The following is a 144,179-nucleotide window of genomic DNA, read 5'->3' on the forward strand; positions in this document are numbered from 1 at the left end:
TAAATTACTATTGACAATCCAACTTTACTTGTTACACCCCAATTTTAAATATTAAAAAGGAAAATAAAAATACTATTGACAATCCAACTTTGCTTGTTAATCCCCAATTTAAATAAAAATCCACCAATTGAAAGAGAAATCAAATTTGGTCTAATCATCTTATGTTTAGTAGATAAATACAAATATATACATTTAAATTAATTTCATTTATTTCAAAAAAAAATTTGAATATTCATGATTAAACTTATTTTTTATTACAATTTTTTTGTCAAATTTGGTAAAAAAATTGATTAAATCTAAGTTTAAAATATTTTTATAAATATTTAATTAAAAACATAAAAAATATTGAATAATAGTAATTGAAAATAAATAAGGAAAAAAACCATACTTAAAACATATTTTTATTGAAAAAGAAAATTAAGAATGACATTTATGTAAAATGATAGGAACACAATTGGTATTTGTACAAGAGGAATAGTGAAATAGAGACCATTTCTATTTTTTAGTTTCGTCTCCAATCCTAGAGACATGAACAGTGATTTAGAAGGTGTGTCAGAAATTAAGAGACCAGTTGGAACTTCGTTTGAAAGTCTCTATCTCTAAATATAGAGATATACAGACCGGTTGGAGCTGCTCTAAAGATCATTGAGCTAACCTTCTGCCATCCAAAAATATGATCCAAGACCGCAGGGTTGTAGAGTAAAAAATTCTATGAACTATAGAAACAAATCACAAAAAAATAAGTTATTTTTCACTTGAATTTTAATTTTAAATTTGGGTGAAGTTGTGCAACCGTCCATTTTCAAAACCTTGGATGCAACCCAAATAAATTTTTTCTTATCTAGTTTTTCCATAAAATCTAGATGGTTGTGGTGTTGGATTGCAATGCGGTAATCAATTTGAGTTGAAGGACTCTTAGTAAGACTTAAAATTTAATTTAGTAAGGGAAGTCTTTTCCTTTAAACTTCATTTTGGTCAAAAATCAAGAAAAATGTAACCCATGATACTATAATCAAGTTGGTTAGTTTTCAAAATTACAATAATATCGATTTTGGTATGGAATCTTCAAAATCCCTTAAAATTGCAAATGAACCCTTCTCATACATTTGATTTCCCACCATTTAGAAGAGTTAAAAATAAATAAATAAATAAATCAAATCAACCTACTTTTCAACTTTCGAAATAACAAATTGTTAGTTTCAAAAAAATTTAAACAACCCATCTTCAAATTTCAATGTTAAAACAAATCTTTCAAAAAAGAAATTAAAAATAAAAATTATTGAAATCACCTCGATTTATTTCACTATAGAAAGAAAAGTATATGATGGGTAATTGGAGAATTTTTGAAAAAAAAAAGAGAGTTGCCGCCTAATTCAGGTCTAAGAAACATAGATAATTCCAAAATGGATCTGAATTGATCAATAAGCAAGAGAAATAGGCAAGGGGTCAAATTAAGGGTTTCGAAAGATATTAGGCACCAAACTCGACCGATCGAGATAATCGGTCTCTACTACGATCCATGATGTCCTAAGGTTGATGATAGAAGACTAAGGTCGAGCTAATGTCCTAGGATTAAAAGTCCAATAATCATCATTTTATATCAAATTGGCCAATCAAACTATCATCATTCATATCGAGTCAGCAAATCGAATCCTATGATTGTGATTTTTCAAATCATAATTATCCTTTTAAATCATTTTATGGAAAAAAGCCATGATCCAATTAATTTTCCAAGAGTCATGTGGTATGTATTGATAAATTGATTAACAAATTAATTTCAATGCACATGAAATTGATGGGGTACTTAATGACAATTTTTATGGAAATGAAATCCAATTTTATGTGCCACGTGCACAAAAATTAATGAGTCAACTCGCATGATATATTTATGAAACTGAAATTCAATAATATGTACCATGTGCTCAAAACTCAATTAGTCGATCTGAGTGTTGTTTTATGAAATAAAATTCAATTTTATGTGCCATGTGCACAAAATCAGTGAATTGACTCAAATGTCATTTTGAAATTAAAATTCATTTTTTATGTGCCACATGTACAAAAATTAATGAGTTGATTCAAATACCATTTTGAAATTGAAGTTCATTTTTTATTGTGTGCAATCGATTTGCCACTTTTGTAGAACGGCAGAGGAGAATGATGACCACCTCTTCATGAGACGTAGGTTTGCCAAGGAGATTTAGGGTGGAATTCTCCATAAAATGAATTATAGAAGATCAGTCGGAGATTGGAACTCAGAACTTCAATGGGTGTGTGACAAATTCATAGGACGATTGTCTATTGATACCATCAAGAAAACTATCTTTTGTACTTACCTATACCATCTTTCGAGAGCAAGATGTAGAAAAATCTTACAAAATGCCTTCTCAAATCTCATTATGTTGCTTAAAGCAATGGAAGGTGACATCAAAGACAGGTTTGACAACCTAGGGCTTTTGGATTTGGATGTGCAGCACTATAAAGACTTTTTAGATAATTGGGGTATCTCAATGAAGCTTAATACGTCTTCTACCATAGTTTGTAAATGGATGGCTCCCAAGGCTAGCCACTGGAAGGTGAATTATGACGGCTCTTTTATGGGGGACGTTGGTGGGCAAGGGGTTGTTATCTATAATGCTAAAGGGGAGGTGGTGAGTGCTCTTGCGGAATGTTCTATAGGGAAATCTGTCATCTGACACAAACTCAAAGCAATCTTGGAGGGTATTCGATTAGCTAAGTCATTGCTCCCGCAATCACTCATAGTGGAAGCCGACTCACTGCTAGCTATTCAAATCCTTAATAAGGAATCTTATTGCCCATGGAGAGTCAAGCTCTTAGCTAACAAAATATGGGCCCTATGCTCTACATATGGTAACATTCACTTCAAATTCACGTTTAAAGAAACAAACAAGCTTGCAGACAAATTTGCTTCATTGTTAACTGCTCAAGACACTAGAATCATTTTTACTTCTGATCTTTACTCTGAGATGAATTGCATTGTAAAGGAGGATGCCTCTGGGACTCCATATGTGAGATTGTTCTCTTTTCTTTATATTATGGTCAAGGGGTCTGCCTCAACCCCTAATTACTCTCTAAAAAAATTTTGATTGAGTTTTTAGGAATAAGAAAATTATTTCAAGTGCCATGTGCACAAAAATCAGTGAATTCACTCATTGTCCATGTTCTGGAAAAAAAGAAAATTAATTTCGATTCCTAACGTGCACAAAATATCGATAATAACATTGATTTGATTGAGCCACGTGCTATTAAAAATTAGTGAGTTAATTAATTAGCTTATGAAAAATCTGAATTTTGAATTGATGACAACTCATGAAAAATATGAATTTTGGAAATCGGTCTCCAATCCATGAGAAATCGGAATGTTTAAAATGGTGAACAACCCATGAAAATTTTGAATTTTGATGGGTTCCTCAACCCACAAAATTCTAATGAACCTACTCGAACAAAATCATTTCTCTATTCATGTCACGTAACTTTCCAGTATTGAATTGATTAATTATTGGTGAATATTTAAATAAAATATAGACTCTCCTTATTTGAGACGAATCAAAATAAGAAAATCGTCCCCGATAGATCAAACATAAAAACAAGGTAGTTGTTGTGTGTTCCTTCAGAAATTTGAGGACGTGAGAGAAAGAGCAAGTGAGTGGCAATTGAAGCGTAAATCTAAGATAAGTGTGGAGGATGAAGATGGAATTGTGGCTAGACTTGGAGTGTGGATTTCTCTTAAATCCCTCTTTTTTTTCTTCCTCTCTTAAATTCTTCGTGTTCTTGCTGATGATATCTTTGTTTTAGATTTTTGGATAATGGAAGAGAGAATTGAGGTGAATAGAGATTTCGGGTTGAAGGGAGGGGAGAGGGGGGTTGAGAGTGTGTTTTTGGATGAGAGTTTGAGAGAGATGAATTGAGAGGTTGATAGTGTGTTTAGGGAAGAAAAGGTGTCAAGTAAGGAACAATGGAATCATGAAAACTGAGAAGGGGTTGGAGAAAATCAGAAAAAATGCCCTTTCACAAGCTTACAAAGTTTTACATATTCTGTACTCATCATTAGGGATCCACAATAATCAATTGACGAATCGTCAAATCAGACATATGCAAAAATAAGATGTCTACAGATGCTCTCTTTGGTAGAGAGTGAAAGCAAATTAGATAGTAAATCTACTTTGGTAGATAATGTGACATCCAAATGACAAAATCATTGACATTTCATTTTTACAGTTTGATTTGGTAATCCATCGAGACATCCAGGTCCTTGAGGCTAAAACTCTCCCTAGATTAAAAGGTATTAGATCCTTGAGTACGATTTCTCACTGTCGATGTCAAATTCTTGAATTTTGAAAAAAAATTCTCTAACTAATGCAAATGCAATGAATGTATGCAATGGTGTAATGATGCAAATATGATTTTGAAAAAGTAACCCTCTATTTTACGCATTCATGATGGGAAAATGATGAAATGAGTAAAACAACTATGTAAAATCTGAGCAAAACCTGTGAAATATTTGGATAAAACTAAGCAATAGCCAGGAAAATTTTTGAGCAAAATCTAATAAAGGTCTGAGTATAAACAAAGTAGAAATTGAATATAATTTGAGCATAAACAATGTAATCTGAGCATAATTTGAGTAAGATCTGAGTATAATTTGAATAAGATCTGAGTATAATTTGAATAAGATCTGAGCATAATCTAAGTAAAGGGTCTAAGCATAATTTGAGTAAAGGATCTAAGTAAGGGTCTAGGCATAAATTGAAGTCCTATTCTACCTGCTCTGGGCAAGAGAGTAAGGAGTTAAAATTGAGAAAGTCCTACCTTACTTGCTTTGGACAAGAAAGTAAGAAGCTAAAATTGAGCGGGATATTTGGGAACTTGAAAACACTTTTGATTTTGAAAATTTTCAAATTTATGAGCTGCAGGCCAATACTTTGACTTTCTCTAAACTTCGGGGGTTTCCAAAAATTGTTATCAAGAGGGTAACCTTTAATTTAGAGTTAACCTTATTCTTTGGGATTGAAATTAATCAAGTTTTTGAGAACCAAATGCCCATAATTTGACATAGAACATTGCACTAGGGATAATTTAACATAATTTGAAAAAGAATGCCCCTAATGTAAGGGAAATGACACACTTTAGAAAAGAAAAATATCCCTTATTATGAAAATTAGAAATCTTTGATTACCACAAGTACAATAAAGGGTTAACTTTTAATTTCAATTTTATTATTGAAAATCATGAGTCAACTCAAAAGTCGGAGCCAAATATTTCCTTTTGAGATTTCTCTTGGAAATCATCTTTTCTCTCCTTCGGTTTACTTAGGAGAACGAAATTTCAGACTAATCATGGATATGATATTTGTGACTTCTAAGGACAAGTCAGGTATTAATTGCGTGATGATAAATTTGATGGAGCTTGGTCACTTGGATTTCTGATGTTAAACTCGGACCACCTTCAAATTTTCAACTCTACTAAGATGTTATTTTGGTTTATCTAATTTTTGTTTAGATTATTTTTTCAGATTTTCAATCTAGCGAGCATGATTTAACTTTTGCCTAAATCTCCTTTTCAAGTTTTCGCTCTAGCGATCTTACCATTTTTTATTTTTTTTTTTAAACTTCTGGAGATACTGCCTGATCATGTTTGTTATTTTTCTTGACTTTTTCGTACAATACTTAGGAGCACGTCCATAGGTGGGCATATGACTAGGCTTATAAAGAAAGGGAGTTTGAGGCCCAAAACCCAAATGCCTCTTGTGTGGCATTTCTTTGAATTTTGTTCTCCATTTTGACATTATCTTTTTTCTATTTCCTTTTTTTCTCTCTTTTGAATTTTTCTCTTCTTTTTTTTTTTTTAATTTTTTTTCCCTCAAATGTTAAACATAAATTTTCTTTGTCCATTAAAAAATATTTTTATTGATTTTTCTCTCTTCATTTCACCTAAGGCCTCGACTTGTATTAAGTTGTCCTTGTACTCAACATTGAAAACCATAGATTTTTTCCTAGAGATACATGGAAAAATCTTTGGTTCTTTTCTTTCAACATTACGCTAATGTTGTAGTATGGAGAAAACTACATAATTTTCTCTTTGTATATCAAGGAAAAATATTTATGATGAGTATATCTATGATACTTTACACACCGCCACAATTTATGCAATGTTGAGCATCGTGTAAAAAAAAATACTTTTTTTTCCTCGATGTACAAGGGAAAAATATATGGTTTTTTGCATAATGACATGTCAATGTAGTGTTGAGCATAGAAAAATGCCTCTCATCTTAGGTTCCTATCTTCAATTCAAAGGTTATATGAAAGTTGGTTAAAGTGAGATTGAAAATGGGATTGAATAGATAAAAGAAAATTTCAGGAAACCCACCTTCAAAGTAAATTGAAATTAATATATTATAGAGATCGAACAACTTAAAGAATAACTATATTTTACACCCAAAAAAAAAAAAATCAAGGGTTAAGTTGGCGGTTAAAGATGAGAGCATTTAAGTTATATTTAAGAGTGAGTGTCAAGTTGTTTGAAAATACAAAGATATGACAAATATTCCTAAAAAAAGTGAAGAGTACATCGTAATTATCAATTTATTTGAAGTACATCTTAATTATCAATTTATTTATAGATAATCATTTGTTCATTGATTTTGTAAAGGAAGATTTTATTGAAGTTCCAAGATACGCTAAGGGCCCTCATATTTTTTAGAGGCACCTCTAAAAATTAGAAATTTGTTTACAGCACTTCATGTCAAAGGACACCGTTGACTACTTTTAATTATAAGATTTACATTGTCGTCATCTTCTCATTTAAAACCTTTGTTTACTTCTTATCATTTCTCTGTTTTAATCTTATTAGAAATCTCTTTTGAACTTTTGAAGTGTTCACATTTGAATCTACTGAAATGATGTGATTTCTCCATTTTCATCTTATTAAAAAAACCTGATAGTAATGGAATCTCAATATTTAGTTCATGTTTTTATACATTCAAAAATGCATAGGTAAGGTTTGATGATCAATATATATTGGTTTATTTCTATTCAATATAACAAATAACATTTACTTTTATTAATTGTTTATTTGATGTTGAAACAATTTTGGTTCTATGTTCTTGTAACAAACATATCCTAAATAAAATTAGATTATAAAAGTATGAAGAAAATGGAAGAACTTATTGGTGACTGAGGCATGGAGAAGTCATTGTCCTTAAAATCAATTTTACTCCCTCAGGATTGAATTCACAGTGCAATTGGTCTCAGGTGTTTGGTTTCAAAGACTCAACAGTCACACTCTCTGTTAATCATGCACTTGAAAGTAGCAAATCTACAAAGAACTCGATCATATCAAAAGTTGTACAAGCAACCAAATGTTTGTGAGGAAAATAGAATGTTGTTCGATGCTATATTAGAGAAGAGAGAGATCAAAAAGATTTTTTGTATATCTAAAACACTAGGGCACAATTTGTTTTATAAATGGTAAGTCCAACGGTCTATTGTAATAATGGTAGATACGTTTAGGCCTTAATTAACCAGTTTTTGAATGTTGGAGAATTCGAATGGCGGTCAACACATTAAATTTAACGGGTTAGTCAAATTAACGGTTGAGATAAAAAGAAGGCACCCACGTGAGGCTTAAATATGAGATTTGCGCCCCCTACCCATGCATTGAATGCGCATACGTGCACTAAGGTTTTCGACGGGTTGGTCCCAAACACAATGGGTTGCAATGCAACAATGCCTTAGGGCCCCATGTGCGTGCGAGATCCACTTTCTTTCTCACTCACATCCAAGCAAGAGAGAACATTTATTAGTTGAACACTATTCTTGTATTTATTCAATATGGAACTAAAGATTTGAAGAATTATTTCTACAACTCTCACAAACAAAAAAGTAAAGAAAATCTTTGACTTTCAACTTAAACAAAAATAGAAAAAGCTTTTTTAACTTATGTTCCACCAATCAAAGAAATCTCTATACTTTACAAATAACATTCAAGAGATCTTGAGTTCAAACCTTACCTCAACAAAATATATGAATAAAATTATGAATTTTACAACAAACCCCCATAGATTCATAGTTAGAAGACAAGGAAACGCTGCTCGTACAAGGTGAAAGCGCCCTCTATCCGCGGGGTACGCGGATCCGCTTTTGACCTTTGAGGTTTGGGAGTCGCCACCTAGTTATTACGGTCTAGGAACCGATCAATGACTCTAAACGGATAAAGAATTAATCTAGAACATAAAAAAAATTGAATTCGGGGATCACATTGCGGGGTTTGAAGGTGTTAGGCACCAACCCCGCCCGGCCAAAGCTGGTCTCTACTAATTTTCTAAATAAGTTAGATTGCTAAAAAAAACCTAGATAATAAAAAAAAAGTAAGAAATTATACCTTTCTGATAGCAAAGATTTTGTTCCCTCAGATCCGACAAAAATTGCTCCTCTTACCGTACTTTTTGCTTCGTTCTGTCTCCAAATTTGATTTTTGATCTCCGAGGTAAGGTATCTCTTTTTTCTTGGATCTGGATTCTTCAAGTTTGTTATGGATTTTGAGGTGTTATTGGAGGGCTGTTGGGAGTTTTTTAGGCTAAAATCGAAGAAGGGGTGTTAGGTAAGGAGTTGGGGCTCTAAAACTAAGGTTTATGGGAGGCTAGGGGGCTTTTAGACCTACTTCTCTTAGGATTTATGATCTGATCCGAAAATAGAGTGTGAGCACCTCTATTTATAGATTTTTTTAGGGTTGATTTTGATAGAGTTAGTGTTTAATTAGAGTTCTTTTAATTAGAGTTGTGTTTTAGTTAGACTTGTTTTAAGTAGAGTTGTGTTTTAGTTAAAATTATTTTAGGTAGAGTTGTATTTTAAATAGAATTGTTTTAGGTGGAGTTGTGTTTTAATTAGAACTCTATTATGATTTTGACTTTTGGTCTTATTTGATTGACTTTTAATGTTTTGACTTTAGTCTTAATTGATTGACTTTTAATATCTTGACTTTAGTCTGGCTTAATTGACTTTAATACCTTGACCTTAGTCTTGCTTAATTGACTTTAATACCTTGAACTTAGTCTTGCTTGATTGACTTTAATTTTTGGAGAACCCCCTTCTATTATATCTTCAATTCTTTGGACCCCCAAATGGAGGGGTCCTTAAAGAAATATCTTACGAAACCTCAACAATTTTGCTTGAGAGCCCGATTGATTGATTTCTTTGGTTCAAAATTTTAAATTAATTTCATTAATGTTTCAATTTAATTATTTAATGTTTTATTTATTAATTTCAAAAATTTTAATTATGAAAATTTTGAAATTACCGTTTTGCCCCCGGAGAGGACTTTTCACGTTTTAAGTCGATTTTTAATGTTCTAGGATATTTTAGAATTTATTTTTCATAAGAAATTCAATGGAAATATTGGTTTGTGTCATTTATGAATTTTTTTGTGTGAAATGATCGTGAACTTTATAAGGGGCATTTTCGTAATTTTGTCAAATTCTGTTAAAATTGGTGAAATGATTTATTTGGTATCGATTTGTTATTTTATATGTTCGAAAGAGTTTTCCTAAGCGTAATGTAAGCTCTAGGGTTGTTTTGATGTTAGGGGTATTTTAGTAATTTGATCAATTTTTTAGTGATTTTTATCGTAAAGCTTCTTTTTGTCTGGAAGATGATGATTTATAAGTTTCTGGGGTCGTATTTTCCTAACGTAGCGTGGTTTCTAAAGTTTTGTTAGTTCGAGATACCTCATCCGAATTTCTGAAACACATCTGGTAACAAAATAAAGCAATGGAATACACATCCATCATTGGGAATCATTGCAATTAGGTTGACGAATTGATTAATCAAGCGAATGCAAAAATGGGGTGTCTACACAAGGTGAAATATCAAATAGCTAATGTCGATGTCTTTTGAACTTAATCAACACTTCGTATAGATAGATATAACTTATGGGGATTTGGTATAACTAAGTTATTTAACAAAAAGTGAATAGAGATAATTGAACATAGTGTAAGTTAACTATCATATCACACATATCTTTGTTTTTAAGATCAATCGAGTTCTTATGATCGATTGACACATTTTGGTCATCTATCGAATCTTGATTCTTTTTTAAATGCTCTAAAATACTCGTCCATAGTACTCATATGAAGCGGTCCCACTTCCACATGCACATAGGTAATTCCATCAAGTGTGTTCTATGATTATTACACACCACCCAAGAAGGCTATGAACTTTATTAAGAACTTTTATTTATCCTTAACTCATCATAGATAAGTACTACTTAACACTATAGGAAATGGACAAAGAGTTTGTTAACTCTTTTTCATTAGTACTTCACTAATTAGTTCAATGACTTGTTATTATCCGTTGAATCTATTTTTTGATATCTCCATTCATGTAGTTTAGCTTTTCATCACAAACTAATTATTTGCATAAGCTTTAGTCTCATTCTCCTCAATGATTTACTCACTAACCCTCTAGTTGGTGGTTTTGTTAACAGATATGTTAAGTTACTTTCTGACCTTACAAAGTTAATAGCAATTACTTCATCCGTCAATAGTTGTCTAATCACATATTTTCTAAGACAAATGTATCTACTTTTACCATAATATACATGATTTTTAGCCTTGACTATCACAATGAATAAATATTAATGGCAATGATATTTCTCATAAAGGAATACCTATCGGCAAGTTTCTCGGTCATTCAGCCTCAATTCCAGTTAATTCTAAAACAATAAACTTGATTTCATTGTAGATTTAGCCATACATACCTGCTTGAATGATTTCCAATGGATAATTCATCCTTTTAGTGTAAAAACATAATCATCAACGGACTTGGATTCATCAGATTCTGAGAGTCAGTTCACATCACTGTACCCTTTTAACACATTTGGGCTTCCACTAAAATGTTAGCCCATGTCAGTGGTTCTTCCCAAATATCTAAGAATTCTTACTAATGTTGTCCAATGATCTCTACTAGAATTAGTAGTAAATCTACTTAACACCCTTATAGCAAAAGCAATATTTGGACTAACACAATTAATTAGATACATCAAACTTCCTATGATTCTAGCATATTTCTTTTGTAACACACCATCACCTTTATTCTTTTTTACCTTTATGTTCGAATCTAAAAGAGTCAAAAAAAAAAAAAAATAACACTCTCAAAGTGTTCAAACTTCTTTAAAAGTTTCTCTACATAATGACTTTGTGACAATACAAATCTTTCTTCTTCCTTTGGTATTTTAATCCCTAATATAATCCTTCATCTCAAATTTGAATTTTAGAAAAGATTTAGTATCCTCAATCATTTTCAAATTTGTTCTCAAAATCAACATATCATCTCATACAAGCAAATGATTATTCCAATCTTGCCACTAAATTTGTTGTATAAATACTTATCACAACCATTAAAGATATATCTACTAGTCTTTAGCACATAATCAAACTTCCCATGCCATTATTTATGTGCTTGTTTTAATCCATATAAAAACTTTACTAACTTACACACTTTCTTCTTTTGGTCAGGAACCACATACCGTTCAGGTTGTTCCACATAAATTTCTTCTTCTAAATCATAATTTAAAAATGTTGTTTTGACATCTATTTGGTGAATAACTAGTTTGTAAATCGAAGCTAAATCTATTAATACTCTAATAGTAGCAATCCTAGTAACTAGAGAGTACGTGTCAAAATAATCTATCCATTTTTTCTGTTTAAAGCATTTGGCGACCAACCTTTCTTTAAACTTATCTATTGATCCATCTGATCTTAGTTTCTTTTTAAATACCCATTTGCATCTAATAGGTTTGGTGCCTTGGGTTTCCATTAATTTCTAAGTATGATTTAACATAATTGATTCTAATTTACTATTAATGGTTTATTTCCAAAAAATAACATCAGGAGATGTCACCCTTTCTTGGTAAGATAATGGATCATCACCCACTAAGTAAATATAAAAATCATCTCCTAGGTTTGTTTCTTTTCTAATTCTTTTACTTTTTTTTTTTATTTCTTCTACAACATTAATATGACCTATCTCTTGATAAAGAGATTCAAGAATTGATGGTTCACCTTTTTCTACTATTATTCCTTTGTCATCAAAGCTTAAAAAGTTCGTAATCTTCATTGGAATTTTTTTTTTTTTTTTTAAATTCAACATCTTTAGCTTCAATAATGACACTACTTTCAATTTCATTTCTATTAGATCTTAAAATTAAGAATTGACAGGAAGTACTATTTTCATAATAACCTAAAAATGCACAATCAACTATTTTAGGTATTCTCTTCCTCGTTTTAGTTTCTAGGAGTCCTACCTTATATAGACACCCCCACACTTTGAGGTAATCTAAATTAGGTGCATATCCATTCCATAATTCATAAGGAATTTTTCCTAATTTCCTATGAGGAATTCTATTGGTTGAATGACATACTGTCAAAATAGCCTCTTCCATATGTTCTTAGATATACCGAAGTTTATCAATAATGCATTTAACATTTCTTTAAGAGATTTATTCTTCCTTTATACTATTCTTTTTTATTAAGGTGAGTATGGAAGAATGACTTCATGTATAATTCCATTATGTTCACAAAACTGACGAAAGAGATTAAAATCATATTCTCCTCCTCTATCAGATCTAGGTCTCTTAATCTTCCTATCTAACTGATTTTTTACATTTTTTTTTTCTTTACATTTTAAAAGCATATCTTCTGTTTTATTTGTACTTCTAAAAAAATAAACTCTTATAAATCTAAAGTAATTATCTATAAAAGTAACATAATACCTTTTACCTCCTGTAAACGTGATATTTTCATTGAAAATCCAATTTTTACTTGGATATGGAGTCACTATCATTTTTTTTAGAATAGGGTGTGAATGGGCATCTAATTGAACTTACTTCAATATTTTGATTTTAATAACTCTCTTATGAATTTGACACTAGCCTACATAAGATCTAGGTAAGCAATTCATTTAGAAAATAGGGAAGGTGTTAGGCAACTTATTTCCCCCACCTTATGTGATAACTTAAGATTTGGTCATTTTTCATTTTTTAGAAAATCTAAACAAAATTGTTTAAAATGAAATTTTGTACCATTAAATTTTAAGGGATCTTGATTTAGGGCCTAAGTCTGGGGGTGAGGAGCACCTCATTAAGAGAGGGGCCCCATTGTAACTAGGACACAAGGACTTAACTTTTAATGGAGGTGGACCTCCTAAACCAAAATTAAAGAGGTGAAGGGAGAGATAGAAGAGGGGAGAAACAAAATAAAATTTCCTAGTTTATACCTACCTTGAAAGTTAGATTTGTTTTTATTGATCATCTTTCTTAATCTTTAATGAAGGAGCCTTGATTTCTTTCGATTTGTTTGTACATATGGGAGTTGAGTAATGGATAGTATAGGAATGAGAGTGAGTGTATTGAGTAATTAATAGTGTAAGGATTTTAGATTTAGAGAGAGAAAAAGATATGAGAGATAATTGAGGTGAGTAAAGATTTTAGGTTGAGAGGGGGCTTGATAACATTCGCCATTTTGTAAGGAATGAATGAGTTTTTTATAAGTTTTTGAAATGACTTTTAAGGGTAGGATGGGGAAAGGGTAAAAGTTAAGAGGAAATGACATGGGTTTTAGGCATGGGGTGTTTCTCATTTTGAAGATGGGGAGGGGTAATTTGATTAAAGGGAGTGGATGAATTACTTTTGACTCAAACCCATGGATAAAATCTAATTAGATTGGTTAAGAATCCATTCCTAGGTTGAGTATTGGTTAAGGTTGAGGGGTATGGATGTTTGATTAAAAGAATGACTTGTGTAAGAGATTATGTGGTTAGATTTGGAAGGGCGAGTTTGGTGGCGACATGTGTCCAATGGTATGGGGTGAGTGGGTTAGGTGAGTTGATTAAAGATAAGAGTCTTAAGATGACTTGTAATGATGATTTGATGATATTGGTGATAACATGTGGTGTGTGTGGGTTGTGTAGTTTTTAGGTGTGATGATGAGATTGGGTAGATTGATTTTTGAAAGTGGGTTGTGGTGGTGACAAGTGTCCACCTTGATGATCATAGATGTGTGGATCTTGATTGGTAGAGATTATGAGTGTGGATATGGATATGAACATGAGTTTGGATTTGAAGTTTGATTTAGGATGGGCATTTTTGCATGTCAGGCTTAGGATTGGTTAGTGGTTTAGGTTAAGTCAAGCTTATGTTTGGGTTTGGGTTAAGGTTAGATTGGAACCACGAGATTGGATTGGGTTAGGTTTATGTTAAAGTGAGGTTGGAAATTTATTAGATTTGGATTTAGTGGGCTTTTAGAAGGTTGGTACGCTTTAAGGAAAATGACTTTAAACTCGAGAAATGAGTTAAGGATTGGATTGTCAATTGGACCTTAGGGATCCTTTATTTTAAATAAAAACATAATTTTTTGGGCATTTTTTGAACGAGGCCCATTCAAATTGAGATGTCTACATCTCCTCTAGACTCAAATATTTTTAAAATCTCCAAGATCACTATGAATAAGACTTAGAAATTCTGAAGTTCTTGATACATTATGGTGTGGCTTATGTGTAAATTTTGATTCTACACAAATCTTACATTTATCTAATTATTTAACTTCTAGATTGGGTAAAATACCTAAGTTTTTTAATTTCTTTAATTTTTCTACACTAGTATGACCTAGTCTAGCATGCCAAAAAAAATTGACTCAACAAGATAAGCAGAAGACGACACATTTTCATTCATAACATTGAGTACAAATTAATCCCCATTACAATACCTTTTTCCTAGAAATACTCCATTTTTTGTCAAAACAATCTTTTGGACTCAAATACAAGTTTGACACTAGCTTTGTTCAAAAGAGAACTAGATACAAGGTTTTTTCTAATTGCAGGAAAGTGTAAAACATCAATGAGCGCTAAAGTCTTCCCAAAAGTCAATTTGATGATTATTTTTTCCTTTTCCAGCAACTTGAGAAGTCCTCAAGTCTCCTAAGTAGACTACTTCATCCCCTACAGGATTGTAAGAGGTAAACATCTCCATGTCTCCACACGTATGCTTCGTAGCATTAATGTCAACATTCCACTCCTTAGAGTTTTTCCCAAGATTGCCCTTTGAGAGAACCGCAATTATGGTGTCATCATCCATCTCTGTCACATTCACATGGTTTCCTCTTGATTTTTCCTTAGTCTTCTTGAATTTGCATTCAGCTACATGATGACTAAGTTTACCACACATGAAGTAACTACCTTTTGACTTCTTGGAATCAATGATGTTCTTTGCTCATGGTCCCTCTTATTTGAACACCTTCTTAGGCTTGAACTTAGAGGGTTGAGTCTCCTTTCACGATAATAGCTTTGGTGACAAATTGTTTCACTTTGCCATTCTTTTCACTTTATTTGCTAGTGTCTTCTATGTATATGTGGACAATAAGGTCTTCGAGAGACTTATCTTTCTGTTTCTGCCTCAAGTTGGTCTCGTATTCATTTCAACTCTTGGGAAGTTTCTCGATTAGAGATGATATTACAAACTATTATGGTAATTTAATGCCTTCATAAGTCAATTCGTGAAAAATGTTATGAAATCATTCACGTAGTCCTAATTGACTTCCCATTGACAATTACAAATTCTAAAAATGTTTTCACTACATACATTTTAACACCCGCATTTTTTGTTACATTTTTTTTTCTCTAAAGCTCCCCCTAATTCTTTAGAAGTTTCCTAAACACAATAGATGTCAAAAGAGAGTTTAGTAGGCAAGATAAAATATAATTTCTACAAATCCCATCTGTTTTGCCCTATTTTGCAGATTAGGATTTATTTTTGCAAGTTCTTCTCTCTTGAAAACAAACAATATATTTAGGGCTTCAAGGAAGAAGAGCATCTTCTAGCTCCATTTATTGTAAAATTTCTCATTACATGGTTTTGATTTCAATAGATCCAAGTTTGACATTTTCTAGTTTAAAATCCATGTCTCAATGTGTAACATCATAAACAAAATATAAAAGAAAATTGGTTTTAAGATTGCTGAAACACTTCTGATTATGTGTTCTTCAAACAAACAGGTCTTAAATAATAATAGATTATAAAAGTTAAAAAGAACATAGATCTTATTAGTGATTGAAACCCAAAGAAACCGTTGTCTTTAAAACCAATTTCGTCCCCTCAGGATTGACTCCATAGTGCAATCGATCTCAAACATCTAATTTTCAAGATTCAACACTCACTGCTAACCATGCACTCGAAAGTACTAGATCTACGTCAAACTCGATCCCATTAAAAGTTGTACAAACAGCCTAATATTTGAGAGGAAAACAAAATATTGTTCAAAGCTCTATTAGAAAAGAGAGAGATCAGAAAGATTTTTTTTGGTATGTCTAAAACACTAACGCACAATCTATTTCATAGATAGTAGGCCCAACAATCTACTATTGTAATGGTAGATACATTTGGCCTTAATTAGTCCATGTCTAGACGTTGGAGAATTCGAATGGTCGACATATTAACACACGTAAGGCTTAAATTTAAGATTTGCAACCCGCTACGCACGCATTGCATGCGCACACGTGCATTACGGCTTTTACGGCACCTTGAAAGTCTCCTCCAGAAGCACAATCAAAAGGTGGATTTTCACTGTCAGGAGACAATTAGACAAACACACGTCAGGTTAAATAGCCAAAAACATGACTTATCTGAATCTTATGGAGAGTTGATGTCATTGCTAGAATCTATATTCATGGAGGACAAATTAAGTTCTAACATGGAAAGACAATAACATTAGGATCTTGGAAATATACAAAAGTTAAGACTCCTAACAATCATAAACTAATTGGAAGCATCAGGTCAAGGCATGCATTCATACAAAATTCTTGTAAAATACTAGGTTCAAAAAAAAACTTCAGCTGCTCATCTTAAATACAAAAGATCACATCTTCATGATTACTGTGAATTTGTTGACCCAAGAACAGAGGAAACGATCTGCTCAAACAGGCATCCTGTCAGCAATTTAATGAGTATGGTATGCCTGCTGCAGCTGCCAATGAAGCTCCATCTTGGGTTCCAGTTTCACTACTCCCTCAACGTTTGAGCAACATATTCCTGAACTCATCATTGGATTTTGGTTTATCAACAGTTTCTTCATTTTTGGGTTCATTCTTAGTCCACCCAAGGGGTCTCACCAGATTCCTTGGAACCGCGAATGTGTTCTTGCCCTTGAGCTGGACATGGTCTCCACGTGCTTGAGCTGCCACAGAATGCTCCCCAACAGATTCTCTGGAATCAGACCCTTCACCTGCACTACCAATGTTTCTAGTAGGTCCAGTTTTCCCTGCAATAACAAGAAAACAAAATCATAGGAAGTGGGTTTAACGGGATGGAAATAAAACATTATTTTAGCATGAATGAACCAGACAGTGCGGGATTCTAGAATGAGTAGTTAAGGTAGACTTGAAGAGCACAAAAGTGAGCTGTTAAATCCCGGATCTCCACATACAAATGCTCATCAGACAAAACAAAACAAAACAAAATTCTCTAACAGGGCAATCAATTGTCTGACCAACAGGATATCTATACGTTGAAAACACACAGCACCACAAAGGGAGGACCCACAGAAAGTACATCATGATTTTCAGTTTCAAATCATGAAGTCATCATGAATACCCTTCTTGATAAGTTGAAAGAAGTTTATGTTCCTTTCTCTAAGGATGTCGATTTGGTCCATTCAACCAAAGCTATTTTTCTCCCAAGACTTTTTTTACATCCCCAGATAGTTATCACTCTAGTCACATTCTCTGTATAAAAACACTAGGCAGAGGTTATCCGCCAAGTAAAGGCTTTCATGCAGACTAAGGCTCCCAAAGGAATTAACACTATTGATATACTACAAGGAAAAGCAATTACATTTTCACATTTTTTTGGTAAGTAAAAAGATTTTATTAAAAATAGGGTGGGAGGATGAATTGACCAAATACAAGGACTCAAAACAATAACACACTACAGCATTGCAATAATACAAAACCCACTCCCACCTCCCCCAAAAAATCATAAAAAATTGCTTAAATTCTTTAAACACATTGGTCAATAGAATAGAAATCCAAAAATAGTTAAAATGTCCTGCATGGACTGCCCCTTACTTTCAAACATCCTACAGTTTATGTTCTTCTTTCACTGACATGTCTTTGAAGTACTGGGAAAAGGAATCAGTCAACCATCTTTTACACAATCTTATGTGGCTACCAACAAGTTAAATCACTTCCACAATCTATCTGGCTTCCTTTCGATCTTTCCTGTCGAGATTTTGGACATAATACCTCAATGAAATGCGAGTTGCCCGCAGTAAACAAATAATAGGATTTTTTTAATGTAGTTATTTTTATCCCAGCATTATAAATAATGACATAAGTCTATTTACCTTCGGATCCCATCATCTAAAGTTTTTAAAGGACCTCTCTCTCTATCTTCTCTCTCCTCTTTCCCTCTAACATAATTTTAGAATGTTTTTGGTAAATATGAGGTCACTTATGTTATTGGCACTCTTAAGCTTGTGATCAGATAAATTAATTACAAATTAAAAATTCCATTCAGAATCAAATAAGAGAACAAGTTATATATTGTTACTATACCATGTTCCCTTGTGCTTCTTCCAAAGGATTCTCTCTTTTTCGGCTCAGACCGTGCAATGCTCAATTTCTTCCCTAGCAAAATCTGTCTATTCTTTGCTATAGCTGATGCAAGATGTGCCTCATCGGAGAAATCCACATACGCAAGCCCCTTTATGCAAACAGAGATGGATATTACACGTCAGTCAATATGAGCAGGAAATTCCCAAACCATAACTGAATATTCTATCAAGAACTAGTTTCAATAGCATATGTAAAAAAATATTTTATATATATATATATATTAGAACTTGAAAATAAAATATAGCTTTAAAGAAAGGTTAACTGAATGACTCATGTAGATTTCCCCTCTGGGTATGCATCATATACAACCCTTTTGATTGCAAAGTGAACTGTTCCATCGTCCATTTAAAAACCAAAGCCTACCTTGTATTGTTCCAATCCCCGATGAACAATGTGCCTTTAAAATCTGTGACACCTAAAAACATAAAGAAAATCACAAACCACCTTGTCTACCACATGGTACAAGGCTTTTGAGTTGGAACTTCACCACATGGAAGGCAGACATTGTGAACCTGATACTTCAGGTGCCACAAAGGAAACCTGCAAATCCAAAGGCCCACAACATAAACCCTAATATTTGGAGGCTCCACAAGTCTGCTGACAAGTACATATAGGGTTGTGGTGCTTATCGAACTTACTCATGCTTATGTGGATGTGTGCCACAAGGCACATTTGGTCAAAAGTCTGCAAATTTCACATTTAAGACAACCCCTACAAGGACCGCAACCGAAAATAAAAGGCACCGCCACTCGATCAAATATTTAGGAATTTCCCTTAGACACTCAGATAATTTATTTAATGGTCTATCGACACCAAAGAAAAATACAAAAAAAAGATGTTCAGAGTTTTGAGAATGGAATAATTACTAGACCTGGGGTGACTAGGGGTTTGGATAATGGAAAATTACTAACCTAAGGAGTGACCAGGTGTATGGATGATGAACAATATTTGCATGATGCCACTTTTTTCATTTTTTTCCTGCTACGCAAGCAAGGTGTTTAGTTGTCAACATGAAAGTTGGGTCAATGGGATTTGAACCTGGGTTGTGGGATCAACACTTGACATGCTTTACCAACTTAACTGAGTAAATGATGTCACTCTTTTTGGTCATGCACTCAGAGGGAAATCTATTTATAACCATATGTTGCCTTAGATATGGGACATCTCAGAATTCATGATGACCTAGAACCAGTTATATTTCACGGGTCCATCCCAACGATTAATTAGTGCAAAAACAAAAACAATGATAACTGACATTTTGAAACAGTTGGAGAACAAGGTAAGAAATCTAAGGAAGAAGTTGCTTGAAATTTCTCCAAATCCCTCCAACCATTGTGAAATAAGACAGCAACGCCCAGTGAAGAACCTTCATTCCAATAGCTTGAGGACATGAGTAGAAAAGGCATGTGAAGGTTGCTGAATTCACCAATGAGCATACAATTGTGTAATGATTTTATTGAAAGCCAGGCTGAAAGAAAAATTGAAATCCAACTTGCCCTTATTAGAGCAACATAATAATGGAGCTCTTCGATTCAGAGTTTTGATTCGGACAACCCCTCATTGGAGATCTGAAAGTGCTTAGAGAGAGAGAGAGAGACCCTTGATTTTCCAGTAAATTTATCCCGCAGCAGACGAATAGCGGTTACTCCACCAATGTCACTGAAGAAATCGCGCAGATGTTCGTCTTTTGCCTGTACAAAATGTTATTTTTAGCACTGTATGTGTGATTATTGCTAAAAAAACCACAGTAAACAGAGAAAGTAAGCAACTTGCCTGAAGGCTAAGGTTTGAAATGAACAAAGTACACTGGTCTGTGTAGAATTCTCTGGAGGCAGAATGTTTACTCTGTTGCTCATTTATGGCCTCAGGTTTGTTGTCCTTGGGTTCAGCTTGTCCTACATTTCTTTCTTCTGCCGAGTTCTGAACTGTATCCTTTTCAACCATCCCAGTTGGGTTGTGAGCTGTGCCTTTCTGCCGCTTTGGTGTAGGTTGTTCATTTAATCTCGTACCTGTTTTTCTCTTGTGGGAAGATTTTTTGGCAGGAGGGTCCTCTTTCTGAGCCACTGATGGAGCAACACTTTTGGACTCCTGTTGTAACCTAAATAATCGGAGTTCCTCCAGACGTGGCGTCACCTAAGAAAATGAAGACAAAAACTATAGAACTCAATTGTAACCGGTTGATAATTGAGAAAGACGGGCTTTCAATTTGTACTTCTTGGAAAAGCTAAAATGTAGGTGTACTGATACGTATACCCCAAAAATAATTAGCATACCACTTTGAGAAAAACACAACAAAAGTAATATTTAAAAACATTTTGAAATCAAATAGTAAAGGCTTTAACAGAGCTATTCTAAATGTTCAACCCATAAATTTTGACATGAATGGAGATGAATAAGAGAATTTAACAGCATACTAATTCCCTAGTATTTTGTTTTGTTTATTTTACAATCAGCTATGTTATATCCTATTAAGAAAATCTTGGTCATTTTCTTATCTTCTTTATCACGTTTTGTAACAACATACACTCAAAACTTACATAAACAAAACAAAAATTTCAAGTTGGATAAAAACGACTCGAGATTAGTAGCTTTTCCCCCCAAATTATGACTAAAGTACCAATGATAAATTGGAACTGAATGATCAATAAGTTCTCTTCGATATGGATATCTTATCTCATATCATCCAGGGATACATTCTTATCAACTGACAATTATGCTTAGATTACAAATGACCAAGACAGCTCTTTTGCAACACAGGAAGACTGCCCACTAAACTTAGTCTTTTAATCCCAAAGTTGCTTGTATACAAAGTTGGAGGGCAGGGCAATTGGAAAACTAGATGGCCAAACAAGAGGAAGAAAAAAGAACATATAAACAGAGAAGGTCAAAAGCAGTACATAAACACACGTGAAATTGGTGTTAGATGATAATAAAAAGTTTCTTCGGGAGACGAATGAATAGCTGATAATAAAAGATGACTGCATGAATTTGATCAGGGATCTTCAGAATAGAAAGTAGTTGGACTACGGACTGAATAGTTCTTTCATTGCTTTGGTTCCTAAGAAACCAGGTGCGGAGCATATAGCAGATTCAGACCAATTAGCATTGTGGAATCAACCTACAAGTTAATTGTGAAGGCTTTCGTGAAAGGAAAACAAATCCTAGAGGGTATCCTAGTGGCAAACGAGTGCATCGATTCTAGGAGGAAGTCAGACCGGGCCTAGTGTGTAAGATTGACATGCACAAAGCGTATGATCATGTGAGCTGTGATTTTTTGAGATACTTGATGGAACGTATGGGTTTGGGAAAAAACTAGGTTGATTGGGCGATGAAGTGGGTGTCCTCAACCTCTTAGTCAATTTTGGTAAATGGTAGTCCGGTTGGTTCTTTAGAAGCTCTTAAGGCATTAGGCAAGGCAATCCCTCTTCTCCTTTGCTCTTCGTGTTGGTGGTTGAGGTGTTGGATCGTTTCCTAAGAAGGACGACAAGCCTAGGGGAGCTCTCATGGTTGTCGGTTGGTTCCGAACGGCCCAACTGTGTCATTTATTCAATTTGCAAATGACACTTGCCTTTTCTGGATGTGTTGGTCGGTCGGTCGATCGATCAAGTGAGATATCTTAGGGGTGTGTTGTGTTGCTTTGAAGCGGTTTCAAGCTTGAGGACTAATCACAAGAAAAGTAAACTGTTCGGGGTAGGGTGCGACGAGGGAGTCTTTAGATGGGCTGCGAAGTTTTGGTGCCAAAGGGAGTCTCTCCTAACGTCTAATTTGGGCTTGTCCCTTGGAGCGGAGTACTGGTGTAAATCTATTTAGGACTCAATGGTGAACACATGGAAAAGAGGCTAAGCTCTTGGAAAGCTAGGTACAATTCCAAAGGGGGGAAAATTCACATTGATCAAGAGTATGCTGATAAGTATTCCCATTTATCACTTATCCATTTTCTCAATCCCCACGATTATGAAGGAGAGACTGGAGAAATTAGTGAGACTTTGTGGAATGACAAGAATGGGGTAAAGAAACTTCACGTAGTGAAATGGAAGACAATGTGCGAAACAAAGAAAAATAGGGGTTTATGAATAAGGGGTTTCATAGTTTCAAGCAAAGCTTTGTTAGGGAAGTGGTTGTGAAGGTTTGGTGTGGAAAGATCCAATATGTGGAGAAATGTTATCAAGGTCAAGTACAAGGAGAAGTGAAACGGTTGGGAAAGTGAGGAGGTGAGAGCTTCTTACGGCTACAGTATGTGAAAAGGCATCATGGAAGTCGGGGAGGAGTTTTAGAAGTGGGTGAGGTTTAGGGTAGAGAAGGGAGATAAGGTCAAATTCTGGGAGGATTGGTGGTGTGGTGACTCAACTTTTTGCTATCAGTTCCCTTGCCTTTATGACCTCTCTTTAAAAGAAGGGGTTACCTTGCGCTGCTTCCTTGAATCCTGAGGGAATTGAGCATGCTTGGGTTCTAGGTTTTAGGAGGGATTTCAATGATTGGGAGTGGAAGTACATATTGACGATTATCAATGGAGTGTAGTCAGGGTTGTAGTCTATTTGACTTGACATTACCCGTTATTTATTTTATTTTTTTGACGTTGCCCCTTAGTTATAGTCCCGTTTAGTCAGGGCCCATTTCTTTATAGTTTCGTCAAGGAGAGATAGTAGCCAAGCCATTGGGTTCATGAACACGAGATCCATCCCCGGTCATTCCACTAGGATGAAATTTTGTATTGTAAAGGAAGCTAGTTAAAAAGATAAAAAAATAAAAAAATCGAGTTGTGCAACAAACAATCCATTTCAAGATCATCAAAACTTGATTGCTCACCTTGATCACGCCCACTGGGAGATCACAGAAGATGATGAGATGGAGTGGACTCACACGAAAAGTAATACTTTCACTGTTAATTCCTTCACTTCAAGTATGCCTACTCCAACTAGGTCTCTCTCCCAGTTTCCTTCCACGTTTATTTGGGGATCGAAGGCTCCAGGCTCCCTCAAAAGTTTGTTTCTTCACTTGGTAAGCTTCTCTTGACAAGCTTCCTACTTGGACCACCTAATCAGAAGGGGTTTTGTGACTCCAAATTGTTGTTTCCTTTGCTATTCTGATAGCAAGTCAGTGGATCATATTTTGATTCACTACAATCTTTCTTGCATTATTTGGTCCCACTTTTTTGGCTTCTTTAAGATTCTTTGGGTAGTTCCAAATTCGTTGTTGTCCCTATTCCAGAGTTGGGATACTTCCTTGTTTTAGGGGAGAAAGAAAATTTTGTGGAGGCTTCTTCTATTTGCTACTACTTGGGGGCTTTGGCTGGAAAGGAATAGGAGAGTCTTCGAAGGTGCGGACTCCCCTATTCAGGATATAGTGCTCTCCATTTTGGGGGGTTGTTTATTTGGTGCAAACTTTTCCCTGCTTTTAAGGGTGTCTTCTTTGAAGATTTTGTTTTTAAATGGGATTCTTTTTGTGATTAGGCTGCGTTTTTTGCTTCGTTTCCTTGCGGATGGTCATCTCAACCGCCTTTTGGAATCTCTTTCTTTTTAATAATTTACACTTAATATCTATTAAAAAAAATTACATTTAATCAAAAAAATTCTAATACTTTTTGCATCAAGTAAAATTTTCATATACAAGCACATTTTCAATAAGCTTATGTACGAGTTTTCAGATGGTTTATAGAGTCGGCAGGTGGGTCAATATGAAATACTGCTAACAGAGTGTAGTTACTCAGTAACAAAGTTCTAGACCAGTAATATCCAAATACCACATCAATTATCAAGAATTGATCTTTGTTACATTGAAAACCCAAATAACTTTGGGCTTTTATGTAATGATGACTCTGTTCAGTTGTTTGTGTGCTGTACCGGAATGTCCACACACTTCAATCTACTTCAACCAAGAGAAGAAGCAAGACCTGTTTAAGTACAATTAAGACAACTCTTGTAGTTATACATATAGCTGTCACGAGCATGTATTAAGAAATGCTAAAAAATGTTTCCACACATTTGAATTTCCTAAGACCTTTATGTAGCAAAATAAAAACCACCACAACGAAATATTACAAGAATGATCTGCTTTTATGAATAAAGCTAAATAAGCAAAGTGGCATGAAAACAAATCAAATGGATCTTGGCAAGAAAGCATACCTTTCTAATAGCAAGGTCATAATCTTCCATAGTACCAAATTCCCTCTCAAAGCGCAACCAAGAATGGCATATGTCCTGAATGATTCTGTGTTTTAGGAAGGAAGGTATCATCTAATTCATAATATACTACATTATTTTATTCAAATTGATAATATACAAAATGGAAATTGAACAAAAGAACCTCTACAAGATGAATTTGGGGCACTGAAAAAATCATTGCGACAAATCCACAACTTCTATACAAATAAAAAGTAATCAGCAAGGGTAGCGGTGCAGTTTCCATTGTACTTTTTTATGGGTATAATATTAATTGTACAATAAAAATAAAAAATTACTACTTTCTCCATGGATCACTTCCTCATAATATTCTACCACTCCTCTGATTAACAAGATCTTCAACTTCCAACACATTACCTCTAATAACCTAACTAGAGATGACATTAGATCTTCTATGGTTATTGGTTACACAATGAAGAAAGTTTGTTCTATAATCCACTTCCCTAAACCATTTCACCTTACACTAACTCTCGTTGGCTCACAATTATTTGGTCATGTGCAAGGACTGATGACAGAAACAGTCAAAATGAATGCAACAGTGAAGATGCAGTTAGCCCCATTAACTCATAACCAAAGTTTTGGTCATGTGCACGGACCGATGAAAGCATAGCATCAGTGGGAAGGAACGTGTACATTCAAGGTTCTAAAGAGTGAGAGTACACCAAGAAAGATGTGGATTGTAGTCAAAGTAGATAAGACCTGAATTAGCAGAAAACAAACATTAGATGGAATTGAATGCAGGAACAGGTCTTATTCAGATGTGCCCAGATAATTTGAATAAGAATTTGACAACGATGACCAATTTCATCATATCATCATATGTTTTTTTTGTTTTTTTTCCACTTCTTTCATGGATCCTCATACTAACTATTGTTATGAAGCTTACTTTACATAAAACCCAAAAAACTAGAATATCAGGGGATATATAACCATGCACCGAACATAAACACAGTAGCATCAATTGGTGCTTACACATATTATCAGTCTTCATCAGAAACAATTTTTTTATTAAAGCATGCTTGAATGATATAGATATCTAACAGCATAATAAAGGGTTATAGAACAGCGTATTTTCGAAATGGTACTTCATAGGCATTTTAATCATTGATAGATGCAGGGAAAAAAGGTGTATCTCATTTTTCCATATAGATTAAAGTTGCATAGCATAACACAGGAGCTCATCCTAGACATTTTTCCTTCATAGGTACAACAGAACTCAAAAAATAAAAATAAAAAGCTGGTTTGTCAATTGACATAGATTAATAAATACTCCCACATGTAATCAGATTGCATACGTTGAAAGAAGTTAAAAATATCTAAATCAAACTTGATGTATACATCGCCTCATAAATCATAAAGACAGTACAGATCTACCAACACAAAAATGAGGAAAGCAGTACAGAAAGTTCCAATTCTTTCAGAAGAAACAGAAACATACCTCTGAACCAGTTCCAATGAATCTTTTACTGTAACATCTCTTATAGATGCATCTAGCTTCATCTATATGGCCCATTTCAACTTCCATTGCTATGTAGCGTTTCCATACTTCCAACATTGAACCACTGTATAAGCTAACATCAGTGCAATTGAAGTAAAGCAACAAGAAGGCATCTATTGACAAGAGACGTTTTCTTCTTTGCCAGATTAATACAAATAAATTAATGTGGAAAAAAAGGCAAGCAACTATGCACAAATTTTTGCCATCGGCAGAAACTAAATAGTAAGACCTGGTCTTAAGCAAGCTTTCCCATACTCCACGAGCTGCAACCAAGTCTTTTCCGAGATTCAATTCCAAGCGAGCCCAGTAAGCATGCAAATGCAATAATCCATCTGTATTCTTCATGTGTGGGGAAAGGTAATCTGTAGCATGCTGTAAAAGTACAAAAGAGAACAGGAACATGAATTAAATATTACCTGCTTAAGCAAAACAAAAATTGTGCAAAAATACTAAAAGCATTACCCATGTGCCCACCATAAGATAACCTATAATGAACAGATTAAGCTTTAAATTTAAACTAATCAGGTCTAAATTTAAACTGATCAGGTATGACTTGGTAATTGGTCAACAAGACCCACGTGACTCCAACGAACCAAGTGGGGTTCAGTCCAAGATTTCTTTCCTTGTTTTAATTTCTCCTCTTTACATTAAAACAACAACAAAATAGTAGAAGTGCCAAAAATTCAGAAATATGAGGAATATAAAATCAGAATGGAGATAATTATAACTACAATCATTATTATAAATTTCGGTCAATTAAGTGTAGACAACGAGTGAAGTTTGCAAATCAAGGGTTATCGTAAATGATTACACTGTATAATATCATTGCTCCATGTCAAACAAGAAGTTCTCCAACTCTGTGTCTCAAGCACCCATGTAATGTGGTTCTCAAATACATGCATCCTCGTGCTTGACCTATGCTAGGGCTTGTAGACTCAGTGGCCTTCATTAAGAAGTTCACCTTCACAACCAGCTCATAAAGTGTTCCCTTAAGTGTTAGGGTTCCTCTACTGTCCTACTCAAGGAAATTCACTATATCACTCAGGGCTACGTGATTGAACGTTGTCCATGTGCTTGCCTAGTTGGGGCACACCACTAAGATGGGTCATGCTTTCTTTGTCGTTCCATGTTGGTGCCAATTGCTCTATGCTTGATTCCTTGGCATAGCTCATGATGAACTATAAGACCGTAGAAGCTTTGTTTTGATACCACTTGTCACAGTCACGTTGATTTCAAATGCAACATGTGGCACTTGTAGGCCGTGACCAGCAAGTAAGACTGTAGAACCCACGCACAATGCACACGAGCACCACAAGAGAGCAACATGGATGGGGCAAATTCCCTAAAGGCAACTTTTATTGATATATATGATAACTTGCAAGGCAACACCCATACATGAATACTTTAATAAGACACGCTTACTTGCTCGTGCTAGGCAACACTAGATTGCATCCTAGGTGCTTTTTAACTTCCAGGCATAGCTTGTGCTCGGCTTGTGTCTTTACTTGTTCCCTCTAAGAGAATGCTAATAATCCTTTCAATCATTTCTATAAGGGAGCATCAAAAGTAGCACTAGCACGCCAAGCGGACTTTCTAGAGCTAGACACCGCACAGCACTCTCATGTACACAAACTTTACAGTCACGAGCACCCATGTAATTCATGTTCTTGAGTAAAAACACGTATTGCATGTTTGCCCTATAACCTATTAATGACATCATTGGATTTTTATCTAGAAAAATTACTAAAACCTTCTCTTATGCCCCATGGCAAGAGGATGTGATAGAAGTGGCCAAATGGTTAGGTACTTTTGTGGTCCAACAGGAGGGTGCTTTTGGTGCCTCCACCTGTCCTCACAAAGATCTAAGTCCATTGTGCCCACACAGAATACAGCACTTCCTTTCAGGAAAGTAAAATTTCTCTTACCCACTTAACTCAGATTGTTGAATCATAAATTATGACTATATTGCACAAACCTAAAATTCAATGTGGGAGTAGTGGGTGAAACCCATAATTTATGGATTCCTGATAAACATCATGGTTTATCAATACTTTCTTCTTCTTTTTTACTTATCATGGGTATCCCCACCCTTCGGGTGACACTAATCCCACAGTCACACACACACACCGCCTCACTGGAAAGTCCTCCGTGCAACTGGTTGAGTTGAGGGTCAGCCGAACCCTAGAGGGTGGCCTCAAGGACTTCATTGCTTCATGGGGTTTCGAACACTTGACCTACCCTTCCTGAGGAGCTTATCAAGGCTCGGCTTGCCGATAGGCCATCCCCTTGGGGTTATCGTGGTTCATCAATACGGTGCTAGAATTGCAAGTGAAAACCCCAATTGAGATGATGGTTCATCCTTAGGAAAAATCCGAAAGGTTATGCTTGGAAGGTTATATTCGGCTAATTGCAAATGCATCTTGTGGTATTTAGCTAGCTATCCACACATTTCCATGATTCTATCTTCCAGGCACACATCCCTTTAATTTAGCCCCCCATGAAACAAGAAGATAAATAACTAAATAATAGCAATCATAAACAATTAATTTGAACTTATGCTCATGGACATAGCAAAATTATTTCTCAAACCTAGTGTATGTTTTGCCTGGCTTAGAAATGGTGAATAATAATAAGAATACTAGTAGTAATAATAACCCCAAAGGGTTGGTGAGATGGCCATTGGCCAAGACCATGCCTCAAGAAGCAAAGGTCTTGAGATCGAATCAACACTTGGGGGCCACGCAAGGGGGTCTATCCCAGAAATTACCCAGTACGTGTCTGTTTTTTGTTTTTTTCTTTTTGTGTGTGTGTGTGTGTGTGTGTGTGTGGGTGGGTGGGTGGGGGTGGGGGGGGGGGGGGGGGGGTGTACATGTGCAAAGAAATGGTCAAAATCAAGACAAATTAAGGAAGAAGCTTACATTTCATGGAAAAATCTGCTACTGAGGCAAGTAACAAAAATTACTTACCAGGCCATAAAATAAAAACTGAAAGGATGCAAAGAATGTCGGGATGAATTCAGAAATAAACCTGAAATGTGTCTCTTATCACGCCATAGTCCAAGACATCTTCCGTTGAACAAGCAAGCGAAAACCTTCGTCTTAAGCCATCTATTCGAGTGAGGAACAAATCAAGATACTGAAACAACAATAGAATGTCATCTTAGTGTCCTTTTATGGTTTCAATAAGGGACCAAATCATACTCTAAACTCAAAAATTATGAAATAAAACAACATTGCAGTTTTTAAGCAGCAATAAGCAAAAGTATCTTCATGAAAATTAGATTTTTTTAATTTGCCAATTTGAGATAGTATTGAAGATTGGGATGTGTCTTCCTTTGTGTCTTAAACAGTAAAATCATGACGCAGCATCTTCAGATGGCAAGGGTTTGGGAGGGAAATCGGGAATTGTGATTAAAGAAAGTCAATCAAGAATGCTAGCATTTTCAAAAGTTTGTTTTTTCTTTTCAATGTGTTGTACATCCACAATCTTATACAGATATTGATTCGGTATATTATTCAGACAGTTCAATGATATATCTCTTCATATTGCACATTTCATGTGAATGCAGAAGCTAACTGCTACCTTCAGGGGCGGGGCCAGGAGGGGGTGAGAGGAGGGAGTTGCCCCCCTCAAATTTTTTAACTTGAAAATCATCCTTCAGTTTGGTGATTATTTGAAATATCCCCTATGTTTTCAAACTGCTAGCATGCCCCTTTACCTCTGTTGCCCCCTCAAATTTTTTCCCCTCCCTTAATTTTTTGGGTGATCAAATTTTTTTGCGAGTATGCAAATTGTAAGTGATATTGATTGAGTCTTGGTGACTCATGATCATTGTTTGGGGTGTTATCATGCAAACGTTGTGCTGCCTTTATTCTATCTGCTAAATGGTTCTGTTGCTCAAATTGACTACAGCAAAATCAGTGACTAGGACAAATTCACACATCCCTCCCCCCCTCTTGGTACTTAAAACAAGATTAGAATGGGTATGGTAGATTTAAACATATTACCTGATGCTTGTCGCATTTCAGCTAAGTAAGATGCATGTGGAAATGCAAATCCATGTTCCTAGCAGGAAACTACCATTTACTAGATCATAACTTCTTTGGTATGCTAGATAAGGATTCTCTTTCGCTAAAAGTAGGGTCCGGAAAAATCAACGTAAGAAATGCAATCCTAGAAATTTACGGGTAGTTCCTAGGTCAAGCACAACAATTGAACAAAGTTGTGTCCCATAACAAAAAAAATCTATAGGTCTAAATCTGAAGGTGGGGGGTTTGATCCCTGGTTTGCAGTATTACCACACACAAACTTTACCACCTCACCAAGGTGACACCTTCCAATAACAATAATTTTGAATGGTGGCCAGACAATTATATTCTACAATATACCTTAGTAATTCACATCTAAAATGACAATAAGTATTGGAAATAATGTTTATGTTTAATGTTTTTCTATTTTATCTTCTATTATTTCTATGTAAGGGCGTTTACGTCTATTCACTCTTTTATTAATATATATATATATATATCTACCAAGCTCTCATTATGAGACTTGACAATTACTTTTCAATAATTCTTCTTGGTATCAGAGCCCTAGAGGACCATCATCTCCAACTCCTCGTTTTTTTCTCTTCAATCCTTGGAACCTTGATTTTTTTTTTTTTTCTTTTTTTCTCCTCTTTCCCCTTCTTCTCTCATCAACCCACCCAATCTCAAAGACCTCATAACCTAGCAAGAGCTTCGTTAGGAGGTCTCCCCTTCAGGAATTTCTTTTTTTCTATCTGATTTATGATCCCTTAATCGCATGTTGCGATAAGGGATCACACGCAGTGATAAGGTTTCTGCGTTTTGATTTTACCCTTCGATAGGGGTTTTCAACCCTTGCTGGACTGCTAGGAGATTCACGATAGCAACAAGGGGTGGAGGTTTTTTGCCTGCTTTTGCACAAGAGTGTTGTTTGATACCTGTGACTTGGGAAGAGGCTGTTTTTGGGACATGCAACAGTAATAGAAGGGATCTAATAGCTTGCGATAGCAAGTTTGGTACTCACCACATACCTGCTTGAGGACCTGCAAAAGCATCACAACCGGGTTTGGTGGTCCGCGACAACAAAACTGGTTCTGTTTGGGGTCCTACGATAGCACAACTGCCTTCTTTGGGGACCTACGACAACAGCAAACTAGGTTTGGAGGCCTGCGACAACAAAACATTGTTGTTTGGTTGTGCGTTTGTGGCCTAGGATCAGCTTTTTGGTGGCTACTTGTACTGTTGTTCTTTTGGTGGTGTGTTTGACACTTCGTGGTTTATTCCTTCTTTGATTGAGAGTATAAGAGATCTCCCTTCAAACAAAAGTTTCTTCCTTCTTATGCGTAGTAAGCAATGACATCGCATCAAAAGACCAAGGACTCCAACACGATTCTTGGAACAGCTTTCTTTGCCCAACGTATCACCAATGCCTTACTAGATGTTGAAATTTTCAATCCTGGTCTCGGTTTGGTCGGTTTTATTTGGGTAGTAGAGGGATATCTGAGTGGCTTTCAAACACCATTAACAAGACACCCCTTACTAATCCCAAAATTGAGCAATGAGAGATCGATAACTACACCATTCTTGGATGACTTTTTAACTCCATGGAGCATCGCATCTACACCATGTTCATGTATCATAAGATTGTCTCATCTTTGTGGTCAGCCTTCACTCAGGCATACGCGTATGTTAGGAATGACTCGAGGATTTATGATCTTTATCGAGACATTGCCCAGGCTACCCAACGGACTCAAAACATCACTAATTATTTTGGATTTCTTCAATCTCGTTGAGAGGACCTTTCTCAATATGAGTCTATGGATGAACTGTCTACAAAGGCAGTCAGGTATGTGGTTACGAGAATTGCTCGACATCAGACATACCAATTTTTCATGGGTTTACATCCTGAGTTTGAGGCACTTCGGACCCAAATCCTTAACACCACTCCTTTATCTTTTTTATTGAGACATTTGCGACCATTGATAGTAATGAACGCTGTCGTCGTGTAGTTCCCTCTTAGACTCAGACTCAGACTCCTGACTTTATCTCTACTCAAGCTACAAATCAGATGGCTCTAGCAACCAATTCAGATTTTTCTGACTCTCAAACTCAGAGATCTAGGAGTCGAGGTTGCTGAGGCCGTGGTCGTGGTAAAAAAAAGTGGTCTTACTTGCAATCATTCTGGGAAGATTGGCCATGAGAAGGCCCGCTGCTTTCAACTCTATCCCCATCTGTTGCAATATTTTGCCACCCCTTTTTTGGGACAGTCTGTTCCCCGTACTTTGACCATGCAGTCATCAGTTCTTACTGATACTCTTGTTTCCCTTGGCATTGTTGATTTGCAACAATTCAAACTCAGATTGTCGCTATTGTACAAGATCAAATCCATACTCACACTCACTCATCTTCGACTGTGACCACGATTACCATACCCTCAGGTACATCTTCTACGTATTATGTCACTCAATCTGGCTCTACTCCTCTGACTTGGGTAATTAATTTTGATGCCTCTAATCACATGACCTGTGAATCTAACCATTTTACTTCTTTTATTTTTCCTGCTACTTATAAGGATGTTCGACTTGTTGATGGGTCCCTTACTTTTATCCACAACGAAGGTACCATCCCCTTATCCTCTGATTTTTCTCCTAAATCTATTCATGTTCCTACCCTATTTCTTAACCTTTTGTCTATGAGTAGTATTACAAAATCTCTAAATTGCTTCGTAATATTTTTTCCTACTCACTATATTTTTCAGGACCTAACTTCGAGGAGGATTTTGGCAAGAGGTATGAGAGGGATGAGTTGTACTTGTTTGGCTCTCAACCTCTTGTTCTTCCAACTTTTGTGCTTCTACCCTCTGGAAGCTATACTTTTTTCTTCTTAGACTTTAGATGTATGGCATGCTCACTTAGGACATACTAATTTTCAGAACTTATATTCTTTATTTCCTTCTGTAAAAACATCTTGTAGTGGACACATGTTTCAATGCTCTGTGTGTGAACTTTCTAAATATACAATACTTCTTATATTCCTCGCATGAATCGATTTAATGCAATATTTGATTTAATTCATTCTAATGTGTGGGGCAATCCCATGTTACTGCTTTTAATAGTCATAGATATTATATTACATTTATTGACGACTATTCTCGTTGTATTTGGGTTTATTTGATATGTTCTCGTTCTGAGATGCTTCCTATTTTTCTTACTTTTCTTAAAATGATTCAGACTCGGTACAACATTACTGTTAAATCTCTTAAATATGATAATAGGGGGGGAATATATTTCTGATAGAATTCGATACCACCTTCATGAGCATGGTATGCTTCATCAGTTGACCTGTCCCTACAGTCCTGAACAGAACAGGGTAGTAGAATGCAAGAATCGCCACCTCATGAACATTGTTCGTTGTCTTCTTCGATGGGATGCATGTTCCTAAGTTATACAGGAATATGGCAATCTTCACTGCGACTTTTCTCCTTAACCGCGTTTCACGTCGCACCTTAGGAGGACAGGTGCTTCTTCATGTTCTTTGACCTGATAGCATTCTCTTCCCCATTACTCCTAGAGTTTTTGGATGCCCTTATTTTGTTCACGACAGGACCCCCCATCGCACAAAATTAGATGACAAGGTCATTTTGTGTGTTTTCTTGGGTTACTCGTCTATATCAAAGGAGTATCGTTGTTATGATCTTATTTCTCATCATGTAACCCATTCTTTGGATGTCAATTTTTTTTTTAAATATTCCCTACTTCCGTGCCACTTCTTTGCCAGACTCTTTTCCTATAGTACTACCATCTCCAATTTTTTCTTCATCTTCATCTTCACCAACGCTTAAGGTTTACTTTCGTCGCCCTTGCCCCTCTCCAACCTTGCCAACCTCCTCTTTGGACTCGGGTATACATTCAACTACTCTTACTCTTATTTCTTCTATTTTTAAATCTCACTTGCCTATTATGCTACACAAAGGTACGTGAGGGTATGTTACTAATCATCTTATTACCCAGTTTATTTTTTATCAGGGGCTCTCTCCATTTTATCAAGCCTACCTTGTCGCCATTGATTCTATTCAAGTTTCTCGATCTGTATTAGAGGCCTTGCGAGATCCTAAGTGGACTGGAACCATGACTACTGAGATAGATGCCTTGCAGAAAAATCACACATGGAAACTTGTTCCCCTTCCCTCTGAGGAGCGGACTGTTGGTTCTAAGTGGGTTTTTACTGTTAAATATCTCGTAGATGGCACTGTTGATCGGTATAAGGCACGCCTCATTGCTAAGGGTTTCACGCAAGCTTGGTGTTACATTTGCTCCAATAGCCGAACTCTCTACTGTTCGCCTCCGTATCTTTTTAATCATATGTCACTCGTGGTCCCTTTACCAACTCAATATAAAGAATGTCTTTCTGAATGTTGATCTGACTGAGGTTATTTACATGGACTCCATTCTTAGATTTCGTTTTTAAAGTGAGCATTCAAGGAAAGTCTGTCGCCTTCTCAAATCTCTGTATGGTCTGAAACAGTCCCCGCGAGCTTGGTTTCAACGTTTCTCTAAGGTTATTTTACCTATGGAGTTTTTCAGATGTCACTCAGATCATACTTGCTTTGTTCGTCAAGGAATGGATGGTCGTTGCACCATTGTTTTGATTTATCTGGATGATATTACTGTGACTGACCATGATGCATAGTGAATTGATAAAGTAAAGATGATATTGGGTTGTGCTTTTGAGGTTAAGGACTTGGGTCCCATCAAGTAATTCTTGTGGATAGAAGTGGTCCGCTCTCATCGTAGTATTTCGCTATCTCAACGCAAATACACATTGGATCTTTTTCAGGACACTGGGATGCTTGATTGTCATCCTGTCTCCTCCCCTATGGACCTCAATCATCATCTTCATGCCGAATCTAGTGATCTTTTATCTGATCCTTCTTTTTATCAGAGACTCGTAAGTCGTCTGATTTATCTAACTATCAGTAGACCGGATTTGACCTTTGTGATTAGTGTAGTCAGTAAATTCATACATGCTCTATACTCTTCTCATCTTAATGTTGTTTATCGTATTCTTCGCCACTTGAAATCTCGTCCTGATCTTAGACTTTTCTACTCGTGCACTATTCAGCCACAATTGTCCTATTTCACTGATGCCGATTATGTTGGTTCTCTTACAGATAGGAGATCTACCTCTGATTTTTGTACTTTCCATGGTCGTAACTAGATCTCATGGAAAAGTAAAAAATAGGGTGTAGTTTCTAATTCTTCAGCTGAAGCTAAGTATCGGGCTATGGCCCTTGGCACTTGTGAACTTACTTGCTTAGATCTTCACTGACAGAGCTGGGATTTCCTATATCTGACTCTTCTACTTTATTTTGTGATAACAAATCTACCATCATGTTTGCCTCTGACTCAATTGTTCATGAAGGACCAAGCATATTAAGGTTGATATTCATTTTCTCAGGGAGAAAATTCAATCTAGTGTTCTTTAGACAGTCTTTGTAACTTCTTCAGATTAACTTGCCGATGTGCTTACAAAGTCTGCTGGACCTTCTATCACTAACTCACATCTTGTCAAGCTGGACTTAGTTGATATATTTGCTCCAGCTTGAGGGGGAGTATCGAAAATAATGTTTATGTTTAATGTTTTTATGTTTCTATCTTCTATTATTTCTATGTAAGGACGTTTACGTCTATATATATTATGATTAATAATAAAGATGAATATAGCAGCAATGACAAACAATGCAAAGAGTAGTTTTCCAAGGTATAAAAGTGATGAAAATATGTTCTCTTACCTCCTCAAAAGTCGAAAAAGAACATTTTAGGGACTGCTCGAAGACCTGAAACAGAAGGGCTTAAATAAAAAAAACATACCATGCAAATAACAAAGTGTGACTCTAATCTCCAAGAAAAGGACTGACTGAGCAAGACCATTCACATGGTAATTGCAATTTTGTTTGCATCATCCTTTGGAAAAATAACCAATGCCGTTGAAGAATTTAGGATATTACTTGTTGAACTTGGACAATGAGAAGAGTGGGGCTTCAACTTGGGTTTGAGTCATTTAAGGGTAAGGATGAAGTAATTTAAATGGTTAAGGCTTTGAGCCCTCCCAATCACCCCTCTTTCTTTTGTACTTCTTTACCACCCCCCCAAACTACTGCATGGTCTAATCTCAAATCTCAGTTCCATTCAAATAATAAACATTCTACAAAGAAAGTAATAGCTGAAGCATACAGCAGACAACACTTCCTCAGAAACACGAGCACGTTCCAAGGAAAGCAAGTATCGAACCCAAAGTTCTCCAATCCAGGTACAGCTTTTGGTGGCCCTGGAATAAACACTCATTGCAACTTTGGGAACCTGAAATAAGAAATAGACAGTTAATTTTAAGCAATTACCTTTAATAAAGCCAATCTGAAAAGAGTTCAAAGGAAAACCTTCAAAGTTTGGTCCAAATAACGAGTATAATCAAGCCAGAGCTCGCTTGATACGGGGAACTCAGTGACAGCACGCTCAAACAGATTTTGAACACGAGCTGGATCGCCAAAAGACTCTTCAAATTTTATGTAGGTCTGCAACAACATAATAATTCTCTATTTTATTTTGATCGGTAGCATAATAATGCACACTACCAAATAAATAGAGGGAAAAAATGAGAGCTATTACAGGAAGAAATTTATATCACATAGCACACCCAAAGGAAAAAAAAGAATGGCAATGAGACTTATTTGCTTTTGTCAGAAATGATGGAACCATAATTTATTGGGAAATACAGAAAATTGTGAAGTGGACAGAAAGTGATGGTGAGTTGAAATCAAATAACCAAGAGGAACAGAACGGAGTAAGCTAAAAGTATGTTTAACAGGGCCATGCTGCTCCCTAGAAGAATCACTTTAAATATTTTTATGCAGATTACATATGGGCCTTTCCTTTCAAAAGAAATGTAAGTATAATTTTATTAAAGAAAAAGGAGGTCAAGAAAACCTGCCAAATTTCAAAAGGAGCTGAATCAAGCCCCAAGCCAAACACATAAGATCTCATTCGAACACAAAGTCCTCCACAAATACACCTTTGAATTCATCAAATAGCTTAAATAAATAGAGCAAACACCCTAATATGTTAATGACCATTTCCTGAAGTGATGGCTCATTCGCTTCAACGATCCCCTTAATATTTTACTTCTAAGTAACCCAACACAATGCAAAAGCTGTTTGGACCCACATGATTTTCTCTATTTGAAAAGGCCTTGATTTGCCAACTATGGAATGATGACAAAATAGACTAAGGAAAAACCCAGTGTACAAGATACTAGGATAGAAAGTGTGACCAAATCTCCCTGAATAGACAATATATTAACAGATGATCTACTAATTCACCATTCTCTTTACAAAGAAAACAATAATTAGGTATAGCTAATTCCCGATTAATTAAGTGATCAAAAGTCAAGATTTTATCAAAAGCAGCTAGCCAAATGAAAAAATGGATACTTTAAGAGGGAACCTTATGGCCCTAGATGGAGGCAATAAGAACATCCATAGAAAAGATGGGCAATAATGACGAGTGAAATGATTTCACTGAGAAAGACCTCTCCCGGTTACATGCATGCATGATTTTGATTTGCACATCTAGGAAAAATGATCCCAATGCCACTTCTTTTTGTTACAACCCTTTTTTCTCAGTTCATTTCATGCCTTCCGCCAAATATTTCGATGAAGTCTTCCACTCAATCCAGCCATCTTCTAAGCATGCAATAGGAATGTGGGATGTTGATTAACAAGGTTGACTCCTGAATCTCCCAATCAATGAAAACCACTCGTGAAGCAATAATCCCATGATAGCTCACTCCCATTACAGTTCATCAAAGCTTCAACTGGCGAGTTCTTTCTAAAGGACTCTAAAACAGGGATGGGAACCGGAGAAAAGGGGTGAATCACTACACCATTGATCCTCCACGACTCTACCCTATTTCCTCTACCAACCCTAAATACAATCCTTCCCAAATTTGGTATAATCTTAACAATGCTCTTCCAATTCCAAATGCTACAACCTAATCTCCCCACTTTCCCACCCGAAGACTTTCTACCATAGTTTGCATTAATGATCCTTGCCCACAAACTTGTAAGTTACTCCAAACCTCCATAACCATTCCTAGTGATGTGAAGTTCATTCGCCAAGTCCCCGAACACCTGATCCCCCATTCTTCTTTGTTGATCAAATCAGCTTCCATTTCACATGATGATACTTACGACTTTCCTCCTTGCCATCCAGTCCAAAGAAAATCTATAATTAGTTTTGTGTCCCTCACTTCAACCCTTCTTAGAATTGAAGGATAAAAGTGTAAATGTAATACCTGCCAGTGTACTCATAATGGGTCAATTTGCCCCTCTCGAGATATACTTTGCTTTCAAGGAGCACAACCTCTTCTCTATCCTTTCAGTGATCAGATCCTATATATTTTGGCTTTTGTACACAACACCAAGACGAAGCCCCAAATAAAATAATGGAAATAATCCTACTTCATAATCAAAAGATTGTCTAGTATTTTGGAGAGTGTCGAATCTCTGCAAAGTAATCAGCAATCATGGAATTACATCGAAACAGCTGAGAAGATCTCTTAGGAATCTCAGCTGCTGCATTGATTTTTTTGATGAAAACTTAAGTAGTCAGTAAACTAGAGGTGAAACCAGAAGACCATCCTACAATGCAAAACCTGAAAGAGCACCAATAGACACTGCCTTGTGCAATAATCAGTCCACCATGTCCGCTACAAAGGCCAAAAAAAATGGGGATATGGGATCCCCTTTCCATAGTCCTGTAGATCTCCTAAAAATTCAAGCTCAACCCTTGTTGACCAAAATTGATAAACGAAGCTGACGTGAAACATTTTTTTATCCATCATATCCATTTTTCACCAAAACCATGTGTGTCAACAAGTATCTAAAGATATCCCAACTCATACACCTCCTCTAAGCCAACTTCACCCACAACACCTGATTTCTCATATGAAATTCTCAAGTCAATGCATTCATTTACAATCAAAACACCCTTGAGATTTTGTTGACCTCTAATGAATACTCCTTACTCCGACCCAATCATGTCGTGACCGAACAACATGCTCCTCCTCATCGTACAAGTTTTTCTAATAGTCCACCACCCATCCTTGATCATATCTAGATGTGGTTGGATTTTATGTGATTTTTCATCATCCAATGAAAATTTTCTGTATTACTGCCTATTTTGAGGCAACTTCAGGGCTAGCGATAGATCTCAAAAAGAGCAATTTTTTTTTGTCGTGGGCCCTTCTGATAATATCTCCCTACTCGTCGGCTCTCTTTGTTGTAACGTTGATTAATTTCATTCCTCCTATTTAGGTCTTCCTATCAAGGCAGTATATAGGAGTAAAACCATATGGGACCCACAGTCCATTGATTGAATAATGAAAAAATCAAGTCTTGGAAATAAAATAACTTTCTAAAGGGGGGACGGTGACCTTGATCAAGAACACCCTATAAAGCATTCCAATCTACTTTTTATCTTTATTCCCATCCCTACGAGTGAAGTTCGCTAAGAGAAAATGTGTCGTAATTTTTATATTTTGGGGAATGACAAGGAAGCAACAAGAAAGCTCATTTGATAAAATGGACTCAGGTTTGTCTCTCCAAAAAATACAGACAACTTAAATTAGGTGCCTCAGCATAATGAATTAGGCCCTTCTAAGAAAATGGCTTTGGATGTTCAGGTATGAGGGGCTTCATTTATGGAAAAATTCCATTAAGGCCAAATAGGGACTTTATCGGTTTGGATCGGAGAGTGAATCAATGGTAACAACCTATAGCTGCAGTCTTTGGAGAGGGATTCGCAATATTATTCTGGAATATCTCAATAGGATGGCTTTTAGCCTAGGAAATGGGTCCAGAGTAAGTTCTAGGAAGATTGTTGGTGTGGAGTTCTCCCCCTTTAATCTTAGTTTCCAAATCTTCTCTGCCACATGAAAGAAAAATAAGAAGGCCCTATTAAAGATTTTATCATTCATCCCGGAGATCACACTTCATGAGATTTTGGTTTTAGAATAAATTATAATGTTTGGAGATTGAAGAAGTTTCTAGTCTAACTAAGTGTATTTCTCATATTCAAATAGACCATTTTGTGGAGGACATTCAAGTCTGGGATGCTAGTCAGGATCGAAAGTTTAATGTTAAATCATTTTACAAATATTTGTTCGAGGTTGTCTAGGCCCCTTTCCAAATATAGCTATATGGGGACCAAAACGTTTCATCCAAAATATATTTCTTTATTGAATAATGCTAGCCTCAACACGTGGGTTGATGCTCTCCATCAACATGACCGTTGGGATGTTAGGGATTCCCAAGAAATGTGTAGCCCTAGGAAAATGTGTGTTAATCACTAGACGATTGAAATTGAACTCTAGGAATCTTGCATTGTTCCCCAAATATTAACAGTCATGTTGATGGAGATCCCCAACCCTAGAAAAGTCCTTTATGTGGTCAGCCATCCTAGGAAAACTCTTCCAATGGACAACATCATGAGAAGGGGTGTCCATTCTACCAATTTTACTTAATGTGCAAATTGAGTGGTGAATTGATTAATCATCTCCTCATTCATTGTTCTTTTTCAAAAGAGGTGTGGACCCATTTTGTATTGTTATTCAAAGTCCCATGGTGTTTCCCTTCATTTCTTTTAGGCATGTTCTAAAGATGGGTTCTCAAAGTCATACCCTAAAAAAGTGAATGATTCTTTACTCTTTAACCCCCGTTTGTCAAGCGTTGAAATAGCTGGAAGTGAAACAGCAGAATCTTTGAAGGGAAATACCATTCTTTTCACAAGGTTCTTTTGTCCATCATGGGATTTTTATTTTCTTTAAGCAGGATGCTTAAGGAATTTAAAGGAATTTTTTGTTTATTAAAGATTCCATATTCAAGGGGGGTCTTGTATGTGATGCTTGAGAGGCTAGTAATCATTTAATTTTGTATTTTGCTTCGTTTTGGTTCTTGTAAGGTGACCAGCCTTGACCACTATTGTATTGTGCCTTATTTTCAATGAAAAATTTACCTACAAAAAAAACGTACTTGAAAGGTACAAAATAAGAATGTAATATCTGACAGCAAAACATATTATAGTTAATTTTTCCTATAAATGTTCTCACTTGAAAGCAAAAGACAGAAATTAAAAATAGTGTAGGAAATACATTAACATAATACAAAAAGACACACATAGAGGTTGTATGAGTATGCATTTGCAATGCAGAATGGAAATGTGAATAAACATCCAGCAAAATTAAACCAGTCCTGAGCCTTTAAATGTCGACTAAGGCATTTCAAGTTAGGGGTGCAACTTGGTACAGTTAAACCAAGAACAGAACCAAACCGATAACTTTGGGCTGGTTTGGTTCAGTATGGAACAAGTTGCGGTTCAGTTTTGGGTTAAGAAAATGGAGAACCAATTAATTTGGTTCGGTTCTCGATTCAAAGCTTGTATAGAACCAAACCCTCATGTAATAAATAAATATATATTAACTTATTATAAATTATTTCAGGAGTTTGGACATAGATTAATAACTTTTTTATGTATAAATTATTGACTATTTATGGATAGGTTAATGACTTATTATATGAAATTTTATGTTTATTATATATTTGCTTTTTTTCGTTTTTCAATAGGTTTATAGAATATTGGCAACCCATAACCAAACCGACCTTAATTTGGTTTGGGTTGGTTTTGTTCTATTGGAATTTTGGTTCGGTTCTGGTTCTTATTTATCCCCCAAACCAAACCAAGTTGTGCCTATTTCAAGTTATGTCATACCATAAAGTGTTGAAACCTCTCTGTGTCAGATGCATCCTTCCCAGAAATTTGTTCCTCGTGATGAACACGTGCATTATACATCTCCATAGCCTTCTGATATGCTGAGACGACATTAGAAGGAATCCCATCAAAATCGCTGGAGCTGATTTCAGGAATACTCCCTCGTTCGACCTCCCAAGCCTTGTAGACAAGAAGTGTTGACCTCAAGTCAGCAAGTGGGACAGACAACTGACGGTGGAATACACTTCGAATGCGCTGGACCTGCTTCTCTTTTTCCTGCAATACATGGAGAAAATACTTTTTTTTTATAAGTAACATTGAGAAAACACTTTTGTATGCACATTTCAAAATAATAATTTAGTCATTGAACTCCACCTGGGACCAAAGAGATAAATACATAGAAACTGAGATGACAACCACCCCTCAAACAAACAGCCAAAAATAAAATCCATAATTGTCAACAGTGCATGGTATAAAATTCCAACTTAAGAATAGGAGCATGTTTGTAATCATCAAGGGTCTATGAATGTTAAGAACCTCGACTAGATGTCAAGCATGATTGCCCAAAGTCTGATTTCAGATTTTATCATGCCCAAAACAGCTGGCCTTTCTTCACTTCCTCGAAATAATCCTGAGCTCGAAGCTATCTCTGTAGCAACTGTGATCTGTGATCCTTGTTCCTCTTAACATCTCAGCAATTGGTTTCTGTTGAATTGTATATGGACGAATTTTTATACAGGAATGGAATCAAGAACATCCCAATATGTCCGCTTATGGGGATACAGTCCCATGGCCCAGATTTATTAAGAGTCCAGATTTATAAGGAGTCTTTAGGCTAGATTTATTAGGAGTCCAAAGTCATTAGGAGTCTTTAGTAGTGTTTTTTGTTTTTTTAATTATTATCAGTGGTGCAAAGGCTGCATCTTTCATTTTGCATGCCTGCTAGGATAAAGGTTTCGATAGAGAACCACTAGATCACCCTTAAGTGGATTATAGTTTGATTTATGTTCCATCTGTAAAGCTAGTGGTGAATCAGTGAACCACTTTCTAATCAATTATTCCCATGCAAAAGTTCTTCGGGATTCTTGTTTACTGCTGGTCGAAATTAGCTGGATTGCTCCAAAAAGGGAATTACTGTAGCTGGTTTGATTTGCTCTTGGGCTTTGTATGCTTAATATTTTTTGCTTTACATGGCTTTCTCAATAAACAATACTTGCCCAAAATAATGCAGGACCAAATAAGTGAAGGACTTCCAGCTTATTAGTTTGGTTAGTGGTGTTAACAGGATTTTGGAGAATGTTTTATCAAATAAGATGAAAGAGTTAACAAGATCGATCGATCTCTCTCCTCTTTAAGGCACTTTATTAAGCACAGAAATATTTTGAATGGGATTATTAATGCTAGTGAATGCAAGAAGCAAAGTTGGGACTACTAAAGTTATTTTTGGAAAGGACTATTAGCCATTTGAATACAAGGACTCGTTAAGTGGGTCCGAAACCATTTTTAGAAGTCTACTACAGTAGGATTTAAGTTTTATATATGTAGGAGATGATGTGTTTGAATTATTAGTTCTTACATTATTGAATTTGGGATTTGATATATATGATGTCTATTCTGAAACTCTAGAACCAACTACCTTCAGTTATTTGGTAATTTTCCTTCCACATTTACCTAGAGTCAGTTATTCTATTATGAGTAAAATGACGCCACAAAAGCTAATACAAGAGAAGGGAAGGCAAGCTCTAGATGGAAGTCAAGAAGACCTACCAAAGAGAGAACCACACCCACCCACTTACCAAACAGAAGCTATTATGTTTCTTTGTGATTTTTTGTACTTTTAAGTAGATTCCGACAAACAGAAGCTCCTGGTTGGTTGGTCCTGCTCCTTTCATTTCTCTATCCGAAAGAGTTGTTAGGATTATATTTATGGATATTCTCTTTCTTTATGTTCTATATTATAATTTTATAATTATTCTATCAGACCTGGTTTCATTAGTATGCTTGGTAGGGATAAAGGGTTCTTGAAAGGAAGTTTGTTACTTTCTATTAAGGTTGGTGCAATGGTGTCAGACTTCTTGGTTTGCTGTTAGATCATTTGGTTGGCAAATAAGATTCAGAAAATGGCTAGCAGAGTCACGATCAAATGGGTCATCTGATTCATGGAATCTATAACATGTGCACTGGAACAACTATACTGTAGATTGGACAATCTAGACCAATGAACATTTACAGCATGTATACAATAAAACACAAGGATTGACATATAAAATAACAACCCTAAACTGTCACATAATTTATCTAACGGATTATACCGAATGATCTTAAATGGAAGTTAAGAGAGAAAATAATTAAATCCTGATAAATAAATAAAAAACCAAAAAAACAGATAAGAAACAAATTGAAATGGGCATCGTTACATCCCAAACCAAACTGAACCATGACCTGGTATATTTCAGACCCCCATTTACCAAATCAGGTAAATATGGTCCAGCATCAGAATGCATTTCAGAAGAACTAAGTGTGAAAAACAAGGCTAACAGCTTTGGCTTATACTATTTAGGTAATCAAGCCATGGAACAATAGTTATCGAAAATAATTAATATCAATGTCCAGTAAAAAGTGAGACAACCACATAAAAGAAACACACAAAAAGTAATAATAGCATGAACTAAACTAATTCCGACCTGACTGCCATTGTCATCAATACTATGAAAGATAGTTTGCTCAAATTCTAAGTATGCTTCCCAGATCTTCTTGCCTTCGACAACATGTAATCCAGCAGCAGTAAGAGCACGCTCAAATAAGTCCCTAATCTTCGAAATACCAGCTGATGAGCGTTCACGGACTGATATGTCGTGCTCTTGAACGAAATGTAAATAATCACACCAAAGGGACACAGACTGCACAAAAAGATGGCACATTAAGTTCTCTCTTCTCCTTATTGGTTATATCAAAGAGAATAAATTCAGTACTACTGAAGCAATAATTTCTATCTAAATGAACTCCACACAAAAATTACGCAGAGAAAGCATAATTAGTCATCCAAAAGCAATCCCAAAATGAAAACTATAACCCATGAGGACCATATTCTCGTCTTTCTTTCATCGTATCAACCACCAGAGTTGAGCATCTTTTGTGCCGTACTGTCAAAACCGAGGCCAGAAAGAGGGTTACACAGTGCAAATATGAATATCCTGGTATGTTGTTTTAAGTGTATGGTAAGGCACAACCTGAAAGTTGAGCTTTGCATCGTCATTCAATTGTGCATATGGAGAACAAAGTGGATAAAAGAAAATTCAAGGTGAATCATGACAGCTACAAGATGTTGTATAAGATAAAGAATTGAGGTAAATAACAATTGAAGGATAAAACTGTAAATATTTGGAGAAATATGTGATAGGATGTTGTCAATTAATTAATAATTAATGTTAATAGTTCATCTTCTCGTTCCGTTTTTTAATACAAGCTTATATTTATCAAAAAAAATAATTAATGTTAATAATGATTATGCACCCTAAGTAACATGGCAAGATAGCATAAAAAGTATATTTAGGAAAGAGATGGTTGATTATTACAAGTCCAAATAGAGAGAGTATCTCATATAAAACTGACATGATCATTAAGAGAACGGCAATATAGAACATATGAAAGTAACTAAACAGATCAAAATCCCATTTCATCTTTGCATTAACTTGGACAAGACGACTTGGTCTCAGGGCGACCAAAACGAGACGTTCAAGGTTTGTCTCAATTCAAGGGATCTCATTTTTCTTGTTCTCTATGTTTTTTAGGTAAACAGTTACTGATTAGCAAGGAAAAGGTGGTTTCAACTGGGGGTTTCAACCAAGGACATGTGAACAACACTCCACGTGTCTTACCAACTTAACAAATTTTGGCACTCCTCATTTGTCTTTCTTATTGGAAAATAGTAATTAGTAGTCTAATTCTATTATTTCTATGTAAGGGCATTTATGTCCATTCACTTTTTCAATTATTATAAATATCTGTCAAGCTCTTAATTAGAGACTTGACAAATCCTTTCTACAATTCTTCTTAGTACCAAAGCCAAAAAAGATCCATCGACCTCCCTTCTCTTCTCTTCTTTTTTCCTTCCTTCATCAACACCTCTAGACTTTAAAACTTAATAACTTAGCGGCGTTATAAGGTCTTCCCTTCAGGGGGGTTTTCCTTCTTTTTTTCTTATTCCCTTTATCGCATGTTGCGATAGGGATTTTATTAATTCTTCACATGCTGCGATAGTTTTCTGCACTATGTTTTTTGCCCTACGATAAGATTTCTGCCTTGTATAGGTTTTTTGGTTTGATTTATGCCCTACGTTAGGGTTTTTCTCTTCAATAAGCCTTTGGACGGTTGTTGGGTACCTACGTTGGTGTTTTTTACCTTCATTACCGCCCTATGATAGTGGATTGGGCGGAGCAATTGTGCTCTTGGGTTGTGTGGAGACTTGCGACATCAATAACAGTGTTGTGGGGGTTGTGAGAAGGCCTACGACAGCAACTGTGGGGGCTTGCAACTGTGTTATTGGATTGTGTCGAGACTTTTGACATTAATATCAATGTTGTGGGGGTTGTGTGAAGGCATGTGACAGCAACTGGAAACCTTGTGGAGGCTTGTGACAGCAGTAAATAGTGTTGTTGAGCTCTGTGTAGGCTCTGTGGAGTCTTGCGACAACGAAAAAAAGCGTTGTTGGGGTCTGTGGAGGCTTGCGAGAGCAATTGGGGGCGCTGTTTGTGATCTACGACAGCAAAAGAACCTTGCTTGGTAGCCTGCGACAGCCCTGGAGGGCTGTTTAGAAGCTTGCAACAGCAAGAGAGTCTTGCTTGGAAGCCTGCGACATCAACAATTGCCACTGAGGTGCTGTTTAGCAACTTGTGACAACAAGAAAGGTCCTTTCGGAGGCCTACAGAACTTGTAACAGCAACTGTAGTGCTGTCTGTGATCTACGCTGGCAGCATCATTCTTGTGTAGTTGTTGTGATTTGCGGCAGCAAAGCCTGTTACTTGGGCAACCATCCTTAATTTCGACCATTCGAGATCTCCCTTCAATCACAAGTACTGTTACTTCTTGTTCAGAGTAAAGCCATAACATCTACTCAAGAGATAAAGGACTCCCACACTGCTCTTGGGGCAAATTCTTCTGCACAACAGATTATCACTACTCTGTTAGATGGTCGTAATTTTCAGTCCTGGTCTCGATCTATGCGACTTTATTTGGGTAGTAGAAGTAAAACCGGTTGGTTATTGAACACCATCCCTAGGCCACCCATCACTAATCCCAAATTTGAACAATGGGAAATCGATAACTGTACCATTTTTAGATGGTTATTTAACTCTATGGAGCAGCGCATCTATACCATGTTCATGTATCATGAGATTGTCTCTTCTTAGTGGTCAGCTCTCACTTAGACATATGTGCATGCTATAAATGACTTGACGATTTATGTGCTTTATCGGGATATTGCCTAAGCTACCCAAGGCACTCAAAGTGTGGCAGATTACTTTGGACTCCTTCAATCCCGTTAGAAGGAGCTCTCGCACTATGAGTATATGGTTGAGTTGTCTGCAGAAACAACTGGGTATGTAGTTAAGCGAATTGGTCGACATCAAACATATCAGTTCCTCATGGGTCTACGTCCTGAGTTTGAAATACTTCGGACACAGATCCTTAACACCACTCCTTTACCATCTATATTTGAGATATTTGAGACCATTGATAGTAATGAGCGTCGTTGTAGTGTAATTTCTTCTCAGACTCAAGCCCTTGGGGTTATCCCTGTCCCAGCTACAGATCAGATGGCTCTCGCAGCCAATTCAGGTTTCTCTGACTCTCGTACTTAAGGACGTGGAAGTCGAGCTCGTAGAGGCCGTGGACGTGATAAAGGAAATAGCCTTACTTGCAACCATTGTGGAAGGTTGGACGTGAGAAGACCTGTTGCTTCCAGCTCTATCCCCACCTTTTGAGATCTTTTGTGGGACAACCTTCTCCCCGTGCTGCTACTATGGAGTCTACATCAGTCTCTCAAACTTTCCTTGGCATTATAGATTTGTAACTCCTTCAGACTTAGATTGCGGCCATTGTACGGGATCAGATCTAGTCTCACACTCCCTCAGCCTCGACTATTGCGTCAGTTATTACACCCCCAGGTACATCCTCTGCACTTCATGCTACTCAATCTGGCTCTACTCCTCTGACATGGGTAATTGATTCTGGCACCTCTTATCACATGACTGGTGAGTCTAACCATTTTACATCCTCTATTTTCCCTACTGCTCATAAATAGGTTCGTCTTGCTGATGAATCCCTAACACCTATCCACAGCAAAGGTATCATCTCATTATGCCTTGATTTTTCTCTTGACTCTGTGCTTCATGTTCCTCACCTATCTCTTAATATTTTATATGTGAATAACATTACCAAATCTTTAAATTGTTCCCTAACTTTTTTCCCTATTCACTGTATTTTTCAGGACCTAACTTCAAGGAAGATTTTTGACAAGGGGTATAAGAAGGATGGATTGTACGTGTTTGGATCTCAACTAACTATGGTTCCGGCTTCTATATTTTCATCTTCTAGGAGCTACACTTTTTCATCTCAGTCTTTAAATTTATGGCATGCTCGCTTAGGACATGCCAATTTTCAACACTAAAGTTTTTTATTTCCCTCTTTAAAAACTTTTTTTAGTGAACACAAATTTCAATGCTCTGTATGTAAACTCTCTAAACACACTCGTACCTCTTATATTCCTCGTATGCATCCATTTAAAGTAATATTTGATTTAGTTCATTCTGATGTGTGGGGACCCTCCCCTGTTACTACATTTAATGGTCATAGATACTATGTTACATTTATAGATAACTATTCTCGTTACACTTGGGTTTATTTGATGCGTTCGCGTTTTGAGGTGCTACCTATTTCCGTTAATTTTCTTCAGATGATTCACACTAAGTACAACATCACTATTAAATCTCTCTAGTCAAATAATGGAGGGGGGAGGGGGAATATATTTCAGATGGGATTCGTTCCCATCTACATGAGAATGGTATGCTTCATAAGTTGACATGTCCATACATTCCTGAGAAGAATGGGGTGGCGAAACGTAAGAATCGCCACCCCATGAATATAGTCCGGTGTTTTCTTCGAGACATACATGTTCCTAAAGCATATAGGAATATGGCAGTCCTCACTACGGCTTTCCTTCCTACCCACATTCCGAAACGCGCATTAGGGGAACAAGTACCTCTTCATGTTCTTCAGCCCAATAGCACTCTCTTCCACATTACTTTTAAAGTCTTTGGGTGCACATGTTTTGTTCAGGATAGGACTCCCACTCGCATAAAATTAGATGATAAAGTCATTCAGTGCGTCTTCTTGGGTTACTCTTCTATGTCCAAGGGGTATCGGTGTTATGATCCGGTTTCTCACTATGTCATACATTCTCTTGATGTTACATTCTTTGAAAATGTTTTATACTTTATTACTACTTCTACTTTGCAGGAACATTTTTCTTCGAATGACCCATCAAATATAGTGCTACCTTCTCCAATCTTTACTTCACCTCAGTCAACGCTTCAGGTCTACATTCATCGCCCTCGTCCCTCTCCACCCTTGCTAACTTCCTCATTGGACTCAATTATATCATCTCCTACTTTTACACCTATACCTTCTCTTATTCCTTCTGTTTTTGACTCTCATTTGTCTATTGCTCTTTGCAAAGGTAAGCGAAGTTGTGTTACTGATCATCCCATTACCCAGTTTGTTCCCTATCAGGGTCTTTCTTCTTATCAAGTCTACGTTGCCCTTATTGATTCAATTCGAATTCATTGATTTATATCAGAGGATTTGCAAGACCCTTATTAAACTAGAGCTATGACTGTTGAGATGAATGCTTTCAAAAAATAATACCAGGGAGCTTGTTACTCTTCCATCTAGGAAGCGGACTGTTGGTTGTAAATGGGCATTTACTGTGAAATACCACGCGGATGGCAATGTTGATCGATATAAGGCACGACTAGTTGCTAAGGGATTTACGCTGACTCCAGAGAAAGATTTTGGTACCACCTTTGCTCATGTCGCCAAACATTCCATTGTTCGTCTTATTACCTCTTTAGCTACTTATCATTCATGGCCCTTTCATCAACTTAATGTGAAAAACACTTTTTTGAATGGTGATTTGACTGAGGTTATATATATGGACCCCCTCCTGTGTTTCGTCTTCTTGGGGAGTATTGTTGATAGGTATGCCGCCTTTTCAAATATTTGTATGGCCTGAAACAGTCTCCGCGAGCTTGATTTTAGCGATTTTCAAAAGTTATTTTGCCCATTGAGTTTACCAGATGCCACTCAGATCATACTTGCTTTGTTCATCGAGGTTTGGATGGTTATTATGCTATTGTTCTAGTGTATGTAGATGATCTTATCTTGACAAGAGATGTACAGTAGATTGACAGGATAAAGATGATATTGGGTCATGCCTTTGAGATTAAGGACTTGGGTCCCCTCAAGTACTTCTTGGGGATAGAAGTAGTTCGCTTTCGCCGTAGTATTTCGCTATCTCAGCATAGATACACATTGGATCTTCTTAAGAACACCAGTATGCTTGGTTGTCGTCCTGCCTCTTCTCCTATAGATCAGAATTGACTTCATATCGAATCTGGTGATCTACACTGGTATGCTTGGTTGTCGTCCTGCCTCTTCTCCTATGGATCAGAATCATCTGATGATCTATTATTTGATCCTTCTTCTTATCAGAGGCTTGTAAGTCAACTAATTTATTTGACTAACACTAGACCAAATTTGACCTTTGTAGGTAATGTAGTCAATCAGTTTATACATACTCTACATACGTCTCATCTTGAAGTCACGTCCTGGCCTTGGGCTTTTTTACTCATCCACTACTCAACTACATCTGTCATGTTTCACTAATGCTGACTATGTGGGCCCCCTTACAGACAGGAGATCAACCTTTGGTTTATGTACATTCCATGGAAGTAACCTTTTCTCGTTCTTCTGCAGAAGCTGAGTATCGTACTATGGCTCTTGGCACATGTGAGTTTCTCTGGCTTCAATCTTTGCTAACAGAGATGGGATTTTCTTCTTCTAGCTCTTCCTCCTCGTTCTGCAACAAGTCTGCCATCATGCTTGCTTCTGACTCAGTTCTTCATGAACGAACTAAGCATATAGAGGTTGATGTACACTTTCTCAGGGAGAAAGTTTGATCTGGTGCCCTTCAGACAGTCTTTGTATCTTCTTCAGATTAGCTTACCGACATGTTTACAAAGTCTGTTGGTCCTTCTATCTCTAACTCTCATCTTGTCAAGCTGGATTTAAGTGATATATTTGCACCAACTCCAGCTTGAAGGGGAGTATTGGAAAATAGTAGTTAGTAGTCTAATTCTATTATTTATGTGTAAGGGCATTTATGTCCATTCACTTTTTCTATTATTATAAATATCTACCAAACTCTGAATTAGAGACTTGACAATTCCTTTCTACAATTCTTCTTTTCCAAATGAGGCGTCTCGTTTTTCAACTAATCTAGACATGCATAGAGAAATTTTCAAGCATGTGTGGATGGACTAAAGTTTAAACAATGGTACAATACATTGATGATCCTTGAGATTGGTATGCATATGACCTTGAGAGAGAAAGCATGTATTTTTTAAACATAAAAGGATATTCTTTCTTTTATGCATTAGTCATGTTATGTTTATCAATCATTTGGCCAGTGTAGATGATATCCTAATAGATTCAAAAGCAATCAATCTACCTAGATAGCTTGGAATACTAGTTCTAAATGTTCAGTAAAAGATGAGTTGGGTGCATGGGAGTAAAAAAATCAAAGAATAAGACAATAAAACTTGAAAGGAGAAAAGTTGTAACCTTCATATACAAACCAATAACAAAAAGGATAATGGAATATGAGTACATGAACTACAGGACCAAACGTATCAATTGTAAAAAAAAATGGCACAACTGGTTTTGATTGGATTATGATCCAAAAAGGAAAAAGAATACAATAGTCATTCTATTATCAAAGAATAACCATCTATTTATGTGGATAGGGTGTAGACATTGTTGCTCACTCGTTATCTACTAAACAAGCCTTCACTGCCCGCCAATCGTAAAATCTGAAGAAAAGTTCAATCAAATCGATGACATGAATAACCTAACCTCTTTGTTTGAAGAAGATTTGCCATAAAGCGTCTACTTGCTTGTTGAAGTTCTACTTCCCCTAATTCCGAAACACACCAACATACTTGCTACAATAGTATAGGAAAAAAGTATCTTTAATAGCGATCCTTAGGGAAGTTCAGAGAAATAGGATTAATAGGAAAGCTTTTGGACTATACAATATACCAAGAGAGTAATGCACAGCTTGAGAGAAAACTAGGCTATCCTAGTTGACTAAGCTTTTCAACAACATTATCAAAAAAAAAAAAACATTTTGATGACATTATTAGATGATTGGATAAATAATGTAACCTGAGCTTACAAGAATTAAATTTTGGACTTTGTCAGAAATTTGGAATGCCCCAATCTAGATTGAAATGAAATATTGGGTCCAAAACATCCAATGATTTGAGATTGTATAGATTGTCTATGTTGAGACAGTCTAGGATTTTCTCTAGATTGAATTATACACCTTAGGAGATAAAATGCATAAAAAACAACACTTAATCATGAGGAATTAAGTTTATGTGTCACAAAAGACCATGGGAAAGAATAATGGAGCCAACGTTAAGACAAAAACAATAGGATAACAAATACCATTTTGCCTTCATTGCTAAAAAGGTCAACCATTGAGGCCAACTTCTTCCTCAAGACATTGATAAAAATGTTTTAGAGTGTAAGGCAAACTTCTCCATTAAACTCATTGACCACAAATATAAGGACAATGTCGTTCGTCAAGAGGTAATTGGAGCGGATTGGAAAAGAAAGAGTCACATGCGTGTACCTCAAACATCATTAGGAAGGTAGGTGTGTCAATGGTACACATTTAACTGGAACCAAAACCAAAATCCAGGCACCAGATGCTTATTTTCAATACCGGATTAGAGTCGGGTCTAAAACAATCCAAACCAAATAGGAACAAATTGGTTCTACAAGATAGGTACTCGCGAGTACCCGGAACCTAATTGTTTAACCATTATTTTCATTCTATAAATGGTTGAAGGTTTTCGTACCCCTAAATGTTAATAGATATTACATAAATGTTTTCATGTTTTCATATAAATTGTATATTCTAATTTAAAATATTTTTTTTTATAAGTTAAAATTTTGTTGATAAAAAAGGGGACGAGATGGCCCCAAGATACAACTTATCAAAAAGAGTAAGGAGAACCCCTTAGGCCACCTATAAATTTCATACTAGGTACCATCTAACAACAAAATCTTCGAAGAAAATACCATTGAATTCTTTGAACATCTTTTCCCAAAAAATCAAAAAACCCAATATTAACAAAATAAGATCGTTCAACTCTAACACCTTGCCCTCAAAAGTACATCTATTCCTTTCATTCCAAAGACCCCACAACTCTGAATAACCCAAGAAAATGATACCAAACTTGATGGGCAATGACACAATGAAGAACCAAGTGCTTCGCAGACTCTCCATCCCATAAACACATTAAACAACAGTTCAGAGTTTAGAAACCTCTTTTGATCCATTGATCCATTGTAGTAATTCTACCCAACGTCACTTGCCACAAAAACCGAGACTTTAGAGGGCACCTCTCCACAAACTAAAGATGCGGGGAAAGTAAAGTTCAAAACTGGACAAGTCGAAGCATACATAGAAGTCACTGCAAATACCTCATCTCAAGTACCAACCCAAAGCCTTCAATCCTCCCTATCTGCATATATATATTGATTGTCTTTATCATCTCCAAGAGTCTCTCCACATTTGTGAGTCCCAATTGTTAAAATTCCTTCTAAAACCCTAATCTCATGATCTCGAAGCACTATCCCCACCAAGAAATCTCTTATTGGCCTCCCCTTCTTGATTGAGATTGCAAAAAGATCCGAAAAGGCTCCATTAGAGACAACTCTCCACACCACAAATCTTCCCAAAACTGAATTATGGTTCATTTCCCCACTTTGAAACACACTTTCTTACAAAAAGGAGTGCACTTAAGAATGTCTTTCCATACACCACAACCTATAGACCCTCTCCCCTCCTTACTCTTTCACAACATATTCCTGACATACAACCTCTTTCCAAAGAATATCATCTTCCTCCCCGAACCTCCACAACCATTTTGCCAATAAAGTCACATCCATCAATGCAAAGTTTCTAATCCTCAAGCCCCCTTTGTTCTTAGAAAAGTAAATTATCTACTAGGATACCTCTGATCAGCCTCCTCTTTATTACTAATAAAGAACATGAATTTCAATTTTTGAAAAGAACAAAAAAAAAAGTTAATAATGCGAAACACAAACCAAGTCAACGATTCAAGGGTTCCGACAAAAATTTTATAATATTTAGATTTTTACTTAATTGGGTTAGATTTATCGTTTTATCATTCAAGATTATTTTAGATTAGTTATTTTTTTAGTTTTGAGTTGTTTTAAGACTTTATTTTTATGTTTTTGGAGCTTATTTTCACGTTTTATTGACTCATGGTCTTAGTATAACATTTAGGAGCAATTTAGTAATTTTAGTTTATATTTTATTTAAATTTATTAGGGTTGAAAAATTAGGAGTGAGAAAGTTACGAAAATTGGACTATTTTATTTAGTATTTTAGTTTTATTAGGACTCTTGGTTGATTTTTTTTTTTATTTATAAATTATATTAGATTTTATTTACGGAGAATGAATGGAATAAACAAAATTACAGAACTCTCTATTTTTTATTTTTATTTTTAATGTTGATACATTCAATGTGATTGATGTTATGAAAATTATTGGGGTGGTTCCAAAGTAAGTATCATTGTTTTTCTTTCTTTAATTTTGTTATCATCTTATCTTCTTCAATCCATCTTTTCTACATACTTTTTTATTTATTTTTTGAAAGATCAAGAACCCTCTAATCCTTTCAAGAACCCAACCCATAAACTTTATTTTCTTGATTTTTCAAGAAATCTTGAATTCTTGATTCTTGAAGTCTTCAATGCTTGAATCTTGATTCTTGAAATCCCTTTCTTCTTTCTTGATTTTTGATTTTTGAAATCTTTTTCTTGATTCTTGAAACCCCTATCACGATTCTTGAAACCTACAAACCCTATTTTATTTTATCTTTAATCCTTCCCCACTTTCTTTAACCCTTATTTCACTAATCTCTTTTCAAAACTACCTTATACCCTACCTTCCCCTAATCGTAATTTTAAAATGTGAAAAATCTAAATACCCTGAACCTTCCCTTAATCGTAATTTCAAAATGTTGCAATTGGAAAACTTTGTGTTTACATTTCAACAAATAGCCAATTGGTATTTTGGAAACTATTTTCCTATTGTCGCCCAAATCCTTAACCCAATCCCCAACCAGATTTCTTTAACCCCCTATTTTCGCTTCTTCCCTCGTTGTCCTACATCAATTAGCTCTTATATTTGTTAGAACAATTTGCAATTATGGTTTTTTTTTATATACAAGTAAAATATCATTAGAAAGAGGACAAGAAGTCCCAAAATTACAAAGCTTATCAAAAACAAGGGAAAACAAAAGAAAGGTCCCAAAAGAGACCACTAATCTCCCAAATTACAAACGAGATCCCCATGAACAACAAATCTTTAAAAATGAAGCCCTTAAAGTCTTAAAAACCTATTCCCCCAAAAAAATAGTAGCCCCAACACGTTAAAATTGAGCTCTTCAAAAGATGACTCCTTGAAAGGGGTTAATGATGGCTTGGATTTCAGAATTTTAGAATAAAAGAGAACAAGACAGGTATCTGAAGTACTTCAAAAAAAGCACATTAAGAGACTATGTGCAAATAAGATCAACACCAATGAGATACCCCAAACAGATCATTTCATTTGTCTTGGTTTAATCATCCACGATGATGAAACTTAGAACAATGAGGCATGTGGAATCAGAGCTATGTGGCTAAAGTGCAGATGTGCTCCTAACGTGTGGTGCAACTAAGACATCAAAGTAAGCATATTGATATGAGAGTGTTGAGAAGGATGAAAGGCGAGTTAAGGACAGACAAACTTTAAATTAGTACATGAAAAATGAGACACAACTCCAGTAGATGGTAAAACAATAAAACTAAACAACACTTTATTAAACAAAGGAAAAGAAAATTAATTTATATAATAAAACACAACTGAGTTGCTACAATTTTGTATTTTTTTAGTTAGGGATAAATGTCCCCCTCAGAAACAATTTTGTAGTTGGACAAATGTCCCATCAACCCACACCACATTTTTTTTTTCTTTCCTTTTTACTCCCTTTAACTTTATTATATCTCCTCTTTAACTGAATTTATTATTTTTTATTCTTGACCTCTTAACCTCAAAAAAATTTAATAACAATGGTAGGTCCCACTTTTGTGAGACCTACAGTTTTGTGGGATAAACCACTCATCAAGCTATAGTTTTGTGAGACCCACTTTATTTCATTTACTCTTCACTCCTAACTTTACGATATTTCCTCTTTTACTCCTTTTAACTTACTTTATTGTTTTTCAACTTTTATCCCTTTAACCTTAAATTTTTTAATAATACCCTTCAATTTTATTTTTTTCCGCTTTTAAACCAGCAAGCTATAATTTTGTGGGATCCATTTTATTTCCTTTACACTTCCCTTATAACTCTCCTATGTTTCCTCTTTTAGCCCTTTAACCCACTTCATTATTTTTCATCTTTTACTCCTTTAACCTTAAAAATTTTCAATAATACCCCTCAAACTTTATTTTTTACGCTTTTATCCCTTAACGCGAGAGAGGATGCCATGCCGTAGACACGAGCAAACTCTAGTATAACTATATGTCATCTCAACTTAGCTTGTGTTTCCATGCAATTTCCCATCGTGTTATTTTTTGCAATAAATTTATACGTGCAAAAGGTGACATCTGAGTTATGTGAGTGTTGAGATGGACATGAGAGGCAATAATACCCCTCAAAACGTTATTTTTTACGCTTTTACCCTTTAACGTGAGAGAGGATGTCCATGCCGTAGGCATGGGCAAACTCTAGTATAACTATTTGTCATCACAACTTGGCTTGTGTTTTCCATGCAGTTTACCATCATGCTATTTTTCGCAATAAATTTATACGTGTAAAAGGCGACAATTGAGTTATGTGAGTGTTGAGATGGACATGAGAGGCAATAATACCCCTCAAACTTTATTTTTTACGCTTTTATCCCCTCAACCTGAGAGAGGATGTCCATGTCATAGTGTAACGGTCATATCATCTGTCACCTAAAGTTAGGTGTAAGCTCGCCCCCGAGCTACCCGGGAGCACCCATGTAACAGTATGTAAGGCTCGTTATGAAGCCACGTCAACCCCCGTACCAGGGCATATCTGTTAACTTAGAGGTACATGTTAACCCCGTGCCAGGGCACACTTATTAGCTTAGTGGCATTTCTATAATAAGGAGTATGACCGACCTCTACTTTTGATGTTTCCTTCTGGAAACCTAGGAAAAACTTAGTATACTCTTTGTAGGAAGGGTGTCAGTGCTATCCCAATCCCCGGCCTACACCCACATTGTTGAAGCCTTGAAGTCTAGCTCCGTGGAAGTCCCGCGTGTCATAGGATCATCTATTGTTTGTAACACATCTATTGTTTTTGTAACGCATTGCACCGTGTAATCAATATTATATCAACAAAGTTGCCTCCGGACTTTGCCTCGTGTTGCTTATTTACTTGTTTGCTAGCTACGTGTGTGTGGTGTACAACCATTTTACAGGCCTGCAAGTGGATTTGACCCCCTTGCGCCGCACGACCTCGCTTCGAAAGAATACGGCCGTGACACATAGACAAAGGCAAACTCTAGTATAATTATATAGGTCATCTCAACTTAGCTTGTGATTTCCATGTAGTTTCCCATCATGTTATTTTTCGCAATAAATTTAAACGTGTAAAAGGCAACAATTGAGTTATGTGAGTGTTGAGATGACATGAGACACAAGAGAAGGATAAACAAATTTTAAATTAGCACATAGAAGGGAAACGAGGTGCAACCCCAATAAGTGGTAAGATAATGCAATTAAAATGGAATTTTATTGAACAAAGGAAAGAAAAACAATACAATTATATAGTTCATCTCAACTTAGCTTGTGTTTTCCAGGTAGTTTCCCGTCATGCTAGTTTTCGCAATAAAACTTATACTTGTAGAATGCTATAATTTCGTCATGTGATGCAAGACTGTGGATAGCACTGGTGAGGACAAGTACAATGTAGACTAAAGGTTCCAGAAGAACATCGGCCCAACAAAAAGTATATTGATTGAGATAGCAAAAACAACTTGAAGAGACATTATTTAACAAAAGATACAACCCTAACGAAGTAAATTAGTGGAATGGCAAAACAGGATTTACGTAGCTTGGGAAAGGCTATGTTAATTATAATGAAGAAGATCAATTAACAAGTAATTAAAAAAATAAAATCCATATTCCGTGTTGACCAAAAGAACCTACCAAGTAATCATGCACACCTCGCTCATAAAGCTTCTCGATTGCAGCAAAGGCCTCATTTCTGCAAAATTTGAGGAAAAACTCAATTATTGAATGATCAATAATCACACAATAAAAACATAATGACAAAAACGAACCAAAATTAGTTTCTCTTTCTTTTATAGAAGTATTGTCGTCATAAAAGGCAGTAAAGTGATTTACTCAAAATTCTGCCCTTCACGTTGGCAACAATAAAATACTATCGCATGGATTAGTACTTGTGTTCCATGATCGGGTATGGTCATATCATTATGGGAATCGATTTCGTGTGACCTAATCGCATCTCCACATTCTAAGTTGTTATTTTTTACATCAAGCATGGAAAGAAATGATTCAAAAGTGGAATTATATATTGATGGCTGATTATTTATGTAAGTTAAATGGTTCTAAATACCTCCATTGGGCCAAATTTTCCCAAGTCTTTCTAGTGGATAAAGAGAAAGAACATTATTCATTCACCTTGGAAAAAAAAAAATTGTAGTCATCCATAGAGAATGGATCCAAGATAATAGTTAAATAATGATATCGTTTTGGAATAGCATTGGACAACCCATCAGTTCGGATGTTATCTATGCAAAGGCTAGATTGGGAAACCATTAGAGAGGTATATCCATCCAAACTCAATACCTCAGATGAGTCAGCTGGTTAAGGTTGAGCCCTGATGAGTACAATTCAAGATTAGTTTGGATATGGGAGAGCCAAATGTCATAAGCACCTTACGTCAGAGATTGCAAAAAACCAACGACAATGACGGGAAGAATTGAAAGTACCTAAATTTTTTGTCTGGGATACCTTCCGAGTGATCCTTTTCATGTTAAATCTAGGGAATTCATAAGATACCCATTATGACAGAGGTTTATACTTAACTTCAGAGAGTTGCATTTGTTAGATGACATAGTGCCAGAAGCAGTGACAAATCTATAGATAGGAGTGGGTTTGTAATCTTAGGTTGATCATCTCCACCTCGTTATTCTATGAAATTTTAGTGATTATACCCATCATAAAAAAGATCTATTATTTTCCAACATAATTAAAATTGGGTAATGTTGTTTGCAAATAAAAAATAAACTTAAGTAGAATTAAATTATCAACAAGTGTACAAAAATCCAGTACCCAGTGCTTAGTGAAGCTTCATCCTTCGCCCATTCTTGCCACATTTCAGGGCTTAAAGGGAAAATCGCGCTCATCGACTCCCTCGCATGACGTAGCTTATCGATTTGACCAAGCTTTCTCAGAGATTTTATATACTGGTAGAGCAAATTTTGAGTTAGACCAACAAAACGATTAATTAGTTTTCGTTTCTAATCCATGTATACGATTTAAGTAGAAAACATGTAATTTAATGGTGGAAAAGGAGAGTTAAAGAAGGATTGTTTACTTGAACATGAGCGTCGTAATTCGAAGAGTTTTCTGCTAGTTCCTTTTCTAGGATTTCCAAGCGGTGATCTTCTTCGGCGTCCGATTCAGATTCGGAATCGGAAGAGCTAGAGTTTAGGGTATCTGGTTTAGTTTCCTCTCCTTCGTTGCTCATTTCGTCTAGGGTTTCTAGCTTTGTTTCAAAGGTTTCCACCATTGATGCCTGGTATTCGAGGTGGCAGAGCAATGTTTAAACCCTTGGAGACTCGAGTTTCGAGTTAAAAATGCGTTTCTTTTAAAACTCGGTTTTGCGTCTCGTCCATGCCCGATACCGAGTCGACTCGGACGACAATTCCGATATTCAAAATATTAAAGAAAATGATCTGGGGTTTTAAATCCCGTCAACTCCAAGCAAGACACCGAAACGAATAGATTGATCAGTCCGATCTCGGACAAGTTTTGCAATCTTATTTAATCAAAGTGAAAAATGTGAGAGAAAAAAAAATATATATATATATATATATATTTTTACCCATTTATATTCACTCCTTGCACCCATAATACGCTATCGGCAAAAATCCCATCTCATCTTTCTTCTCTCCCTTTGTATTTTATGAGAGGTTGAATCAATGACCATTTGATTTGAGATTTTTTTTTTTATTTAAAAAAAAATTATTTATTTACATTTAATCACTAAGAAAGATTGAAAAAATACTATTAAAACTTCACAACAACAAGTTGAATCGAAGAATTCAAAAATTTTATTCGACAGATTCAAAACAAGTTTATTTTAGCAAATTCAATAATACGTATTGAATATTGTCAAATAAATTCAATAGATACTTATCGAACAAAAATTTTATCAAATATTACAAAATTAATTCAATAGATACGAAACAAAAATTTCTCATGTGAATGACCTCAACTCGATTGGAGGTGTTAAGATAAGAAAATCAAGGAAGATCAAAAGTTAAAATGCTTATTTGAACTTTTCTAGATAGAATGAACAAGAAAAATTGAGAGAGAAGAAGAAGAAAAAAGAAAAAAGAAGAAATGGGTAGATACCTAGTAGGTGGGTGCAATAAGAATTAGAAAAAAAAAAAGAACAAAAAACATTTTAATTAGGCCTTTTTGTTTAGATATTTTGACTTTTAAGTGGGTATCACAAGTGAGTATAAGGAGACATTTAAGGGGGTGCAAAGAATAGAGCAACACCCATTATACACATATGGGTCAAGTCATTTGCACACAAATATCTCATTGTACCCGCTTAACGTAAAAAAAAATATAATAAATAAATTATAATTTTATCCTTTTTGTAATGTTTGATAAATTTCTCACTATTTTCTTTCCCATTGATTACGCTAAAATTTACAAACTATCAAGACTTAACACTGGAATGTAAAATAATGTTGAATATCAATTTTACCAATCACCGAACCTTGACGACTAGTTATGACAGAATATTTCAATTAGTAAAAAGTGGTTCACAACACCGAACCTTGACGTTTGTATATTAAGTAGAGGTTCATTGAAAGTATTGTAGAAGTTCAAAGATCATTTGAAAATTAAAAAATTCTCTCTTTTTTTTTTTTTTTTAATCTAGAATATAGAAGAAAATAAATAATAATATGTACAGTACACTAAATTTGTCATCCTAATGTATGGTTTGATAAAAAAATAAAAAACAAACACACACACACAAGACCTAGTGCATAAAGTATATATATTTTATTGATGTCGTTGTGTGTACTTCCATAAAAAATCTTACACAATTAATTTTATCTTTCATTAGTGAATATTTAAAAAAAAATTATATAAAATATCAAAGAGAACTCTAAATATACACCTACTAGCGAATTATTATCTATGATATCAAATTAACAAATCTAGTCAAGTTGTAGTATACGCACACATGACTTTCTTTTTTCTTTTACGATTTATATAATATTTGATGCTCAAACGTTTAGATGAGATGGAATATATTAAAAACGTATGCTTTTTGAGTTTTATCTTTAATTATAACTATATTCAGATCCATAACACATTACACACAACCAAGCTCGGAAACAACATACAGAAACACAATTAGTACCAACAAATTGAAAACTCATTTTACTACATTTCAGCTTTGGACGCTTTGATGTCTTCACCAGAAGGTTTTTCAACGATGTTCACCACCTTGGGCTGCCTCTTCTCTACAGCAAACTTTGGGACTGTGATCTTTAACACACCATTCTCAAGGTGGGCATTGATGGAGTCCAAGTTGGCATTAATGGGCAATCTAAATTGCCTCCAGAACTTTCCTGTGATCCGTTCTGCACGGTGCCATTTGTCACCTTCAACTTCTTCTTCACTCTTCCTCTCTCCACTTATCCTTAATACCCTGTTTTCTTCAACCTCTATCTTTATGTCTTCTTTTCTTATCCCTGCCATAAATTTACATCACAAAGCAATGGCAATTATTAATATTATTCTGCAATTTTGGGTCCACTATTGGCACCCCAATTATTACTTATTACAACCCAATTTCTTAAATTATTTATCACACCCCAATTAGAGATTAAAACACTAGATTGCCCAGGATTGGCTCAAATTATAACACTTGTTTGTGCTAAAACAATTTCAATAGTTGTAAACAATTATGATTAGGCTCATATAAAATCCAAAAAAAATAGGATTAAAAAAATTGAGAAATCTTCTATTGGCACCTCAACTTTTATTTATTACAAGAGTGAAGAATTCACTGAAAAAGCATAATTTGGGAATTAAAATGAACAGTGTTCCAAAACTGGAATTTGGAATTTGGATATAAGAGCGCACATTTTGGGAAACTGTCATTTTAATTGTAGTGTGATAAGTAAAGTTGGGGTACCAATAACAGCTCTCCAATTAAATGAGATTTGAAATGTAGATGTAGATAATAGTTGAGAGTACCTGGTAGATCAAGAGAGACGATGTGAGCTGTGGGGGTCTCCTTCCAGTCGGCACGTGCGAGAGCTAGAGTTTCGACACCTTTAGGAATGGTGAGAGGGGTTTGTTCAAGGATCTTGAAAGGGTCATCACTTGGGAGCATCATGTCCCAAAAATTTCTGGTACTGTACGGTATCAGACCCTTAACTGGCAAGGCCATGAGCCCTACTACTACTACTGCTACAATCAAAGAGATCAGGACCACATTATTAACCTTTCTCATCTCTACTGCTCGAACAGACAATTAAAAATCTTTCAATGAGGGAGATATCAGATCAAATGAAAATGTGAGAGTTAAATTGTGTGTATCTGTGTGTATGTGAGCTGTTGAGACAATTGAGGAGAGATGGTAATGGGTCTTCATCTTATAGGAGTTAGATGAGGGGGTTGGTGTTGTTCTAGAGAGTCCTCCACAATTCGTTTCCATTGCTAGATACAGGTTCCAGAGTGTTCTTCGTAGACCTTTGGATCTACACTTTTCTTTTTCGAATTTAGCTGACGTGGATGCAGTCAATTATTATTTTAGATCTATTATTTCTCTAGATCTTTCCAGGAAGACCATGCCACATGTAAAGTGAGAACGTGGAGAATTGAGTTAATAATGACGTGGCTTTTTTTATTTTTATTTTTTTTCTTGTACATGGTGATTTTTTATACATCACATCTTCTTTTAAACAAACTTAAGAAGAAAGTGTTTTGTCCTATATATGCCAAAAGTTTCGAATGGCCTATATTTTGTGAGAATGATCTTTATGGTGAGTAAATCATTCTTACAAAAAATCAACTCATTTCAAAACCTTTTAATCATATAAAATAAAATTTTATTTAATATATTATTCAATAAATTTTTTTCAATAATACCCCTTCCTCGTTTTATCTTTTAGTAAAATCATATGTAATAACAATAATTTTTCAAAATATGAGTAAGAAGTTTGGATTGAACTGAATTTTTGTGAGAATGATCTCTATGATAAGAAGATCATTTTCACAAAAAATCAACCTAATCCGAAACTTCAAATTCCATAAAAAATGATTACTAATGATTGGTAAAAAAATTGATGGTCCACAATTTAAATCATTTTTTATGGGGTTAGAAGGTTTAGACTAGGTTGATTTTTTGTAAGGATGATCTTCTCGTCATAGAGATCATCCTCACAAAATATCAATTCAATCTGAAACTTCTAAGTCGTATTTTGAAAAATCATTATTTTTACATATCTCCTATGAACCGTCCCTATATATATATTTAAAAAGTGCTTCATTTAGAAATGGTGATTAGGAAGGCATTAATTATTGATGACTGCCTACCGAAAAGTTATGATGGAGTTCTTCTAGTTCTCGATCTTGAAGGTGAAAATAGAAAATAGTGGAACATCTAGAGATGATGATTGGTAAGGGAGTGATTCCTGATTATTGAAAACTTATAATTCCTTCTAAGAAAGTTCATATGGAGACATTGCAGACGATATGAAAATATTCTATCAATGACTTGGCCTTCAGTATACAATAAATTCTTCAATGTTTCTTCACGTTAAATTGCTCTGAAAATTCAAACGAAAGAGACATATCACGTGTGGGACCAACCTTCCTTCATCACTGTTGTACACTAGCTTGCCAAGGATTTTTTTTTTTTTAACATTAATCTACTATACAGGTTGAAGAAGAAAGAATCGTGACAGGAAAATCAAGGGATTGGTTGGAGGTTGAAGATGGGAGCATTTAAGTCATTTTTCATTAGTCTTATAGAAAACACTGAGGTCAAGGAGGCATGTCACCTTTACGAAATAACAGGCGTATCTCAAATCTTCCCTAAGACATGGAGTATAATTATGCCTTAATAACCCCTTTTATTATTTTTTTAAAGTGATAATATGACACTCCCCTCTGATATACACTCCCATCACAAAATCGTAAGTCATTTACCTCGGGATGCATAAGAAAATGATTTATGGTTATACGTACCCTAAAGCAGATGATATACGATTTTGTGATTGAGGTGTATCTCAAAGAGGGGTTTCAGGAAATCATTACTCTTATTTGTTTGTTTTTTTTTTTTTATGAGCCTAATAACCCTTTTTATTTATACACATGAGTATGAAATAGTACAAAATGAAAAATGCAAATGATTTGCTCAAAATTTCCCTTTGGGAGAAAGCCCAAGCGTGGCACCTTGAAAGTCTCTCCTCATAAAAACAATCAAAAAGAGGATTTTCATTATCTGGAGATGATTCGACAAAACACGTCAAACTAAAATAGCCAAAAACATGGCCTGTCTACAAAAAAATCAGGATCTTGGAAATATATAGAAGTGAAGACTATTAACTATCATAAATTACTGACTGTGTTGACCCAAGAACACAGGACACAATATGTTCAAATGAGCATTGTGTCAGGGCTTGTATGGTAAGCCCGCTGCAGATGCCAATGAAGCTCCATCTTGGGATCCAGTTCACTTACACCCTACACTTTTAAGATACATATTGTGGATTTTGGTTTATCCACAATTTCTTCATTTTTGGGTTCATTCTTTGCTCCACCCAAGGGGTCTCACTAGATTCCTTGGAACCGAGAATGTGTTCTTGCCCTTGAGCTAGACATGGTCTCCACGTGGGTGACTTGCCACAGACTGTTCGTTGACAGACAGACCCATCATCACCCACACTACCAATGACTCTAGTAGGTCCAGTTTTCGCTGAAAGAAGAAGAAAAACAACAAAAAAAAAAACCTCAATAGAATTAGGTTTTGAGGGGGTGGTAATGTTACCTCAGTATCCAGTTAAAAGAAACATTATTTCAAAAGATTAATGTCAAAAACTATTTCCAACCTTTCTCGTGCTCTGCCTTTAAATGCTTTGCCGCAAATGCCTAGACAGCCCTACCAGACATTTCCACTCGGGCTACCATTTGCAGAGGCTTGCTCATGTGAAACATCCACCTCCCATTTAGCATCGTCGATGCACGAGTTAAAAGAATGTAACGAAAGAAGGGGGTAGCATGCATTAGGTGGGCGGACATTCAGATGACTAGTCCAACTTCGTCTTAGTTAAGACCAAAGGGTGATGATTCCAATGGCATCCGAAAAATGATGATTGGGTCCATAATTTCCACATACCACACATAATCTCCCAGATGTCACTCAGCCAAGACAAGCAGTATCATCTAAATTATTAAAAGTGTAATGATTTTCTAACTCAACTTTAACATAATAACTCAAAAACTTAATGCCATGGTGTGTAGTTGTGTATCTCAAGGGAAAAATCTATTGTTCCTGCACATGCCACCTAGTTGAATTTTTGAGTAATTCTGTCAAATTGAATTAGAAAATCAGCACTCTAAGTAAAATCTCTTTGCATTAAATCAAACAACTTACTAGGTTCCATTATCGATATAAATTCATGTAATCTCTATTATACAAACATATCTTCCTTTACACAATTATTGTTTGCAATTCATTTACAAGGAAAGTCATACCATTACCATGCCTTCATTACAAAAATCGTTAGACTATTTAGGGTACAATTTTATGGCTTGTCTTCAAGTAATTTTGCCCCTGCCATAATTCTCTCGAAAGAAAATGTTGGTTGTTTTGGAGTATACAAATAAATCTTCCTTTACAGAATTATTGTTTGCAATTCATTTACAAGGAAAGTCATACCGCTACCATGCCTTCATCACAAAAATGGTTAGATCATTTAGGGTACAATTTTATATCTTCAAGTAATTTTGTCACTGCAACACTTCTCCCAAAAGAAAATGTTGGTTGTTTCGGAGTAAGCAAAAACATATTTTCATTAGCAAACATAGAAATGATATCTAACATGGTGGGTTTATCCGTTGTACTCTCTTGTATGCATAAGTAACCGACATGAATGTACCTCAACAACTTTTCTTTGAGACACGATGTGTCCAACATAGGATCCATAAGCTCAACACCTGCACCTTTTTGCCACAATTCCCATGCCTAAAACAAGTGCAATTTTAATTATTACATTAATTAAATTCAAACATATAAAAGCTTAAAATTAAAAAAGAAAAAATAGAATTTATATTAATAACTTACATATCCTATGAGATTGAGATGGTATTCTAAATTATTGAAGCTAGTGTTCCTCTTGCCACTCACAATCTCAAGCAATACCACTCCAAAGCCAAACACATCTGACTTCACAAAGAAAATACCTCCCGTTGCAAACTCAAGAGAGAGACATATAGCCACTTGATCCAACCATTAATGAAATTTCTTAGTATTAGAAAGAAATGTATACATACTAATGCTAGCTTATGCGTGTAAAAAACAATCATTAAAAAATGTGGGGGGGTGTCTATATTGACAAGTACGTGATTTTTTCATGTAGGTGTATAATTGAAGTTAGCTTACTATGTCCCAAAAATTAATTTTGTATGTGATTCAAATTCTCTTGATCCAATATTCATGCCATGTCAAAAAATGATATTTTTTGTTCATCTCATCATCTAATAAGATATTATTGGATTTTAAATCTTTATGGATCACCCTCAGTAGAATATTAATTTTTATGATTGACAACATAACAAACCAAAGAGGAAGGAATCTAAACTTTTATTAGACATGTACTCGTATATTAACATCTTTTCTTTTCCTTTAATGCAGCAACCCTAACAAAATTCATGTGTTGTGAGTTTTGCAATTAGAATTATTGTAGATCTAGTCCATAAGCATGGTGTAAGAACCCCAATTTGATCGAATAAGCCCGAGAGCTCATTTGAATCCAGTGTTAAAGATCAATCGAGAGGATTTCGATCAATCAAGTGGAACCCACTCAAGTCGATCAAGACCAATCGAATATGATCAAGAAAAACAGGTTTTGTCTGGCCATATGGGACAAATGGCCAAGCATAACCTTTAGCAGTTCCTTGCCATAAGCCAAGTCAGTTGGACAGTTATTTAGCGGTTCAACCCATGTGTGAACAAGATGTTCATCAACAAATGACCTCACAAGCCCCTTTAAGATGGATTTTCCATCAACTAAATCCCTCCTAAATTCCCTAAGTACCCATGGGTTAACCTTACATCAATTTCCCAACCAAAGTCTTCTTGGTAATCTTCATGTTCTCCTAAACTAGACACAAAGTCCTTGGTCCCCACTTAAGGTGAATTACCTCTCTAACCCAATTGTGTTGAGACTCATTAGAAGTGATTCACACTTATACCCTTCTAAGCTTCTTCAAGAATCAAATGAATATCATGGCATTCTATGCAAATTGACCCAATTCAAGAACCTATCAATGACCATTCTATCCAACCCAAGGAATTCTCTACAATTTGTGCTCAAAGACCTATCTATCCTCAATTTGTTAGACTCATCTCAGCTAAGCGATCAAAATATCAAAAAATCTATCACCTATTTACTTGCCACTTAGCCTAATTCACTCTAGGTTGACTCAAAACCAAGGCCTTTGAACTCTTTTAACCTCATTCAAGAATTCTCTAGAACTTGTTGTCTTTTACAATCTTATCATTTCATCATCATGATTGCTAAGACTCACATAAGTATAAAAGACAATCAATGACACTTTGATGAGGGGCATTTGAGATCATCATGTGTGATTTTATTAGGAATATTGGAAACTCTAGGACAAGTTTATCCCAGTCTCCAAAAATCCTATAAATAAGATCCCCATTAAAGGTAAATGGAGGAGAAGAATTTGAGCTCCAAAACTCTGTCAAAATCTCTTCTCTAAGCTTTTTAATCCTCCAAAAATTTTGTCCAAATAATTTCTCATCTTTCTAAAAGCCAAACTCAAAAAGAAGAATAAGAAGACAACGGTGGGAGAAGTTCTAGCTCACCCCTCTTCTCCCCCTCTTTACTTTAAGAGCTTCTTTTATCTCATGTTTTTCTTTATATTTCTAGCAATGTAGATTTACATTTCCTGGTCTCAAGGCTTGGGGGTAGAGAGTAATCCCTCTTAGTAAGATAATCTCCCCCTATGAGTCCTTAATAAACTCTATAAAAGTCTTAGCAATTTTTTTTACTTATTTACTTTCATGCAATTTCAATTTCCTAGTATAAATGTCTTTACTTTCCCTTGCAATTTAAATACTTAGAATAGAGATGTTCTTTTACTTGTTTTCGTTGATGGCTTAAGAGAGGGTAAAACCCTCCTTGGAGATAATCTTCTTTTACTAAGTCCATTACATGCATACACTCCCTTTGCACATACTCACATGTAAAATAGCTATTGAACCAAGGTGGAAACTCCTATGAACCTATATCTAACTCCAAAACCAACAAAAAGATTATCCCCAAGTGGATAATATCTCATACATAAAGTTTTGATCCTTTCATAGTCTCGTTCAACTCATAAACATTGCCTGTGTCAAACTAATTGATAAAAGCTCTCGAGAGAGTACTTATGTTGAAATCGAAGCTTGGGGACTCCAAATGATGAAATCCAAATGAATTTTCATTAAAGTCCCAAACTCATAAAAAAATCCAACAAGTGCCTACTTCTAGTAGGGGCTTGCTTATCATCTTCTTTTGCTCGTTTTGTAAAACTATATTATAACCAATTTTCCCCTTAACTTCTATCATCTCCTCTACTCTCAAAAAATCAAAAAAATAGTTTTTAAGCTTCAACTTATAATCATTTCTTGTAATCATAAATGGATGGGAGAGGCAAGGTGACTAATACCTTCCTTGTCCCTCAATCGAACCTCCTTACCTAGCTCTCTAGGTAGACATTTACCCTTACTATTGAAAGTAAGTCACTATAATCTTAAAAGGAATTTCAAAAAATATTTTAGTGGACACACCCAAACTCTTTGAATTGTGGCGACTTCAAAACCCAAGTAGATGAGCTCAAAACCCCAAAAGGTCTTGAATCCTCACGTATCTACACATGGCATGACTATCCTCATCAAAAGACAAGTTTCAAGTAGCCGTTAATCAAGTGGATTTCTTAGAAGTCCACCTTGTTGAAGGAAAAATAAACATGCAACCACATGTTTTGTAAAAAACAATAACTTTCCAGATCAACTTGAAGGTAAGCTACAATGTCAAAGATTTCTTGGTTGTGTAAATCATGCGAGAGAATTTATCCCAAAATTATCTCAAAGCACATAAGCAGAAAGGTGATGAAGAACACTCCTTACAATTGGACACAAAAGGCTACTATTGACGTTCAACTACTAAAAAAGATATGGCAAAGTCTTCCTTCATCAGAGCCAACATACGAAGGACCCTTCATCTTAGCAATAGACACCACTAATGCGACTTGGGTCATACCCTTGCTAAAAAAAGATGGAAAAGACGAAAGAATTTGTGGCTACACAAGCAGACAATTCAAAGCTCTTGAAAAGGAGTACTGGGATGTAGAAAAGGAAATTCTTCTTGTCGTTCTAGGACTTGAAATTTTAATAAAAACTTGATTGGAGAAACCTTCATTCTACGAATAGATTCTAGTACTCTTGCCACATTCATGAAGCGAAAAATCGTGAGCAATACTAAACTGCAAAGGTATATTTGGTGGCAGTTTCTCCTATCACAATATTCATTCACCATTGAGCAAGTTGCAAGAAAATAACATCATTTACCAAATACTTTGACAAGAGAATTAAAGATGATGAGATCCAGTTCAAGTTCATCTGCCAGATCATCTCTTCAATGGAAACAATTTCCTTTAGGAACTCCAAAGCAAAGACAAACATTTTGTCAAGATATCTGATACATCATTATCTTTTGAAGAAAACTTTATCAAATCCTATTGCCAAAGACTTCTTATGTGAATTATTGGGATTTTCTCAATGGGAATAAGATTTATGTAAATCGTTTCAACAAATAAAAAATACATGATGCTTATGATGGTCATTTTTTTGTTTCTCAAGATATAAATTTACTCAATAAAAAACAACACTAGAAAAGTCATTTTTTTTTCTTGAGCTTGAGGTAAGTATGTGCGAAATGAGGTCTTCAACATTTTTTTTTAACACAACGAAAAATAGTTGTTGAAGTGTAGTTTTTCAAGTGAAAAACGACACTACTACCATCATTTTTCATTGAGGGTAATTTGGTCCTCAAAAAAATCAAATCGCATAAAACAGCATTTTACCCACCATTGTTTTATTGAACAAGGGGCCAAACATCAATTATCACTCTTTTGACCATTTTTAAAAATTCATTATTCTTTAACATTAATAAATAAATAAAATTCAATTTTTTGAAAAAGTTTTATTATAGATATCCCGATAAAATATATTATATACAGGTTAAAAAGAATCTCTATGCATTTGCAACTATGCGATATAGTCAATTTCTCATTCTCTCCTTTCGATTTTCGGGGTTAAGATTTGATGCAACTGCGACAACCATGTTCTACGACAATACAACGATGGTCCAATATCAGGGTAAGTCTCTCCCTCCTCTCTCTCTCAATACCAACCTCAAAATGAAAATCCTTGAATTGTTTTTCAAAATCTATCATATTGGTCCTCAAATAAATAAATAAAAACCTTGGATTTTTATGTCAAAATTGATCAACTTCATTCTCATCTTCAACCTTGAGCCAGAAAACCTTTTATTTTTCGCTCGACCTATTCATCAATATATTGTTTTCAACCTTGCTTTAACCCTTTGTAGAAAACCACTGATTTTATACCCCAAATCCCATCATTTACGATTTCCCCCCAAACCTTACCTGGCTAACCCAAACCCTAGCATACAAACAAGGCTGTAGATAACTAGTTTTGAAAGGGAAGAAACTAGAATGTGCCCACGAGGTTGAAGATGAGGGTATTCGAGTCATTTTTATTAGTCTATGACAAAGACTGAATTCAAGGTGCATGCCATGAGTTTGAATCTGATTTATTTATCTAACAACTTGGTATAATAAAGAAATATAGAACAAAAGTCAACCAAATATAATAAGAAATAAAGATAAGTAGATTATATAAAAAAAATAAAAAAGTAAAGCAAATAAAAGGGGGAAAGTGCATTTACCTCTATTTTGCACCGGAAAAATACTGAGGGAGTAGGTCATTATAGCAACATGTTCCTATAGATAAAAACTCATTGTCACATGAGAAAAATAAAAAAATAAACCAAATAGCGTTAATTAATAACATTTGACAATTGATCAAATAAAAACTCAATGATGTTGTGCGTTCCTTGAAGCATACGGTGAAACATTGTTAAATAAGTCTGTAGGGTTATTTTAGTCTTTTCACTTCTCTCTCTTATGTAATACTTATATAGCCTAATTAGGGCTAATCAATAAATTATTACAATTTCTCTCTTAATTCTAACTTGGTATCAGAGCCTCCTTCTCTACCTCCATCGAACTCCTTCTACAACAAATTTCATCGATCTATTTTTTCATTAAAACAACACCTTAACTTCACGTTGGTTCTCAACTCAGATCACCCCTGTTGGGGTTCTCCATCTCAATATACCCCTAATCGAATCATGCGATAGGGATTAACATCTGTTGAGAGCCTGCGATCAGGCTGTATTCACAGCTATGGTGCTGTTTGAGATCAGCGACACCCACAATGGCTTTGTTTAAGCCCTGCGACACCTAACATAGACTTGTTTAACCCCTACGATCACAGCAGGTGCTGTATTTGGAGCAGGCGACAGGCTGTTTGGGCCCTACGATCACAGCAGGTGCTGTATTTAGAGCAAGCGACACCTTTAGGTGGCTGCTCTGCCCTGTGCGACACTAGTGGGTAGCTGTTTGGATGTTTTCAATCATAGCCAGCGATGTTTTACCTTGTGCGATAGTAGTGGGTGACTCTGATTAGGTGTTGAATCAAAGCAAGTGATTGTTTTTCAGCAGTTGACGTTAATAGGTGACTGATATACTGTGTTATAAGTTTTGAGATCACAGCAGTAGACTTTCTCTTATTTTTTTGATCATCGTAAGAGCTATTTGGGAGTGGCAACAGTGTTTTGAATACCTACAGAGGCCTTTGATTACAGCAAGGTGCTGTTTGGGTTTGTTCTAACAGCAATATTACTTCTTGAGTCTCTATGCTTGCGAGAATGACCGCTTAGGTAACCCGCAGCAGTGGTTAATCAGCTTTCACGTCTCTTCCGATCGTGTATTGTCACCTTTAGAGTGCTGCGGTCACTTTATCCTAGGAAGTTGTGCCCTCGTCTTATTCGAACTATCGTCCAACCAGAGTACTCAGATTTTTTTGATGGCTTCTGAGACATTTTCTTCCTCGATTACTGGTAATAATAATGGATCGAGTAGTCCTTCATCTAACTCAACCGATTTTCCAGGTATTCAGATCACTACCGTAAAATTAGATGGTCCTAATTATCTCCTTTGGGCAAGATCAGTTGAAATGTTCATTGGTGGAAAAGGGAAAATCGGCTACCTTACTGGGACAGACAAACAACCTGCACAGACTGACAGTTCTTACTCCCATTGGTTTGCTAATGATTCTATGGTCCGTTCTTGGTTGGTTACTTCTATGCAACCACACATTGCAGCTGGTTTTATGTTTTCCTCTACAGCAAAACAGATATGGGATTCCGCAAAGAGTATTTACTCACAACGTCAGAATAATGTCAGGATCTTCAATTTGGAGCGTGAGATTTCTCGTCTTTCCCAAGGAGACTCTTCAGTTACCACTTATATCTCACAGCTACGTGCTCGGTGGGAAGAGCTGACTTTCTATTCCTCATCCTATGCTTGGAAGGACCCCCTTGATGAGACATTATATTCGTCAATTCTGGATAAGAATCGGGTTTTTCAGTTTCTAGCGGGTCTCCGGGACGAATTTGAGTATGCGCGAGTTCATTTATTGGGTATGGATCCTTTTCCGTCGCTACAGACTGCTTATTCATATGTCTTAGCGGATGAGAGTCGTCGTGCAGCTGTCCTACCTCATTCTTCAGGGGATCATTCTGCTATGTTTACTCGCTTATCTTCTACACAACCTCCCAGTGGGTCTATGCCTACCCGTCAACGACATAAGTGTGATCATTGTGGAAAGTTGGGTCATGTGAAGGCTCGATGTTATGCACTTCATGGTCATCCTCATCAGCAACGTAAACAGTCTCAACGATCTTCAGCTCATATAGTTTCTCAGTCGACTACTGATTCAACACCTCTTTCAGTTACTACATCCTCATCAGACTCGGTATCTCTATCCCAAGCCGAGCTTGACAAGTTCAGAAAATTCTTCAATCAGATAGAGACTTCATCTCAGCCGGTTTCTACCTTTGCTCACTCAGGTACCTTTGCATCTGCACACAGTGTTTCCACCACTTCCTCACCATGGATCATTGATTCTGGTGCCTCAGATAACATGACCGGTATGTCCTCCTTATTTCAAACCTATAGTGTTTGCTCTGGTCATCGCAAGGTTCGCCTGGCTGATGGTTCTTTGTCTTCCATAGCTGGTCAAGGTCTTTTACCTGTTACATCATCTTTATCCTTAACTAACACACTACATGTTCCTCAACTTACTACTAACCTGGTATCCGTTAGTAGTCTTACCAAAAATTTGAACTGCAGTGTAACTTTTTATTCTTCTCATTGTGTCTTTCAGGATCTGGAGTCGAAGAGGACGATTGGCACTGGACGTGAAGTGAATGGATTGTATCTCCTGGATGTTCCCGGTTCCCTTAACACCCATTCTGCTCTTCAGCTTAGTAGTATTCGTAGTCAATCTAATAAGGCTCTTGTAATGCGTTGGCATTTACGCTTAGGCCATATTTCTTTTGGATATTTGAAACACATGTTCCCTAATTTATTTAATAATAACAATGTGCTTGATTTTTCTTGTGAAACTTGTCAATTAGCTAAACATGTGCGTTCTTCTTATCCTATTAGTATGAATCCTACTACACCTGCTATGTTTGACTTAATTCATTCTGATGTGTGGGGTCCTTCCCCCGTCATATCCACTCTTGGTTTTCGCTATTTTGTCTTGTTCATTGATGATCACAGTCGTACCACTTGGGTTTATCTTATGAAACACAAGAGTGAGGTTTATGGGATCTTCAAGCAATTTCTTGCTATGGTTCAAACCCAATTTGGTCGTACCATCAAGACCTTCCGTTCTGATCATGGTACTGAGTACACTTATAGTGAGGTCTTGAAACTGTGTTTAGAGTCTGGCATTGAACATCAAATGTCCAATGTTAAGACCCCTCAGCAGAACGGCCGATCAGAACGAAAAAATCGCCATATTCTAGAGTTAGCCCGTGCCATTTCAATTGGCATGAACGTGCCCCAATCCTATTGGGCTGATGCAGTTCTTACTGCTGTTTACCTAATTAATCGGACTCCCTCCAGTGTTCTTCAGTTTGTCCCACCCCTCTCTAAGCTCTCTCCAGATCGTCCCGTGTTTCCACTCCCTCCGCGTGTTTTTGGGTGTGTCTGTTTTGTTCAAATTCTTGACCAAAATCGTTCTAAACTTGACCCTAAGGCCGTCAAATGTATCTTTTTGGGTTATTCCTCTACCCAGAAAGGATACCGTTGTTACCATCCTCCTTCTCGACGACGTTTCATTTCTCGCGATGTTTCTTTTTTTGAGCATACTCCTTACTATAATGGGTCCGTTGGCATTCAATCTGAGTGGTTTCCTCTAGATTCCCCTGATGATCATTTTCCTTCTTTATTTCCCCTTCCCATGCCTGTTCCTCCCTCTCCACCCCCCGACAGTTCGTCCTCTCCTCCATTGCAGGTTTACACTCGACGTCCACGTGATACTACCATCACTTCTATGTCCGACCAGCTCGCCTCCTCACCTCCAGCTCCGCCTCTGTCTGTTCCCTGTGATGATCGTCCTATTGCCACTCGTAAGGGTAAGCGCACTTGTACTTATCCCATTTCAAATTATATATCTGACTCTGCACTATCACCCTCCTATCGGAGTTTTCTTGCTTCTGTTTCCGCTGTTTCTCTTCCTACTACTGTTGCAGATGCTATTGTTCATCCTGAGTGGCGCGCAGCTATGATTGATGAGTTGACTGCTCTTGAAAAGACTCAAACTTGGGAAATTGTGCCTCTTCCATCTGGAAGGAAAGCTGTGGGTTGTCGCTGGGTATTCACGCTTAAGCATAATCCGGATGGTTCCATTGCTCGATATAAGGCCCGTCTGGTGGCCAAAGGTTATGCTCAGACTTATGGGATTGATTATCAAGAAACTTTTGCTCCGGTTGCCAAGATGACCACCATTCGCGTTCTCCTTTCTGTTGCTGCTATCCGAGGATGGCCTCTTTTTCAGTTAGATGTCAAGAATGCTTTTCTCAATGGTGATCTTCAAGAAGAAGTCTATATGGTCCAACCTCCTGGGTTTCTTTCTTCTGCTTCTCCTGCACATGTTTGTCGTCTTCGCCGGTCTCTTTATGGTCTGAAGCAGTCTCCTCGTGCTTGGTCTGAGCGCTTCACTAAGGCCATGCATCAGTTTGGTTTCCATCAGAGTTCTGCTGATCACACCTTGTTCTTGCGTCACTCCCGAGGCAAAACTGTTGCTCTGATTGTGTATGTGGATGATATTGTTCTTACTGGCGATGATGCCGATGGCCTTACCGAGGTCAAAACTTACTTAGGACGTCAATTTGAGATTAAGGACCTTGGATATCTTCGCTATTTTCTGGGTATTGAGGTTGCCCGGTCCCGGTCTGGTATATTTATTTCTCAGCGTAAGTATGTTCTTGACTTACTCAGTGCCTCTGGTCAGCTTGGATCTCGTCCAGCTGATACTCCTATTGAGCAGAATCACAGGTTGGCTGATTCTGAGGGGGAGTGTGTGTCCGATATTGGCCAATATCAGCGTCTTGTGGGAAAATTGATTTACTTGTCTATGACTCGCCCTGACATTGCCTATGCTGTTAGTGTTGTAAGTCAGTTTATGCACTCGCCTCGAACATCTCATCTTGCTGCTGTTTATCGTATTCTTAGATACCTTAAGGGATGTCCTGGTCGAGGTATTTTATTCAACAATCATGGTCATCTTCGTATTGAGGCATGGACAGATGCAGATTATGCTGGTTCAGTGACTGATAGACGGTCTACTTCTGGGTATTGTACTAAAGTTGGTGGTAACTTGGTAACTTGGCGTAGTAAGAAGCAGGATGTGGTTTCTCGGTCAAGTGCTGAGTCAGAATACAGAGCCATGGCACTTGGAATATGCGAGTTGTTGTGGCTCAAAATCTTACTAGCTGATTTATGTCTTCCTGTGCCGGTCCCCTTCTTACTATATTGCGATAATAAATCAGCTATTAACATAGCTGCAAATCCGGTTCAGCATGATAGAACAAAGCACATAGAAGTTGATCGGCATTTCATTAGAGAAAAGATAGTTTCTGGACAGATTTGTACGCCCTTTGTCCCTACCTCTCAACAACTTGCTGATGTTCTTACTAAAGGTGTTAGTAAAACCTCCTTTGAAGATGTCTTGTCCAAGTTGGGCATTGTTGATATCCACGCACCAACTTGAGGGGGAGTGTTAAATAAGTCTGTAGGGTTATTTTAGTCTTTTCACTTCTCTCTCTTATGTAATACTTATATAGCCTAATTAGGGCTAATCAATAAATTATTACAATTTCTCTCTTAATTCTAACTAACATAAAAGCAACTAAGGCTTACGCCTCAAACCAAAAGACTCACAAAAGGCATACGCCTTAGTGTTGATGCATACGCCTTTTGGCCAAGGCTTACACCTCACATTTATTTTTCTATTTCTTCTTTCTTTTCTAAATAAATATGTTCATCCCTTTTTCTTATTTCTTCTTTACCTTTTGTGTTATTCATTAAGCAAGATCTTATAAATTTCATCTTTGCTACCATTTCTTTGTTGTATGCAAAGAAAATTGCTCAGCTGATTTGATTTATGAACAATTTTTGGTAGTATTTAATAGTATATAAAAGAAGTTATTTAAAAAACATTTAGTTATATTTTTACACTAGATATAAAATAGTTAATTACAAGAAGAAATTTCAACTATTAAATATAAAATAATAATATCTGATATTATAGCAGACGGTTCATGTGATAACATCCATGACAACATCATTTTGCAAACCACTTTTGATGGGGTTAGAAGTTTCGGAATGGGTTTTGATTTGTTGTGAGGATGATCTTTATGGTCAGGAGATCATCCTCACAAAAAATTAGCCCATTCCGAAACTTCTAACCCCAATTTCAAAATTGAAGAATCGTGGAACGTCAATTTTTTTGCAAACCACTTTTTATGAGGTTAGAAGTTTCGGACTGAGCTGATTTTTGGTGAGGATGGTCTCTTTGGTGAGGAGATCATCCTCACCAAAAATCAGCTCATTCTAAAACTTCTAGCACATATAAGAAAAAAAACATTGTCATAGATGTTACAATTGTTGTCCCATGAACCGCCCCCTATATTATTATTTGTTGTAATGGATTAATACTTAGAATTCATTTGTGTATTTGTTGGGAATATGTGGTTCCTAATCTAACTTTTCAATTCAATATATTTGAATTATTAATTTAAAAATATAATGCGCCTCGAGGCATTGGCCAATCAAGCGCCTTGCCTCACACCTCAGCACCTGAAAACATTGACCGTTACAACTGCCTCGTACTGCTGCTGCACCCCTAGAATAACCCTAAATACTGCCCAAACCAGTCTTAAACCCAACCGCACCATCCTAACATCCCTACGAATTATTCCCAGCTTCAACCCTAACCCTAGCCGAACCTTGTTCCAAACACTTAAAAGGTTTTTACCTTCAAATTAAAACAACCCTTATGATGAGGACATCTGAGATCATGGGCCTTTCCATTGAGCCAAGAGTTTGATTTTATATTCAATTAAGTTTTATATTTAGGGACGTTTTTTTACTGATTAATGCAAGTATTTAGATTTATTTTAATATTTCCTTAGTCCATGATCATAGCATATATGTTTGGGGACAATTTGGCAACTTTGTCATGTCTTTCTAGTGAGTTTTCATAGGCTGAAAATTCAAGGGAGATAAAGTTATAGGATTGGGGCATGATATTTTTTTGTTATATTTAAGTTTTATTCCCAATTTTAATGATTATGAGCTTTTGAATAAAAACGTACAGATTTCTGTATATAAAAAAAACTCTCCATGGTGTGAAGCCATGATTGCCTTGGTGTGAAGCCAAGAACTCAATCAACGAGACCTTCGATGTGATTCCAAGGTAAGAGATCACCTATCTCATCTCATTTCTTTATTTTTCTGCTTATCTTAACATCACACCTTCTTAAGCCCATCAAACCCAACCCAACCCAACCGATATAAGTTTGCACCACCCCTATAGCCCCATTAATTTGATAAACCCTAACCCAAATGACACAGGGCTGCATCACCAAACTACCCCTTTAAGAACTCATACTGCTGCAGAAATTTTCAGATCTGCTAAATACCAATATAGCCATATTTTCCAACCCCTAAACAAACCTTTCAACCCTAATTTCAGCCTATGATCCTGTTGGTTCTATTTGCAAACAAGTTTAAACCTCCGTAATTCATATTTTATCCCTCCAAACACAGAGCTAATCCAATCCATATGTACGATTAAGTAGAAAACAGTAATTTAATGGTGGAAATCAGAGAGTTAAAAGAGAGATCACTTACTTGAACATGAACGTCGTAATTCGAAGAGTTCTCCGCTAATTCCTTTTCTAGGGTTTCCAAGCGGTGATCTTCTTCGGCATCCGATTCAGATTCGGAATCGAAGGAGCTAGGGTTTAGGGTAACTGGTTTAATTTCCTCCCCTCCTTTGCTCATTTCGTCTAGGGTTTCTAGCTCTATTTCAGCTTCCGCCATTGACATTCGGGATTTCGACCGCCTAAGCCTTTATATAACTATGTTGTTCTCTCTTGGTTTGGAGTCGATACAATTGAAGTGATTTACCGGGCGGACTTATCTGGGGCACTTTTATTAAAAAAAAGAAAAAAAACACTCCGCTACTAACCAAACCTACTTTGTGAATCAGGCTAACATGACTACTTAATAATATTTTAAACATTACTAAGGATCATTGGGGCCAGATGAATTATAAAATTAGCAATCTAACATCATAGACTTATAGATTTCATAGAAAAACTCATATTCAAAATACAAAATCTTTTTGAGCTTAATATTAGGTATTGAAAATAGATGGCTACGTAACTCCCAAATTAAAATTTAAAATTCAATGACGAAAATAAATTTTGTTTTTTCTAATTTTTTTTAAAATTCTTAAAATTTTTTTCCTTTACAATTCTATGCCATCAGATCATGTTTTTGGATGCCACAAATGGATAGGATTAGAATCCACTCTAAGGTATGTTAAGTAACAAATTAATCCTATAAATTTGAATTTTATTACGTGGATCCGGACTCCAAGGGCCTGTGTGGATTGACTTTTCTATGTACTTCTGACTTTTGTGGGGAGTCAGAAGCACTTTAAAGGCGTTTGGATAAATAATTCTTGGAAAGAACTACTTTACTGTGGAGTCATTCTAGTGCTTTTTCACGAAGTACCGATGGTGCTACTTCTCTAAATTACTATTGTGTGGAGCCACAAAACATTGTCAAAATGAAGGGATTGGGACAAGTATGCCCTTCATAAATTTTGAAAATTACAAATCTACCCTCAAAAAGACAATTAGAATAATATTATATTACTATCCATTGATATGGTGGTAGTCTTTTGATGTAACATTTGGGACAAGTATATCCCTCATAAATTTTGAAAATTACAAACATACCCTCAAAAATGCAATTACAGTAATATTATATTACTATCCATTGATGTGGTGGTAGTTTTTTGGTGTAGCATTTGGGACAAGTGTGCCCCTCATAAATTTTGAAAATTGCAAGCATGCCCTAAAAAATGCAATTAAATAATATTTTATTATTATCCATTGATATGGTGGAAACCTTTTAGTGTAGCATTTGAATTTGGAGTTCTACCTCCCCCAATTGCTCACTCAATGATTTATCTATGAGCATTCCAACCATGGTTGAAATTTTCTTATTGCAAGATTGATGTGAACACTTACACACAAATTTACTATCTATTGATGTCGTGAAAGCTTCTTCATATTTTTAGTACTTATATATATTTGCTCACAATATCTTCTATTTGTTTATAATTTTTGAGTGTTTATATTAGTTTTTATGGATAAAAACAATAACTTTTATTTCTTTTGAAGAATAATTTGTTGGGTTATAATGTTAAAAATAGTAATTGATACTTATAAGGGCATTTTGATCATTTTAACAGAATCCAAAATAGTTTTCAAACACCAAACTCTATCAAAAGTACTTCTGATAGTACTTTTTAAAATCTGCATCCAAACACACAACAGTTATCCACCTACTTCAGACAGTACTTCAAAAAGTACTTATGAAAGTACTTATATTCTAAGTACTTCTGGCTCCTGTATCCACACGGGCCCCAAGATTTTCTGGGTAACAAACTTGATAAAGTGAGGTTTGGTGAGTAACAAACTCCATAAAGTTAGTTTCTCTTGGAGTTGTAGAACTCCAAGAGAGTTTTTGTATTTAAAATACAATAGTTGAGTCTGTCGAGTAAATCTCTCATACAATTATATAGGGAATTAAGCTTGATTTCACGACAGAAAGTTCCCTCACGATATACATTTTAATATTACTCCAACTTGACTCTTACTGAAAATTACATCTTTATCTCTACTACTATAAAAGAGTGGTGCTAGAGTGACCTCAAGCTGGACTCTCATATCGCACTTCTTGACGTGAAAGTGTATGGGAACCATCGATGCTTTTCATCGAGATAAAAAGTTACTTCAGCATTATTCTTTATAAAATACTAGAAGGTAGCGTGTGCAAAAGCACATATATCTAAAGGGCTTAATTGTAATTTGAAATTTAATTAAAACCTGCTTTTGAATATTATATGAATTTTTGTTGGTTATTTTGAATAGTGTTGGAGTAACATTGAAATATACACCGATTATGACATTCTAATGTGTTGATGCACACATAACCATAGATGCTTTTCACTCATTATCTTGATGAAAATAATATAAGACTATGTGTGCACCACCACATCAAAATCTACAATTGATGTACATTTTAATGTTAATTTAGCATTATGCTTATAAAAACTATCAAACGCTATTTTAGGGACGTGTGGTGGTAATTTTTTAGGTTTTTGACTTAAATGATCCTAATTATATTAAGTTTAAATGTTGAGATAGGGATATTTTTATAATCCAAATTTTGGTGTTGAACCACCTCTACTACGCCTTCTCTAATTATAATAGTAAAGATAAGGGGTGTCAATGGTTCGGTTCCACGTATATCCATTAAAAAAATCTAAATAAAATATTGGTTTTGATTCCTATTGATTTTGGTTATGGAGTTCCTTGGATCCATAACCAACCCTACAAATACCTGATATCCATTTGGCACCCACTAAGATAGATAATGCTTTTTTAATGAAAAAAAAAAGCGAGTATCAATAAATAGACAATTATTTGTAAATGTTATCATTTAACTTGTAATTCCTCAATTGAAAGTTAAGATAATAAATTTTTCATCAAGTAAATCAAACTTTTGAGAATAAAATCATAGAAGATTTTAATACGAAACTATTTATTTGTCATTGAAATCATTTAAAAACATATAAAATGAATGAAGGTTCATGCAAAGAAGTGGTCAAAATTAAAGACTTCATGTTTTGTTTATATTTTAATTTTACTTCAACTACATTTACTTCAAGATATCCCTCTTTAATCATTTAATTAAAACTACTAATTTTATTAGTGAATGTTAAACAATCCAAAGAAATAAAGAAAAAGAGGAGGCTACTGTTTCATTAATTCTACGTAATGCAATTGAATACAAAAAGATAATATAACATAAATACAAAGAGACTATATATATACTAAATCAAAGGAAATTGAAAAGACTATTCTACCCTTAATAAACAATAAAATAAAATAACCATATATTTCTTAACATCTCCCCCTCAAACTCACGATGCGGCAACTACAAACATCGAGAGTTTGCCAACTAGAAAATGAAAACGGGAAATAAAATGCGACTTGGTAAAGAAATATGCAAGCTGCAAAGAAGAAGAAACAAAGGGCAAAGTAATGGTGCCATGCTTGAGATAATGACGAGTAAAGTGACAATCGATCTCAATGTGCTTAGTTCGTTCATGAAAAATCGAATTGTGAGTAATCTGAATAAAATTCTGATTGTCACAATACATAGGAGTGAGATGAAAAAGAGAAACTCTCATATCTGCAAGTAACCAATGTAACCAAACAATTTCTTTGGTAATAAATGTCATAGCACGATATTCTACTTCGGTTGAAGATTAAGAAACAATAGATTGTTTCTTGCTCTTCTAAGAAATAAGAGAATCACTTCCAAAAAGATACAGAAACCAGTAGCAGACTTGCGATTTGTGGAATCACTGCCATGATCAGCATCAGAGTATGCACGCATCTCAAGGAGGAGGTGGATGAAAGTAAAAGACTCTGAAGGACTGTACCCTGAAGATACCGCAAAATACGAAGAACTATAGTAGGAGAGGCAACAAACTGACTAACAACATGAACAACATATGTGATATCTAAATGAGTAATAGTGAGACATACCAAATTCCCTACAATAGTACGGTATAAAGTAGAATCTGACAAAGGTAAACTATCAGAAGAATAATACATTGCGTTAACCTCAATGGGAGTATCAACAGTCTTATTATCAGTAAGTCTAACATGCTCAAGATATCTGCAACATGTTTCGACTGAGAAAGAAGATAACCTTTGGGTGAGCAGGCTACCTCAATACCCAAGAAATATTGTAGAGAACTCAAAATTTTCATTTAAAACTGTCTAGCTAACTCTGTCTTCAAAACTGAAATACCATCAATATCATCACCAGTAACAATGTCATCAACATATAAAGACAGAATGACACGACTTGCATGAGTGCACTTAACAAAAAGAGCAGAATCATGATTACTAGAAGTAAATCCAAGAGAAGAGGTCACAACAGAAAATTTCTCAAATCAAGTACGAGGTGCTTGTTTGAGACCATATAACGCTTTCTTGAGCTTGCAAACATACCTACAATCATGTGAAACAGCAGGAGGGGGCGCCATATAAACTTTTTCTTGAAGATCTCTGTTCAAGAGGGCATTTTTAACATCAAATTGAGAGATATGCCACTAACGAACTGAAACTACTGTAATAAGAGTATGAATAGTAGTCATTTTTGCAACAAGAGCAAATGTCTCCTCATAATCTATACCATACTGCTTAGAGTACCCTTTTGCAACCAACTTCACTTTGTATCGCTCAATAAATTCATTAGAATTAGTCTTGATCTTATATACCCAACGACAACCAACAACACTTTTATCAGGAAGTAGAGGAACCAAATCCTAAGTACATGTCTTATGCAAAGCAGAAAGTTCCTTATCCATAGCTTGTTGTCAAAGAGAATAAAAAATTACCTCTTTATAGGAAGAGGGCTCAGAGAGACAATGAATAAAAACTAAAAAGGAAGAAAAAGATGAAAAATAACAAGAATAAGCAAAATCTGATAACTTTATAAACTTTCGAATGCGTATGGATTGACGTAAAGGTGGATCCACAATCTTAGACGGAGCTTGAGGGATCGTAGGAGAAGAGGGAGCTTCAGGTGTATCAAAAAGTAAAGTATTAGTACCAGCAGAATGATCAGTACGAATTGGTTGTAAAAATAACAAGGTAAGAACATGAGAAGGGGTATTTGAAGTACTAGGAACCTGAGATGACAAACTATCAAAATCCTCAGAAAAATGATCTATACGAATAAGATCAGATCTAGTCAAACTATGAGTAGTGGATAGAATATAAAAAAAAGGTATATGCTCGAGAAAAACAACATGACGAGACACATAAAGTTTATTAATTATTGGATCAAAACAACGATACCCCTTTTTACCTTCACCATAACAAAAAAAAAACACAAATACCAGCATGAGGACGAAGAACGAAACAAGTACAACAAAAAACTCTAAAGAAAAAATAATTAGGAGCATACCCATACAACTTTTAGAAAGGAGAAAAACTTAAAATATGAGAAGATGAAATTGTATTAATCAAACCTATAGCAATAAGAACAACTTCACCCCAAAATATACTAAAAACAGAAGCAAACAACAAGAGAGAACGAGCAGTGTCAACAATGTGCCTATGTTTTCTTTCAGCAACACCATTTTGATCATACACGAAGTTTGATGAATAGTTCCATCTAAGGCAAGCAACTCACAAAATTTATTAGAAGTGTATTCCTCACCCAAATCACACCTAAAACATTTGATAACAATATAATGTTGAGTTTTGACAAGAGCACGAAAAGCTGAGTATATCTTAAAAAATTCAGAACGATGTTTCATTAAATAAACCAAACAATAACGGGCATGATCATCAATAAAAAAAACATAATATCGAGACTCTCCTTTTGTGGTAACAGGAGAAGGTCCCTATACATCAAAATGAATCAAATCAAATGGAGAAGAAGAAATAGAAATACTTTGATTAAAAGGTAAAGTTAAAAATTTTGCTAGTTTACATTCACTACAATCAGAAATATCAGAAGTTTGCAAATTTTCTAAAGTCCATGTTGAAGCCAAAAATCTCAAACGAGAAGACGAAACATGACCTAGGCGAGAATGTCATAAATAAAAATTAAAAGAAGAATGACTCAAATGAAAATAAGACAAATCAACACTAGTAGTAGCAGCAACTATCATTTTTAACTGATCCAAAATATATAGTCCTCCCTTCATACAGCCTGTCCCAATCAGCTTTTGAGACTGTAGATCCTGCACATAATAAGAAGAAGAGGAAAAGGTGACTAAATTACCAGAATCACATAACTGACCAATAGAAGCAAGATTTAATGTGAGTTTAGGAATATAATAAATATTAGAGAGAAACAAGTGAGGTGTGACAATATAACCAATACTTGCTAAAGGCATAGGAGTGCCATCAGCAGTCATGACAAGAATAGAAGTCGAAGGAGACACTGAAGTAAAATATGAAGAATCTGGAGACATATGATGTGAAGCACCAGAATCCAAAATCCATAAAGAATGCGACATACCTGAAGAACTATGAGGCAACTGACCTACGAAAGAAGAAGTAGACATAGCTTGTGGTTGTAAGGAGAGAAACTTCTGAAATTGCTTAGCCACAGTACTAGGATTAGTGAAAGGACCTGATGAAATTACTGTTGTAGTATTAGACTGTAGTGGTTTATAACCCTAAGGTGGTCTATGAGCATTATATTGTGACTGGTTGCCAGATTTTCAAGCTCGAGATTGCTGCTGCGATTGATTCTACTGTCTCAACTTAGGATACTGAGCCTTCCAATGTCCTTTTTACTTACAGAAATTGCACTCATCGAAGGTAACTCGTGTGTAAGGCTTATTCTGATTATTAGAGAGGGACTTAGAAGGTACTGCTAACACATAAGGACTAGAAGTAAAAAAGAATTCCCTTTTCAGAATAAGACTTAAGACGTATTTCTTTAGCCAATAACTCACTAACAATTGAGTCAACAGAAGAAAGTACAGAACGATGCAAAATTGAACCTCTAAGTTCTTCAAAATCACTACAAATGACCGTTAAAAACTGTACCAACCGTTGTTGCTCTCTACGAGCATTATAGGCATCACATGCCTTCAATTCTATCGATTCTATAAGAGCCAATTTTTATCCACCAAAGCCCCTTAATCGCAATCTTATCCAATAGACAAATGTGAATGGCCTCACTTATATTTTCAACCTGAAATAAAAAAAACTTTTCAAATTTCATATCTTCCCAAAATCAGTTATCTTCAACCTCTTGGTAAAAAGTTTTACCGTAGTTTTCAACCTTAAGTTTAATCTACTTTAATCTTTGAATTTAAGAAGTAAAAGATGTTGAAATTTTTAATAGAAAAATCGAGGGCTTCATATAGGGGATTAAGGCAATGTTCATAACGATGGTTTGAAGATGAGGTTAAAGTGATTAAAATTAATTTTTTCTAGGAAGAAAAGTGTCATCTTTTGTTAGTCTAGAAAAGAAGAAGTCAAAGAGAACATGTCGATCTAAAATCAAATGTGGGGGTGTCTCAAATATTCACCAAAGTGTAAAGGTGTGTTTATTCACCAAAAACATTGGAACGAGCCATCAATTGAAAACACCCTTGTGTCACAAGTTAACACCAAAATGCAAGGGTAAAAAAAGGGTTGGGATCCGTTGACTCCTAAGAATGACTCTTGAAAAAACCACATGATCCCAGCCCTTTAAAAATAAAATCCAATGGTTGAGATTTATGAGTATCTTGATAACACAAATCTTGTAGGTACTTATCCCGAAGATAAATCTCAATCATTGGGTTTTGCATTTAAAGGATTGGGATCACGTGTTTTTTTCATGACTCATTCTTAGGAGTCAAGGGATCCTTACTCTTACAAAAAAGTGTCATCATTCCATAAGTTTTAAATGCATCCAAACCTTCAAGGCAAGCATGTGATATGGTCAATCTACAACATCCATCACATTTACACACCTGAGTTTACATAAACTCAATCGATATTTGAACAAAAAATAAGATTTTGTACTAAGCATCTAACTATCCATATTATAATATGAAAATTGTAATATTATATGTGTGGTTAGCTTGACTAAATTAATAAGATTTAAAATCTTAATAAGGTTTGTAGGGCCTACATGGAGTCATGGTTTACTAGCTTGGTAGTCCATCACGGTAATCCTATAGATTTCATCAAAAAACTCAAATTCAAAATAAATAAATAAAATAAATTGATTTGGATCCAATGTGTTGAAAATTAACGACCGTCAACTCCCAAATTTAAAATTAAATTTCAACAATATTAAATAATATTAATTTTTTTTTTTAAGTTCTTAAAAAAAAATTCTTCTACAATCCTATGGCTTCAAATCATGTTTTTTGATGGCACAAGTAGGTGAAGATTTTTTTTTTACTTACTTAGAAAGGAAAATGACTATCCATTAATATATTAATAAAGGGTTGGGATCCGTTGACTCTTAAGAATGACTCATGAAAAAAGGACATGATCCCAACCCTTTAAACACAAAATCCAATGATTTAGATTTATGAGTATCTTGATAATAGAAATCTTAGAGATAATTATCTCGAGGATAAATATCAACCATTCAATTTTGCATTTAAAGGGTTAGGATCATGTGTGTTTTTCATAAGTCATTCTTAGGTGTCAAGAGATCTTGTTGACCCATTAATAAATACTTGTAAATCTATAAAAAAGGATTTGACATATCTACAATGAGATGATTGGATTTGTGATTTATTTAGGTTTTGCGTGGAGCTTAAGGTGCAACTTCATTACTAGCCGATTGATTAGTACTTTACTTGACATATGTGAATTTTATATACAATTATACATTTGGTAATTATAAAAGCACCCTATGAATTAATAAGGGCAACCCAACCATAGTCAAATTGTTTTATCTTATATGACTTAAAAGTTTCGGAATGAGTTAATTTTTTTTTAGGATGATCTTTATGATTAAGAGATCATCCTCACCAAATAAATCAACTCATTTCAAAACTTCTAACACCATCAAAATTAGTTTATAAAAAAATTGACAATTTATGATTCTTGAATTTTTTTTAAGGAATTAGAAATTTTGGATCCTCATCGTAGAGATCATCCTCACAAAAAATCAGTTCATTCAGAAACTCTTAACTCATATAAGTCAATAATTTGGAGATCACGTGGGTTGCCCTTATTAATTCGTAAGGTGCTTTTATAATTACACTTGTACATTCTAAACAAATCAAATTGGACTAAAGTAAAATGCTGCTGTCTTTGGGCAACAGAAGGGCTACTAGCCTCCCTCTCATCTCTTCTTTTCTACTCTTTCGTTCCACAACTACAAAACAAAACCAATCAATGTGGAATTTCGTAAGAGATAGATGTAAATCTGGAACTCTTGGGTTGGATGAAGCATTGGGTTTGTTCAATCGTTTGGTTCAAATGCGACCCATTCCCTCCATTTTCCCATTTAATCAACTCTTTGGAGTCATCTCCAAGATGAAACAATATTCTACCGTTCTTTCTCTCTTTAGAAGAACAATGGATTCAACAAGAATTCAACCTGATATCGCCACGTATAACATCTTGATCAATTGTTACTGTAATTTGGGTCGAGTAGATATCAGTTTTGCTGTTTTAGGAAACATTTTGAAACATGGGTTCGAACCAGACCCCATAACTTCAACCACTCTGCTTAAGGGGCTCTGTAAAGAAGATAAAGTAGTGGAGGCCATGGAATTGTTTGAAAAAATAATGGAGAATGGATACCCATACAATGAAGTTACTTATGGTACTATAGTTGATGGGCTTTGTAAGATTGGGAATGTTAATGAGGCTCTTAGGTTGATGAGAGAGATGGAGAAAAGAAGATGGAAGCCTAATACAATGACATACAATACCATTGTTGACAGGCTTTGTAAGGAGAATCGTGTAAATGAGGCATTGAACCTATTTGAAGAAATGATTAGTAGAAACATTGTGCCAAATGTTGTCACTTATAGCTCTTTAATTCATGGTCTATGTAATTTTGGCATGTGGAAAGAAGTTACGATCTTTTTCAAGGACATGGTGAATCGTGGAATCTTACCTGATGTAGTAACGTTCAACATTTTGGTAGATGGTCTTTGTAAAGATGGGAGGACTATAGAAGCATATGGTGTGTTAGAAGTAATGTCTCAAGGAGGTGTTGAGCCCAATGTTTCCACGTATAACTCTTTGATTCATGGACTATGTGTTTTGAGTCAATGGGAAGAAGCAATAAGGTTATTCAATGAAATGGTAGATCATAACATCTCTCCTGATAGATTAACATTCAATATATTACTGGATGCTTGTTGCAAAGAAGGGATGGCTGGAGAAGCACGTCAACTGTTTGAATTGATGATTCAAAGAGGCGAAAAGCCTGACATAGTCACTTATTGTACATTGATGGATGGATATTGTTTGCAAGGCCAGATGAAAGAGGCGAAGAAAGTTTTTGATTCAATGGTGAGTAGCGGTCATGAACCTAATGTTTATAGCTATAACATTTTGATCAATGGGTATTGTCAGGCTAGGAAATTGGACGAGGCCAAGCAACTTTGTGAAGATATGTATCGCAAGAGATTGATTCCCAACACTATTACCTATAACAATCTTATAGGTGGATTATGCAAGGTTGGGAGAGTTGTGGATGCACAAGAGCTTTTTAATGAGATGCAATCTCGTGGCAAAATTCGAGATCTTGTCACGTACATTATATTGTTGGATGGCTTATGCAAAAACAATTATTTAGTTGAGGCAATGAAATTGTTTCATGAGATGGAAAGCCATGGATTGAAAGCTGATATTATTATTTATAGCATCATCATTGATGGTATGTGCAAAATAGGGAATTTAGAGATGGCAAAAGAATTATTTAACAATCTTTCTGCCAAGGATTTGCAACCTGACACCAAAACATATACCATAATGATCAACGGCTTTCTTAAGGAAGGAATGTTAAACGAAGCTGAAGATCTGTTTATGGAAATGGAAGATAAGGGTTCTGCTCCAAATGATGTCACATTCAATACCATGGTTCAAGGATTCCTTCAAAATAATGCTATCCTTAGGGCAATGCAACTTCTCAATGAAATGGTTGAGAGGGGTTTCTCACCGAATGCAGAGACCACATCTATGGTGGTGAATTTGCTCGTGAATGATGGGTCAAATCATGAACATTTGGAGATGCTTCACAAGTTCTTCTTTGAGGGATAAGGCAAAGGTAAAATGCTTAATGCTTTATAAATAGTCTGTACGATTATTATAGTTAGTAATTTTTCGCAGTATTCACATCTAAAACACTGGTTTTCCATTTTTTCATAGATTTAAATTTCCTCGTACTTGGGCCAAAATTTGTTTAAGGAAACAAAAGTATGCAATAAGAAGGTAGAGCGTTGTTCTTCAAGGAGAGCCGGTTCCAATATTTTGGGCGGAATGCTTGGAGAAGGATTACCTCCCAAAGCATCAGAGTGATTTGGGAGCAGGAGGATCACTATGGGTTTGAACATGGACTTGAGAATTTCCTGATTGTATATGCAATTTTAGGCCTAATTAGGATGTCAAGTGGAGTCTAGAAAATTATGCTTTTTCAGCCATAGATTTATCATTTATGTGCTCAGCTCCTGAGTCACAAGTGAAACTCTATTTCATGAACTTTTTAAAGGGAAGGAAGTGCCATTTCATAATTCTTGCCATGCCCATTTAAATCCAACTACCTCAGACAGTTCAACCTACTTATCCCTAATTACATAATTCATTCTTCCACATTACATAAGTATTGGCACCCTGGAATCTATAATCATAGTCACCAAAGTCACCGACTTTTTCAAAAAATTGTGTTTAAATCGCGCGATTTTAAAGACTGGTGATTAAATCACGACTTTTTGAAAAAGTTGCGATTTAAACAAACAAAAATGTGAAATTTTTTTCCTGAGCAAGCTATTTTAAAATGGTTTTTTTAAAGACCATTTATTCTAATAGTTAAAAATAGATTTGATGATATAAATGAGAACACCACGTGGTAGAAAAAAATACATTGTCTTAACACTATTTCTATTTTTTCCCAATTTTCTCTCGATATGCTACTGATTTTTTCGTTTTTTTCGACTTTTTCCCTTGCCGACTCCGAATCCTGACTTGGTGACTATGTCTATAATCTGTTCCCATATCTAAATATTTTTTCTCGAATAACTAACTTATAAGCAAAAATTATATAATTGTAGCATTTCTCTATGAATAAACTCAAATCATTTACTTAGGTGGTGTTTGTTACCGCTTCAAAACGCAGATTTCACTGCGTTTGGGGTGTGAATCTGCGTTAGCGTCTCAAATTACCGTTTGGAAAGAAAATTTGCGTTCAAATTTTGCATTTCTAAACGCAGATATTAAAAGCTGGTAAAAGACGCTTTTTCAATTTGCGTTTGCGGGAGAATCCAACACCGAAAAACGGTTCAGCTGAAACGACAGAAATACCCCGGATTCTTCTTCTCTACTTCTCTTCTTCCCTTCTCTACGACAGAACCGCACACAGCAGCTCTTGTACCAACTCCAACTCTCCAAGTGATGGATCCACACTGGAAAGAGAAAAGGGGTTATCCTGTTTTGGGTTTCATCTCTGTAGCAAGTTTTCTCTACTTGATTTTCGGCCACAAATTCAGTTTTTCGATTCTATGGCAACCAAAGATGAGTTTCATCAGTACGAACTCCGCCCATTTTGTCATCAAAGGTGATGGTGGAGAGGAATCAATGGTTTACATTAATGGGTGGAACTCGTATTGGTTGATGGAGGAGAGTGTGTGAGACAAACTGAGAGCAAGGGTTTCTAACATGCTCAGTAGAGGAGCTCAAATGGGGATGACTGTTTGCAGGACTTGGGCTTTTAATGATGGAAAGGGTCCTAAGTCTCTTCAGATTTCACCTGGTTTCTTTGATGAGAGGGTTTTTGGGGTTTGTCCTCTCATCTTAAAATAAATATTTGATTTTTTTAATCTTAATGTGGTAAATTATATTGAATTTTATAGAATATTTTCTTCTTTTATATAATTTATGTTTTTATTATTATTTTTTATCCCACATATTGAGTTAGGATTCAATAAATTATATGGGAGTTGTATAGAATTCTGTATATATAGGGGTGGTTCATGGGACATATGTAAAAAACAATGGTTTTTCAAAATATGAGTTAGAGGTTTTGGATTGAGTTGATTTTTTGCGAGGATGGTCACTATGATGAGAAGATCATCCTCACAAAAAATCATCTCAATCTGAAATTTCTAAATCCATCAAAAGTGATTTACCAATTATTGGCAAAAATTGGTAAAAAATTGACGGTCCACATTCTAAATCACTTTTAATGGGGTTAGAAGTTTTAGATTGGACTGATTTTTTTTTTTTTTTTTCTGGATGATCTTCCCATCATAGAGATCATCCTCACAAAAAATCTACTCAATCTGAAACTTCTAACCCATATTTTGAAAATTTATTAATGTTACATTGTTTTTACATATGTTTTTTCATATGTCCCTTGATCCGTTCCTATACATATTTTGTTTTCTAGAATTTTATTTTATTTTATATATTTTTATCCCAAATATTGAGGTTGGAAACATGAATCCTATTTCTCCATTATTCAATCTTGTGATGTATCTTGAGATCTTTCTCTTACTACCTCCATACAAAGCACTCTCTCACTAGTGTTGTTATTGTTCTTCAATGTATGTGCCCAAATGATTTCAAAAAATCTTTCAGTGTCGATACTGAACTTATTTCTACGAGCCTAAATAATTTCGAAAAAGATTCTTTATTTAATCTTCTGTTTGGGCTATTTGTAAATTCCCTTGATTTTAAAATTTATTGCTCTACTATTTTGATTAGTTTGCTCATTCTTGTTGTTCTCAACGATAAGCTTGATGGGATACATGAGCTTGAAGTAATAGTAATTGTTATAGGAATATGATGGAGATTGTATTTGTAAGATATTGCATGAAAAATCCATTATTATCTCACATTATTGTATATAAAAAGTTTCGAAATTATTTAAAATGTGTCGAACCATGAATCCACTTTTTCGGGGTTTCTCAAATTACATTACATACTTGTGTCAAACTCTGACACACCCATACATGTATCAATGCAACAAATGGTTGTGTACCTTTCAAGATGAGAGTTAGTAGATTTATAAGATAAATTTGCTTCTTTTAGATTCTTTCATTACTTTTCCCTACGTATGATGCAGGTATTTTGTTTATCAGAAAAATTTCATATGTCCATTTTTAAGAGGAGATGCTATCGAAATTTCTATAAAATTATAAATTTTTTTATAGAATTATAAATTTTTTAAAATTAAAATAATTATTTTTATAATTTTTTAATATAAATTTATTATATTTATATATATTTAGTGTAATTATATATTTATAAGGGTATTTTGATAATTTTTTATGCATTCTGAGTGCATTATCAACCTTAAGGGTATTCTGGTCATTTTACCCTAATACAACAGATTCTAGAAGTTGTATCAAACAGTAATTACTAGATTCTGGTAAACTGCACAACACTTTTACAAAGCTATATCAAACAAGCTTTTCAGTGTTTCAGCTTCTGACCTCAGATTCTGACAGCAGATTCTGACAGCAAAAGCTGACAGCAGATTCAGGCAGCTGAATCAAACGGGGCCTTAGTAATCCTAAGTAATGGGTATTGCTTAACAGTTTTGTCCTAAATTCCGACAGAGAAGGGAGCAGTGTTTGAAAGGGAATGCCAACGATCTGTCCTAGACTCACACATCCTCTCTTTGGCAGTGGCATTGGATTATGTCCATTCAAATGATTTGGTGGAGTGGCTAACGTGTTACCCTATCTGGTCAGTGTTTGACCTAAACAATACTAGAATTCGTCAAAATATTTTTGGGAATGAAATGGGGGATGGAATCACCTCATCCAATTTTGAACCATATCTCAACACCCCAAGAATCCAAATGTGAATGTTCCACAGAACAAAAGTACCAGGCTTGTCACATCTCCCAGGGGATATCCTAAGTCGAAGAATGTAGTCCCAGAACTTTTGTTCTTACAAACAGAGAAGTCTGAGAAATTTGTATCAGGTATTACCTGGCTTTCTATTATAGATCTATCCTGAACTTTGTCTAAAGGTTGCAAAACTTTAATTCTTCTTTAGTTTTGGGTTGCAAGGCTTATGGAGACTGCGTTGAGTCCATTTATACGCAACATGCATCACATCATTTTCAACCAGTTGATGATTGTGTAGTCTCCCGTTCAGCATCAGCAGTTGCAGCATTCCCCAATGTTAGAGATGAGACAAAGTTTGTGTTCACTGGGAAACATGTCAAAACACATGACTCTATGTAGTGCAGCAAAGCCAATCACCACCTGCAGCAGTCTAGTTTTTATGGTTTAATTTTCTATTAAGACCCAGTTATTGACTCATCATGATTCATCACTCCCTTCTTATTTGAATTTCGTTTAATTTCTTTGTGGATCATATTGTTTTTCTTGGGGAACCGCCTTCCTTAATGTCAAAGGATTAACATTAGTGGTATGATTTTAGAGCACTGATAAGCAATAGTTAGAAGAGGCGGTAATTTTTTGAATAATTCTGAAGTTATAGTTTCACAACTAGTGTTAGTGAGATGACCTTTGGAATGTAAGTAATCAATCTTGATATGCAGCCTTAACATTTGATGCGGCTCAATACTTGTTGCCTGGAAGGAAAAAAAATGGACTGAAACTAAGTAGAAATTCTGAAAACAGATTTTTTCTTTATTAGTTTAGACGATCATCTCAAACAGACATTGCAGTGACCGCTAAGAAATTTGAAAATATATAGTTGCGATCAACAGTATTGAACACAGTACCCATCCAAAGCCATTTAAAAGGAAAAATGACTGAAATTCCTTTTAATTTCGACAGACTATCTATTTTCCTTCACAGTAGTTTTGGTCTTTTGGAGTGTGACATATTGTCTTGATCATTATTTGTTCCTCAAACACATCTATATTCTCTTGGTCCATAGTTTTTGAACAAGTCTAACAAATTTTAGAACTAGCAGAAAATATTAATAGGAAAAAGGAAAAGTTTTAGAACAAGTCCAACAAGTCATTTTAATGAACATCTTTTTGAGACAAGTTTGAAAAAGGATTCAGTGATTCCATTTAACATCTCCCATATGTTATTTTGTTAACTTAGTGTATTTATTTCATATCCTGTTCTTCAAGTATGATGATATATTTTTTATTTATGCGTGCACTAAACGTCATGTATTCTAATTTACTCATATAAGAATCAAGTAGTCTAATTTGATGTCAAAATGATAGGTATGGTGTCCCAAGTAGATGATCGGAATGATGAGCTTGGAGAACACATTGCGTAACAGATGTGCAACTAGATGATCACCACCCACCAGGGTCCAGCCCTTATTAAGAGAATTACGTGCTTTAGTCAAAACTCCAAAGTTTGGCTGTCAAGAAATAACTTGATGTATGAATTTTGCTTGATAGCTTAAGGGAATTAACACCAAAGACTCGCAAATAATCGCTACCTAGGACAAAGATCAAATGAATGAAGCAAAGTCTAAACTGGAGACGTCCGCTAGGCAAGTCGAGCTGATTGGCGACCAAGCATCTTCAATCGGATTCATCAGTTGGGATTAGTTGGATTTACTATTGAGAAGTACCGCGAGCAATTTGGTGATACCCTATCTATTGGCAAAGAAAAATCAACAAAACACCTGGCTCTGCTTGTGGTTCGCTCTCTGAGGGATTTTCCTTTCATAACAACAATCATTGCAGAAGAAATGCCCTGGAAAATATGAAAATTTGAAATTCAACCCCTACAATGGCACCAGAGTTGCAAAGAACAATGTGCGATACATGATTCAACCATATTTGCTCAAGTTCATTGATGGTTTCTCTAATTAGTACCAAATTATCCTCTTCCAACTCATGTGCAATTGGATAGTGTAAAGATGTCAAAACTTCTCATTCAATTTGAAGAACATAGAAGTCGAACATTTCCAAGATAACAACACTCAAAGATTTAAGAGCCGAATTACTACATATCCCCAAATGCAATGATCTTGTGCTAGAAAATCCCAACAACCAAAAGCTGTATAGAATTTTATATCGCTTATTCATCTCATGAGCAAATTTTGGCTCTCACCAAGGATTTAACTTTCATCTTAACTGCAATTTTTTAATTATCAACCATGAACACTAACTAATTTTATTTTAATTATAAATGTTATTTTCATTCAAGATTGTGCTATTTCCCCCCAAATTAAAACAATGCAGGTGTAAAACTAGAATTTTATATAATACTAATAAAATTATGAAAATATCTTCCAACCACATAACTTAATTGGATGTAAAATAATTTATCGAAGCAGTTGAATCATTTTGATAATATATTAAAATCCATTCTTTTTTAATCCATCAAAAATCTTTTTAAGTAGAAAATCTAAAGTATAAAATGATGTAACTAGACCCTAGTAAAATATGCACTTCCAATTGATAAATTGTCTACTAATTCGTTCATAAACTTTCACTAAACTTAACCTTGTGTTTTGCCCCTTAAGTTAATTATGAATTAAATTAAACTCATTTAAGTAATCAAACAAGATTAAACTCATTTACCAAACATTTTTATTATTATATTAAATAAGTAACTTTTAATAAGCTCATACAAGCAGCAAAACTCTCTATAATTAACCAAGCACACACCCTTACTAAGGCGAGAGAGATAGAGAGAGAGAGTTAAAAAGTAAACAAAAACAACCAAATTAACTTAAATTAACTTAAAGTTCTTGTTTCTGATCCTTGTTGATAGTGCTCTTCCCCTGATCAGTCAGTTTCTCAGGTTTTTCATCTCCTCCTGCAATACTAACCACCTTAGGACCCTTGATCTTATCAGGAGACAACTTGGTCAAGGAGATTGTGAGGACTCCATTCTCCATCTTGGCCTGTACAGAGTCCAAGTCTACATTGTCTGGAAGACGAAACTGACGCCAAAATTTGCCGTAAATTCGCTCTACTCTGTGCCAATGGTCTCCCTTCTTCTCTTCTTCCTTCTTCCTCTCTCCACTCACTCTTAGTACTCGATCGTCCACCTCTATGTTTACTTCTTCCTTCTTCAATCCTGTAAATTTTACATTAGTTTGTTACAACTAAATTACCTTTGGGGGAACTTCACTAAAAGAGATATACTATTGCCACACCAACTTTTGCTAACTCCACCCCAAGTTTGTGTGGTGACACATATATATATATATGGGTCCCGTTCAATGGCCAACAGTTTGGCAAACACTTTTTCAAAACATGGGTTAGAGGTCTTGGAATGGGCTGATTTTTGGTGAGGATGATCTCTACGGTGAGGAGATCATCCTCACCAAAAATCAGCCCATTCCAAAACTTCTAGCCCCAGTTTACAAGTTGAAAAATCGTGAACCGTCCATTTTTTGTAAATCATTTTTGATGGGGTTAGAAGTTTTGGAATGGGCTGATTTTTGGTGATGATGATCTCCTCACCGTAGAGATCCTCACCAAAAATCAGCCCATTCCAAGACCTCTAACCCATGTTTTGAAAAATGTGTTTGCCAAACCGTTGGCCATTGAACGCTACCCTATATATATATATATATATATAGGGTGAACCTCCATTTCGAAATACTCTTCATTTTAATTCCCACAACATGAATTCATCATTTTTATAACCTCCGAATTGGTGAGATTATAATCACTTAATATCTATGACTTTCTAGATATACAGTGAATTCATTGCTTATAAAAAGATGAACAGTGCACCAAAACCGGAATTTGGACATACAATCCCATTTACATATGAATTGAGGTGGCATTAGCAAAAATTGGTGTGAAAATAGAATCTCTCTAAATTAAACGATTGTTTAGACACATGCATATTGGTGTTAAAAAGTAAATTTTGGTTTGTTAATAGAAGCTCTCTTTATATGTTTTCCAATAATTTCGAAAAAAGAAAAAAATTTGTCCAAATTTGTATTAATATTTATGAAAACAGTCGTGTTTACCCCATTTTGAGAATAATGGTAAATTCTTTAGGCACCCCAATTTTTACTTATGACACCCCAATTATTTATATTATTTATCGAATTTCAATTAAAAATTAACCCACCCATGTAAAATAGAAATTAACATTTTCAAATCAAAATTTTCTTCATTATACTTGCAAATTAACACTAACGAACAATAACCCATCAAAACAAACAGGTTTGACATCAACTACGATCACCTCTTAATGTTGATCTCGTGCTCTTCATTCTTCGTTCTCTCTATCTCAAAAGAGAAGAAAATATCAGGACTGACGACTCTTTTCTAAAGAAAGAGCAAAGATATTCTCACCATGTTAATTTCTACTTTCTAAATTTTGGTTGGTGTGTAGTAAATAAAAGTTGGGATGCCAATAGAAATTCTCAATGAAAACATTTCTGCTTCGATAATTTCATTAACTGTTTTAGAAATACCGTTTTTGTAAATATTAAAAAAATTATCTGTTTAAATTATTTTGGACGAAATATATAGGAAAATCTTACCAGGAACATCTATCATGATATAATGCGCCTCGGGTGTCTCTTTCCAGTCCACACGAGCAGGAGAAAATGCCACGTCATCCTTTTCAAGACTAAGAGGGATTTGTTCCAGAATCCGGAACGGATCGGGTAATCTATCAGACAAAATATCCTGAAGCAGACTTCCTTGACGGTCGCCAAACGGTAACAGAGACCCTTCTAACGTCGGACTAACGGCAAGAAGCAACAAGAAATTAGTAACGGCGCAGATAACGGCAAACTTCATTTTGTTAGTTTTTTGAGTAGCAGTTCTGAACGTTTGAGCTGAAGATGATGTTTTGGCGAGAGTGGTGAAGGCGCTTTATAGCAGGAGTGGCGTAGCTTAACAGGTGTTGTTCTTGAAAGTTCTCTCGAAGAGATTGATAAAAACCAGAAGGTTCGAGTTTGATGACGTGGAATGTGAGATTGTTCGAGAGATTTCAAGGAGGGAATTTTTTGGTGTTTGAGTGAAACATCAAACAACGATACAGATTAATCAGATCTTTCGACTTGTGGACCACCTCTCCATGTACAGGACGTGTCAATCACTTTGGCTCCTCAACTCCACTGTCAACCGGGTTTGGTTGTGCTTGAATTTATAACAAGGGCTTGTTGCGACAATTAGGATTTAATAACACTTTCCTTGGTAAGATTAAGTCTTACTGAGGGTCGTTTTGCAAAATTCAACTGCCACGTTGTAAATCCAACACAGTCCTCTAGATTTCATGGAAAACACACCCCTCCCCCTCCCCTCCCCTCCCCTCCCCACCCCAATGGTTATAAAACTTGGTTTCGCGTATTGTCTCGTCCGTGCCAAAAACCGAGTTGTCTTGTTCAAAAATTTAAAAAATGAATGTAAGGTATTAAATCTCGTTCGAAAAATTGATTTGTCAATACGTCTCGTTCATGTCTGAAATCGAGATGACTCGGACGATACAATTTCAGTCAAGGTTTTGAAAAGAATAATGATGAATGCACACGATTTTGATATGTGGCTAACATGACAAGGGCACAAAACCACACATCTTTTTCATGTGTATCTAAGAGTCATGATGAATGCACGTAATTTTGGGTACATGGTTGACATGGGAAGGGCACAGAACCATATATCTTTTTGTTCGGGATACACATGAAAAAGATCAGCGATTTTGTGCCCTTGCCATCTCAGCTTCATACCCAAAACCATGTGCATTCATCATTATTCTTTGAAAATAGATGGCTATCGAACTTTCACAGAACTCGTGAATTTAAATTTACAATCAACAATGGAAATAAAAATAAAAATTGAATTTCTTTTAAAGTTCATACAATTTTTTCCTCTATAATCTTGAAGCATCGGATCATGTTTTTATCCCACGTCGTGAGCATGGGCAGATTTACAGTGGGGGCCTTACCTACAAAAGAATTTTCAAAATCGAAGGATTTATTTAGTTATTGCGACAGTTAACAAAGGCAAATAAAAAACTCCACCACTATTACCCTTACATATATCTTTTTAACTCTTAGTTGCCTTTACAACATCTTTTTCTACTCCTAATTGCCTTCCCCCCCCCCCGGATGTGAACCCAAGGACCTTTAGTAAATGTGGAATCCTTGCTAACTTAGTAAGACTATTTAGATCGATTTGAATTTATGTATGACTTAATTTTTTTTTTTTTTTATAATTTTGAATAAATAATTTAATTTTATATAATATTTTATCATTTAATATATTATAATATTTTTTTTCTAATTTAAAATATTAATTAGGGTGATTCTATAAAGAAAAAAAAAACTAAAAAGTAACAAATAAAAATCTAACATGATTATAAAAGTTGTGAGATTGTAAAGTTATAATTATATATGTTTTGATGAAATGACATTGACAATAAAAAATTCAGTCGTCATTTATGGACATGTCTACGCCACGACATCAAGATGTCTCCCGTGTGTCCCCCCCCCCCCACTGAGGTCACTCCACCATTAATCTAAAAAGTTTGTTTGTATACACTTTAAAAAGTAGTTTTTCTACTTTGAAAAGTTTTTTTTAAAAAAAAAAGTTAATTTGGATAGCTTCAAAAAGATATACTTTCCAAAAAGTAAAAACAATCAAGACATTTTTTAAAGTTAAGAAAAATCTTTTCTATTTTCAAAAATACAAAACTAAAACCTGAATGCTGGATTCTCCTCCACGTTTCTCACTTGTGCTTCTCAACCAAACTAGATGAAGATCTCTTCACCATACCAGAGTAAGTTCTCTTTCTCTTTATCTTCTTGTGATCAAAATAGCTGGGATTGAGATTTGTTGGACTCTCTTTAGAAAGCCTTAATCTATTGTATCTCTCTTTGATATGCTGTTCTAATTTCTTCGTTACTCTATTTTCCCGGAGTTCATTATTCAGGGACCTTTGTTTAAATCATTTTTCTAAGCATTTCGGTAGTAATTGTGCGTACTTGTAATTGGTTGTGCACCATTGTCATTAGGGCCCGTCTTCGATAGTTTACTATCTAAAAATTAGAATAGGAGATGTAATCACGACACCCTGGAATGCCTTTAGCCTTAAGAAGTATTGTCAATAAATTTTCCACTTATAAGAAATATGGTTTGTTTGAATTAGGGAAAGTCTTGACTCATTATGAGAGTCAAGTCCAATCGTTTGGAAAAACTTTGGTTCATTACAGGAGCCAAGCCCGACTGTGTTGGGGTTGGAAAGCCTTGGCTCATTATGAAAGCCAAACAACTACTACAACTCGGATTAAATAAATGATTAATATAAAAATGAAGTAAAAACAAAATTATCTTTCATTAAAAAAGAAATTTGATTACAAAAAAAAAAAAAAAAACTACATAAAAAAACCCTTAAACAATGGGGATGGGGTAATCAATATTGGCTTGGTTGGAGGGAGGGATAAAATCGTCTCCAACAACTTTCAGGTCTTCAACAGGGTTAGCTAGGATAGGAACAATCTTTTTTTTTAGGGCCATCTTAGTTTTTTTTCAACTTGGCCTTCAGCTTGTTGTAGACTTTCTCCTAAGCTGATTCCGAGTCATCGAGCTGGGCTTGGTAAAGGTTAAGTTGATCCTGTAACTCCCTATCCTTCTCTGCCTCTTTGGCCTCCAATTGCCCCATTACAAGGGTAAATTCCTTTGAGCTAAGGTAAGGTCCTTCTTCACCTGCTCTAGTTGCTTATCCGATCTCTGAAGCTCGGACCTCAGGGTGTCTAAGTTACCCTGTATTTTCAGATTGTGGGATACGACAACATCCTTCTCGGCTTACAGCTTATTAACAACTGCCTTGACTGCATCACGATCGGTGATGATTGTGTAGACACCCCATTTTTACATTCGCCTGATTAATCAACTTATCAACCCGATTGCGACGATTACCAACGATGGATGAATATTCCAATGCTTTTATTTGTTATTAAATATGTTTCAAAAATTCGAATGAGGTATCTCAAGTGAACAAAACTTTAGAAACCACGCCACGCTAGGAAAATATGACTCAAAATGTAGAAATCATCATTCTTAAAATAAAAAGAAGCTTTTAAAAAAATCATTAAAAAAATGACCAAATTACCAAAATACCCCTAACATCAAAACATCCATAGAGCCTACATTACACTTAATAAAATCCTTTCAAACACATAAAATAACAAACTAAAATCAAATAAATCATTTTGTCAAATTTTACAAAATTTGACAAAATTACGAAAATGCCCTTCATAAGGTCCACGATCATTTTTCATCAAAAATCTATAAATGACACAAACCAATACTCCCATTGAATTTCTTACGAATAACTGATTCCAAAACATCCCAAAAGGTCGAAAAACGACCTCGAAACACAAAAGTCCTCTTCGAGGGCAAAATAATAATTTTTCGACCCTAAAAATTCAAAATTAATAATTAAAACATTAATTATCGCAAGATGAAATCTTAACAACTTGAATTAAAATTTTTAAATATTTAAAACCAATTAATTAAGCCCATGGGCCAAATATTAAGTAGTGGCCTATTTAAGTGGGAGCCCACCTGACATTTATTAAAAGACCCCTCCATCTGGGGGTCCAAAGAATTAAAGATATAATTAAGGGGGTTCTTCAAAAAACTTAAAAAATATTCTTTTATTATACATAAGAATGGAAATCATAATTCAAAATACTAATTAAACCCTAATTAAACAATTTAATATTATTTAAAAGAAATCAAGTCAAACTAAAAAGCTCCCAAAAAATTCTATAAATAAGAGCTTCTACAACCCAATCTCATAAGTCAAGAAAAATCCTAAGAAAAAGAAGTCAGAAACACCCCCAACCTTCCCAAAATCCTAAATTTGAAGCTCCAACTTTCTACCCAACATCTAAACTTCAATTTTTGCTCAAAAAACACTCAGAAATCCTCAAAAAATACCTAGAAATCTTCTAAAAAATATCCAAAAAATTAGAAAATACTCACATCTAGGAGGAGGATACATCAACTTAGAGATCAGAAGCAGATCCAATGATGGAGAAAAAATAGGAAAATTCACACGAGGATGCTTTCCGTCATCTCTGAGGGAACTTGTTGTCACAATCACTTAGGTAAAAAGTAGTTTTTATTTATGTATTGTATTTTTTTAGGTCATTGTTTAGCAATGCAATTTTTGGGAAAGTAAAGACCGGCGTTTGTCGAGTGGGGTTGGTGCATAACACTTTCTAACCCTGTAACGTGATCCCCGAACCTGTTCTTTTTGTAGATCAATGTTTTTATCTATTTAGAGTCAATATTCGGTTCTTAGACCATAATAACTAGGTGGCGACATCCAAACCCCAAAAAAATGGATCCACAACCCACAAACCAAGGGCACTTTCAGGTTGTATCCCTCATTGTTCGAGCTTTAGGATCCTGTGTTGGATCTAAGGAATGGGGAAAAGAGATGTTAGAAGATATCAAATATAAGAAAAAGGAAAAAAACAAAGAAGAGAAAAAAAAGTACTCATTGCAACCATAATTTAGGAAATATCACAGAAGAACCGAGTTAGATCTTCCTCGAAATGTTTATTTGTGAGCGTCTTGTCCTTAGGGAGACAGGACGACTCAAACATCGCCCATGCAATCTGAGAGTTGGAAAGCGTGACGCATTGGTTTGTGATTGGGTGGCCAGCCACAAACGAGGAGATGACCCAAGGAATGCCTGGTGGATCACCATCCTTAGACCCCAACCCGAAAGTGGAGGTCAAGGTAGGAATAGGGGTGGGCTGGATTGGAGGTTGAGGATCACCTTCAAAACCTCAATGGATCCAATAGAAAGAGGGGGATGAGTGTCACTACCCTTCATCAACCTCTTCAATGGAGGTTGTTCGACCTCCTTCTCCCAATGAAGGGAAGGATTCACCTCTTGGACCTCGTCGTCAGAGTTGTCCAACTCTACGAGGGCAAGGTGGTTGGAATGGAACGACACCATGTCCTCAAGAACTTCATAGAGTCCTTCAAAGGGGCAAGGCATGACTAAGGAACGCCTTACTTCGAGGATTGATCGGAGTAAAAAAATCGATAACTTAGTGGTATAATTCTCTATCAGAGAGAATGTGATTGATCACCATCAAGTCATGAACCTTTTTATCTTTTCCCAGATTTGCAAATATGGGAAAAATGATGAAGTTAATACAAAAACCTAAAAGAAAAGTCGTATCAAGTTTATAATAGAAACTCACCAACTCAATTGAAGGCAAGCAGGGGAAATTCATCCCTTAGTGCACTCTCCCTTTGACAAGTCAACATGATAGGGAATAAGAACCAATCCTTATTTGAGTCAGGAAGCTAGAATAGGGATGGTTTCCCTCTCTTCTTTTTCAGGTAGAAGTACCCCTACTTCTTGGGGTACTATGTCAAGTAGCCCGAGTTTCGGTCATTTTTTCAGTCGAGCATTTATTTGCTCGATGAATAAATAAGACTGTAAAAATTATCGCTTATTTGGTTGGGTGCCCTCCTATAAAACTTTAAGACCTCCTTAGTTAGCCTACTTAAAGGAACTTGAAGGCCCCCAATAAATTACAGTGGCGCCTTGGGAGAATAGTTGAAATGATGAGGGTTCCTCCAAATAAGAGGTACCCACATCGTTAGGGATATCATAAGTATCCCTGAATTCAGCGAGATGAGGGCAAGTAGGAGAATATGGTTTCCCTTTAGCTATCGAAGAAGGGAGATAAAAAAAGGAAAGGATTTGAGGAAAGGAGAAATGGCAAAGCTCTGATACATATCGAAGATCTCTCGATAGAGCTTCCATTGAATGCCACTGGTACTGAGTTAAGGGGTGAAATTGTAGGAGCTCTTGAGGCAAGGAACAAGAGAAAGAAAGAAGAAAGAGTAGAAAGGTAAAGTAGAAAGAAAATGAGAAGGAGAATGGGGTATTTATAAATCTCCAGGGCATCAAAATATGCATAAATTAAAGGGTTGAGATTGCCTCAATTGACACAGTAATGATGGGTTGACGACGCATAAAATGTGCGTGGGAAACGAATGAGTGGCACAAACACGTGTGCACAAGCAACCATCCGAAATTCGACACATGTACACGACGCATAAATGCGCTACAACAAACACACGGTTACCATGGAATGATATTCAATAGTGCGCTACATGAGAAAATCATTAAAAGCACTGTCAAGGAAGTTCAAATGGTCGGATTTCCGATTTAATGCCAAAAACAAAAAATCAAAAGGAACAATGAACACTGACAATCCAATAAAAGGTTGCCACATGTTGATTATTGATAATTTGATCTTGGGCCTTCAGATAAAGATCCAAAACCCTTAGAGGGGGTATTATGGAGGATATTTTTTGTAATATATCAAATATCGATGCGTGGCAGTTTTGAGACGTACTCATTGAGCTCCTGTGTTTAAGAGGTAAGGAAGATTCGTCTGATCAATTAAGATCGGAATAAGAGAGATCGGACATTTAAAAAGTAAATCTTGAGGTGAGCTGTTGAGGATCAAAGTAATAAATTGGTCACATCAAATCATTGAGAATAAAAAATCCAACCATATTCACAAGGATCAAAGGAAGTCCTTAAAAGAATAGAGCCGTTTAAACGGAAAGAACGAGAATTAAGGAGGATCTAAGGGAGAAAACCTCTATAAATACGTGAAAATAAGATACTAAAAGTTATGTAATCTTCTCCTACTAAAACTCCACACTACTTTTTGTACTAAAGTTATGATTTAAGCATCGGAGAGGTGGTGTCGCAAGCACAACTAAAAGTACAGAAAAACGAAATCATTCATCCAGTGAAAATCTCGAGATAGTGCAAATTTTTATTTGTACAATATTCTAATCAATTTATTATAATCTAACAGATAGAAGAGTAGTTTTCAATCACACATTATCAAACACAAATTTGTCCCGATAACACTTCAAATATCAAACCGTTACAGCTGTCAGTAATCTTAAAAGCTGATGGAGTTACCAAATAAGGCCTAAATGGACTATTAAGACACCACCCTTGTCCTGGAGATGTTACCGAAACTCCGAATTTCGCAAGCGAATCTCAGAGTAGTCGGCATTTCCCTATCTCGCCTTGTATCAACTATCCATCTGCCTTCCTATTATCTCTCTGTCTAAATCTGTTGTTCTTCGATGGCTCTTCGACTCGACATTATACTATCTTCTTCTTATACTATAAATCACCAAATTCCACACAAATCCATTCAAATTCTCTCACTTTCCTCGAATTCGAACCCATCTTCATATTCTCCTCCACGATTTCCAAGATTTCACCATCAAATTTCAGGCAGGAATCTCTTAATTTACTCCCATTAATGATGAAAATTTTATACCCGAGATTTCAAAAATTTCTGTCTAATCATCTGCATTTCACCTTTGTTATGTATCTCAGGTCGTAAAATCGAAATCAGGAGAAAGGAGAGCATCGTTTGTTGTGCAAAACCTGGAGATGAAAGCGAGGTTAGGAGCCAAAAGTAAAACGCGTAAGGAAATTATTTATCCATGTTGTTATTTACGTTTTAATGTTTGGAATCTTCATAGAATTCTGGGATTGTGAAAGAGAAAAGTGTTTCTGTGGTTCTTCTTGCCGGTGGAAAGGGTAAAAGAATGGGTGTAAGTTTCTGTATCTCTTTCTCACTCTCTCTTAATTTTTTATTTTTTGTGCAAAGTTTGGGCATTTAGGAATCTCACTATGAGCCCTTTTGGATACACTTAAAAAGGTAATTTTATTTATTTCTTTTGAAAGTAGAAAAGTTAAAATGTTTGTTTGAATTAATCTTTAAAAAAAAAATACTTAAATTTAAAATAAAATAAAATAAAATGTAAAAGGGCTGGTTTCTTTCTCCCAAAGCTACTTTATATGGAAAATTAAATTTTGTACAATTCACCCAGCAAGTTCGATGACATAATTAAAGAAAAAAACAAGGAAAAAGGAGAGTTTTTGAATTAATGCAGTAAGGGCAGATGGATATGGAAGATCATTTCTCAATCATAGTGAAGAGAAAATGCTTTGGACTTTAAAAAGTGGCAAACTTTAATGAAATATAGACAAGAAAATAAATGATCTCTCCAATGTTGTATGCTATGAAAATTTTATTTAGTGAATGCCCGTACTTTATTTGAAGAAACTTGTAAACTAGAGGTGAAAACGAGTTTAGTAGCTAAAAATAAAACAAATGAGAAAGTTATTATCACAATGAATCCAAAATTAGAGGAGAAAATTCTTTGAAAATAAGGAATGCTTGTATTCAATTCTTGTTGTTCTGAATTGTCGTAGAATTATGGGATTGTTGGGTTGGGGGGGGGGGGGGGGAGAATGGTGTAAGTGACATACAATAAAAAGGGGAAAGGAAGAGTGTGAAATTTAGGGCAAGTGGATATGAAAAATCATTTCTCAATCCCAGTGAAGAGAAAATGCTTTGGAGTAGAAAGTACAATATTGATAAATTGGTAAAGTCTGTGAGTGCTCATACCACAGTGGAGGATTGAAAAGATCTTGTGGGTCAAAATTCTTGCCCCTCAATATCTTTTCAATCCTCATGGTGCTTGCTTCTTCTTTTGACTCTAGGGAAACTTGTGAATGCATTTCTTACAATCAAGTCAGTATTGAATTTAGCATAGTACATGGGTCATTTTTGTTGGAAATGCATACCTTTCCTTTTGTTTGTTGCCTATTTATAGGATTCTATTTTTGGCTGGTTGTAGTGCATGTCATCCTGCTTGTATTATTCTCAGAGATGTCAACACGTGTCCATTTCGAAGCTTCGTGCACATAGTCTCCTATATGCTGGTCACGTGTCAGCAATATGTCACAATCTATCTAATCATTTCACACATGATCCCCAATCACGTCCTCATCTTTTTGTTCTCAAGATCTTGGGTCTACACTTATTCGGGAACTTCCTTTTCTAAGTTGCATAGTCCTCTCTCTCTCTCTAGTTAAGAGACTTTGGCTTCTTATCTTGAGACTTTGCGGCACGTTTTGGGGGAACTTTCAATTTTTGTTCGTTGTTGGTGACCATACCATATAGTCTTGGACATATGTCAAAGGTTGGTTGGTGAGTCGATTGACCCTCTCTTAGTGCATAGTTGGCGGTTTTTAAGATTTCATGATGAGCGCAACTGTTTGTTCTGGTCAAGGTGTTACCTTAAAGGCCATTCTTGGTTGGCCTTGCAAAATTGAGATGATAGCTTGTTTCGTGAGTTAGACTACAAATAGTGGGCTACTGCAAGATTTTATGCATTTTGTGTTCTTTATCCTTTGTTCTCTATTATTCACATTAGTTTTTTTCTTAGCCCGTTCTTTTCTTGTCTCTAGTCACCGTAGTTCTTTCCAAGGTTTTCTTTTGCATAAGACTTTCCCGATGTACCCGAAACAGATTAGTCGGTTTTGGGTCTACTAATATGGGCCCGGTCATTTTTGGGCCCAATTCTGGGTAGCTAGTGATCTCATGGACCAAATGAGAATTGGGTCTCCTTCGGGTACCCGAATAGTAAATTTATAATATTATACTAAAATTAGTAGTATAATTAAATGCTTACAAAGAGATGTCTTAAGGTAAATATAGTCGAAGTAAAATTAAAATATAAAGAAAATGTGAAGTCTTTAATTTTTGCCTTTTCTCTACTTGTACTCCCATTCATTTTTTCGTATTTTTATACAATTTCAACGATAAATGAATGTTTCATACTATAATTTTCTATGATTTTAGTTTCAAAAGTTTGATTTGCTTGAAAAATTTAGTATTGATCTTAACTTTCAATTGAGGAATTACAATATAAATTGTTTCATTTATAAATAATTGTCTATTTTATTGGATATTCATATTTTTTTTTCTCAATCAATAAAACATAATCCATCTTAGTGGGTACGTGATGGGTATTGGGAATTTTTCAGGTCGATTCTGGTTCCAAGGATCTCATATCCGGAACCGAAATCAATAGGAACTGGGACCAAGATTTTATTTAGGGTCCAGTTTTGGATATACGTGGAACCGGCCCATTGACAACCCTAATGTACAATATCCCCAATAACATTGAGGTGTATTAGACTACCTATATGTGTCATCCCAGAGATCCATTTGACATATGCATGTTTGTGGGTTTATTGCACATGGGGTTTCATTCTCTTGTTCAAGAAGTTTTGAATCCGGCTGAGCGATCCCCTGACCAAATGAATGATAATTTTTACCTTTCATGTCTAACAAGTTCTATTTCCGAAATGAGGTTGGTTACCAATTTAGGACAAATTAATGGAAGATTTTCATTATTCATTTCTTCTTCTTCCTCCTCGGCAACTGATTAGAAATTGTTTAAGTAAACCTCCCTAATGTTTGATGCTAACCTGTCCTTCATTATCCCCTCTCAAGAGTGTTTTTATTTTTATTTTTTTGTGAAACTCAATAGCAATCAGTGAATACACACGAAGAAAGACCGAAACAACCATCATTAGAGAAGCCATTACTAGAGAAAGGATGAAAATAGATGGGTTTTTTTTAAAGAGAAGGAGGTGAAAAAGGACTTTACTTTTTCTTTAGGTAGAGAGAAATATGGAGAAGAAAAGACACGTATTCTATTGGGTTCTTACAATTTATCATAGAAAGGATTCTAAAAGCCTTGAGCCAAGCCGTTTAAAAACTCTTTTACATAAGTTGCCACATCATCAGTTTTTTCAACCATGGATTTCCTTTAACCATGGTCGTTAATGGGTGTAAAAAATGGGTGTAAAAATAGGGAGTGCCTCTATATTTTGGGTTTATATATATATATATATATATGTGTGTGTGTGTGTGTGTGTGTGTGTGTGTTGGGGAGAGGGGTTAATATTGCGCGCGCACACACACAGATATGTATATGATATGTGTGTATATATATATGCATTCAAATGTTATATTCTCTGCTACTTCTTAGTTTAGCACTGGATTACATGATGGTGTTTGTTTGTTTGTTTATCTAGGCAAGCATGCCGAAGCAATATCTTCCACTCCTGGGGCAGCCAATCGCTTTGTATAGGTAAATAAGAAAATCCAATGTACCTGCTGTTGGTAGACCATAAGAAGATTGACCATTGGCATGCTTGTACATGATTCCTATGGAGGGAATATGGGAGCTACCATGTGACGGATCCCACCAAGGAGAACTCTCACATTGTTAGACCAAAATTCAACTACATCAGATTAGAAACATTTATTTGCATTGTTTGGACCATTAGGAAAACAATAGGGAGATGAAAGGCCTCGTGTTCTCCTAGCTGGAACCCGAGTGCGAGTTTGAGCACTCTAGATGACATCCATGACAGAAGTAGATTGTTACATCCTCCAAAATTTGACCTTAAATTTCTTCCTGGATTTTATTTTTCTCTCTATTTTATTGAGAGTGTTTCCTGCTCTTAAAATCGACCATGTTTCTATGCAGTTTCTACACTTTCTCACGTATGGTCGAAGTGAAGGAAATTGTTGTTGTTTGTGATCCATCCTACAAGGACATCTTCGAAGGTTTGCATGACTCTTGGTTCTATATGTTGTAGAACTTGATATTAATTCTTATCTGCATTTGTTTATTACCTTTCTTATTTCCATTTCTCCAAGTAGATGCAATCAACATGTGACAGTTGGGTTGGTTGTAGGTCCATTAGGGCTTAAAATGGGTTGAATTTTATCCGAAATCCGAGTGATCCAAATCCGATTTTTAACGGATTTGGTTTCTTAAGTATATACGAATTAAAATATGGGTCGGATATGGGTTGATGTCCCTTGACCCGAGTCGGATACAAACCCATCCCTATATCCGAATGACATATTATTTTGTATGTTGTATATGTTATATTTTTATATTTTTTAGTCTATCATTCATCAACAAATGAGTACTAGGTGAAGTGGTCAAAACTTCTTTTCAAAAGGAGAGAGGTCTTGAGTTCAAATCACATTTAAGCCACATTTTTTAATAAATTACTTTGTAACGGTTTGAAATTATCCAAGCTGACCGACCCGAATCAATTAATTCGTTCGGATCGGATATGGTTTGAGCTAGTAGGATCCGGATTTGGACATAGATTAAAAATCCGGATATGGATATGGGTAGACACATACTTGGCCTAAACCCGACCCCTTTAAGCCCTAAGGTCCATAGATTAGTGCGGCCTTTATGTGGGCCTTTCTTTTTCTATTTTACCATGTTCTTGGATGATGTTGATATCTTGATTTTCTTGCATGATTCCATATCTTGATTTCCTCATTGTATAATAAAAGACATTATAAGCCAGGTTGATTTTCTTGTTCTCAGAGGCCTGCAAGAAGATTCCTGTCGACATCAAATTTGCATTGCCTGGGAGGGAGAGACAAGATTCTGTTTTTAGTGGACTTCAGGTGCATGCCTGTTGTTTATTGTGAGGTTTCGAATGGAACATCATGTCCTTTATTTTATTTTTATTTTTATTTTTTATGATTGCGTAAGTTGTCTAATTTTGTCACATGGGACACCTTAAATATATATATATATATATAGGGTGGCGTTCTTTTGACATAATCCTAGACAACATTTCAGACAAATCTTATATGGCTAAAAAGTTTCGGAATGGGCTGTTTTTTTGTGAGGATGATCTCTATAGTGACTAGATTATCCTTACAAAAAATCAGCCAATTCTGAAACTTCTAACCCCATAAAAAGTAGTTACAATATAAAATTGACGGTTCACAATTCTTCAACTTATAAACTAGGGTTTGAAATTTCAGAATTGATTGATTTTTTGTGAGGATGATTTTCTCACCATAGAGAAGATCCTCACAAAAAAATCAGCCCATTCCGAAACTTTTAGCCCGTATAAGACACAATGCTTTGTCTAGAATTTTGTCTAGGATTTTGTCAAAAGAATGCCACCCATATATATATATATATATATATATTTATTTATGACCACCTTAAATCTTCTCTAAGAAAAGTAACAATTCTTGACGGCTACAATCGATGGAATAGTGTAACCACCCGTAATATGTGGTTGAACTGACTCATACTCAGAAAAAAAGACCAGATAACAACTTGGCCACCTTCCCACCATTGACGTTTGTGCCACTGCTTCTCAGTTCTCAATCTCAGATATTCACAACCGAGAAACATTATGCTCCTCCCACATTCCAATCAATTTAGAATAATAGAGAGATCCAAACTCTTACTAGGTGATATCATATTCTGGGTGCTGTCTCTAACCCGTTTAATTTGACAAATTTAATTGGGTCACCCTAAGGATTATGTGGAGATGTTATCTCTAACTTAAGAGTCCGTAATATTTATAAAGAAACATCTATAAAATAAAGGAAAATATCACCTGATGTCACAAGAGGGAGGAACGCATTACATGTGGATAATGTCACACAAGAGTAGCAGTTATTTATTTATTTATTAATTATTATTATTATTATTATTTTTTAATTATTTTGCTTGAATACTTCTTTAGGCACTAACAATAAGCACAACCATGCAATTTTCACACCACACAGACACTCGCCATTCAATTACATGTAAAGAAGGAAGTGAACAAATACAGCACAACATACACAAACAACCATGAGGTTGTTGCACAAACAAGAACAGAAATAGATCAAAGAGAAAAGAAAAAATAGGAACCTAACTTAAATGCTCTAAATGTAAACGCCAAAGGAGTTGGGGTTTTTAACAAAAGATCAAAGAGGAAAAAAAAGAAGGAAAGAGCCAGGAGAGGGGGGGGGCGAATCAATATGAAACCATCGCCTCTCTATCTCCTTTAGATTACTCACACTATAATAAATTACCCACATGCTACTAATAAGTTATTAAAAGTAGAATACTAGAACTATCTCTACTTAATGTAAACTAAAGACATAAATAAATACTAATCATGGTTATAAAACTTTCTGGTCTAGTTTAGTGGTCTTGGAACATTCTGTGGTACAAACTACATCTCAAGTGTTGGGATGCTAAACATCCACCATTTTTAAATGTAGATATGTGGAGTTGCCTCACTTTGTATGCCTAAGCTGTTTGACACTTCTTTCTATTTCCCCAGGCAATTGACGCTTACTCAGAACTAGTATGCATCCATGATTCAGCAAGACCTCTGGTATCAACTGAAGATATAAAAAAGGTTTGGGTTAGAGAACCATCTATTCACGTACTCTCTAGAACACTTAATTTCTGAAGTTCACGAAATTAGTTATGAATCATGCAAATGTTACCCTATGAATGAAATCTTATTGTCTACTAATTCTTAGACGTATGTAGAGATTGCTTATCTTACACATAGTTTCTTACAATGAAAGTTCTTTTTGATGGATCATCTGTACTGAAGTTTAGATGCCCAAAGGTGTACACTTTATGGGATTTGATGGATTTTTTTTACTCACACTCGTTGCCCCACATGTTCACAAAATGCACCCCACTTAAAAAAACCTAATGGATCCATTTGGTGACCACTCACCGAACCCATTTAGAACCAATCGGTAACAGGTTGGCGGTTGGCTGCATTTTTTCTCAGTAACCTGTTACCGATTGGGGTGCATTTTGGGAAAGGAAGGGGGGTGGGGCAACGATTGTGAGACTTTATTTTTTTCCTTCTATTTTGGTACCATCATTACATAATAGTGCTAATAAAGTTGTCCATCTTACAACATTTAATTTACATTCAAGTTCATAAAAATTATTCATGTTTTATTTTGACCCTAATCTCTTGAAGCCTTATTTGATTTGCATCTTCATCAATCTTTGTCTCTACTTCCATTAGTTTTTCATTTCTTCTCTCTATATATTTTTCTCTACACTGCACTTACGCTGCTTCTTCTTCTAGTCTGGTGGTGTTATGCTTTTTTGTTGATTTTTTTTTAGCTTGATGGGTTAGAAGTTGAGAAATCGTAAGTATGGAACTATAGATATGATATGATTTTAATGAGTTAGGAGTTCGGATATTAAACTTTAGAATGTGAATCGTGTTTATGTTTTTCTTTTCTTTTTTGAGATTTTCCCTGTGTTTCTCTTCTATTAAAATTTAAACTATTTATTTATTCATGTTTTAATTATTATTCTGGGTCTATTATACATAAAAATGGAGAGATTGGGGAAGATTTTTCCCATAGAATCAGTGCTAGATGTTAAAGTGGAGGTGCACTTCTAGAGTGCTATGTTCCAATGCCATACCAACCAAATTGAAAGGAAAATTTTATAAGACAGCAGTTAGACCAGCTATTTTTTTATTGAGTTGAATGTTGGGTAGTACATCATTTAAATGAAAAGAGTGTAGTAGAGATGCATATAGTGATGGATGAGTGAAAAGACAAAATTAGAAATAAACGCATTTGAAAAAACGTAGGAGTAGCTCCAGTAGTGGATAAACTAAGACAATCGATTGAAATGGTTTGGGCATGTTCAATGAAGATTGACTATGGCCCCGGTTAGAAATAATATACAAGTTGACAGTTCTAAAAATGCGAGATGAAGGCCTGAAAGAACGTGGATTAAAATAGTGAAAGTGGATATGAGCACACTTTCAACAACAAAAGACATGGCTAGAGACATAATTAAATGAAGGAATAGGATTTTTTTAGCTGACCCCAACTCTTGGGATAAGTCTTTGGTAACTATGGTGACTGTTGATGTTTAGAACTTAATGAATAAAATATTTAAGTTTTCTACCTTAATACCTTTGGAAATATATATTCTCTCTCTCTCTCTCTCCCCCTCCCACACACACACCACACACAAGCACACCAATAACTTCCCAATATAAAACTAAAGAAGACAAACAACTTTGAAATCCCTTGAAAACTTTGGTTAAAAAACATTTTTCTTGGATTAATTTTCAAAAGGGAAAAATCCTTGGGAAAGATATTTCTGTTGCTTTGACATTTGGGGACCTTAAATGATCTCCTAGTATTATTTTTATTTTTATTATAAAGAAAGCATGAAATCCTTCTTATTTGTGCTCTTTTATGCCCTGAGATTATTTCATTCATCTCTACTTTTTATGGGCTTGTCTATCCACGTGATGAGCACAAGTAATTCTTCAAGCTATGTACTATGATGTAATCAGTTCGGTATAATATTTTTTGATGAATGGTTCTTGTACCATCTTTATTATGCACTTCAACAGAATCTTCCACTTAGCATTTTTTTTGTTTGTTGCAACTAGGTAGTTATCAAATTGCTTTTAATATTATATACAGTAAATTCTCCCCTTGTTACGGTGTTGTGGTTTCCTGTTTTGGAATAGACATCTTGACACTTTTTTTATATGTTTAAATAGTAGAATTATTTTTGGGTAATTTAGTAATACCCCTCTACAAAATTGGTGATATGCAAAATACAAGATAGGTTTAACCCCCTTGACTGAAAGTCAACGTTACTTTTTGTTGATGTTTTAAACTGAAATTTTGATTTTTTTTTTCTTCATATTTTGGTTTAGTAATTTCAGTTTTTCAAGTGTCTTTTGAAAAAAAGAAAAATCAAAATTTCACCATTTAAATTATCTACAAAAAGCAACCTTGACGTTGGTCAAGGGGGTAAACCTAATCTTGCATTTTCTATGGGGTTAAACCGAATATCACCAATTTTGGCGGGGGGGGGGGGTATTACTAAATTACCCTTTTTTCACTCTATGCAGCTTTGACAATTTGAAAATATATCCCAGTAGCTTACTGAATTAATAACTACTCTTGAGTGTATTCATTTCTTATTAGGTTCTACATGATGGTTGGTTGAATGGGGCAGCTGTGCTTGGTGTTCCTGTGAAAGCTACAATCAAAGAGGTTCATATAATCCACTTAGGAATCATTGTGATTGTGGCAGTCGTTCTTCTTTTTCGTGGAAGTAATTGAAATGTTGGATGTAGATATCAGGCACGCCAAAATGCTTATTAAGATAATCCCAATTTATAATTTTTCTGGGTTCAGCAGTTTGTATGCTGTTTAACTTTACAGTTTTCTCAGGTAGAATTTATTTGATCTATATGCTTACCTGGAAATGTAGTTGATTTTGTACATGTATGACTAATATTTATTTTTCGTGTAGTTGATTTTTCAGAACCGTATGGACATAATCTCATTTGGTTATGCAGATTACATATTGTATTGAAGTTACATAGGATAATTTTTCAAGTATTCTTATTGGAAACTACAAACTTGAGTAACAAATTGGATTTTTGTGATGTATCTTGGACTCTTGCAATAAATACAGCAGCTGTCATACTCTCTCGTAAACTGGACTAGATTTTTAATCGATAGAGATCACCTCCAAAAATCATATTTAGTTTCCACTTTAATATTTTTTTTCTTCTTAAAGTTCCTATTTTCCTGAAGTTGAAGTCATATCCATCCATCCAAAACAAGTGTAAGTTCTACTTTACTCTTCCTTTTCCCTTTTAGATCTCCCTAAATAAACCTTAAACCGGAATACCTACAAATTAAATTCAAAGAATATAGGTTGCAACTGCTAATGGGCTGATGCTGGAGTTCGTACAGCAGGGTGCACCTAGTTTGGGTACACTGCTACTGCAATGTGTAATCTTGTCTATAGTAGAGGACACGTGGATGTACAAGATTTATAGATTTGCTGAAATCATCAGCATATTTTTAGCCATATCTTTTATTTTAACTTATTTGAGTGAGTTTGAATAGCAGAATGTTTCCTAATTTTAGTGATTGAAATTTTAGAAGGTTTCTTGTGTTTGTTTTGTTGTCTAATTTTATTTTGAAGGTTTTTAATTGTCATCTTAAATGAAGTAGGAGTTATTTATAGAGTTTAGAACTTATTAAAGGTAAAAAAAATGTAGTGTAGAAGTTTTTAGTTAGTTTCGAAGTTGACCTAGGATTAAGAAACATGTTTTACAAGTCATATTTAGGTGTTTTTTGAGATCTATATAAGAGGTTCACAGAATAGTGCCATGGATACTGTTTTATAATGAAATGTTTATGATATATATATATATTTTAATAAAGAGTTTATCTTGTATAAAGTTTTCTATGTATTTCTGCTTATCAATTGCATTTGATGCAGTTTTATTGTTATTGAAATGGAATGTACACATACTTATTCGCACCCAATGCACATGGTTTCTAGTAAGTGAGCTTTACTTCTCTCCATGATAGATCTAATCTGTAATCCTTCTCCTAATTGCTATGCAGGCAAACAGTGAATCTTTTGTGGTAAGAACACTGGACAGGAAGACACTATGGGAAATGCAAACTCCACAGGTTATTGACAAACAATCACTTCTTATTTTTCACTTCTTTTTTCAGAGATTTTCTTACGGTGAACATTTTTATCAAGAAATTTATGAAGCCTTATATCAAAATAAGGTTTGCAGATTATAAAGCCTGAGTTGCTTAGAAAGGGTTTCGAGCTTGTCAGAAGGTACGTAAAACTCCAAATCTACCATCAAATTGTAGTATATTTTATGTTTTTGAGCATTTAAATTATCCAATAAGTTGGGAAAAGATAACTAAATGCCCAGTCCAAACCCAGGAACTTAGAGTGAAGAGTTCTGATAAATCATGATTGACGTGGGATTCGGCATTTTTCAACCACCAACTGCTATCAAGAATATGGCAGAAGTACATAATAGAAATAAAGCTCCGGTATAAAGATCTTCATTAACTCGTAAGCCAATTTGTATACCGCCACTGTTAAACACCAGAACAAGTGATATTCACATGGCCGAGAGCATCCCTCAAGTAAAGGCTTCCATGGCCAGTTGACCAAAATGAGGTGAAATGGGAAAAGATAGTGTGGGTTGTCTTTCCACTGGTGCATGTCAACACATAACTTTCCTACACTCATTCATCGATCATGTTTCGTTGCACAAGCATTCAAATCAAATCTGAACTAGCTCAGCTGATGTGTCTTAAGCTTCCATGCCTTTACACATGAGCAATAATTGCATGATTTTAATCTCAAGGGGCAAAAGTGAATTTGGGTTTCCACATCTCAAAGTTTGACCTTTACTGCATCTCCAGGAAAAGAAGAGCACACATTTCCCGCTATTAATGATCTGGGGATCCAAAATTCTTGGAAATCCCTCTCGTGTCCCTGTATTCAAACGTCACTCTAGTAGAGTGAAACCCTTTGCTTGAAAATGTGTGCAAGTTTTTTATTGGAATGTTTACCTTGTTTATTAGCTGACCCCCGAATTTTTTGGGATAAGGCTTTGATGATCATGTGACCTTTTTATTGGTTATTATTCAGAGAAGCCTTGATAAGAGACAATACACATTCTTGTGTTTCTCTACAGAGAAGGTCTTGAAGTCACAGATGATGTTTCTATTGTGGAGCATATCAAACATCCCGTCTACGTCACTGAAGGATCTTACACCAACATCAAGGTAGTCAAACGCCCCATTTTTTAGTTTGGAGGGCTTGATTGCTGTAACTATACCCATATTTATGAATATATATATATATATATATATATACATTCTTTACTCTTTAAAATGCATCATAGTCCGAGAGAGGAATTATTTCTTTGATTCTCTTCCATAATAAGCTAAAATTTTCGTGCATTGCTTGCAGGTTACAACCCCTGATGATCTGTTACTTGCTGAGAGAATATTGAATATCAATGCAGGGTAGCCGCCCAAGTAAATTCATTGTTATTTATTAACATTCTTTGGGTGAAACCCTTCTTTCTACATTTCAAAAAAAAAACTGAACGATCTCGTTCAACTTCTACAAAAAATTTAAAGAATGTTGGCATGTATCATAAAGAAATGATGTGTTTTGGGACATGCATTCTGATAAAGAGAAAATCTGAACTTTACTTGCAGCCAATGTTTTACCTCATTGTCATCACCAAAATGTTGTGCGGATTCAAGGGATAACCATGTTTTTTATGATTGCCTTTGCTGAAATCATAAAAAAGGGAACTTCAATTTCCACCACAACTTTTATTTGCAACACACCAATTCTTAAAATCCAATGAAATTGGTTGGTATGTGGATAATCCTCGGCAGTCTTTCACGATTGTGCACCCTCTTTCTTCAGTCTTCTTTTTTTCCAGATTCAGAAGATAAAATAGACCCACATATCTCGTCTCCACTTTGAGAAATTCTTCTTCAAATACAATGGGGCAAAGAATTTTCAAATACAAAGCAGCTTTGCCCAAACCCCAACCATTTCTGCATTGAGAAATACCATATTTTAAAGATCAAATTCCATGAAAACTGGAATATTCATTCTTGCTCTTAATCGATTTCAACAAGTAATGATCTCCAACAAGATTTTCATATGATCTCATAGATGAATCAGTAACCAACAAAATGCTGAGGTGGTTTGTCCAAAATTTGGGTAAATTAGGTTTTCTTGTAGCCATCTCTCTTAGTGCTCATTCCAATCTGAGATCTTGAGATCAATACCATACAATTTGTTCTGATCAGGTTTTTTGAATCTTCTTCATTGTCGATAGGGAGACCCATTCGGTAAGAAAGAAAATAAATCAAGATGCAATGACAGGAAAACAGAGTGGTAGGGTCAAGGATACAAAGATGACATCCATTCTAGCAAAATAGTTTGAACACTTGTCTCAAGAATCAAAGTGTATTGTATTATTAGAGCTTCTCCAATGCAGAAAATTCAGCAAGTAGCAACAGGAGAAAAAAATACACACCAGCGGACTTCAAATGCACACTAGTGACCTTCAAAAGTGTTGGGTAGTTGAAATCGCAAAAGCTCTCATCCTATAACCTCATATCTCAGGTCACTAGTCTAATCCTTGGTTTTAACCCTAGTTGCTTAGGTTTTGCTTGGAGAGGGTAATACTGTAGCACAAAAGAGGGCGAAAGATTAATTTTAATTTTCTTTTGAAGACAGGAGGGTAGCTGTTTTGTAGAGGCCTAAATCCACTTCTCAGAGAAAAAAGAGACATTGTGTGGGCAACAGACTTTCTCTATGAACCACAATACATACATGGAGCTGCAACAGTTTAAAACGCAAAATTAGATAATATCAAACAATGCACTTTTAAGTCAGTGTTGCGATACTTCGTTTAAAAATTAGAGATACTTTGGGCTGTAGTCTTTGGATTTTTTTCAAAAAAAATTAAAGATATGGACTTTTAAGTTATAGCCCTAGGTTTAAAACTTACAAATAAAAATCAAGATGGCACCTACTCAAAAAATTTAAAACTAGTTTTGATGCAATAGTTACGTCCCAAAAATCGAAATGATGTGTACTAAAATATTCTGACATTTTAAATATTCAATATTATCTATGTTTCGTTCCAATCTTGGCTGAAACCAGATTGTTTTACCAAAACAGCAAGAAGCCATGACCAAACATTTGGGTCGATATGTACCAAATGTCTGAACCACCTGTTTTAAGTATGAGAAAAGCTGTCATTTTGAGGAGGTTTCTCTCCAGCTCTAAAGTCAGAGGGACCAGATATCTCCCACATGTATTCTTAATAGCAGTTTTTAACTTGTCTCCCAACAAATAATGCTTCCCTTCCCTTCCCGTTACAAATAATTCCATGACATGATTAACATCTGCTCATTTCCAAACAAGCACTACAACCACATATGAGAAAATGATGAGAAAGTCATCCTTCTTTCCCTGTCTCTAATTTTAAAAGCAAACAGTTTTTCCTTCCCATGTGGGGTAAGACATGGGAAGAGCACCACCAGAAACATGAAATCAGATAAAAATAATACCAACAATCTAATCAAACTGAAAGGCATTGAACTATGCATTCCACTGTTCAAGATCAATTCATCAGAAATTTAATGTAACATATATAAAACTCTATGCCCTACATATAACGTAAGGGAAAAAAAAAGACAACTCTCTTAATGTTCCAGTTCCAGTTCCCTTTCCCTTTTATTTCACCAATTAAATTGGATAAATTTAAGAAATGAAGAAGCATATCTTGCCGCAAGTATCCCCCCCCCCCCCCCCCCCCCCCCCAACAAAATGGCTTAATTTTATAAATGTAAAGAAAAAAATTATATAGGAAAAACAAACACCATATCTGAAGCTCCACCTTTTGAATTCCTCACTTAACTCATTTTTTAAATCTGCTCTCTGCCTTCTTTGGTTTCCCACACTGTCCAAACCATGATAAGTGTCTGCCCTTGTGTGATCGAACAGGTGTTCCTTGCTTGATCTGTTTAGAATCACAAATATTAAGATTAAATTGTTTTCTTATTGTCCAACAAATGTTTCCTAAATGCAATTGTTAGAAGGTGAAGAGAATAACCTGCTGATGAGCTACCCTTCCTTTGTCGTGACGTTTACTCGTTTTCCAACAAAGTACATTGCAACCCCCAGCGCCTGTCCCTGATTCATATCCCCTACAAAGAAACACTACAAATTAGTATGGAAAAAGTGTTATGTGAAAGATAGAAAGCAACATATTGTACTCATTTTAGATCATATATAAATTAAGATCACTTAGCAGGCCTTACCAGACAGTGAGTTTGGTCAGAGGCATATACTTAGTGTTGGTTAAGTCACGGCATAATAAAGTTTGTTTTTTTATAGGGAAGTGATGAAGACGGTATTGAACTAAAGATTAGCAGCGTTTGATGACATTTTGCACAGTACCAGTAGAGAACCCAAAACCAATTCAACATTGGAAATGAAACATAACTCACACACTACCTTTCCATGTGAATTTCCATATGAGATTAGAAACTACTTCAAGATCTGAACAGTAAGCTATAATCCATTATTTCCCCAATGTGAACCCTATGATTTATGTAAGAAATATTTTCTTAACCTCTAAATTTTTACCCAAGCTTTGTGCAAGGCTTAATCCTAAATCCACAGATCTCTGAGTCCATTGTCCAGTTTAATAACATACATGGCAAGTAATTCATATGCATACTAATGGGTTTTACGAAAGAAAATGGAAGCAACAATGTCGTGTATGATCATTAAAAAAAAACTCACAGATTCTCTTTGTTGACATTGCCTGCATAGTTTCTATTGTGCAATAAGCTTGGAGACATGGCAGAATGATCAAAACTTTGACCACTCTGGTTCTTCCGGTGGGCCCTGGGGCCGTTAATCATCAAAGCCTTAATTTCACGATTCAATTCATCTTCTCCATTCTGGGATGACAAACCTGTCGACAAAATAGACGCAATCTGATTCGGACGGTAGGTGCCTTCTTGTGGCAAAACCTGATTTCTCTCTGGTTTCAACCGATTCAAAGATTTGGGGGTTCCTTTCTCTGCAGCTTGTAACCATGCACTCTCTAACCTTTGCTCATCAATAATGGCTCGTACTCTTTGTGTTGGGATATCTTGCTTCCTTTCTTTTGTGCCATGGCTCCCATGATTTCGTTCTTCCAACACTAGAGGAGAGCACTCAGATTGAGCTCCTCTTGGTGGCTTAACTTCAGAACCATTAAAGTTTTCTCTAGGTATTTTGTGTGGTTCATGATGCGCATTCAGATCTGAATGATCATTTATTGAGTTACTAAACCCACCACCCTTTGATTCCTTCTCCATCTTCTCAGTTATCTCCATCTTCCTAAGGGCTGAAGAGTTTGGAAACTCAACCGGCTTTATTCTGCTATTAGAAGCCTCTCCATCTGATATCAGACCTATTCTGACCTCAACATTGTGTCTCATAACAGTTTCGATTGAATTTGTGATACTACTTTGAAACCTCTCTGCTCTTGATTTAATATCCCCGTTCTCAAATGCTATGAAAGCAATCAGACCACCTACAAGCAGCAGCATATTAGAATCAGTAGTAAGATAAGAGAGGCAGAGAGAGATGGGCACAGAATGAAAATCATTATCGTACATTTTATTTAAAAAATTAAAGGAAAAATACGCATAAATGATAATTACCAAGAGGTCCGTCATTTTGATATGACAGACCAAAAAGCCTGAGGTCACAAATATAGACGATGAAGAATCCCCCCACCCACCCATCCCAAAAAAATAAAATCAGTTGCAAGATTATTACCAACTTTTGTACTACTTTCTGAATTGTGTGTGTGGGTGTGGTGGGGGGGGGGGGCACATTATATTGAAGAGGGCTTCTATTGCCACACCAACTTTTGCTAACGCTACCCCAATTCATATGTAAATCACCATTGAATTAACACAGATCTTGGGGTGGCGTTAGCAAAAGTTGGTGTGGCAATATAAGCTATCATAGAGAATATACTCCAGCATGGGTTAATGCTACCTTCAACTTCAGAGATTGATACAAGCTTTCCATGTGCACGCAACAACTGTCTCAACGTCTTGGAGTGGCACCTATCAATACACCTCTCCCAAATATCATCCAACCTTTCTGGGCTTAAGCATCTAAAAAGCCTATTTCCGGCCATAATATCTCTATAAGTGGTAGCTGATGCACCACCCTCCACAAATTGACTGCATGCAGGTCTAGCATCAAAATTAAAACTATCAACAAATGACCCCCAGGGGCTTGTATGTCCATCAACTGGCTTAGGCATTGAAGCTGAAGAAGACGTAGATTTCCTCGGCACAATCTGGACTTCAGGCTTCTTCTTGTGGACAGAAATTTCCCTAGAAGTGCCCGATTGATCTTCCTCTGTTGTCTTAGAGCTCTGCTTCCTGCTACTGCTTGAATGAGTAGGATCTGGTGAAGGAACAGAACCAAGTTGCAGTAGAGCTGCCGTGAACCATGTTGAACGCTCGCTTGAAACCCTTAGCTGCTTTTCGGCTTCTGAAAGAAGCTTCAGAGCTTGCTTTAGTCTTTCCAACTCTGCTTCAGTCACTAGGAGAGAGAGAGAGAGAGAGAGGCATCAGTATTAGGTGATGCTTTAGGCATCAGATGATAACTTATTATATTGAAAAATCCAAGCCTGGTGATTCTTTAGAGACCAAATTGGAGAAAATGAATGTTGGAAGAAATTTGAGTAGAAAGAGAGATGTTGGTGCAATCACTGCGCAATCAGTTTTGTGGGAAGCATTGTGGTTCTGTGGAAGAAATGTGATATCTTAGTCTTTGATGTGTTGATTAGGGTCTCCCCATTCCTCTCATTGTTATTGCATGGCGGAAGAATTATCTTGGGTATTCTCTGGTGTCGTTATTGGGATAGACGTTTGTGCCTTGGAGGAGATTTCAATGAAGTAAGATTCTCAAATGAAAGGAATGGCAGATTCAGAATCACTAATGGCATGAAGCAGATTGGGGCATTTGTAAACTGTAATTTACTTATAGATTTGCCTCTCGGGGACAGATCATCTACATGGTCTAACAATCAAGAGAGGCCCACATTTTGAAAATTGGACAGGTTCTCTTGGTTTTCTCTCCGTGGGAAGATCACTTCTTGAACATTTCACAGGTGGCAATCCCTAACCTGTCTTGGAACACCTCCCCCTATATTAGAAGCTGGTTTTTCTTCCTAATGGGCCCACCCTTTCCGTTTTGAAAATATGTGGCTGTTGTCCCATCCAAGTTTTTTGGATTGTGTTTTATTTTTTTCCCATGGCAAGCAAAGATTAGTGGTCAACAAAGGAGATGCGATTCAATGGGTTTTGAACCCAGGTCGTGTTATCAACACTCCACAAGCCTTACCGACTAAGCAAGTTTTTTGGGTCTCATTAGACTTTGTTGTGGGTAATCCCCTTGTCCACTTTAGGTGAAAGCTAAAGGCCCTCTAGGAGAAGTTTTTGGGAGGGTGGACATTGAGGAGCAAGGTGTGCTAGAAGAGATCATTAAATCGGACATTTTGGAGGATAGGATGCCTTCAAACATGTAAGAAAAAGCTTGTGAACCTTGTGGTGACAATTTAGAGACAAAAATCTAGGGTAAGGTGGTTAAAAGAATGGAATAATGACCCTAAGTTTTCCAAATTTAGAAAAAATGTCCCTATCAAGTAAAACATTATAATCTGTTAAATAACAAAATCCATGAGACCTCCCCTTAAATATGAACATTTGAATGAACTGTTAGTGCAAATATATATATATATATATATATATATATAGGGAGCGGTTCAGCGGCCCTAAAGTTTGCCAAACATTGTGCCAAACGTTTTTCAAAACATGGGTTAGAAGTTTTGGAATGGGCTGATTTTTGGTGAGGATGATCTCTATGATGAGGAGATCATCCTCACCAAAAATCAGCCTATTCCAAAACTTCTAACCCCATCAAAAGTGATTTACAAAAATTGGACGGTCCACGATTCAATTTATAAACATGGGTTAGAAATTTCAAAATGAGATGATTTTTGGAGAGGATAATCTCTTCACCATAGAGATCATCTCACAAAAAATCAGCCCATTCCAAAACTTCTAACCCATGTTTTGAAAAATGTTTGGCAAACTTTAGGGCCGCTGAAACGCTCCCATATATATATATATATATATATCTTAAAGAACACAACAATTATTTGATATATCTAGCCAAAGCGAACACTCAAGTGCACCGGTGCCTAATTGCCTAGGTTCACTAAGAAATATTAGGCCATTATTCACCTAAGTGAAGTTTTGACTACATTGGTGATAATAATTAATGATCTAATTATTATAATAATATTTAGTTGATCAAAGCATAAATTTTTTTAACATTACAATGCAGCTTACATTAGCAAATTTACAGATGCGATGGCCATGTAACCATGGTTAAGTTGAGCCATTTCGGAATGTTTTGATGGCACATTCAAGTTTCAGTCAAAACTAGAAAGGAACATTGACCCCAAAGCATTGAATATTTGGAGAATTTTTTGGATTGTCTCAAACTGTTGTGGTCAATACTGTTTTGTTTTTTCTCATGATCATAACATTGCATCAAAATGCAATTTTAATCCTTGCATGCAACAGTCCAAAAAAAAAAAAAAAACTCCGAAAGATAAATGTTAATATTAAATCTCTTTATGTTTTTTCAAAAAAAAAAAGTAAAAGGGTACATGAACTTAAGAACTACAAAAAATAACAAAAATAATTCATCATTTAACTTTTTGGTCTGCAATGCATACCAAATCGGATAGATTACTATCTATATTAAAGATATGGCACAATAAGATGACAAGCAAGCAAATACATGGTACTTACAACTTCGCCCACCAAAGAATGAACCACTACATTTCAAGTCAACCAAATGGTAAGTTCCAGCAATGATATCCATAATAAGGCCAGCTAATTGAGACATCAATGCCATTGGCTCAACTCCAGAATCCATCAATTCTCTGGCTCTCTTCACTGTTTCTGCAGTGTCCGATGACATAGCTAACTCCAGAAGATCAAGTAATTTTTCATCCGAAACAACACCCACCTGTGGATAAGAATGTGACAAACTATGTGAACGAGTTTGATTCATTCATCTATGTAAGTAAAGGATTTCAATGTATGAACTAGTTGAGAATAACTTGCTAACATGTAATCACAAGTTATCTTTTTATTCCCAAGAAGATAAAAATGTATCTGACAAAAGCAATAATCCAAAACTTGGAACTCAAATGAGAAGTTTTCTACGAGCTAGCCATGAAGTAGGCAAACTTACAAGTTCATTCACTAGAGATGAAGTAATTCGTTTCCCTAGCAAACTCAACTGGTCTAACATAGTTTCTGCATCTCGAAGTGAACCATCCGCATTCAAAGCAATCAGATTCAATGCGTGTGGTTCAACATCCAAATTCTCATTGACAGAAAGCTTATTCAGCCTGTTTACAATATCAGCATCTTTGACCTTGTTGAAGAGATATTTCTGACACCGGGATAGTACATTACGGGGCAGGTTGTCAAGATCAGTTGCTACGAATATGAAAACAATGTGAACTGGTGGTTCTTCAAGAAACTTTAGAAAATCAGACCATGTCTTGGACGGTAACAGGTGGCACTCATCAATGATAAAGACCTTGTAACATGAAAAATATGCTCCTGGTGCCTTGGATAAGCTTTTCAAAAGATACCTTACTCTTTCGATTCCTTTCTTATTGGTAGCATCTACTTCTCGCAAGTTCATGCTCTTACCAGAGAAGAAACCGGTGCATTCCCTGCATGACCCACATGGCTTAGTTTCCTCGGTGGCCGTGCAATTCAAAGCAGCGGCGAATATCCTTGCCATTGATGTTTTCCCGGTCCCTCGAGGGCCCTGAAAAAGATAAACAGGAGCAATTCTTCCCCTACAAATGGCATTAATTAGAGATTGAACCACAATATTCTGCCCAATTATTTCATCAAAGAACCTTGGCTTATACTTCTGGCTCAAGCTCCTAATATGATCGGGAGTCCCTTCATCAGCTTCAGTTAAAGCTACTAGTTCTAACCCTTCTTGGCTTCTGCAGCTCAGTGACCATCTTCGTCCATCTAATCGGCTCAAAGCCTCCAAGTCAAGCTCTCCAAAGTTAGTAGAAAGTTCATCGTCACTTTGTCCAGTATCTACAGATGACCCTCCTCTCCTGTTGCAACTATTAGTCAACAATGGGAGACCTTGGGAAGATTTTGACAAAAGCTTCTGTTTGTTGGATTTTGATAATCGACGTTTATGGTACATTGTTTGACTTCCACATAAGATACTGCTTCCTTTTCTTTTCAAAGTATCGGAAAGAGAAGGAGAATAACACCCATTGCAGCCCCTATGCTTTGGCGTCCTCTTTGACCAATAGCAAGGAATCCCGCATCCTTGACTCCTTGGCAGATCCAAGTGATCTACTTCATCCCCATCAAAGGAAGCTGTCATGCCATCCCAAGACCCAACAGTACTTGTGTTCTGGTTTCCATATATATTGTAGGAACTCGTTGACGCGGGGGTACATGAAAAAGAAGATTCCTCTCTTCGGGTATTTTTCAAGAGTTTAGATGAGTGAGACCAATTTTCACTTCCAGGAAGAAATGGTGATGCCGATCTCGAAGTATACACATTTTTTCGAGTTAATTTATTGGACAAAATCCGTAAATCCTCCGAGTTGCAGTATTCCGTATCATCAGATTGCTCGATGGAAGGAAGCTCCAACAGTTTTGAATTGGCAGACTTTCTAACAAAGCGTTGTCTTGAGATGGCAGAACTTTTCTTTGACTTCTTAACTCTTCTCACTGGTGTCTCCAAGTTTGCCTCTCTTAATCTGAAGGCCACAGTAGGGTCCTCGAGATATGTATCACTCTTTGAACCTTCCTTATGGGCATCACTTGAGCTGTAGCCAGGACTTCCTAGTACCGATCTTCCTTTCCCATATGTGTCCCCATCTAATTTTGCCCCACTGTCACTTGATTTACTAGACTGGTGTCTCCAATTGTATAGGAACACCTTTTTCTGATTGTTTTCGCTTTTCGACGGTAAACAATAATCGAGTTCAGAATGCCTACCTGTGTTATTTGCTCCAGTTGAGTTTCCTTTGGTTCCAGTTATATGGTTCAAGCCAGAAGCCACAGCTACAGATCTAGAACTCAAAGGGGACCTCCATGAAGAACTAGTTTCAGGGTCACGTAAAAAACGTGCAGCCTTTCGTAGAGCACTAAGTTCCTTCTTCCAGTGAAGCTCATCATTAGGGCCAAGACGGAAATCTGACATTTTTTTCAGTTAGAGGACTTGGTCTCAAAGCCACAAATTGCAGTGAGACGGAATAAATAAACCAAGCTTTAGCTCCACATCAGCATAAGAATATACGTACACTCCTTCAGTCTATCCAAAAGCTTTCACTTAGTTTAACCTCAAAATCCAACTTTAAAGTCCACAATCCCACTAAAACATAGGGCTGATTATGTAAATATAGAATGTTGGATTCATTCTGCAATGCCACCAAACAGGAAAAAAAATGCATAAGCCCATCATGATCTACATAATAAATAATTAAATAAAAAATATAGAAGAAGACGCAGTGAGCACAGTAATCTAACTATCCTAAAGATGAGAATGGTTAAGAAGATCCATACAAAAAATTAATGTGCATGGCATTATGTACTCTATTCTAGAAGACTACTGTGTTCCTATATTATCCCAAATTAAATTTTCCAATATAACACCCATGATCAACAATCCAGAACATCCAACAGTTTATCAAGCAGATCTTTGATTACCCAAAAATCACATGGTTTGGACAATCCTAAAGGCCACACAAAAAGCCTTTGAAAAGAAACATATTGTTTACAGTAATATGACTCTCTACTCACTTTTCTTGCACTCATAGATCGCATTCACATCCAACAGTTGGGCAAGCAGATCTATGACTACATTCAATACTACATCACCACCTGAAATGGTCACAATACAATCTTTGAACACTCAGATGAATCTAACCATCCAATTCAATGCTAGATATAACATTTAATACATCAGGATCCCTTGGTACAATATGAGCCTTCCGTTGTGACGGCGTTGGGTGGGGGAGGCTAAGATTGGATCGTACAAATTGATGAACATGCGTGACATGTGTAGAATATCAACACTGGAAGGGTGATTTGGAGACATGCAGTGTTGTCATAATAAGTGATCATATATTCGCACATGCGATCCTAGAGATATTTTTTGCATATGCTATAGTAGTATAAGCGAGAATATAGCCTTTGGGTGTATACAACCACCTTGTTTCTTTTTTAAACCTTTTTTTATTATCCCCCCTCCTCCCACAAACACACACACACACACATCTTTTACAACTTAATCTACTTCTATTCTCTACAAAATTTTCTGTCTAACTCTCCATCATTCTCTACTCTCTACAACTACAAGCTCTAAAAGATTAATCATTAAAGGTGTAAAGGTTCTTCTACTTCTTAATTCCTATACTTGTTCCACTTCTACTTTCACCTCTTCTATTCAATCAAATCTTTACAATTACAACTCTAGACTACAGGTCTATAATAGTATAAGAAAAAGCCTAAGACGACAAATCAAGGCCAATTTTGTGTTTGAAAGGGAGGATCTAAAATGGGCCAAAGTAGAACAAGAAGCTTTTGTACCAGCACTAGGGAAAATCTCAAGTCAAAGAAGAAGAGGATGATGATTGAGGCCACGACTAGAAGATGCGGATGAGATACAACACGAGAAGATAATCAAGTGAAAAAACCATTGGATGTGAATGAGGTAATGGTGAGATCCGATGACAAAGAAATAAAAGAAAATGAAGTGTATGTTGAAGAAGGTGATAATTTGGATGACAACGAGAACATAAGTGACAATAGTGATGGTAGTAGAGATGTGCCATGATGGGTTAAAGATGAGCGTGAAGAGTACATAGCTGGTACACATTACAAGTATCAATCAAGATTGTAATTTGATTTTTCCCCAAATTTTGAGTTTATGCATTATGATTCCTGCATACTAGTTAAATATGCAAATGTAATAAAATAAATTCAAATTTGGAATAAACTTTTACAAATAGTGATAATTATTGCATTTTTCTTTTTCTTGCTTTGCATATGCCACCACATATGCAATTTGACAACATTGGAGACACACACAAGTTACGTCATGAACAAGACATTTACACTTAATAATGCCCCAAAGAATCACAACATAACATGATCTCAAGCATCTCGCTTCCACTGAAACTATACCTTATGAATTCGAACTTTATTCCAAGCTTGTAAAATCTAGATTAAATGCCAAAATTTGAATTAAAAACCATAAGAACAAACATTCAATACCCATGGTACAAATAATAAATAAATAAAAAAGACAGACAATATCAGTATAACTAAGTACATATAATCAGTCCTGAAGGAGAAACAAGATATTGATTTGGCAATTTAGTGTCAAAGGATTCAAAAGAATCACCACTGGTATTTTGACAGTTAGACATCAAAGAAGTGTAAAACCATTAGAATGCCATATAAAGTGTGTCCTTGCTTTAATGATGAATTTAAATTCACCCCAAAGATGAAGATCAGAAAGCCTAAAATTAATGCCGACACTCAAAAAATAGATAATCAAATATGAAATTTTAAATCAAACTAATTAATCAATAGAATGGGATATAAAATGTGTCTTCGTCTTAATTGTGAATTTTAACTCACTCCAAAAATCAATACCACAAAATCTAAAACTAATGCCAACATTCAATAAATAGATAATGAAATGTAAATTTTTAAATCAATGTAAATAACTACTAAAATTATAATAAAAAACAAACCGCTACTAAGATTAGTAACCAAGTTCAAATTTGGCAATTATTTGGCAAAGGGTCAGTTCGAAATAATTCGAATAAATCTAAGAAAGCATTGGAAAAAAAGTGAGAAAATTTCAAGGATTATACAAATGATGTTTTTGGGTTTATTCCCAAACACTCAAGTGAAAGCCAGTCCAATAAGCAAGCACAAGTAACAGTTCTATCAAGAAAGGGAGGCTAAGTGCTTCAAGGGCTAACAACTCAAGCAATCCGCGGGATAGATTCATTGATCAACAGGTTTGGGTACTGCATCAACTTCAACCTCCCTAAATATCATGTCTTATTCTTGAAACTTGAAGGTGAAAAAGGTACACTCTTGAGGTTGTGGGGTAAAGCGTATTTTTGTTTTAATGATGAATCACCCCAAAGATGAAGACCACAAAATCTAAAATTAATGCCGACATTCAAAAAATAGTAATCAAATATGACATTTTAAATAAAAATAAGTAATTAATTGAAAGGGACATAAAACGCGTCTTAGTCTTAATTGTGAATTTTAATTCACTCAAAAATCAAGACCACAGAATAAAAAAATAAATGCCAACATTCAAAAAATAGAAAATCAAATGGAAAATTTTGAGTTGGTGTAAATAATTAATAAAATTATAATAATAATAAATAAAAAAAACTGCTACTAAGCATAACAACCAAGTTTAGATTTTGCAATTATTTGGCAGAGGATCAGTTACGAATAATTCGGATAAATCCAAGAAAGCTTTCCCGAACATCCATCGACTTCAACCTCCCTCAAAATCATGTCTTGTATCTTTTTTTTAATGATGAACTTTAATTCACCCCAAAGATGAAGACCACAAAACCTAAAATTAATGCTGACATTCAAAAAATAAATAATTAAATATGACATTTTAAATCAAAATAAATAATTAAGAGAATGGGAAATAAAAAGTGTCTTTGTCTTAAATTTTAATTAACTCCAAAAATCAAGACCACGGAATCTAAAATTTATGCCAACATTCAAAAAATAGATAATGAATTGTAAAATTTTAAATCAGCATAAATGATTAATAAAATTATAATAAAAAACAATCTGTTACTAAGCATGGTAACCAAGTTCGGATTTGGAAATTATTTGGTGGAGGGTCAGTCTGGAATAATTCGGATAAATTCAAGAAAGTTTCAAAACAAAAATGAGAAATTTTCAGGGATTATACAAATGATGTTTTTGGATTTATTCCCGAACACCCATCAACTTCTACCTCCCTCAAATTATATCTTGTTCTTGAGACTTGAAGGGGGGGGGGGGGGGGGGGGAAGGTAAATCTTGTGACAATGGTACTACCGAGGAAATGATTCAAAGATGATAAACAAATTAATTACGAAAAGAAAAGAATAATAACAACAAAATTCGACACAATGAATGAATTAAAAGAGCAAATATGACCTGGATTTTATGATCAACAGAACAATAAGGCTAAAGAAAACAACATCAAGCATAAGATCTTCATGAAAAATAAAAAATATGAAAGGGAAAAGCAAGATATAGACTTTGGAAGTTTGGAGGCAGAACAGTTGAACCAGACGCATATTTACAACCAAAAAGTTTTTCTTTTTAAGAAGAAGATTTCTGCCTAAATGGAACATTCAGGAATGAATTGATAACGATAGCTTAAATTGAAAATGGAGATCTTCTTAAGCATAATTTACCTAAAATGAATCCTGGATTTTGTAATGATACATCAGATTCATAAAACATAACCAATAACTAAACATATGAGCTCTCTTTCAAACATCGAAGATCATTTCCATTGATTAAAAAAAAAAAACACCAAATGAAAAGGAGCAATTGTTCAACACATTTGAGCAAAAAAGCATGATCTGGGTTTTGCAATTAGGCATCCATACATACATAACAATCTCAAGAACCAGTAAACAACTATAAAAATCAAACCTTTACTGTGGAAGAACCTTTGAGAATGAAAAATGGAGGTTTATGGAGCAAAAATTGACAAAATCATGATCTGGGTTTTTCCAATTAATCATGAAGACATTCAAAAATGTATGACATTCAAATCATACACACCAAAAACTTTTGCACAGTGAAGAGATCTCATCTTTCATGAAAAGGATACCTGTAAATCTCACTGCTTGTGGGGTACAGAGAGAGAGAGAGAGGGCATGGGTGGGTGAATTTTCAGCATTTTAGAGAAGAATCTACTGAATGTGGGGTAATAAGGATTTCTTGAGATCTGGAAGATATACTGTTCAGTGGCAGAAATGTAATTTCACTAGGGTTTTGTTGGCGCTCCTCACAAATAAAATCGAAACTCCCTCCAAACCCGCCGAGATTCTCTTTTGTATTTTTAAGACATATCTTTTGCATTTAATTTCTTGGATTTCATTTGTGGACACAACCTGTAATGAAATAGTAATTTGGCTTGGCCTACTTAGAAAAAAAAAAAAGGAAAGAAAATCTTCTCTCCACAGCCAGAACAGAGAGGCTCTCTGTACCGTGAGGGTTTTCTTATAATTAGGGTAGGCTCCATGTGTATTAGCACATGAAGGAAGATTCTTACATGTGTCACATAGAGGCAATCAAATAGAAATGCCCCCTCAGCACAAGAGGAAGAGGGGAGATTTGGTTTGGACATGTGGCAGAGAGCTATTAAGTGAAAAAGAAATTGAAACAAATAGGCTTTGTAACAAAGAATGATCTCAATCGATTAGCATTATCAAGAGAAATAATCAGTAAGCGTCATCAACTTTGATAAAATATCAAGAGAGAACATTCTATGCATGCAATTATTGTATAGGTGAAAGGACTAAACATCCATGTAGGGAGCACACATCTTGAATTGAGATATGACGTGTTCGACGATTGAGATAGACCTAATCTGATTTCATTTGAGACGTAAGAATATGACCCACTCCACAATTGAGAGCCTTTGTGACTATGTTTAGGATTGTAGAGTTGATAGGGAAAGTAATATCTTTGGCATAATAGAAGATAAGCATGTACAAAAATAGGTTGAATCCCTAATATAAAGGGTGAATCCAATGGCAAGCACCTATAACGAGGAGATGTAAAGGTAAGTTGATTTGTATGTCCCATGAAGTATGTAATGATACGTCTTGATAGAGGAAGGCATACTCTCAGAGCTATGGACAAGATGGCTAGGAAGCATACTTCATGGATGGTAGAGAATGAGCTCTATGAAGGCTTGAGAAGTGACATCATCAAGTATGAAATCTTCTCTGGTTTACATAGATATTCTGTTGAAATAGTGACTGACTTGAGTGTACCACAAGTCAAAGAAAAAAGATGGAGAAGATGACTTATTCTTGTTTGTACCACAAGTCTCAAGGAGTGAGAAAAAAATACCTGCCTCACAATTACTCTTACTTGCTTTCTAGGGACATAACTATCTCATCCAAAAGATACTTTTCGAGGGGTAGTGCGTGTGACCGTGGGATTAGTCTTAGCCGAAGGGTGGGGATACCGACGCTTAAAAAAAAAGAAGAAGATATGATTGGTAAGGGCATTTAACATCGTAAGGATAACATGCAAGGGATCCTTGGTGTAATTATAATACCTAACTCAGTGAAAGACAACCCTATGTTACTTGGTTTATCGATTCACTTGATTCGAAGTTGGGTTCAGGGTTCGTGGTTCACCAATTTAGAATGAACTTGGTTCATAGGAGTAGGTAGAGATAATTTGCTTCTTGGTTTGCTTTGGTTTCCTAGATCAATTCAATAGCTTGGTTCGCCTATGCATGTATATAATTCAAGTATACAAGTTATAAGTATAATTACAATGTCAAAATTTTTTACGTTAAATATAAATAAATTAATAAAATAATCTAAATTTTAAATATGAACAATGAAAAAAATATAATAAATTGGTTTGGTTGATTGAACCAATTAAAAAATGATTTGGTTCGCCGAACCAAATTGTTGGGTTTGTCGAACTTTATGTTTTAGTACGCCGAACCCAACTAAAATTTGGTAGTTTTGTGGTTCGTTTGATTTCACAAACCCAGTACAAACCCTAACATGGATTGGTTCATTTTCATACCAATTCGTGGTTCTAATTAGTAGCAACGAATTGGGAAACATTGGGTCAACCTTACTCAGGACACACAGGGTTATATTTGTATATTCTATATATACAAGCTCTTAATAGAACAATATTACTATGATCTATTTTATCACTTGTTCATTCTTATGAAGATTCATACCTAATTTGTCTGAGAAGATCTGACTATTAATGAAGTTATTGAAGAAGAATGACTGTACGGGGGATACAAGATGTGAGGAGGTGTTTGTGGCAATGAAGGAGTTAGCAACGCCACCTACATAGTTTTTGTTCTTCTTCACCAATCAATATTGCATCAATTTTTATATTTTTTTATGGATTAACTATATTAAAACTTTCTCATTAGGTGATATGTGATAGTTCAATATTTATAGAACATATTTCCTTTTGAGAGAATTTCTATCTCTCATGATAATATAAATTGTATATTACATGGAAGGTTAGTAAAAAAATTGATAGTCCACGATTCTTCAACTTATAAATTGGGGTAAGAAGTTTTGGAATGGGATGATTTCTTTGTGAGGATGATCTCCTCAACATAGAGATCATCCTCACCAAAATCAGCTCATTCTAAAACTTCTAACCCCAATTTACATGTTAGATAAAAACATTGGATGGTGATCCTATCCCCTTTATATATTATTATCAATAGGTATAGACACCCAATTTATGAGCTAAGTTGAAGATAGAACATCAAGAACTTGTATATTCAATATTTACAAGCTCCTAGCTACTAGAATAGTCCAGTTGTCACCTCTTATAACAATTCTTCATTCTAAGCATTTTTCCTTCCTCTTGACCAATCAATGTCACATCAATTTCTTGCTTTCATTTTTTTTCTTCTTAACAACAGCTCTTAAAATTTTTATACGAGTGATCAAGTAATTTTGCAACATTCTATATACACCAATTCCTTTCAAAAGAGTTCCATTTCCTACAATGTAGAATATAAGATTCTCTACAACATGGAATGTTTCTTAGCTTGAAGAGAACACTTTGGTAATGACATGCTAATTAAGTCTGACATGAAGGTGTCATCTTATGACATAATGTGGTTAAGTATGTCATCCATGTTGACGAGTATTGTAATACTTATTAGAATACTAGAGTTTGCCCATGCCTATAGCATAGGCTTCATCTTTGGAGTTAAGGGGGTAAAAGAGGAAAGACAATAAAGTTGGAGGGGTACATGAAAAAGAGATAAAGGCAATATATAAAATTGAAGGAGAATTCTTGCAAAATGGGGTAAAAGAGAAAAAGAAATCAAGTTGGAAGTATTCTTGGAAAGAGGATATCCTCGAGATATTTTCTTTATGGGGGATAAAAATTGAGACAAAGAGGGGAACAACCGACCTGTATTTATTATAATAAGGTGTACATTGTTACATAAATCCATTTTATGAAGATTATGATCAAATATATCAAGTGAAGATTGGGATTAGGTTAAATAGTAGGTTTTTCTTTCCTTTCCTTTTTGTATATAAATCCCTATTATATGTAATATGCTATATACACCTATATTCCATGAATGACGTTGAAGTGACCTCAAGATTATATCTCATATGACATATATTGACATGAAATTGTATAGGAACCATAGATACTTTTCATCGAGATACGGGTCAAAAGCATCTATGGTTCCTACACACTTTCACATTAGGCTGTGTGATACAAGATACAATCTTGAGGTTACTCCAGCACGACTTATACTCAATATATATTAGATCTTACTAGAACAATCTCAAAAAAGGGAAAGGTTTTGAGTTCAAGCCCCTTCGTTGGCCACTCACAGGAATTTATCCCAGCTTACCTGGTATGTGTGGTTTGTGAGATATTACATGTACCTAGCGGATTTGGACGAGATATGGTGCTTTAAAAAGCCAATTGCGTCACCCTTGATAGTTAGGTCCACAGGTTTGGACAATTGGTCATTAAAAAAAGATGAACATTGTTATCATTTACAAGTACTTAACAATCAATGTTGTATAAATTTCTTTTGAAATTTTTGAGAATGAAGAAGAAAAAAAAATCTAGTTAATAAAAGGACATTTTGATCATGTAGTTATTTGCTCGCTTTAGATGAGGGGAGGTCCAAGGTGCTTTTTTAGGATTGATCATTAAATCACGTCAATTAAGGTCTCTGGTAGCTCTAAAAACGTTTTCCCCTCTCTCCCCGGTGCAATTAAAGTCTATTAAAATTTTATCTATGGTGATCATGTAATTGTGCAAAATTATATTGTCAAGCACGACCTCTTCATGACCTCTCGATGTAATATCTGCGCCATGCATATTGACGAGGACTGTAGTGCATGCTTAAAGTATCATAGGATACATTGTTGCACCAAATCATTTTCACAAATATTAGGGTCATATCTATTTATTTAAGATTAGGATTAGGTCAAATAATAAAGTTTATCTTTAGTTATTTCTCTCTCTTTCATTTTCTTTATGTGTAACATCCCATGTATAAAATATTTAAATTTCTCTCAATGACGAGATTGTCAATCACACGGAGGGTTTTGAAGCTTGGAGAGAATACCATTTTTGGTGTTGAGATGATGAGTTCATTAATACATGTAGGTAACCTATCCTACCACAATGTGAAAAAAGTCTAAATTTCATTGTCCCAGGTTGTCAAATTTTATAAAATTTGACGGATAAAAGGGTCGAATTGGTGTAGAATTTTTTACTATCAAATTTTGATTTTCAACAGGTCGAAATTGTCAAATTAATGAAGGATGGGAGAAATTTGACAGCTATAAGCCATCAAATTTGAGAACATCAAGATTTTCGACGGTCCTAAACCATCAAAATTTAGTTTCTAAAATCAGTGGGCCTTGGCCCGTCAATTTATTCTATTGAATTTTCCAATTTTCACGCAGTGTACATATGAATGTCGCCTATCATGACCTCATTGTGATGTGTTGATTTGTGCCATGCATGTGGACAAGGATGGTTGTGCATTAGCATGCATGTATGAACGATATAAAGTGTTTGATAGAAAATGGTGATTTTACAGCGGCCCCTCTTTCGTCATCTTGTTTAACAACTTGGAAAGCTACATGTAAACTTAGTTCAATGGGATGAAGACATAAAAAGACAGCAACACTTAAATCACCACTATTTTGACAAGACAATCATATATTTCATGGTTGTCTTGTACCTAATATAGCTAGTTATAATGTGTGTTGCTATTTGGATGATGTTTTTCTAGCATAAATTATAATAGAAAATAACGACAGTGGTCATCTCATAACATATGTGTATGTTCCTATATAGTTGTTTTTTGTGGTGGATTTTATAGTGAAAAATAATGTGCACATATATCAAAATTTCCCGATATTGCTTAGCGCAAAAAAAAAAAAAAAAATCAATTTTCTCAATATATTTTTTCTACACAAACAAATTTAAAGCATACATATAATTATTAAAATGGGACTCTAGCCACTAATCTCTCTCCCTCTCTTTGAAAAGATTAAATGAATCGAATTTCTTATTTAAGCCATATGGACTTCCATGTAGGCCCAAATGACACCTCAGTCTTCTAGGATTCATGGGTTAAATTAGAATTTTTTTTTTCAAATAACATTTATCTGGCTCACCAATGGCTTTGAAAATGGGCGGCTACTGAGCTCAAAATTTTAAAATGCATTGATTGACGGTGAAAATGTGTTTTTTTTTTTTTTGAGTTCTTAGAATTTTCCATCCTACCGCCATGTGTTTTGTTCATGTTTCTGGTGTCACGTGGAACAAAATAACACCTCAATCCTCTAGAGCTCATTGTCTAGACTCTAGATTAATTAGTTTTAAAAATCTTCGGATTTTTTTTTTCTTTGCATTATCTTAAGGGGCATTTGGTTTGGATTCTAGAATTTGATTCTGACTCATAATTGGATTCTAGAATCCGATGCAATGTTTGGTTTGGATTATCGACCTAATTTTTTTATAATTTGAAATCAAAATCATGAAGAATCAGAAATAGTTCTCAGACTGTTTCTGCTGATTCTCAAATACTATCCACTTACGACGATCGTGAAATAACAATAAATAAATAAAAATAATAACCACTATTAATAAATAAATAAAAATCTAACTATAATTATAATAATAAGTTCGACAATAATAATAGCAATTTAAAAATTTTTGGGCAACCTTAAAATGCTCCTTAATATACAATTCACTTGAAAACTAATTAAAAAAAATGACCTAAATGCCCTCTTTTCTAATCTTTCCAAAAATCATTGATTTTTTCTCTTAAATATCGATCATTTTCAATCTCTGGATACATAGTTTTACTCTTGTTTTCAATCTCGAGATGTGTAATTTAGATTTTTTTTTTTTTTTTCATAAAATCAGATTTTAGAAATAGTATTAGCCAAACGAGATTTTGGATTCTGAAATTAATTTCTATAATCTGATTTTAACAATCTATAATCAAATCAAGAATTAGGTTCTACAATCCGAACCAAACACCCCCCTAAAAACTTTAAAAATGGTGGTCACTTAAATCCCAAATTTAAAATCTAAATCTAATGGTGAAAATATATTTTTTCAATTTTTTTCTCGAAATTCTTAAATATACTCTGCATTCATTTTGATCTAGTTCATTTTTTTTTGGGTGCCACGTGGACATGTGGGATCCATAGAGATAGATGGTACTTTTGCCCAAAAAGTCCTTCTCATATAGGGAAAAAGTTCATGGGCCAAAGGACCATGACCGAGGTCCTCATTTGGACCGTATGGATTGTCACATTGGGCAAAATTACACCTCAATCCTTTAGGGCATATTGTTTAGATCAGATTTAAAAAAAAAAAAAAATTTCTTTACAAAATCTTAGATTTTAAAGATGGACGGTGATTGAGCTCCCAAATTTAAAATCTAAATCTATGGTGAAAAAATGTTTATTTTTCTCAAATATATACATGAGTTGGGTTCTGTTTACTCAAGAAAGAACATACGATCTTGATTGTTTGAACACGAGATATTATAGTTTATTTGGTGACTTATTTTAAATTGGGATGAATTGCCTCAACGATTATAGTTAGGGTAGGCAATGATTCGAAATATACCTGATGTCCGAATTGATTCGATCCCCAAAAAAAAAAAATGAAAAATTGGATTTTTGGATCTGATTTAGATTGAAATCTTAGATCTGAAATAATTTCAGATTGAATTCGAATGTACCCCAACCGATCTGAAAAAAATCCGATTGAACATATTTTAATAATTTTTTTTATATTCTTAGGTGTTGTTTGTTAAATTGAAAAAAAATAAGTGCTGAATAGCACTAAGCGCTAAATCTTATAAGTGCAGAAAAAATTGTTTGTTTAGATGATGAATCATATTTGTTATACATTGCTAAAGCTGGTAAATTGTCTTTGTTACTCTTACAATTATATTATACATTGTTTGCATGTTTCAAAAGCTTATTTCTTATCAAACACAAAAATATATATTATTTCTTATAAAATTAAAATACAATTCATTTTTAAATAATAAATAATACTCAAATCTTCAATTTATAAATAATAATTTCTATTTATAAAAGCCTACAAATTTCAAATTAAAAATAATAATATCATACAAATCACCAAAATTTGAAATCATCATTAAAATAACTTAATTTTAGAAGAATAATTTTCCATAGAAATGAAGGATGTGTAATTATAAAAGCATCCTATGAATTAATAAGGGCAACCCACACCATAATCAATTTTTTATTATTATTTTATATGGGTTAAACTTTTTGGAATGAGCAAATTTTTGATGAGGATGGTCTATATGATCTAGAGATCATCCTCACAAAAAATCAGTCCATTTTGAAACTTCTAACTCATCAAAAATAGTTTTCAGGGACGATTTACGGTTCTTGAACTTGTTTCGATAGGGTTAAAAGTTTCAGGATGTGCTGATTTTTGGCGAGAATGACCTCCTCATTTTAGAGATCATCCTTATAAAAAATCAACTCATTCCAAAACTTTTAACCCATATAAGACAAAATAATTTAGCCATGGTGTGGGTTTATTAATTTGTGGGGTGCTTATATACTTATGAGGAGATCATCCTCACCAAAAATTAACTCATTCCAAAACTTTTAACCCATATAAGATAAAATAATTTAGTCACGGTGTGGCTTTATTAATTTCTGGGGTGCTTATATACTTATTAATGGGATATAAGAGATAATATCCTTTTAAAAATAAAGGCATACTTGTCCATGCTAAAAAAAACGAAGGGCATACTTGTCCGTGTTGAAAAAAACGAAGTGCTTACTGTTTCAATATTTTTTTCAGCATCAAAATAGTACTGAATTTTTTGCACTTATTTTCAGTAATAAGCGCTAAAAATATAGAGTAAACAAATGCACTATTTTGACTAAAAGTGCTGAATTTAATTTTTTTCAGCAATAAGCGTTGAAAAATAGGACAAACAAACACTGCCTTAATTTCATATAAATACATATAGATAAAACATTTGAGCCTTTTTTATTTTCCTCTATATTTGTAATAGGAAAGTAGATTTTTAAAATTTTTATATGATTTTATATTTTTAAATTGTTTTTAACATTGATAATTTGAAAATAAGACATGTCTTTGGATTAGACCGAATCGATTTTAGATTAAGGATGAAATGAAACAGATTAGATTTGGTTTACATATTCATTAATCTGTTTGGATCGGATCGGGTACATTTAAAAAAAAAATTCGGAACGACATTGGAGTGGCACTGATTTGATACCAAACCAATCCGTTGCCAACCCTAGCTATAGTTTCATGGGAAATTTAGTAAGGCTTCCTACATTTTATAGAGTAACTTTGGGACTCTTTGCAAGTGCCAACTAGCTTAGTTGGTAAAGTCTTTGGGTGATAATACCAAAGACCTAGGTTCAAATCCCACTAGCATCAAGATAGTGAATTCATTAAAAACAGACTTACCAATTCTGAAAAAAAAATAAAAAAATAATAATAATAAAAAATAATAAAAAATAATAAAAAATAAAAAATAAAATCTTTAAGACTCTTATTTGAACATAACGGTGGTAATTTGGTTTTAGAGTTACATAATTAAACATAGAAGGATAAAACAACTTCAATTTTGAAATAAAATCTAGTAATTTATATTCAAATAATTATGTTGTGATGTATCTTTCATATGAACAATATATCTTATTCACTAAAAACTCTATTGATACAAGTTTTAGTAAGGGCAGCTCTTTAATGAAATTTTACCGAGGAAAGAAAAAAGTTGAAAACAATGGGTTTATTTTTTTTTTTTTTCAGGGTTCCGAGCCTCTGAGGTAAGTGAAAAAAACAAAAATTTGGCAAGGATTGACAGCTTTTCATAAATAATAATAGTTGTTAGAGAGAGAGAGAGAGTCTTTTTTGAAGTTTGAAAAAGCCACGGAGACAAAGACAAGAAGCTTTGGTCATTATAGGGATTTGTGTCCATCTCCTTGTGGAAAGAGGGCATGTGAGGCTACCACTGTCAATTCTCTCACCCACCTCTAAATCCAAATCTCTCAATCATTTAATAATAAACAGCCATGTTAACCCAAACCAGTTTCACTCATTATATAATTTGCAAGACTTTAAATAAGTTTTTTCTTGTCTCAAGGGTATGTGGTTGTCATCCTACCCCCAGCAAGCAACACATAAGTCAAAAAGTGAGGTGAAGAAACAAATTAAACTTCTAATGGGTGTGAATGGCTGTCATAATTGCATTAGTTTAACTAATAAATACTATGTGAAAATTGGAAAATTTGACATAAAAAATAGACGGGTCAAGACCCATAAATTTTAGAAATTGAATTTTGACAGTGTAGGACTGTCGAAGTTCTTGATATTCCCAGATTTGATGGTTTAGAGCTATCAAAATTTTCTCATCCTTCATTAATTTGATAATTTCGACCTATCAAATTTTTTTTTTGATAATAAAAAATTCAACGTCAATTTGACTTTTGGTCCATCAAATTTTATAAAATTTGACGGCCTAAAATCATCAAATTTGAACCTTTTTTACATTGTGAAAAGCGTGTGAGCTGCCAATGGATTGGGTTAAGTTTGAATTAGAATCAGATTTGTGATTGAATCAATACTTATTGAATCGGGTCCCTATTGATTGGATTCATATCAATTGGGACTTGAGGTACGACCGACAAGATTTCCATAATTCAATCTTTGAGGAAAAGTTTTCTGGGAGATTGAGGGAATTTGCCTTAACCAATTGATCCAATAAATTTGTATGATTAAGATCTTTATCT

The 144,179-nt window shown here is 35.2% G+C and overlaps 7 protein-coding genes across 21 annotated transcripts; 2 read left to right on the forward strand and 5 right to left on the reverse strand.

Annotated features, from left to right (window-relative positions):
• Positions 1-16,741: 16,741 nt before the first annotated feature.
• On the reverse strand, positions 16,742-60,459 carry EMB140 (EMBRYO DEFECTIVE 140). Its single transcript, XM_086443324.1, has 16 exons — positions 60,216-60,459; positions 59,951-60,084; positions 58,802-58,859; positions 44,883-45,098; positions 42,199-42,474; positions 36,813-36,947; positions 36,610-36,735; positions 36,168-36,212; positions 29,379-29,486; positions 26,581-26,723; positions 26,292-26,415; positions 24,797-24,871; positions 20,448-20,807; positions 20,273-20,365; positions 18,615-18,762; positions 16,742-17,320 (listed from the first exon to the last, which is right to left on the reverse strand). Exons 1-16 carry the CDS (start codon positions 60,408-60,410, stop codon positions 17,070-17,072), a joined length of 2,487 nt encoding a protein of 828 aa, XP_086299450.1. The 5' UTR covers positions 60,411-60,459; the 3' UTR covers positions 16,742-17,069.
• Positions 60,460-62,174: 1,715 nt separating this feature from the next.
• On the reverse strand, positions 62,175-63,537 carry LOC147401862 (16.9 kDa class I heat shock protein 3-like). The gene is made up of 2 exons (XM_086443327.1): positions 63,131-63,537; positions 62,175-62,622 (listed from the first exon to the last, which is right to left on the reverse strand). The coding sequence occupies exons 1-2, from the start codon at positions 63,387-63,389 to the stop codon at positions 62,312-62,314; spliced, it is 570 nt and encodes a 189-aa protein (XP_086299453.1). The 5' UTR covers positions 63,390-63,537; the 3' UTR covers positions 62,175-62,311.
• Positions 63,538-65,353: 1,816 nt separating this feature from the next.
• LOC147401863 (G-type lectin S-receptor-like serine/threonine-protein kinase B120) lies at positions 65,354-80,002 on the reverse strand. 2 transcript variants are annotated; one of them, XM_086443326.1, is made up of 5 exons: positions 79,748-80,002; positions 72,142-72,196; positions 67,227-67,324; positions 65,992-67,127; positions 65,354-65,858 (listed from the first exon to the last, which is right to left on the reverse strand). In XM_086443326.1, exons 1-4 carry the CDS (start codon positions 79,943-79,945, stop codon positions 66,855-66,857), a joined length of 624 nt encoding a protein of 207 aa, XP_086299452.1. In that variant the 5' UTR covers positions 79,946-80,002; the 3' UTR covers positions 65,354-65,858; positions 65,992-66,854. The 2 variants fall into 2 exon arrangements, with proteins under 2 accessions (XP_086299452.1, XP_086299451.1); XM_086443325.1 differs by having other exon boundaries at positions 67,227-67,381; positions 79,748-80,000.
• Positions 80,003-88,977: 8,975 nt separating this feature from the next.
• On the forward strand, positions 88,978-97,326 carry LOC147401864 (uncharacterized). 9 transcript variants are annotated; one of them, XR_015178731.1, is made up of 4 exons: positions 88,978-90,976; positions 91,078-92,012; positions 94,434-94,855; positions 94,944-97,326. XR_015178731.1 is itself a non-coding variant. In XM_086443328.1 (2 exons), exon 1 carries the CDS (start codon positions 88,993-88,995, stop codon positions 90,967-90,969), a length of 1,977 nt encoding a protein of 658 aa, XP_086299454.1. In that variant the 5' UTR covers positions 88,978-88,992; the 3' UTR covers positions 90,970-90,976; positions 96,086-97,325. The 9 variants fall into 9 exon arrangements, 1 of the variants encoding a protein (XP_086299454.1); XR_015178732.1 differs by having other exon boundaries at positions 88,978-92,012; positions 94,944-95,163; positions 96,086-97,325; XR_015178730.1 differs by having other exon boundaries at positions 88,978-92,012; positions 94,930-97,326.
• Positions 97,327-97,397: 71 nt separating this feature from the next.
• Positions 97,398-99,692, reverse strand: LOC147401865 (22.0 kDa class IV heat shock protein-like). Its single transcript, XM_086443329.1, has 2 exons — positions 99,334-99,692; positions 97,398-97,904 (listed from the first exon to the last, which is right to left on the reverse strand). The coding sequence occupies exons 1-2, from the start codon at positions 99,593-99,595 to the stop codon at positions 97,564-97,566; spliced, it is 603 nt and encodes a 200-aa protein (XP_086299455.1). The 5' UTR covers positions 99,596-99,692; the 3' UTR covers positions 97,398-97,563.
• Positions 99,693-106,760: 7,068 nt separating this feature from the next.
• Positions 106,761-119,594, forward strand: ISPD (Nucleotide-diphospho-sugar transferases superfamily protein). Of its 5 annotated transcripts, none has more exons than XR_015178740.1 (13): positions 106,762-107,102; positions 107,208-107,275; positions 107,357-107,428; positions 110,772-110,827; positions 111,230-111,309; positions 112,097-112,179; positions 113,853-113,930; positions 116,515-116,583; positions 117,958-118,026; positions 118,132-118,186; positions 118,298-118,432; positions 119,064-119,154; positions 119,342-119,373. XR_015178740.1 is itself a non-coding variant. In XM_086443330.1 (12 exons), the coding sequence occupies exons 1-12, from the start codon at positions 106,949-106,951 to the stop codon at positions 119,399-119,401; spliced, it is 927 nt and encodes a 308-aa protein (XP_086299456.1). In that variant the 5' UTR covers positions 106,764-106,948; the 3' UTR covers positions 119,402-119,594. The 5 variants fall into 5 exon arrangements, 2 of the variants coding, with proteins under 2 accessions (XP_086299457.1, XP_086299456.1); XR_015178738.1 differs by having other exon boundaries at positions 118,140-118,186; positions 119,342-119,371; XR_015178737.1 differs by lacking the exon at positions 118,298-118,432 and having other exon boundaries at positions 106,761-107,102; positions 118,140-118,186; positions 119,018-119,154; positions 119,342-119,594.
• A 2,120-nt stretch (positions 119,595-121,714) lies between these two features.
• On the reverse strand, positions 121,715-134,235 carry STI (AAA-type ATPase family protein). Of its 2 annotated transcripts, none has more exons than XM_086443333.1 (7): positions 133,952-134,235; positions 127,259-129,482; positions 126,811-127,030; positions 123,971-124,528; positions 122,717-123,497; positions 122,022-122,115; positions 121,715-121,928 (listed from the first exon to the last, which is right to left on the reverse strand). In XM_086443333.1, exons 2-7 carry the CDS (start codon positions 129,263-129,265, stop codon positions 121,827-121,829), a joined length of 3,762 nt encoding a protein of 1,253 aa, XP_086299459.1. In that variant the 5' UTR covers positions 129,266-129,482; positions 133,952-134,235; the 3' UTR covers positions 121,715-121,826. The 2 variants fall into 2 exon arrangements, with proteins under 2 accessions (XP_086299459.1, XP_086299458.1); XM_086443332.1 differs by lacking the exon at positions 133,952-134,235 and adding an exon at positions 133,771-133,928.
• Positions 134,236-144,179: the final 9,944 nt, after the last annotated feature.

The sequence above is a fragment of the Akebia trifoliata genome, chromosome 5 (genome assembly GCF_017979445.1).
Source record: "Akebia trifoliata isolate Shusen 1 chromosome 5, ASM1797944v1, whole genome shotgun sequence".
In the NCBI taxonomy this organism is placed as follows: Eukaryota; Viridiplantae; Streptophyta; class Magnoliopsida; order Ranunculales; family Lardizabalaceae; genus Akebia; species Akebia trifoliata.

Coding starts and splice junctions, on each gene's coding strand:
- ISPD (XM_086443330.1), top strand. CDS start 106,949: ATGGCTCTTCGACTCGACATTATACTATCTTCTTCTTATACTATAAAT. Junction 107,103..107,207: donor ATTTCACCATCAAATTTCAG/GCAGGAATCTCT, acceptor TATGTATCTCAG/GTCGTAAAATCGAAATCAGG. Junction 110,828..111,229: donor CAGCCAATCGCTTTGTATAG/GTAAATAAGAAA, acceptor GTTTCTATGCAG/TTTCTACACTTTCTCACGTA.
- STI (XM_086443333.1), bottom strand. CDS start 129,265: ATGTCAGATTTCCGTCTTGGCCCTAATGATGAGCTTCACTGGAAGAAG. Junction 127,031..127,258: donor CATCTCTAGTGAATGAACTT/GTAAGTTTGCCT, acceptor TCTTATCCACAG/GTGGGTGTTGTTTCGGATGA. Junction 124,529..126,810: donor ATTCTTTGGTGGGCGAAGTT/GTAAGTACCATG, acceptor TCTCTCTCCTAG/TGACTGAAGCAGAGTTGGAA.
- LOC147401864 (XM_086443328.1), top strand. CDS start 88,993: ATGCTGCTGTCTTTGGGCAACAGAAGGGCTACTAGCCTCCCTCTCATC.
- EMB140 (XM_086443324.1), bottom strand. CDS start 60,410: ATGGTGGAAACCTTTGAAACAAAGCTAGAAACCCTAGACGAAATGAGC. Junction 36,736..36,812: donor ATTTGGACCAAACTTTGAAG/GTTTTCCTTTGA, acceptor TTCTTATTTCAG/GTTCCCAAAGTTGCAATGAG. Junction 18,763..20,272: donor AATTTACTGGAAAATCAAGG/GTCTCTCTCTCT, acceptor GTTTGCATAAAG/GGGCTTGCGTATGTGGATTT.
- LOC147401862 (XM_086443327.1), bottom strand. CDS start 63,389: ATGAGAAAGGTTAATAATGTGGTCCTGATCTCTTTGATTGTAGCAGTA. Junction 62,623..63,130: donor CGTCTCTCTTGATCTACCAG/GTACTCTCAACT, acceptor AATTTATGGCAG/GGATAAGAAAAGAAGACATA.
- LOC147401863 (XM_086443325.1), bottom strand. CDS start 79,945: ATGTCAATGGCGGAAGCTGAAATAGAGCTAGAAACCCTAGACGAAATG. Junction 72,197..79,747: donor ATTACGACGTTCATGTTCAA/GTAAGTGATCTC, acceptor TTTTATCTATAG/GAACATGTTGCTATAATGAC. Junction 67,382..72,141: donor TTTTCCGGTGCAAAATAGAG/GTAAATGCACTT, acceptor GGTTGGATCAAG/TGGCTATATGTCTCTCTCTT.
- LOC147401865 (XM_086443329.1), bottom strand. CDS start 99,595: ATGAAGTTTGCCGTTATCTGCGCCGTTACTAATTTCTTGTTGCTTCTT. Junction 97,905..99,333: donor TATCATGATAGATGTTCCTG/GTAAGATTTTCC, acceptor TAAAATTTACAG/GATTGAAGAAGGAAGAAGTA.